Source organism: Spermophilus citellus, assembly GCF_964194105.1.
Source record: "Spermophilus citellus genome assembly, chromosome: 6".
In the NCBI taxonomy this organism is placed as follows: domain Eukaryota; kingdom Metazoa; phylum Chordata; class Mammalia; order Rodentia; family Sciuridae; genus Spermophilus; species Spermophilus citellus.
In genome coordinates, this window is record NC_138187.1 from 123,785,046 (window position 1) to 123,905,682 (window position 120,637).

The 120,637-nt window shown below is 41.5% G+C and overlaps 3 protein-coding genes across 22 annotated transcripts in view; 1 reads left to right on the forward strand and 2 right to left on the reverse strand.

Annotated features, from left to right (window-relative positions):
• RPS6KC1 (ribosomal protein S6 kinase C1) overlaps positions 1–2,393 on the reverse strand; it is a 213,201-nt gene extending 210,808 nt beyond the window's left edge. For all 6 annotated transcript variants that reach the window (XM_081300200.1, XM_081300203.1, XM_081300199.1 and 3 more), the window contains exon 1: positions 2,152–2,393. In XM_081300200.1, coding sequence (XP_081156326.1) covers positions 2,152–2,256 — 105 coding nt within the window. In that variant the 5' untranslated portion in view covers positions 2,257–2,393. The remainder of the gene's footprint in view (positions 1–2,151) is intronic.
• Positions 2,394–34,032: 31,639 nt separating this feature from the next.
• ANGEL2 (angel homolog 2) lies at positions 34,033–50,595 on the forward strand. Of its 15 annotated transcripts, none has more exons than XR_014022779.1 (10): positions 34,033–34,275; positions 36,531–36,856; positions 41,133–41,389; positions 42,080–42,149; positions 43,204–43,625; positions 44,486–44,612; positions 45,401–45,458; positions 47,554–47,717; positions 48,016–48,153; positions 49,149–49,278. XR_014022779.1 is itself a non-coding variant. In XM_081300220.1 (10 exons), exons 3-10 carry the CDS (start codon positions 36,538–36,540, stop codon positions 49,298–49,300), a joined length of 1,569 nt encoding a protein of 522 aa, XP_081156346.1. In that variant the 5' UTR covers positions 34,033–34,275; positions 35,921–35,984; positions 36,531–36,537; the 3' UTR covers positions 49,301–50,593. The 15 variants fall into 15 exon arrangements, 13 of the variants coding, with proteins under 13 accessions (XP_081156346.1, XP_081156334.1, XP_081156338.1 ...); XM_081300220.1 differs by lacking the exon at positions 48,016–48,153 and adding an exon at positions 35,921–35,984 and having other exon boundaries at positions 49,149–50,593; XM_081300213.1 differs by lacking the exons at positions 34,033–34,275; positions 48,016–48,153 and adding exons at positions 34,321–35,142; positions 35,921–35,984 and having other exon boundaries at positions 49,149–50,593.
• A 1,052-nt stretch (positions 50,596–51,647) lies between these two features.
• Positions 51,648–90,474, reverse strand: VASH2 (vasohibin 2). The gene is made up of 8 exons (XM_081300222.1): positions 90,256–90,474; positions 89,161–89,641; positions 79,541–79,629; positions 75,412–75,468; positions 74,815–74,889; positions 67,550–67,931; positions 65,580–65,695; positions 51,648–55,704 (listed from the first exon to the last, which is right to left on the reverse strand). The coding sequence occupies exons 2-8, from the start codon at positions 89,434–89,436 to the stop codon at positions 55,632–55,634; spliced, it is 1,068 nt and encodes a 355-aa protein (XP_081156348.1). The 5' UTR covers positions 89,437–89,641; positions 90,256–90,474; the 3' UTR covers positions 51,648–55,631.
• Positions 90,475–120,637: the final 30,163 nt, after the last annotated feature.

Genomic DNA, 120,637 nt, shown 5'->3' on the forward strand with positions numbered 1-120,637 from the left:
CTGTTCTAAGTATCCTTGAAAGGAAGGTCCATGCTATATTCAGCCTTGTACTCTCCATAGGGCCTGGTGCCTAGAACTAAACATTCGCTGGGTGTGCTGCTTAGAATGGAGAGGAAAACATTCAACAATGTGTTTTAAGAACTGTGCACCATGAACTTAGTTGACACAAGAAGAAAATACCAATGATAGAGACCTACTCTAAATCTACCAAGAGACACTGTCATGTCAGCAAATTAATACAATATAATTTTGGTAAGTGTAATGGGGACACCATGCCAGTTGAACATTGCTCTGATTCTATAAACTACACGTTAGAAAACTTAAGTCTAGATTTTTGAAGGTCCCAATGACCAAAAATGTTTTTGGTTTTTATCTTTGTTTATTTATATTTATGTGGTGCTGAGGATCAAACCCAGTGCCTCACATGTGGGAGGCAAGGACTCTGGCACTGAGCCACAACCTCAGTCCTGAAAAAAATGTTTTAAAGTGAGATAACAGGGGCTTTTTGATATTATAAAAATTTCTTAAAGACAACCTAAAATCAACACTCCACCAATATAACAACCTTATTTAAAAACACAGAGCAGCAAATTTCTCCCTATTCTCAGCAATCAGCAACAAACCAGACCCCATCGTCTCTTCTCTTTAAACAAATTTGCTCATCCCACCATTTCACATTTGTCTGTACACCATTTCCATTTACCATGTGCCACTCACATGTCCCAAAATCTGCTTATATAGATATACTTCAGGTTCTTCTCAAGGTCTACTTCCTAAGCTCTCTATCACATATGAGTACTGTATTTTACAAATACATATTGTACTATGATGACTTAGTCTGTACTTCTCTTCTTTAAGAATTAATAAGGGGCTGGGGATGTGGCTTAAGCGGTAGCGCGCTTGCCTGGCATGCGCGAGGCCCGGGTTCGGTCCTCAGCACCACATACAAACAAAGATGCTGTGTCCGCCGAAAACTAAATAAATAAATATTAAAAAAAAGAATTAATAATAATAATAAGTCATAACATTTTATGGATCTTGGAGTTAAGGAAAACTGGTTCCATACACCAGATCTGTTACTGTCTTGCAATGTAAAGCTGGGCAAGGTACTAAACTTTCTTGGGCCTGGCATGGTGGCCCTGGCCTGTAATCCCAGCAATTTAGAAGGCTGAGGCAGTGGGATTCAAAGTATCAGACCAACCTCAGTAACTCAGTGAGGCCCTAAACAACTTAATAATACTGATTCTTTCTCAAAATAAAAAATAAAAAGGTTCAGGGATGTAAGCTCAATGGTAAAGCCTCCCTAGGTTCAATCCCCAGTACTTCCTCAACCCCCCCCAAAAAAAAAAATCCTTAAATTTCAGTTTCCTCATCATTCAAATGAAAGTTAAATTACAAAATGCCCAATATACACACATCCCTTACATAGATAAAGGTCTATTCAATGTTGTTATTTTCGCTTTCCTAGAAGGGAGATGCAGACTCTCTTTAAAATTTACTCATGATGCAAAAGGAAATATAAACAAAATGGGTACTAAATTTTGGGTCAGTTAATTTTAATGCAAAGTAGCCTCACAACTTTTAAATCTACCCTCACATAAGATAACTTCACTTACATTTTCTCACATGTCTCCTATGGAAAATCTCAGAGGCAAAGACAGCCCAGACACAGAGGTCCAAAACTAGCCTTACACTGACATCTTTCGCAAGCGTCTACCTGCCTCAGAGCAAACCTCACTCTGAATAAAAGGTTAAAAGAAGAAATATCTTCCATTACATAAGCCAGACAATACGTGAATTAACATTTTTTAAGTGTACATTATTCCTCTGGAGCAAGCAAAGACAATTCTGCATATCTGGTTCTATGAGAAAGTCCAAATGGGACTGAGTCATCAATGTAAAACCATCCCCTGCTCCACCCCAGAATGGGGACTCTCCGGAGACCTGCTTCAGTGGAGCCCCGAACATCCCCATTCAGCCACTACCTCAGTGTCGCTGAAGTACCCATCTCCGACGCTTGTCTTGCGACTAGGCGCACCCAGTCCCACTGCTGGCTCTGACCCAGAGTTAGCTACTCCCACACCAGGGTCTCCAGTCCAGACCCTCAGGTCCCAGTCCAGGCTCCCTCCTCTGCCCAACACCAGCACTCACCCGGGCGGTGACCTTATACACCGTGTAGCCCCTCGGGTGTCGCTGGGGTTCGGTGACAGTGTAGAAACGAGCCAGGTCGGCACTCCGCTCCCGGGGAGCGGTCATCCTCCCTCCGCTTCGGCCGCCGCCTCCAGCCCGGGATCATCAGGGTAACCCGGAGCCGCCGCGGTCCGGGTCCCCACGCAGCGGCCAAGCGGCGAGGGGGCGGTGGCTCCAGGGCGGCGCGTCCGCCGCAAGGCTCCGCTTCCGGGTCGGCCGGAGACGATTCCGGGTCAGGCTGTGCCGCCCGCATGCTCCAGGCGGGGCGAGTCCGCTTTGGATTTGGGGCCCCTTGGGGACCTGGAGCCAACCTCAGACGTCTCTGCTAAGTCTCCTTGGGCTCTAGTGCCACCTTCTTGATTTCGTGAGGTGTGTGGTAGCGACGGGTGAGAGCTTTGGTCCTCTACACCCTCGCTCTGCCCTTTACAGACTTGTGTCCAGTGGGGAAAGGATGGAGGGAGATCTCAGCCAGGCTGCTTTCCTTCCCTACTCGGTCTGTAAGTTTAAACACCCACAGCGACATCTCAGTACTTTTGCAGAAGTGTTCCTTTCTTCTAACACGAATTCGCTTCGCCTGCGCACCTGTCTTTTCATCCCACCCCTGCACAGCAAGCCCCTGTGTCAGGCTTTTTAAAAATCCCCTCCCTTTCTGGAATCTGGAGCCTGCATCTGTCAAGGAGGCGTGGTGTCTTACTTTTAAAAGCCACTACACAGTTTCTAGTTCCCTCTGGTTGAATCTCTGCTACTTGCCCATTCCTTTATCTTTTCCTGATCAGAGTTCTTTCTCGTTCTTCAAAATAATCATTCCAAGTCTTGGTCATTCTCCTCAATTCTCCTTATTTGTCTTACCTCCTTGCTCTCTGTGCCCTCCCACTTAGAGGAAAAAGAAGAAAGGAGGAGGGGAGCCCTTGAACCAATTCCTTTATCTGACAGTTCCATTCCAATAAGACGATCTTCCACGTTTTTAAAAGTAACCACTTGTGTACTGAGTCTCATTCTCTGACAGATGTAAAGCATTGCTTCGTCGATGACATTTCAGCTCTCCTTTCTGTATATTTCACCATCAGCTTTTTTTTCTCAGCCACATATCCTTAAATCTGTCCATCGTTCACTCATTAAGCCTAAATTCACAACCTAGTGCCAGACATCATGCTAATTAGGCACTGGAATTACAAAAATAGACCTTCCTCTCAAGTACCATCTAGTAGGAAAAATAAATAATTAAAATATATTGTGATTAAATACCATGAAAGATTTATATATGGAGTGCTATTAAACATATTTAAGTTAGAATGGAAAGTTACCTAGACATTCTGATAGAGGAGAACTGTGGCTGGATCATGAAAGAGAGAAGGGGGTTAGCCAGACAAAGAAGGGGCAAAAGGACATCATGTTATGTTTTTTCCTGAGTCTCCTTCCTTCATTGTCACAGTAATCTTCAGTTTTTCCCAACTTCACTTCAATCTGGCTTGATAGCTATATTGTTATTCTGACACTGCTCTGAAAAAAAAAAAAAGGTTTCTAATAACATCATCTTATTCAATATTTTCAGCTTTGAAAGCATATGACCATTTCCATCTTTTCAGAACCCTTCAGTGTCCTTAGTATATGAGTCAACATTATCTCTCTTTTTTTCTTTTACACTCAGATCACTCATTTTTTTCAATCTCTTTGGCTGGTTTCTCCTCCTTCCTAGAATCTTCAATGTTCTCATTTCTCAGAATTTTACCATTAGATCCTTTGTACATTATTTCCTATTGACTCACAAATCTGTATCTCCATGCATCTCTCTCTTTATGGACTTGGCCTATATTTATCTATAGACCAATTAACACAGAAAACATAAGAGATCAAAATCCAGACTTTTTCCTAATAAGCTTGTTCCTATTATTATGGCTAGGTTTACTCTCTTTAATTGTGTTTGGAAGTTATCTTTACCAACTGTCTCTTCCACTTTCTCCAAGTTTCTTTGATTTCCCATATGCCATTATTTAAAAAATAAAAGAATGGGAAAAGATATACCTTGAAAACACCTCTGAGAAGAGTTTAAAATAATATTTTTTCTTAAGTTATGGGGATTACATTTCCTAGGCAAATGCTCTATCCCTGAGCTACTTCTCCAGCCCAAGAAGAAATATTATTAGGAATGAAGTAGAGCAAAATTTAATGATGAAGAAGAGTTCGATTCAGGCCCCAAAGAAAAAGTGATTCTAGAAAGGAGAGGAAAGGGTGAACAGCCTCTGTAAGTGACAGTGCTGACAAGAAGACTCAGAGTCCCAAAGGTGGTGGCATTGTAATAAAGGTCAGACATTCTCTGTGAAAAACATGGCAAAATCATGGAAGCCATAGAAAAGTTAAAGTCTAGAATGAGATTCAGTGACATGGCCACAATATAAATATAATTTATTTATATATACATATGTATGTATATATAAATAAAAATAAAGCCTGACAAAGTGGCAATTTGGATTGGATTACCAGAGAGTCCACTGTGTAACTATTTTAAAAAGCAGCATTTGCCTTACCTCTAAGTGGGATGAAATAAGCCTATGTTTACAGACCCCCACTTAAGACAAAATCTGGATATCATATTGTCATGATTGAAAATTGAAAAGAAAAAATAAAATCATATGAAAGACTGAAAAAAAAAGTTCATTAAGCCAGGCATGGTGGCACACACCTGTAAACCCAGCGGCTCAGGAGGCTTAGACAGGAGGATGGAGAATTCAAAGCCAGTCTCAGCAAAAGCAAGATGCTAAGCAACTCAATGTGACCCTGTCTCTAAATAAAATACAAAATAGGGCTAGGGATGTGGCTCAGTGGTTGAGTGCCACTGAGTTCAATCCCTGGTATCCCCCACACACAAAAAAAGAGTTCATTAATAAGACATAACAGGGCCGGGGTTGTGGCTCAGTGGTAGAGCACTTGCCTAGCATGTGTGAGGCACTGGGTTTGAACCCCAGCACCACATAAAAATAAACAAATAAAATAAAGGCATTGTGTCCATCTACAACTAAAAAAATTATATTTTAAAAAAAGACATAACAATCTAAATGTGTTTATACCTAATAAAACTCTAAAATGTATAAAGCAAAAGCCACTGGAATTAAAGGAAAAAATATTCAAATCCACAATTATAGTTATGATTTCAACACTCCTTTCCCAATAATGGATTTTTTAAAAAGTTAAATAAGCTAATAAGGATATAGAATATGAAAATGCTGTTTCTGTAAAGGTGCTTCCCACTTGAAACCATGTATCATTAAACTAGAAAATCTATGACACTAAATAGCATATAAATGTGAAAAACTGGTACTGGGCACTCAGAATTTGGAGTCTGATCTCCTCTGGGCTCACCAGCAGAAAATAAAGTTTGAGTTCTCCTGCTCTTTGAGTGCCTTTGCCACTTGTTGCTTGATTCCTACAACAAATAGACCTATCACAAGTATTAAACTAAAACTCTTGAGACTGAAAAATCTCTGAAATTAAAAGGGTGTATTCAGCTATTACATGTGCTAACCAAAAAATGGACCAGATGCTAAATAGACATTCTCTCAACCAGCAGCAGGGATACACAGCAAGTAGCAACATGCCTTCTGGATCAGTACTGAAAGTAAGTTTTTATTTTGTTTCGTTTTCTGATACCTGGGATTGAACCAAGGGGTGCTTAGCCACTGAGCCATATCCTCAGCCTTTTTTATTTTTTTATTTTGCGACAAGAGTCTTACTAAATTGCTTAGGGGCTGCTAAGTTGCTGAGGCTAGCTTTGAACTTGGCAATCCTCCTGCCTCAGCCTCCCAAGTCACTGAGATTGCAGTCATGTACCACCACGCCTACCTGGCTAAAAAATATTGTTAACAAAAATTCAGGAAAGGAAAGCATAAATTGCAGGATTATACAAAGTGGGCACATCTCTGAGATACTAGTGCAGTCCTTAAGGAGAATTAATTGTTGCTTCTGGACTGGTTGGGGCTTGACATTCCAGAAATTTATACACAAATGGGACACAGTAGCACTGGTGGTCAAATATCATGGAATTTAAGTTAAAATGTGAAACAATCTTTTTGTTGGTTTTGTCGACAGTTATTAACTGGTTAATTCACCTTATCTCTTTCTACCCCCATCTTTTGACCCTTGTAATTAAATTTAAAACATCTTGGAACCTTTTTTATCAGAAGTAAAATATTCAATAATTTTAAAATTTCATACAAACTCCTCCAAAAAATAGAATATAAGGAAACACTTCCTAACTCATTTTACAAGACCAGTATTACCTCAATAACAAAGGAAGAAGGATACATCATGAAAAAAAAACTTTGGACCAGTATCCCTTATGAATGTATGTAAAAATCCCCAATTGAAAATTAACAAACTGCGGGGTGAGGTGGCACGTGCCTGTAATATCACTGGCTCAGGAGGCTGAGGCAAGTGGGTCACAAGTTCAAAGCTAGCAAGGCCCTAAGCAACTCATGGAGATTCTGTCTCAAAATAAAAAAGGGCTGCAGATGCAGTTCAGTGGTTAAGCACCCCTGGGTTGAATCCCTGGGACAAAAAAAAAAAAAACTAGCAAACTAAATCCAGCAGCATATTAAAATAAGTATATGCTGTAACCAAATGGGATTTATGCCCAAAATGCAAAGTTGGTTCAACATATGAAAATAAATCAATGTAACACACCAAATTAATAATATAAAGGAGAAATATGTGATCATCTCAATAAATGAAGAAAGGGCACTTAACAAAATTCAACAGTGTTTCATGATAAAGTCACATGGCAAACTAGGAATACAAGAGAATCTTTTCAACCTAATAAAGAGCATTGATGAAAAACCTACAACCAACATCATAATAGTAAAAGATAAATCTTTCTTCCCAAGAGCAGGAACAAACAAGAGTGTCCACTCTTTCCCAATCTACTCAACTTTGCATTAGAAGTTCTAGCCAGAGCAGTGAGACAAGAAAAGAACAAGTACTGGGAAGCCAAAAAGATTGGAAAGGCAGAAGTAAAACTATCTTTATTTGAAGGTGACCATATAGAAAAGAATTCTTTTAACCCCCCCAAAAAATTAGTAGAGCTAATAAATTCAGCAATGTTGTAGAATATAAGATCTATATATAAAAATTATTTATATTTCTATACACTAGTAATGAATAATCCAAAAGTGAAATTAAGAAAATAATTCCACTTATAATATCATTAAAATAATAAAATATTTAGGAATAAATTTAATTAAGGAAATGCCATGCTTTTACATTAAAAACTACAAACTATTGAGATAAATTAAAGAAAATTAAATTAAATAGAAAGTCATCACATGTTTGTGGATTGGAATATTGTTAAGATGCAATACACTGCGAATTCATCTACAAAATTCCAATTAAATTTTCAGCCACTTTTTTTTTTTGGAAATGGACAAGTCAATTCTAAAATTCATATGGAAATGCAAACATCTCTAAATAGCAAAAAAAAATTGAAAAAGATTGAAGGATTTGCACTTTCTGATTTTTAAATGTACTACAAAGCTATAGTAATCAAGGAAGTGTGTTACTGGCATAAAGATAAATGCATAAATAAATGACATATGGTTGAGAGATCAGAAATACACCCAAACATTAATAGTTGAGTGATTTCCAATAAGGATGCCAAAACCATTTGAAAGAAGAGAGGTGGGAGAAATAGTCTTTTTAACAATGCTGAGAAAACTGGATAACCACATGCCAAAGAATGACCTTGGACTCCTATGTAGTACCACATGCTAAAATTAACTCAAAATAGATCAAAGACTTGAAGGGAAGATCTAAAAGTATAATGCTTTTAGAAGGAAACATCTTCATGACCTTGTATTAGAAAATGGGTTTGCCAAGACATCAAAAGTACAAGCAATGTATATCTAAAAGCAGCAAATAAAAAATAAACAACAAAAAACACAAGCAACCAAAGTAAAAGTAGGTAAACTGGAGTTCACCAAAATAGAAGTTTTTGTGTGTCAAAACATACTAACAAAGTGAAAATTCTACCCATGAAAAGGGAGAGAATAGATACAGATCATGTGCCTGATAAAGGTCTGGTATCCAGCACATAAAAGAACTCTCCTAACTCAACAATAAAGGGACAACCCAATTTTAAATGGGCAAAGGATCTAAATATACTTTTTCCCAAAGAAGTTATACAAATGATCAATAAGCACATGAAAAGATGCATCATTAATTATCAAAGAAAATGTACATCAAAACCACAATAAAATCAGGTACAGTGGTATGAACCTGTTTTCCCCACTACTTGGGAGGCTGGTGAAAGAGGGTCATTTGAGCTCAGGAATTTGTGGACAGCCTGGGCAGCATAGCAGTACCTCATCTCAAGAAAGACACACACACATACACTTAAATAAAACTTCATATTCACCTTGACGGTGTTATTGACTAAATGGTGCTTCCCTGAATACATATGCTTAAGTTCTTACCTCCAGTAATGTGACTACATTTGGAGATGGGGACTTTAAAGAGGTAATTAAGATAAAATGAGGTAAAATGGATGAGCCTTAACAGAATACAACTAATGTCCTTATCAGAAGAGATAAGGATACAGGTACACACAGAGGAAATATCATATGAAGATACAGACAAGATGGGCATCTACAAGTGAAGGATAAATCAATCCTACTAATACAGATTATTATTATTTCTTAAAGGCAATATCAATTATGGACAAAAATGTGATGAAATTGTAATTTCATTGCCGCAGTCTGGCTGGGCACAAAATCACGAGCCACTCAAGCAGGAACAAACTTTATTTCTGAAACTCCTGCCAATGCCATGCACGCTCCCAGGAAATATGCCAAACCACACACGCGGCATTCTCCTGGGCCACACTACTCCAACAGGAAATCCCTCCTCTGGAATTCCCTCCTACCACACTTCCCCAACCAATGGGAACTCTCCAGGAGTCCTGCTAGAGCTCCAAAGTAGCAGGCCGAGGCAGACAGCAGGGGTCTAATATCCATTTGAATGCAGATCTTAACATAATCATATCATCTCAATGGCTTGCTGGCGTCACCTTTCAACCAAAAATGCCATGCATCATTCCTACTTGGCTATGGCTCTCAGCATCTCCCCCTTTCTGTTTAATTAAGCAACAAGCAATGTGGCTTAGGTACCATGCCTGTTAGGTTGTCCAATACAACATATGGTTCTTACCCATCATCGGATGAGCTGACTCTAGGAGTCGGCCTCCTGTCTTAGGTTGGTACCACTGCAATTGGATCATACCCGTCACTGACTACCGGTCCACCATACAGCCATACTTGTGGATAGGCCTATGCACCAGTGGGGGGGGGGGGGGTGAGGTTCTTTGCCTCACCTCTTTTGGCCCCCAAATTTGGTCTTGGTGCTGGTGGAGGGGTGAGGTTCTTTGCCTCACCTCTGTTGGCCCCCAAATTTAGACCATCACTAGTAGAAGGGAGGAGGATACAGAAATGCCACAACACCAAGCCAATTGACGGCTCCTTTGGAAAAATTGCATCACTGGTGACACATCAGCAAAGGTATGCCAGCACTACCACAATTTGCTTCATCAACAGATAGCTCACAATGCATACAAGTGATACATAGTCCAGGCAAATTCTGCAAGCAGTTCAAAGCGGAGGAATCTATCAATATGTCCATTTCCTCCCAAAATAAATTGACTCCTTGATTGAGCATTACTTGTTGAGTTATTATTCATTGATGCATCAGTTTATACAGTTTACTGTGATAGCTATCAAAGAAGCTGTAGTTTGGTTTTATCTTTGTCTTCACCGGCACTGGGATAAAGGTAGGAATTCTGACAATGATGGCTAAAAAAAAAAAAAAATTATGTAACATTCCAACAGGCACTAAGAAAACAATTTTCTGAACAATTTACATTATTCTGAACAGAATTATTAAATATAATGAGAAGGGGCTGGGGATGTGGCTCAAGCAGTAGCACGCTCGCCTGGCATGCGTGCGGCCCGGGTTCGATCATCAGCACCACATACCAACAAAGATGTTGTGTCCGCCGAGAACTAAAAAATAAATATTAAAAATTCTCTCTCTCTCTCTCTCTCTCTCTCTCTCTCCTCTCTCACTCTCTCTTTAAACAACACAACAAAAATATATATTTAAATATAATGAGAAGGAAAGGTAAATGTAAACAAACAGATCTGTTAATTTCCTTATTTGTTCACATATTAAAACAATCCTCAACAGCTGTTTACCCAATTTAAATTAAACCATTAAAATTACGTGAACAAAAAAAAATTTGGATCCATTTATTCATGAGTGATCCTCATATATGATATATGGACATATGCACAAACAGACATACAACACAAAACAGAAGTTTGCACACATAACATACAACACATAAGACAATAGTAAAGGCCTTGTAGCTTTACATAGGTGAAATCTCCATTGCAATGTTTAAAAACTCCACAGTCAAAAAATAAAACTAATCAGAAAAACATTAACCTAGGTCTGTATGAGCTCAAAAAATAAAATAGAATATTATGATGTGGGAAAAGGCAATAATAAAATAGATATTGAAAAAAGCATCCTGGTTAATCACTGTTGCAAATGTAAGAATAGCCAAGCTGGAGCTCTGGATATCAGTTGTTATGGATTTGAGTCAAATCATCTTCTTTTTGGTCTGTAGAAATCACTTTGGTTAGTCTCTCTGGAATCCAAATCGATTGCTATTCTCCCTGTGGAAACACACAAACAGAACCCTGACTCCAGACAATCACTGGGTCAGGACCTTTCCATTGTCCTGTTAGAATATCCTTCCAAAGTACCTTAGGCTTATGTACATTTTTTGGATACATATGTCTTTCTGCAGCACTAAGTCCTGATGAATCCAAATTTTAAAAGTTTAGAGTAAAAAGTGTTATTTTAAGTTTATCTTTCGGGGATATATATCCCTTTCCAATTCCCTCTTTTTGCTTTAATAAGTACGTTTTAATAGTTTGATGAGCTCTTTCAACTATGCCTTGTCCCTGTGGATTGTATGGAATTCCTGTCATGTGAGTAATGCCAAATGATGAGCAAAATTGTTTAAAAGAGGTAGAAGTATAACCAGGACCATCATCTGTTTTTAGCTGTTTTGGAATGCCCACAGTGGCAAAATTTTGTAAGCAATGAGCTATAATATCTTTAGTTTTCTCTCCGGCATGAAGGGAGCCCATCAAAAATCCAGAAGAAGTATCAACTGTAACATGCAAATATTTTAATTTTCCACATTCTGGCAAGTGTGTGACGTCCATCTGCCAAATATGGTTAGGTATCAATCCTCTAGGATTGACTCCAAGATTAACTTGTGGTAAAAAGGTCACACAATTTTGACATTGTTTTATTATATGTCTGGCTTGTTCCTTAGTTATTTTAAAATGCTTTTGTAAAGTATTAGCATTGACATGGAAACTTTTATGAAAATTTATAGCTTCTTCTATTGTGGAGAAAATATGTATGTCATGTGTAGTTTTATCTGCTAAATCATTGCCCAAACTAAGGGCTCCAGGCAATCCTGTATGTGCCCTGATATGTCCTATAAAGAATGGATCTTTTCTGTCCCAGATTAGACTTTGTATAGTGGAAAACAAAGAGAAAACAGTAGAGGAAGGGGAAATCCTACCAGCATCTTCAAGGGATACTATAGCATTAACTACCTACTGACTGTCAGAAAATAAATTAAATACATAATCTTTAAACATCACAAAAGCTTGTAATACTGCACTAAGCTCTACCTTTTGAGCTGATTGGGTACTAAAAATGTAAAAGTTTGATCAGGGTTAACTACTTCCGCTGTACCATTATTTGACCCATCAGTGAATATATTTGGAGCATTCATGATAGGGGTTTTTCTTGTCATTTTTGGAAAAACTACAGGATGCGATGACCAAAAAGACAACAAAGGATTAGATGGTAAGTGATTATCAAATGAAACATTAGATTTACGCATGATTATTGCCCAAGTATTTAACTCATTAGCTAACTCATCAATTTGATCCATAGTATATAGAGTAATAATTTTATTGGGAGAAATTCCAAACACTCCCTTTGCTGTTTTTATTCCTTTGAGTATTAATTGTCCTACAGCCTCAGGATACCTAGTAAGAATAGTGTTAGGAGAATAAGATAAATGTATCCATAATAATGGACCTTCTTGCCAAAATACCCCTGTAGGAATATTTTTTGTTGGTAGTACAATAAATAATAAAGGCAAACTTATATCAATTCTATCCAAATGCATATTTTCCATATATGTTTCAATGATTTTTAATGCCTTTCTTGCTTCAGGTGTTAACATTCGGAGTGAATTTGGATCTGATGGACCTTTTAGGATATCAAATAAAGGTCCCAACTCTCCTGTTGGTATGCCTAAATAAGGCTTTATCCAATTTATGTCTCCCAATAACTTTTGAAAGTAGATAAGTGATTTGAGTTGATCTACTCGTATTTGAATTTTTGGTGGACGGACCATGGTTGAGGATAATAGAACTCCTAAATAATTAATTGAAAGATTTAATTGTACTTCATCTATTGCTATCTCTAGATTATAATTTTTTAATAAATTTGTTAAGTGTGGCATAACATTCTAGCAATGAGTTTTTATCTTTATGTGCCAATAATACATCATCCATATAGTGAAATATTTGTAGTTCAGGATTTTGATTTCTAAGTGGCTGGATTACTTTGTTAACATAAATTTGACACATAGTTGGGCTGTTAGCCATCCCTTGAGGGAGTACTTTCCATTCATATCTCTGATCAGGACCTTCATGATTCAGTGCAGGGATAGTAAATGCAAAATGTGGACTATCCTCAGGATTAATTGGAATTGAAAAAAAACAATCTTTAATATCTATAGCTAAAACATACCAGGATTTTGGCAAAGCAGACAATTGGGGAATCCCCGATTGAGCAGGTCCCATAATAACCATCTCATTATTAATGACTCTTAAATCTTGCAATAATCTCCATTTACCAGATTTCTTTTTAATGACAAAAATGGGAGTATTATGGGGAGATACAGAAGGTTGTATATGTCCCTCCGCTAATGGTTGTTTGACCAGGTCATGGGCTACTTATATCTTTTCTTTAGTCAGGGGCCACTGAGGAACCCATATTGGTCTTTCTGAGTTCCAAGTAATTTTTATTCTCTCAATGGCCCCTTCTGAAAACCCAATCCATGTCTATTTATTCCTTTATCTATTTGAATTGGTGCTGCTATACCTTGTTCTTGTTTTCCTAATTTTTTTTCTTTCCTAAAACCTTGTCTAGCCGTAGTAGAGGGCGCATTAGGATTGATGTTATTTGTTAATGTCAAACCTAATTGATCTAGGACATCTCGTCCCCATAAATTTATAGGAAGATGATCCAATACATATGGTTGTATAGTTCCTTCACATCCTCAGGATCCTTCCAATCTAATACCATTGCACTTCTATGGGGATTAGTTGCCACTCCTAGGCCTCGAAGTGTTTGAGTGGTTTGTTGTAAAGGCCAATGTTTTGGCCATTCTTGACAAGATATGATGCTAAGGTCAGCTCCTGTGTCCAGTAGCCCATTAAATTCATGTCCTTGAATATTTAGTTTTAGCATTGGGCGAGAATCTAAATTTAAAGACAGCAGAGCCCAATCCACACCTGTGGAGCCTAATCCCCTGGAACCTCTTTCTACAGTACGACTGGAAAATTTATCATGCAGGCTGGGTATTATTAATAACTGTGCTATTCTATCTCCTGGTGAAATTACTGATATACCTCTTGGAGAACTAGCTATAATTTTTATTTCACCTTCATAATTGGGATCAATTACCCCAGGACTTATCATAAGTCCTTTTAGTGTAGAAAAACTGTGTCCCAATAATAAGCCTACTGTTCCTTGGGGAAGAGGTCCTTTTACTCCTGTGGGAATGATTTGAACTCCCATCTCTGGAGTTAGTACTGCTCTGGTGGAGGTGCAAATGTCCAGCCCTGTGCTCCCTCTGGTTTGTCTGATGAGGGATTTAATGGATAGTGTGTCCTGGGCACTACCCTGATGGTGTTGTTGGGTTCCTCCATTGCCCCATATATTTGTGGTTGTGGGCCCCGGAGCATTGGGCCCCCAGTCAGTTTTTTGGCAATGGAGCCTGATGCCTTTCTCCACGATATCGTGGGTAAACACTTGGTCCTTGTCCGTTTTTTGATAACGGAGTACCCTCTATGGTAGTTTGAGAACGGCATTCATTAGCCCAATGTCTCCCTTTACGGCATCGTGGGCAAATACCCGGTATTCTATTCCTTTGATACCTAGTTTTGTTAAATCCTCCTCCTATGGGGCAATTCTTTTTAAAATGTCCTGTTTGTTCACAATTGTAGCATGTTTTTGGCCTGGCATCTAAAGCCTGTTGTACTGCAGCTGCCAAGACTTGCCCTTGTTCATTAATGTCTCTACATAATTTAAAATATGTGTTTAAATCTTCATGTCTCCATGGTCTAATGCCCTCTCTGTAGTAATGATTTGTTTGGTCATAAGCCAGTTGTTTTATGAATGGCATTGCTTGTTCTGTATCTCTAAAAATTCTGGAAGCTGTTTGAATAAGCCTATCTACAAATTCAGCGTAAGGCTCATTAGCTCTCTGTATTACCTTAGATAATTGACCTTGTAAATCTCCATGTCCTTGTAAAGTCTTCCATGCCCTAACTGCATCTGCAGCAATTTGTGCATATATAGCAGGATCATATTCAATTTGTTGCCGTTGACCCTGATAAGGTCCTTTTCCTAACAACATATCTAGATTTCTTTGAGGGTAACCAGCTGCTGCATTTCGCCTAGCTGTCTCTGTGCAAAATTTCTCATTGGCAACCTTCCATAACAAATACTGTCCTCCATTTAGCACAGATTTACACATGTTAGCCCAATCTGCTGGCGTCATGTCCAAGTTGGTAATGGATTCGACCATGCTTACAGTGAAGGGTGCTTGTGGACCATAGGTTGTTACAGCCTCCTTTAATTGCTTCACTGTTTTGAAATCTAAAGCACAGTGAATTCGTTGCTCTCCTGCCTGCTCAAGTACAGGGCATGCTAATCTTTGAGGTCCTGCCTCAGGATTCCATCTATCAACTACAGGGGTTGGGGGCCACTCAGCTGTCTCTATAGATGGAGCTGTTGGTTGAATTACGCCCTCTGGTGATAGAATGGAGTTAGTAGCAGCCTCCTGTTGTAGCTTCCCTCCTGATAGCTCTTTGTCCTCTAAGCTTTCTTCCTTTAAATTTTCTTCCTCTATCTGACTAGCCCGAGAGACCTTCTCTTTTGCTTGATCTAACATGTTTTCTACCATAGTCTGGACCTCTAACAATTTACTTAACACTCTTTCCATTTGTTTTTTACTAATTTCTAATCTACTATAAAGATAACGCAACCCAATAAGATAGCATAAAAAAAATGAAACAGAATGAAACAAAAACGGAACAAAAAAACGTTGTATCAATTTTCTCTTTCTCAGGGCAGAACAACTTCAAACCTTTAGCCAACCATTTTTCCCAGTTTGCCTGAGAAAGTTCTATGGATAGGCAGCTTGAAACAAAAACAAAATAAATCAAAACAAGAACACATTGTTTTTTGAAATGGTCACCCATTCTCTCGCCTTCCCTCAGGGGTGAGCAATTTTGCTTACCTCCAAGCTTCAGGCGTCCCCCGCACGGGCCACAGTTGCTGCAGTCTGGCTGGGCACAAAATCACAAGCCACTCAAGCAGGTACAAACTTTATTTCTGAAACTCCCGCCAATGCCATGCACGCTCCCGGGGAATATGACAAACCACACGCGCATCATTCTCCTGGGCCACACTACTCCAACAGGAAATCCCTCCTCTGGAATTCCCTCCTACCGCACTTCCCCAACCAATGGGTACTCTCCGGGAGTCCCACTAGAGCTCTAAAGTAGCAGGCCGAGGCGGACAGCAGGGGTCTAATATCCATTTGAATGCAGATCTTAACATAATCATATCATCTCAATGGCTTGCTGGAATCACCTTTCAACCAAAAATGCCATGCATCATTCCTACTTGGCTATGGCTCTCAGCATTTCATACCTAGCTTGTGGGAAGTTGGTGAGCTCCTGTGGAAAATAATTTGGCAATTCTTCAAACGTTTAGAGTTATCATATGACCCAATAATTCTGCACCTAAATATATACCCAAAGAATTGAATACACCTCACACAGAAATGTGTTCACAGCAACATTATACATAATAGAAAAATTATACTAATGTCTTTCTGAATCTCTCTTTCACACTCTTCATCTTCCCTTCAAGGAGAAAGGAGGACTTCTTCCTCTAGGGCACCACATTTCTGCTGTGGCACTCATTACAGGATAGTGGTATGTTGAGAGGCCCTAAGTTCAATCCCTAGTACTGTGAGCCCTAAAGGCTAAATTGTGAGCCCTTTAAAGGCAGAGGCCACTGTTCCTTTACCCGTGTATAACCATTATTTGTTGCAGTGGCTACTGAAGTCAATTAAATATATTAAGTTATCATTATTTGTTTTTCTCTATAATCAATGTTATCAATATAGAATTATTGATCTGAGTTTCTGACCAGAAACAGACAACAAATGTAACCCTATTAAATTCACATAATATCAATAAAAAACAAAGACACTTGAGGTTTTAGTGAATCTCTACTTTCTTGTGGACTTTAATTCCTAATATATTTTTCAAACTTATAAAAACTCAGTTTTCCTTAAATGTTTTTTTTATCTCCAGTATCCCAGACATCCCAGATTTAGATATCAAGAAACAAAAATTCCTTAAATAGAGAAAAAATATGCCCATCTATTATAGTTTGCATTTTGAATATCCCTCAGTGTCCTGTGTATTAAAAACTTAGTCCCCAGCCTATGGCATTATTGGGAGTGGTAAAGTCTTTAGTACGTGGAGACTAGTGGGAGGTTTTAGATCTTTGGGAGTATGACCTTGAAGGTGATTGTGACATCAGTATCTTCCTCTGTGCTTCCCCACTGCCATTAGGTGAGCAGCTTGTTCTACTATGTGCTCCCCATCATGATGTGCTGCCTCACTACAAGCCCAAAAGCAATGGGATCAACCAACTACAGACTGAAACCTCCAAAGCTATGAATCAAAATAAAACTTTTGTCTTTATAAACTGATTATCTTGGTTATTCTTTTTTTACAGTTAATGCATAGCTGCGTAACAAAATACTCTATGCCTACTATTAGCCACCATGAGGGATGTATACTGTTTTCAAATGTCTAGTTTGGGCATGAGCCAGACTATATGGGAAAGTTACCACTAAATATCCACTTACTTAGTCACTATTTTACAAACAATAGATGATTTCTGGTTTTAAAAAAGTTATTGGAAAACTACAGAAAGCATTTTTGCTCTTCCTTACATGCAGCTTTCTCATCTTTTCTTCTGACATTCCAATAATATTTTCCCAGAAAGATAACTGTAAGAGCCCCAAGACAGACCAGGCAGGCAACATGGCCATCTGTCACAGGCAAGCTTAATTCCATAGCATCCACAAGTCTCTGCAATCTAGGTTCCCAAATGTACAAACACCATTTGGGGACTGAGAGATGCAAATAAAAAAAAGGGTTTAGGGTTGGGATTGTGGCTCAGTGGTAGACCTCTTGCCTAGCATGTGGGAGCCACTGGAAATTCAATTCTCAGCACCACATATAAATAAATGGATAAATAAAGGTCCATCAACACCTAAAAAAAATTTAAGGGTTTAAGGGTGGAAGGAAGAGAGAGCTAACCTGAATTTTGTATCTTAACTACCAAGTTCCTATACTTGTACTTCTGTTTCAAAAGTCTGAACACCAAGAAGATTATTGTTCTGTTTTTGCAGTGCTGGGAATTGAACTCAGGGCCTTGCTACACTAAGGAAGTACTTTACCAGTGGGCTACAATCCTAGCCCAAGAATTCTTAATTTAACTAGTCCATACAGGTTAGAGAAATAATTGGAAATTCTAGTAAGGGCTGAGTGTTGTGAAACTTTAATCAAGGACTACTGCGGAACATATATTCATAGAGGTCTCCATCAGCTTTTTTTTTTTTAAAGAGAGAGTGAAAGAGGAGAGAGAGTGAGAGAGAGAGAGAGAATTTTTAATATCTATTTTTTAGTTCTCAGTGGACACAACATCTTTGTTGGTATGTGGTGCTGAGGATCGAACCCGGGCCGCACGCATGCCAGGCGAGCGTGCTACCGCTTGAGCCACATCTCCAGCCCCCTCCATCAGCTTTATAGACTGATTTACTAACTATTCTGAGACCATTAATTAAGTCCACCCTGTCTTGATTTAAATTTTTAATTTGATAGCATACCAGTATGCACACATACAACATTAGGATGGGGAAAATTTTTAAATAACAGTGCCAAAAAAAGTAAGGAAGTATTCTACAATCATGAAGAATCAGGAAACTACTGTACTTGATTTCAAGGTTCCAAAGTGGAAAGAACTGTGTCACCATGACAACCAGAATATTTTTATTGAGAGGGTTGGTAGGCTCTACAGAAACATTTTCCAGAATTTGGAGGTGGAAAATGAAGTATAAGAACATGTGTGGGAGTTGAGAGACACTTCAAATTGTATTTCATCCTTTTTTTTTAGCTTTTCCTTGCAATCTGTATATCTTCAAATCCTATTTTATAAGCAAAAGAGCAAAAATAATTTTATATCCCATAATTTTATATACATATATATATGTATGTATATAACTTTGCTAATATGGAAGCGTTTCATTTAACATTTAATTTAATGCTTGGTTTCTTAAAGAACAGGAGAGATTTACATCAATCAATAGTTCAAAATACATTATTGGACAATAATATACTCATCCTTGTCCAGAAACCCTGAAAATATCAGATGGATACTTACTTTATGTATTGAAACTGTACTACATTACTTTTCATTTGATTTTATATAATTTATATCTTCTACTTTTATTTGTTCTGTACTGTTTCTAAAAGTTCTACAGAAAGTTCTACATGTGGGTTATCTAGTCAGTATCTGCTAGTTCATTAACCAACTTTATGTGTTCAAAAATTTGCATACAAAGTTGGTGAAAAAACAAAACATTTTAGCCCCTTCACATCTATAATTTATTTATTCTCAGAGTACTTTATTAAATAAGTATCATTATCCAGTTTTACAGATAACTGTGATCAAAGAGGTGATGTATTTACCCAGTGCCACACCTGGGAAGTAGCAGAATCTGTATTGAAACCCAGATCTATTTGACCCTTAGGAGTCTTTTCATTTCACTGTTGTAATATTGTGATCTACAATAAGAAATATATTTTTAGTCTTTAAATCTGTTTCTTGGCAGACATTGCTATTTATAATAGAAAGCATTCATTGATCTTTGTACCCGTCTCCTGGCACACAGCTGATAAAACCACTGGACTCTCTTAAGTGATGTGTCTTTGTTTGTTGGTGAGATGGAACACGCAGCTGGGGGCTCCTGTGTCGCCAACCTCTTAGGGGGAGCCTGGCTGCCAGGAGAATCAACCATGTGAGTAGAGGACTAGCACTCTCAGTCCCATCCCAAAGTGGGTGGTGGGAAACATGCTGAAGGTTGAGCTGATAACCAATGACCAATGATATAATCAATCATACCTATATAACGAAGCTGTAGTAGAGCCCCTTTGAGTTAAAAACCCCAGATTATTATTGTTGTTGTTGTTGTTCTTTCATTTTTGGTAATGTGTATTTCTCCACTCAAGCTTCCTCATGCTAAGAATGGAACTGAGAAGCTGTGGCTCCCCTGGCCTGGGCGGGTGCCAGTGAAACAGGAATTGTAACATATCTCTGGCTAACAGAGCCTCACTAAAACTACGTAGGTATAGTTCCTGATTTTGTTCCTATAAATTATAACTGTTCTGTAAGACTAACACAGGCAGATTAGCTGCCTTCCCAGTTTCAGACAAACTGAATTCATTTTCCTTTTATGTCATTTTCTCTCGCTTCTGATCTGATGGGACACCAAATCCATCTGCCTCTGGCCTGGCCTCTGTGCCGTGTAATAAATCCTCCATAAGAAAACAAAGGACAGGGACTGTAGCTCAGTGGCAGAACGTTTGCCTAGCATGTATGAGGCACTGGGTTCAGTCCTTAGCACCACATAAAAATGAAACAAATAAAATAAAGACATGCTGTCCATCTACAACTACAAAAAAAAAAATTAAAAAACAAAAAACAAAACCAAAGGACAGCTTGATGTGGTGGTGCATATCTGTAATCCCAGGCGGCTGAGGCAGAAGGATCACAAGTTCAAAGCCAGCCTCAGCACCTTAGTGAGACTCTGCCTCAAAATGAGAAATAAAAATGCCTCTGTAGACTTATCAAAAGTCCTTTTTGAGTAGATCAACTCAAATCACTTAATGACTTTCAAAAGTTATTAGGAGACATAAATTGGATAAGGCCTTATCTAGGTATTACAACAGGAGAATTGGGACCTTTATTTGATATACTAAAAGGTCCATCAGATCCAAATTCACTCCGAATGTTAACGCCTGAAGCAAGAAAGGCATTAAAAATCATTGAAACATATATGGAAAATATGCATTTGGATAGAATTGATATAAGTTTGCCTTTATTATTTATTGTACTACCAACAAAAAATATTCCTACAGGGGTATTTTGGCAAGAAGGTCCATTATTATGGATACATTTATCTTATTCTCCTAACACTATTCTTACTAGGTATCCTGAGGCTGTAGGACAATTAATACTCAAAGGAATAAGAGCAGCAAAAGGAGTGTTTGGAATTTCTCCCAATAAAATTATTACTCCATATACTATGAATCAAATTAATGAATTAGCTAATGAGTTAAATACTTGGGCAATAATCATGTGCAAATCTAATGTTTCATTTGATAATCACTTACCACCTAATCCTTTATTGTCTTTTTGGTCATTACATCCTGTAATTTTTTCCAAAAATGACAAGAAAAACCCCTATCATGAATGCTCCAAATATATTCACTGATGGGTCAAATAATGGTACAGCCGCAATAGTTACCCCTGATCAAACTTTTACATTTTTAGTACCCAAACAATCAGCTCAAAAGATAGAGCTTAATGCAGTATTACAAGCTTTTGTGATGTTTAAAGATTATGTATTTAATTTATTTTCCAATAGTCAGTATATAGTTAATGCTATAGTATCCCTTGAAGATGCTGGTAGGATTTCCCCTTCCTCTACTGTTTTCTCTTTGTTTTCCACTATACAAAGTTTAATCTGGGACAGAAAAGATCCATTCTTTATAGGACATATCAGGGCACATACAGGATTGCCTGGAGCCCTTAGTTTGGGCAATGATTTAGCAGATAAAACTACACATGACATACATATTTTCTCTACACTAGAAGAAGCTATAAATTTTCATAAAAGGTTCCATGTCAATGCTAATACTTTACAAAAGCGTTTTAAAATAACTAAGGAACAAGCTAGACAAATAATAAAACAATGTCAAAATTGTGTGACCTTTTTACCACAAGTTAATCTTGGAGTCAATCCTAGAGGATTGATACCTAACCATATTTGGCAGATGGACGTCACACACTTGCCAGAATGTGGAAAATTAAAATATTTGCATGTTACAGTTGATACTTCTTCTGGATTTTTGATGGGCTCCCTTCATGCCGGAGAGAAAACTAAAGATGTTATAGCTCATTGCTTACAAAATTTTGCCACTGTGGGCATTCCAAAACAGTTAAAAACAGATAATGCCCCTGGTTATACTTCTACCTCTTTTAAACAATTTTGCTCATCATTTGGCATTACTCATATAACAGGAATCCCATACAATCCACAGGGACAAGGCATAGTTGAAAGAGCTCATCAAACTATTAAAATGTACTTATTAAAGCAAAAAGACGGAATTGGGAAGGGGTATATATTCCCCAAAGATAAACTTAAAATAACCATTTTTACTCTAAACTTTTTAAATTTGGATTCATCACGACTTCGTGCTGCGGAAAGGCATATGTGTCCAAAAAATGTACATAAGCCCAAGGTACTTTGGAAAGATATTCTAACAGGACAATGGAAAGGTCCTGACCCAGTAATTGTCGGGAGTCGGGGGTCCGTTTGTGTGTTTCCACAGGAAGAACAGCAGCCGATTTGGATTCCGGAGAGATTAACTAAAGTCCTGACCCAGTGATTGTCTGGAGTCGGGGGCCTGTTTGTGTATTTCCACAGGGAGAACAGCAGCCGATTTGGATTCCAGAGAGATTAACTAAAGCGATTTCTACAGACCAAAAAGAAGATGATTTGGTTCAAATCCATAACAGCTGATATCCAAAACTCCAGTTTGGCTATTCTTACATCTGCAACAGAATCAGGATGCTTTTTTCAATATCTATTTTATTATTGCCCTTTCCCATATCATGAAGTTCTATTTTGTTTTTTGAGCTCATACAGACCTAGGTTAATGTTTTGCTGATCAGTTCTATTTTTTGACTACAGAGTTTTTAAACATTGCAATGGAGATTTCACCTGTAAAAAGTTATAAGGCCTTTACTATTATGTTCTGTTTTTATGTATTATATTATGTGTGCACACTTGTATTTTGTGTTATATGTTTGAATGTACATATGTCCATATATCATATATGATGAGGGCTCATGAAAAAATGGATCCAAATATTTTTTTTTTATTCACGTGATTTAAATGGTTTAATTTAAATTGGGTAAATAACTATTAAGAATTGTTTTAATATGTTAACAAAAAAGAAGGTTAACAGATCTGTTTGTTTACTTTCACCTTTCCTTTTCATTACATTTAATAATTCTCTTCAAGATAATGTAAATTGTTAAGAAAATTGTTTTCTTTTAGTGCCTTCTGGAATGTTACATAATTTTTTCTTTAGCCATTATTGCCAGAATTCCTATCTTCATCCCAGTGCCAGTGAAGACAATGTAAATTGTTAAGAAAACTGTTTTCTTTTAGTGCCTTCTGGAATGTTACACAATTTTTTCTTTAGCCATTATTGCCAGAATTCCTATCTTCATCCCAGTGCCGGTGAAGACAAAGATAAAACCAATCTACAGCTTCTGCAATAGCCATCACTGAACTGCTTGCAGAACTTGCCTAGACTATGTGTCACTTGTATGCATTGTAAACTCACTTGTATGTATTGTGAACTATCTGTTGGTGCAGCGACTTGTGGTAGTGTTGTGGTATTTTTGCTGATGATGTCATCGGTGGTACAATTTTTCCAACAAGAGCCATCAGTTGGCTTGGTGTATCTTCCTCCCTTCTGCTTGTCATGACAAAGACCTCTCCACAGGTGTGGCTGTATACTGGACTGGTAGTCAATGACGGGTAAGATCCAATTACAGTGGTACCAACCTAAGACAGGAGGCTGACACCCTGAGGTCAGCTCATCCGAAGACGGGTAAGGACCATATGTAGTATTGGACAACCTAAGGCAGGCACCGTCCCCAAGCCACATGCTTGTTGTTTAAACAGAGAGGGGGAGATGTTGAGAGCCACAGCCAAAGGGGCCCCAGCAAACTTCCAGCTGCCAGCAAACTTCTAGCTCCCGGCTGATGATTGGCTCACAGCAGCCCCAGCAACATCTAGCTGATTGGCTCCTCTGCGGTGATGTTCATTGGGCTGTTTCCCTGCCCTTCAGACTGCCAGCTGATGATTGGCTCACAGCGGCCCCAGCAACATCTAGCTGATTGGCTCCTCCACGGAGCTGCTCATTGGGGGACTTCTTTGGCTCCGCCCACACAACCCAGCCAATCAGCCTCAAGAGCAGGAGGATTGTGGGAGGTGGTGAGGTTTATGTGGGGGTGAGAGGCTTGGGGAAGCCGGTGGTGGCAGTTGGGCTCTGAGGGTTTTTTCCTGAGGAGCTGTTTTGTTTGGCGTTTGTAGTTCTAAAAATAAAGTTAGTTTCTTTTGACAAGTGGCTCCTGAATTGTGCCCAGCCAGACTGCGGCAGACAGCTTGATGTGGTGGTGCATATCTGTAATCCCAGGCGGCTGAGGCAGAAGGATCACAAGTTCAAAGCCAGCCTCAGCACCTTAGTGAGACTCTGCCTCAAAATGAAAAATAAAAATGCCTCAGTGGTTAAGAACCCCTGGGTTCACCACTTTAATGTACCCCCCCAAAAAAAATGTAAAGTACAAGATTCAGAGAGCTACTGGATTGCTGAAGAGGTATCTGTTCGGTGGTAGACAGAGGGTATGGAAGCTTCATGCCCTTTCCTACATACCTTGCTTATGTATCTCTTATAAGGTCCTTGCTTAGTATCTAGATGGCCATTTTAAGAAAAATTTTGCTTTCCTGCCCAAGGGCCTTTCTGAGAAAGGCTCACTACTCCCTCATACCAACCTCACCCTTAACCGCCAGCATTAGGACCCGCCTAGCCCTAATACCTGAGCCTGCCCCATAAAAGTCCTGAACCCCAAGCCTGTTTTGCTCTCTCCATCTATGGAGAGATGTGCCTTTATTTGTCAGCTCTGACAAATAAACTCTTGTGTGTATCTCTGCCTGGTCTCTGTCTTTCATTTTTTGCTCACTTGTCTCCCGGTTCCTCATTTTCCTATCATCTCTTCATGTGGTTATTCATCTAAATCCTTTGTAATATTGAGATCTACTAAGGCCTAGACACAAATTCCTTAAATAACAAAGGACCCAAGTTGTCTCTCCAGGAGTGCCTCCAGAATCCACTCAGGAGTGATTTGAACCCCTCTTTCAGAATGGACATGCAGCTAGGCTGGTCAGTGCCCTTTTGGCATCACAAGCTCAGAATCCCCTGTGCAGAATACAACTCCCCTGAAAAGAAGCATCCAACCTGTCAAGAGGAGTAATTGATATGGAGATGGGAACATCTGACTCGCTGATGGTAAAAATGAATTCAAGCCAAGTGACATGGTCACACAGGCAAGGCTTAGATTGGAGCTTCAGATGAAGGCAGACAGCACCAAGGGGAAACCACGGTGGTCCCACAAACAAAGGGAGAGATAAGCTCTTATTGATTTTCTTTTTTAGGGTAGGCTAAATCTGGTAATTTTTTTTCCAGTAGTGGGAATTGAACCCAGGGTCACTTGACCACTGAGCTACACCCCAGTCTTTTTTTATTTTGGGACAGGGTCCCACTAAATTGCCCAGGCCGGTCTTAAATATTTCAATCCTTCTGCTTCAGCTTCCTGAGCAGCTGAGATTCCAAGGATATGCCACTGGGCCTGATAATTTTTCATTGGCCAGGGGCATGGTTTGAAAAGCAGTTTGGGGCAGTGTTTTTGTGTTTTTGTTTTGTGCAAGCATCCCATCCTTGAGGAATGAACAGTTAGTTTATCCTAGGAAATGATACTACATTTCTTCTGTCAGTGCCACCATTCTGCACAAACATCCCGGCCTCCCAAAAGGTTGGGCTGCTATAGCTTCAGAGAGAGCACCATGTGAGAGTAGAAGAAAACATATCATGCTTTTATTGAGTAAGAGGTAAGGGCCCCAGTAGTTTGTTTGCCTTTTCTCCTTTTGTGGTAATCTCCAATAGGCTTGTTTTCTCATTTGGTTTATTTTTGGAGCAAAGGCATTCTGGCTCTTCAAAGGCAGCTGGATTCTGTGGTTGATGTGATCATTTGGAGAGTGAAAGGGTGGGAAGAACACACACCATACTTTTAATGGTAAGGTCCTGAGCTAAAGCCTAGAGAGTTCGTCTGTCCTTTGTCCTCATGGTGCTCCCTGACTGTCTCATGATATCCTACTATGTGCCCACATAAAAGAACATTAAAAGTGTCCCTTTTCACCAATCAACATGTAGCTTCTCCCCTCTCTCTTCCTAGAAATACCATAATACCAACTGATAGAGGGATAGGATTGTGCTTTTTTATTTTGTTCCTGGCCTCTTATTGATTATCCTTTCAATGAAGTTCTTTCTTCTTGCAAAATCTGGTGTCACAGTATACGCTTCTATGTGTCTTGGGCAGCGGGGCCTTGTTCTGTTATCAATATCCTTTATAGTCAGTGGGTAAATGTAAATAGGGCCTTTCCTAGATTCTGTGAGCTGCTCTAGCAAATTAACTGAACCCAGGGAAGGGGTCATGCGATATTCCAATTTGTAGCCAGTTGGTTAGAAGTAAAGGTCATTTTGACTAGCATCTAAAGTGGAGAGCAGTCCTGTAGGACTGAACATTTAGCCTGTGGGATATGATGTGATTTTCAGGGAGACAGTGTCAGAATTGAATTGAGTTGTAGGACACTCAGTTTTTGTTCACTGGAGAACTGCTAGATCTGTGTGGAATCCCCACAACACACATTTTGGTGACCAGAGGTGTTTTGCAAAATGGTGTGGGAAAGTAAGAAAAAAATGCATGTTCCCCACACTCCCATCTCTTACAACTATGCTAACCTGAATCTCAATGTGCTCACAATTATTGAGGCATAGACTTAGCTTATAAAGAATCTGTTTCTGGACATTATATGATATAGTATATTTGTACTTCTAGCTAAGGTATCTTATAAGTTCTTGCTTTAAAGACGTCTGTACCAAATACATAATGAGAGATATATATAAATGGAGAAATTATGACACAAAACAAGCAAATAAATAAAAACACCACCATGCTCAGAATCAGTATAAACATCTCTTGAGGTCCAGAAACACCAAAACTTAGATTGCTATGCTCTTCATCTAGGAATTACACTCCTGCAGGGAACCAGGAACCAAAAGTTCTCTGAAGAAGGGGAAGGAATAGATTCAGGTCCACTACTGCAGAAACTAAGGGAAAACAAGGCTAAAAAATAAAGCAGTAGTGACTGCTTCTATGGAATTGCCTAGGAAGGCTGAGGAAGTTGACACAGCCTCACAGCCAGGCCCTGGGACAGGCCATCCACTAGCTCAGTGACTGAATCTACAATATCTCTGCAACATATGTAGATGGAGCCAAGCAACTAACACAAGAACTAATTTTGGTCTGGAAGTCCCTGGTGGGGGAAACGGAGGCCACTAACATAGAAAGGTTAACCGAAAAAAAGATAGAGGAGGGAAGAAATCTAATAAGGATGTTTACACATCAAAATTCCAAAACATGAGGAGCTTCACATTCAGAACAGTGACCGACAGAAAAAAAAGAGGGGAGAAATCTATTTCAGACAAGATAACAGAATAATCTGAAAATGAAATTTAAATTTAGTATGTTAAGTATTATCTGAGAGGTTTTTTTTTTTCCGAGGTGTAATTGGACACAACTTATTTATTTATTTTTATGTGAAGCTGAGGATCAAATCCAGAGCCTTGCATGTGCTAGGCAAGCGCTCTACCACTGAGCCACAACCCAAGCCCCTCCCCTTTTTAAAAATACTTATTTTTTAGTTGTAGTTGGACATATACCTTTACTTATTTATTTTTTTAATGTGGTGCTGAGGATCGAACCCAGAGCCTCACACGTGCAGGTGAACGCTCTACCGCTGAGCCATAACCCCAGCCCTCTGAGAGATTTAAAAGAAAAAAAAAGAGCAAGGAATTATAAAAAAACAAGGAGAAATGAAACAAAAATGTGGATGTGGGAAAAAAAAACTAGAATAGTGGGGAATAAAATTCACCAAATTATATTATTATGTTACTATTACTATTATGTGTGCATGAATGAATATATAAGAACAAATCCTGCTATTATGTATAATTATAATGCAGCACTATCAATATAGAAAAAAACTAGAAATCCTAAAAATTAAAAAAAAAGTCTTAATAGAAGATTATATATGATACACATCAATCTTTTGGCCTTGATTTTTTACCAATTGTACTGTATATTGGCTATTTTACTGCTGATCAGTTATCTTCATTACTTGTAATATAAATAGTCAATTTAAATTCCTATAATATGGGACTCTTTTCTATTTTTTAAATTATGGTTTTATGGCCCTTAAAAATGTAGTCATTGAAACAACTGTGCAATAGACCAGATACAGTCTAAGATGGTCTGGGTTAAAATTAAAAAAGTAAACTTACTGGACAGATTATTTCACCCAGACCTCAGCAGGGAAAGAGAGAAGAAAGAGAAGAATAAAAAGCACATAAGGCAGAGGAGGAATGATTAGGAATAGTCAATAGAAAGAAAATTAAAATAATAGATAAAAAAAGAACAGTCAAGTGGCAAAAGATTTTAAAAGACTTAATAACAATCTCTAGCAGAAATTCCAGGAAAAAAAAATAGTAGAGGAAATAGTGGAAAAATAAAATTCAAGGAGATAATCAACCAGTATTTCCCAAACTGAATAAGAAATTAATGTTCAGAATAAAAATACACAGAGTACCAATCAGGATAAATAAAAACAATTCCACATATACAGTATGGATCTTAAAAACCAGAAGGAGCCAGGTGCTGTGGTGCACACCTGTAATCCCAACAGTTTGGAAAGCTGAGATAGGAGGATCACAAATTCAAAGCCAGCTTTAGCAACTTAGGGAGGTACTAAGCAACTTAGCCAGACCTTGTTTCTAAATAAAATATAAAAAGGGCTGGGGATGAGCTCAGTGGTTAAGCACCCCTAAATTCAATTCCTGATACAAAAAAAAAAAAAAAAACCCGAAGGAGAACTAGATTTGGTGGTATATGTCTGAAATCCCAGTAATTTGGAAGGCTGAGGCAGGACTGCAAGTTTGAGGCCAGTCTGGGCAATTTAATGAGACACGGTCTCAAAAACAAAAAAAAAACAAATGTTGGGGGCATAGCTTTGTGATAAAGCACTTGCTTAGCATGCCCAAGGCCCAATGTTCAACCCCTAGAATCACAACACACACACAAAACACACACACACACACACACACACACACCATACACACACCAAAACAAACAAAAAATAAAAGACAGTTTGTCTGCCAAGAAATGACATTTAGGCTCATAGCAGACTTTTAATCAGTAATAATAGATGATAGAACATGATAAACAATATTTCAAAAAGTGTACTGAAAATAACTATAGGTTACAAAACTAAAGACTAAATTATCACTCAAAAGAGAAACCAACATAAAGATATTAGCAGTGACACCACATGAAGAGAGATTATGCCCTTGGATTCAATCTCTAGTTTATGGTTTGCATTTGAAATACTATAGAATATTGAAAAATGTACAAACCAGAATAACAAGTATAAAATGGGTACATTTTAAAATACAATGTTGAGAATACAAATCATGTTGATAAAAGATACAGAATATGATAGTTTTAAAATGTTACACAAAAACATTATATATATTTGGAATACTTATCTCCATAAGAACATATAATGTAATGTGTGAAAATAAAAAGTGCCAAATTTAGTAAAGTAAGTACACCTGGAGAAATGGGGGGATGGAGAAAAGGTGGACAGTAAAACACCATGTTCCTGAAATGCCCCTCTCTGTTCCCAAGAACCTCATTAAGTACATGAGTCTGGGCTAGAATGTCCAGACACTTTTCTCTTGAAGGACACTAACTTTCTCTCGTGTACACTGGGAATTAGGGCATGTTCTCGCTACCTGTAGAAAGCTGCTACCTTGCATGCATGCCAAGTTCCCTTGGATGCTGTTCATACAATGGGACAAAGCAAGCTAAGTCAGTAATGTAACTGTTTCTATAGAGTGAATAAATGAATGAGTAAATTAATCTTTCTTGTTTTTCAATGCTGGAGATTGAACATAAGGCCTATAAGTAAGGTTGAGTGAATGAATCTTTTTTATTATAACTTTATTTTACTTATTTTTTATGTAGTGCTGAGGATTGAACCCAGTAATGCTAGCGAATGAGTGACTCTTGACTACAAATGTTATTGGAGGCCACCTAGTATAGAAATGGAACTGTAATATCTAGATTATTTAAATTGGGACTGCAAGTGCTATGCTCTGATATGGCATTACCTTATGATTATTTCCTTCTAGAAACTAATGAAGACATTATGCAAGTACGTCAAAGTAAAATATTTCTGTTTGCATATGCTCTGATTTTTTTTTTCTTTTTCTGTCATAATCCTGCTTCTGCTTTGTTTGCTGATCCATTCTGGATGTCCCAAACCAGACAACTGAGATGATCACTTTCCTGCTTAGGGATTTGAAAAGCAATTTTCAGATAAATTGTAAGTCTCTTTGGATTTGCTCAAATTCATATTTTGAGCATTATTTTCTCTTCTGCCACATTCTGATAGCTCCTTAATGAGGTTCTTTATACTTTTGTCACACTCTGAAAATTGCTTCCCCTAGTGGCTTATCCCTCAAGAAGGGAGACACTGAATTAATTCCACTGCATTTCTCAGCCTCCTCTCTGTTCCATAATCAGCCCTGGAAGTTCCAGGTAAGAGAGGACAGTTTTACCTACTTTAGTTTTTGCCAAGAACAACTCCCACAGGCTATCCAGGATGTCTGTGTTTCATAGAAATCTGAGCTCTGGAATACTTCCATTTCCTTTCAATCGTCAGCCCTTCTGGATGAAAGACACGATGAAGTGTATTTAACTCATAAGTAGACATATTGGCTACTTATACCCCAGTCCAGTGGACTCAAGTTCATAAACTCTTAAGCAATCTCTTCAGTACGAGATGAATCTCTATTTGCTTGTCCAAAACACATAGTTTCCATTTAGTAGAGCTCTGAGGTTTAATTGATGACCCTTCTTCACTGCCTCATTTCCTGGCTGAGTGTGCAATTATGGAGGGATGGTATTCTGAAGTATCAATCTTTCTTCCTAACCCATTTCTTAGTAACATTAAACTATATCAAAAAAGAAATTGCCTGTTTATCAGAGATTGACCTTAGTTATGTGAACTTGGGGTCATAAAACATTTCTGAGCCATTTCTATAAGAATAATATGGTTTTCTTTAAAGTGCATCACACTTAAGCCTGGGTACAGCAGCTCATGTTTATAATTCTAGCTACTTGGGAGGCTGAGGCAGGAAGATCACAAGTTCAAGGCCAGTCTGGACAACTTAGTCAGACCCTGTCTCAATAAAATAAAATAAAAATACCTGAGTGGTAGAATGCTTGCTTACCATGCATGAGGCCCTGGATTCAATCTCTAGCATCACCAAAAAAAAAAAAAAAAATTACATTTAAATTTTACTCCCTTATTTTCAGGTAAGTTTAGGCATTAAATTTATATAAATCCTTATTTATTTCTACAAGTCAATCAGAACAAACAGAGCTCCTTTAGTAAAATACAGTGTGTAACTTTTTCCAGAGGTATAACAACATCCCACACTCATATAATGAGGGGAAAGTTCTTTATGAATTACAGGCACACACAGATATATGGAGAGTTTATGGCTTCAAGTGTACAATTTCAGCCATGAATCAAGTGTAAAGACAATACACAAAAACTCACCAGTCTAGATATCAAAGACGTGTTCTCTTTCCCAGAAAGCATTAAATTCTTGAGTTGACAAATAAACAAAAACAAAAACAAACAACCAACCTAATAAGCCAGAGGTTTTAGGATGTACTAAAGGAAAAAAATTCTGGTTATTCACAGGTCTTTTCTAACTCTTGCTCAGTGTTCACCATTCATTCAAGAATATTTTGTCTACCATCTTGAGCACTTAGCACAGCACTAAGTCAGATAAATGTTGAAAATAGCAGGTCATGGCCCTTGCTTAAAAGTGATGTTAGCTGGATATGGTGGCATATCCCTGTAATTCCACAACACGGGAGGCTAAGGCAGGAGGATGGTGGGTTCAAAGCCAGCCTGAGCAACTTAGTGAGGCTCTAAGCAACTCAGCAAGACCCTGTCTCTAAGTAAAATACAAAAAAAAAAAAAAAGGCTGGGGATGTGGCTACACTGAACCGCTACTCAAACGTAATGAACAGCAAAATTGTGGGTATAATTAGAAAATAGGACACTATGAAACAGAAGTACACTTGATCCTCATTATTTGTGGATTCTGTATTTGCAAATGTATACTACCCTAAAATTTATTTGTAATTCCAAAATCAACACTCAAAGTGCTTTTGCACTTATTCTCAGGCATATACAGATCAGTGAAAAGTGCCTGTTCCTAGCTGCGGCTGAAGAAGGCCCACTCTGCCTTCTTGTTTCAGTTCTCATACATAAACAAGTGTCCTATCACAGTCTATCTAGTGCCATTTTTTACATCCTTTTTAAAATATTTATTTTTTAGGTATAGATGGACACAACACAATGCCTTTATTTTTATGTGGTGCTGAGGATCGAACCCGGATCCCGCCCGTGCTAGGCGAGCACTCTACTGCTGAGCCACAATCCCCCCTTTTCCACATCTTTATTGATTAAAATATGCTGTTAAAAAATGGTCCCCAGGGCTGGGGATGTGGCTCAAGCGGTAGCGCGCTGGCCTGGCATGCGTGCGGCTCGGGTTCGATCCTCAGCACCACATACCAACAAAGATGTTGTGTCCGCCGAGAACTAAAAAATAAATATTAAAAATTCTCTCTCTCTCTCTCTCTCTCTCTCTCTCTCTCTCTCTCTCTCTCTCCCCCCTCTCTCTCACTCTCTCTTTAAAAAAAAAAAAAAAAAAAGGTCCCCAAAGCTAGTGCTATTGTTACTGGGCATGGGCTTGCTACTGGGCCCTACATGCATAGAAGCCAATGCTGTGGCACCAGGTTTTTGCAAAAAGAAGACACTTTATTGTGCAGCCAACTGGCAAGGAGGTTAGGAGCTGAGAGCTCAAATCTGCCTTCCCTCTATTGGTAATGAGAGGATTTATAGAAAGTTAAAGGGGTAAATCTGCTTGTGAGTTGGATGAAAAGAAGGGGCCAGTTCAGTTTCAGTGGAAGTCATGGTCTGTGCTAGAGATATCACTGATGGTGGAGTTGGCTTTCAGCTCATGTCATTCTTGAAAAGCTGCTTCCAAACAATAATCATTAATGAATGGCCTGAAGGCTTTTCCATGAAGACAAGTTAAGGAACTCATGGCCTTGTGTGTGTAGGCCTTAGCAGATTTCACTGTCAAATTTTCCTAAGTGCAAGAAGCCTGTGATATAATTTACAGAGAAAATATTTCTGTTAGATAAACTTTGTTTAGGGGTGAGTTATAATGCTGTTGGCCTTGAGTTAATTCAGTGTTAATGAATGAACAATATTAAATAAGGATCTTTAAATAGAAACACAAATAAAACAAGATTAGGTATTGATTAGTTGATGAAAATGTAATTGAAGTCACACAGAAACCTAACCCCTGTATTTCCCTAAATAGTAATGGCATAGTATACATTAATTTAGTGTTTGTGCAAATTGATGATAGAATCTAACTACTATTAATGATGAGAATCAATTATATACTGAGGGAAAATTATTCTTCCAAAGTAACACAAGAAGAAAAAAAAGTTTCCCAAGAAACAACTTCAACAGCCTATAAAACACCACTGATCTTACCTTCTAGTATGCCTTTCTCCTCCTTTCTCCCACTTTATTCTCAATCTCTCTTTTCATGTTTTCCAAGAATCTAGTCCTACTATATTTGATACAGATGAGCACTCAAGACACACATACACATTTAAAAGTGAGTTCTATAGTTATGTGGGTGTGTTTCCACAAAATTAGTTGCCAAAAATCTGTGGTACCCTCGTTCCATGGGAACTAAGAGGGTATTTCCTCAACTTGGGCATTCACCTTTTGAATATCTACATTTTAAAAATACGATAAAATAACTTTTATTTTCCTTCTTAGCTCTCATACACTAACAACGGTGCACCTGCCCACGGGTCTTAATAAAGCGATCCAGTCATTTCTTTCTTTGTGTTTCTTTAAGACGGAGGTCGGGAATTTTGCCCTGTTGGGATATGGCTGCCAAAGCTTCCATCCTCTGCGCATGCTCCTTGAGCACAATTCGCGTGTAAGGATTTAAGGGATTCACTGGGCAGGATGGAGACATGGCCGGCGGCGAGACTGCAGTTCCCAGCATGCATTGCAGCCGGGCTGGGAACCGGGACTTCGAGTGATGGGGGCCCCGTGGTGCCTTAAGCCGCCGAGTGGGTCGTAAAGGTTCAGGTGGAGCCCTGGGCCTGGGAATCGGACGACGGCTGAGAAAAGAAGATGGAAGCTTGGCGTTGTATGAGGAGGGGCTACGGCCGCTGTGTGGTGGGGAGAGGCCGGTCAGTAAGGCTGGGTGACCCGAGGGAGGAGGAAGGGGCGGGCGGCCCAGGTTAGCCCGGGGCGGGGCGGGCTTGGGGAGGCGGAGGAGGAAGAGGGTCTGGGAGATGGTGCGGCCGGGACGGTTCCTCCGGAGACCCAAAGGGATAGGTAAACCCGGCGCCAGGCCGGCGGGACGCTTGGCCGCCGGGTCCGGGTGCCAAGCGCGTCGGCCGCCTTCTGGGAAGGCGCGGGCCTTCCGGATCCGGCTTGGCCTCGGCGCCCTGGCCCTCTCCCCGGCTCAGCCTCCAAGCCGGCCTCGGCCTCCCCGGACGCCGCGGCCCGACCCGGGACTGGCAGCCTGTCTGCAGCAGGTCCTGGCGGGCCTGACCTCCAGGGAGGCGGTGCGTAGCACACGCCTGGGGGGTGGTTGGTTATTGGTATGTTAGCATCTTTCAAACTTGGGTCGCTTTCATACCAACCTTTACGGTTATAGCCAAGTTCTCGTTCCAGCCGTGCTGTTGACTGGATGTTTTCTTTCAATTGACGTACTTAAAAGAAAAAAAATTTAAAAAGCACTGAAGTAGGCGCTACTTACATTAGCGACGCCCTTACTCGTGCCCGCGAAATCCTGGGATTACTTTTATTCCTAATAAACTAAAATAATATGTTGCAAATCAGAAGGTTTAATTGTGTACTCTATTAAACCGGCTGGTGTACCATGCGTGGGATGCACATCACTATTAATTATCACAAAAGTCATGAGGGTCTGGTGTTAACTCCTGTGGGCCTGGGACTTGATGGCAATTCGGTTCAACAATGTTTCCTGAGTACCGGCTGTATGCCAGGCACTGTGCTAGGCACTTGTGAAGATACCGGCTTAAAAATGAGTAAGAAGATTCTGGCTCTGAAGGAGCTCAATATCTTAAGAGAAAAAGACGTTAAATAATTAAAAATACAGAGAATACATGTTGTAGTCCAAGTTTTAAGTTTTATTATAGTAGCTTAGAGAGGTAGGAAATGCAGAGACCAAGTGCCCAAATACCTATGGCTTTCAAGAGTTATCACAAGGCTGGGGTTGTGGCTCAGCAGTAGAGCGCTCGCCTCGCACGTGCGAGACCCTGGGTTCGATCCTCAGCACCACATAAAAATAAATAAGTGAAATAAAGGTATTGTGTCCAGTTACAACTAAAAAATAAGTATAAAAAATTAAAAAAATTACCACAAAACAGGACAGAGTGCACGTGTGTCAAGTCTTTAAAGATGTATAATTAAGTTGATTGTTATAGAACAGTTTGTGACCACATAAACAGCATTTATGCTCTTAAAATGAAAAATAACATAAAAGTCAACATTATTGACAGTATTTTGAGAAATGTACTTATAATGAATTCCAGAGGCAAGGATAGAAATCCTCTGAATCCTAACATTTTTCATTTTATTCAACTTACTAACTAGAGTAAGAAGATGGTACTTAGGCTCCAGTGTTTTGTTTTTTTTTTTTGTTTTTTGGTTTTTTTTGAGAGCTTGAGAGCCACATATCTAAGATAATCTCAGCACTACTTTGGAGATACTTTGGATGATAGGTTAAATTGATGCTGTTGGGCTTGAAGTGCTGTTGAGTGAATTCCTAGTACGTGATCTTTACCCTCTTTAATTTCCCCCAAGGAGAAGAATGCTTATAAAAGAAAAAAGAATGCAAAAATAAATTGTCCACCCACTGATGCGCAAGGCAAGTAGTTTTGTAAGGTTGTGATAGGCTTGTTTTCTTAGCTTTACAGGTGTTTGGGAAAAATCTACCTTAGTATAAAAACCTGTTCAGAAACATGTTTTTTTCTCCAAATCCAAGTTGGAGGAGAGATTTGCTTCAATTGCAGTCTAATATGTGTTCCATATTTGATTAAGTATTATGTTTGCTGTGGATTTTATTTTTCTATGGAGTTTGGTGCCAGAGAGCTACTCTGAATTCTAGTTTGATGGTTGATTACTCTCTTAGTTGGACTGTGGACATTTTGGGAGCATTTGTGGCGTTTTGGGAGCTGAGGTTGCATTTTCTTGTTAAGTATTTAGAATACCATTCATGGTTGTTTAGGGGGAAAGTATTGAGGTATTGATGCTCATAGCTAAACCATGCGCGCTTTTCCTTTCATTCTTCACAGATATAGAAGTCAGATTTTAAATAGTAGATGTTATCTTCCCTTGAGGAATTAAGTTTAGATTTTGTGTACTATAGCTGAACAAAAAGTGGTGCCTCAAGGAGTGTATTTATTTCTTTTAGATACCCCATGTTTTCCCATCACCCGAAGAGTCTGGGCAGAGACTGGACTACACCGTGGGAGAATCTGCAAAGATGTTGCTGGAACAGACATATTTCTAGTTGTATGAGGTGGCCTGGACATTATTCTCGTGCTCCTTACCCATACTTCAGTAGTAGGCATTTTTCACTAAATTGGAGACCACCTTGTTTATTTGAGTCTAGAACTCAGTTTCAGTACAGTAACTGGAGACCTGACAACCTGAGCCAGACCTCTTTGATTCATCTCTCTAGTTACATCATGAACTCTGAGGGAGATGAGCCTTCATCAAAACGAAGAAAACACCAAGGTAAAGGTGACATTTATCTTGGTGAAGGAATAGATATAAATTATTATAGACTAAGTTGACACTTTCATTTGTAATATTTAAAACTCCTATAGATTTTAGAGATGTTTGGTGTTTATTTTTAGCCAGTAGTTTTCTATTAGGAAAAAAATAAATCTTTTTACAATGAAGTTTTGTTTTTTTTTTCCAATTACTTGTGTATTTCTGGCTGAAAAAAAAAATAGAAGAAATTTCAGACAAAATACAGTTGGAAAAGAGTAGAGAAATAGATTAAAACACTAAGTTTAATTTAAGAATAATTTTCACATCCAGTGTTTTTGCAACAGAAGGCCTTTCAGGAATTAGAAATTGGTGGGTGTATTCTTGGAAGTCACAGATATTAAAAAAAAAATTAGTTTTAATTTTTAACACTAGCTTTTAAATATAAAAAGATTATATTTAAGAAGAAATAATTGAAAGTGAAGTTGGCCTGGTGGTATATACTGTAATATCTGCTACTCTGGAAACTGAGGCAAGTGGATCACAACTTTGAGACCAGCCTGGTTGATTTAGCAAGACCCTATCTCCAGTTGAAAAATCAAAAGATCTGGGGATGTAGCTCAGTAGTAGAACTTCCCTGGGTTCAGTCCCTAGTATGGGGGGAAGCGGGGAAGGAAACAATTGTAAGTGAAAGACAGTTTCTTACAGAGTGAGGTTTTAGTTTATTAAATCTGTACTTCTCAAACAGGTCTATAAAATTGAGTTAGTCAGAAATATCTTTTAGAAAGGGATTTTATCTTATGCAACTCTGAGGAAACATTTTTTTCAAATACATTGATTAGGTCTATTTTTCTCATATATTTTTTTTCTTCTGAACAATTCACTAGGCTCCCTCTTTGTCACCAGCCCTACACATACCCTAACCCTACTCCAACCTCCTGAAAATATAAAGGAAGTGTCAAGTAGAATTTGGAATTGTCTTTCTTATTGAACCATAGTTTTCAGTGAAGATAATTCCTTTGAAGATATTTGAACGTGGCCTGTGTGGGCGTTAACATGGAAGGAGATGACATACAAGTTTTTCAGAGGAAGACATTGAGTGAGTCTTGCCCAGAAATCGGGGTTAGAAGAATTGATTAGTTAGTACTCTTTGAGTTCTCTCTGCCCTTATTACACAAAAGCAGTATACAGGCTTAAACTGGATTCTAGGTCCAGCTAATATCCAAGCAAATGTATAATTTGTTATCATAGAGTTGCAAAGAACCTACTTGGTGGGGGGGCGAGAAACAGAAATTGTAATCCCTCAAAAGCAAAACTCTGTGTACTACTTAATTATTACATGTGAAGATAAAGAGATTTATTTGAATCCATGAATGAAGGCATATTTAAAGGCATTAGAATCAGGTTCCTAAGAACGGATTATTATCTAAGTCCAGGTCTGTATGATGACCTTGAATTGCTTTTCATTTATTTATTTGTTGTTTATCAGGTTAGCATACACTTCTCTGCTGTTTATCCTCTTATAAATTTGGTGAGCTCTCAGAGCAGTGGCATAGTGACATCTGACATTAGCATGGACTTAGAAACCACTCCCTGCCCTCATTTCTACTCTACCACTGATTGTGTGAACGTGGAGTGATTACTGAAACTCCTTGCTCCTTAGATTCCTAGTGTAAGGTAATGCTTACCTTGCAAGTCTGTTGTGGAAGAAATGAGGCATGTCAAAGTGCCTACCACACTGTTGGCTACATTGTAGGTACTCAGAAAACTGTGGTGGTGTTTTCCCTTTAATGGATGGGGAATTACATTTACATACTGATAATCTTTGATTGCAACCTGACTCTCTATATGTCCATTCTTCCTAGGTATTGTGAATAAGGAAAAGGCTCTTCGTTAAGCCATATTTGTGACTTCCGATATTTCACTAATACTTTTCAATCAAGAGAACAGCATTGCTAACTTGCCTATCACTTTAAAGTGGTATTTGAAGGATTTGTGTGATACAATTATGATATTTTAATTAGGCAGCTCAAAAACCTGATCAGGCCTATTGCTTACTTTCTTTGATTCATCTATCTTCTCTGCTGTGATCATCTTGTTCCTCCTGACATGGAAGGTATATAAGCTTTTGCAGTGTGAATTTATGTTGTGAAGTATATAAAGGTCGAAGACTATCCACTCTGTCAGTGGTTTTCAAATTGTCTTCCATGGAACCCTAGCACTTGAAACACATTTATGTATTTTTATTAAAAGCAAATAAAATGTGTGTTTACTCTATCATCACATTCCCAGTCCCATTATGCCAGAGATTGGTGTTCCATGACAAAAAATAATGACAGAAGGTTCTACAAGCTATCAAAGTTTGAAAGCCACTGTATTAATCAGATAATTGAATGGTCCTGGTTGTTTAAAAGTAAAATCGCAAAAAAGTTGATTTACAAACTGATTACCAGGACTATAAAAATCTTAAAGCATTTATATGCCATTATGTGCATATATTTTATAAGGAACTGCAAACACATTTTTTAGACCCTCATCTTTCATATTTTCATATGGCAGTGACCAAGATAGTGCTTTATTTATGACGATAGTTTACATTTTGTTTGCATGACTAGAGCCCTTTCCATCTCATATACATTTGAAAACTGATTGGTGGCTAAAACCATCATAGACTAACCCCAGTTTATGAATAGTGTTCTATAAATCTCTAAGTAGCTCTGTGGAGGTAGTATAATTAGCCCTAGTACTGAGCCCTTTTGGGGTAGGTTTCTGCATGTTTGGTGAAGGATAGAGAAAGGAATAATTTTCTTCCCTTTTCTGTGCATAGGACAAGCTCCATGTAAAATTATGGAATACTTGAGGACTTTCATTTAGTTTGGTTTTGTTTCTTTCCTCTTTTTTTTTCCTTTACCCTTCTCCTAATATGTTCATGAAATCATAAGTCTCCAATTCCTTTGTTCCCTCCAGACTGCACTAGTCATACTAGTTATCTTCTTGTGTCCTCCAGTCAACATTTCTATCCCCTCAGTGCATCAGATACTTAGATATTGAGGAAAGCAGTCTGATTAAAGTAATTTACCAGAAGGTATTATTATTTTATATTAATTTACCAGAAGGTATTTATTGGTATATTGGTATTTTGAGGTAAATAGATAATTATTGTAGATTTGGAAAATTCTGTCACAATTCTACTACTCAAAGATAACTATTTACAAAAATACTAGTGTATTTCCTTTTAATTTTATTTTCACTTCATGTATAAATTTATAGGATATTTTAACCTCAATTTAATTTTTAATTGGTAGGATTTTAGGCATTATAATCCAGCAAAGTGAAAACGTTCATGTAGAGTAGAAGAAGATATTCTAGGGCTGATTTTTCATATAATCTAATCATGCTTGGAAGTCCATCTCCTACTGTATTTTCTTCCCATTATTTATTTCTTCTTCCTTTTGAGCTCATAGTTAGATCTCTAAAAGTTCCAAATTTTTCTTCATAGCTTCCATGGCAGTAAGAGTATCCCGTTTAATGGTGTGGTGAGGGACACTACATAAATGGTAGTCATTTTTAAATCAAGGACTATCTATAATGCAGAATCTCATACTTTTCTATTCTCTCATTGCTTTTTCAGAGTATATTATGTCTTTGCGGAATAAAAACTATGACACATTCCTGGTTTTTGCATGCTATGTTTGTCAACCAGCCATTATCTACTAGCCTTCCATAAATCACATTTAGCTTTTGCTTTGGTATTTTGTTCATTTTGTTTTCATTGTTCCCCTACAATGTTTTAGATACTAAGTACTACTTCCATGTATTGTCATTATGTAACCTTCATTCATGTATATACCAGAATTCTGAACTAAAGAGTTATTCTGGAACTTAATCATTTGTTGATTTTATTTTACTAATAGGGAATAAAATATAATGTGAAATCATCTCATTGAAAAGCCAACTGTGACATACAAATACACCATTATAGTTGTCTGTGGCAAACTATTCTTAACCATAGAGAAGTAAGAAACCACAGAGAAGTAAGAAACCACAACCCCTGTATAGTATTAACTTTATTAGCACATACTCTTAGCCTTCAGAATGTCTTGTAGATCCTTTTAAATTTGTATATGTGTTAGTATAGCATTTTGCTGCCTTTGCAATCAATTTTATGACAGCTGCTAGTTATTTAGTGCTATATGGCCATTTTTTAGGGAAAAAACATTTGACTCATTATGGGAATTTTTAAATAGCATTTTAAATGAAGTTTTTACTAATTCTTATTTTGTCCAATGTATTTTAACAGGCATGATCAAAAGGAATTGGGAATATATATGTAACCATAAAAAAGAAAAAACGAAGATCCTAGGAGATGAAAATGTTGACCCCCAATGTGAAGACAATGAGAACAAGTTTGACTTTTCAGTGATGTCCTATAATATACTTTCACAAGATTTATTGGAAGATAATTCACACCTTTATAGACACTGCCGACGGCCAGTATTACACTGGAGTTTTAGGTTTCCCAATATTCTGAAAGAAATTAAACACTTTGATGCAGATGTAAGTGTAAAATATTACCAAAATTCTTCACACCAGGAGGAGTTGAGTTAAATGTTTCATTTGTGCATTTGTGAATGAAGTGATTTTTATCCTTTTTTGTGTTGGGGGGGATAAAAAGGAGAGATGTTTAAGAACATCTTAAATATGGTGGAACAGTTCTCAACATGTTATCATGACTTCCAGAGAATCATTTGTTTGTATAAATAATTATCTAACTTTTCAAAAATTATCTGAAAAGTTGTAAGTATGGTCAGTTTTGAAACATGAGCTGGCATATTAAGAAAATATTTTCTTTGGTTCAGAATTTCAATAGTTCATGCAAAAATTTCATCTAAATGATAGTATTAAAAAAAATCAACTTCTCTTAGAAAAGATTCCAAAGATTAGTACAAAAGAACATGGGAATTCAGGATAAAGAGCCTGACGTAAATTTAAAACATTTCTTTTGGGAAATATCAATCTTGGATAAAAAGAAAGCTCCAAGATTAAAGGCCAGAGTTTTGAGATTGGTCAAATTGGGAAACATTAATTTGTTAAATCTAAAAATAACAGGAAAAAAGGATTTTAAGTCATTTTTTTTCAATTCTCACCAGGTTTAGAATTTATGAAACCTCCTTTTAAAGGTGAAAGCACCAGAAAATTCATATTTGCATTTCTGTGTTTTAATTCAAGCTATTTTTTTCTTCCAAGGTACTTTGTTTGCAAGAAGTTCAAGAAGATCATTATGGAACAGAAATCAGGCCAAGTTTGGAATCACTGGGTACAATGTAACTTTTACTTTAGCCAAATTTACTTTTACTTTTGAAGATTTGTGTATTATTAAGCATAACTTGCTAAGAAAGATGTAAGATGTAAGCTAAAAATTTTAATTTTGAAAATGTAAATACCTATTTCAGAAGGTCAAAAAAACATTTGAGGTATTTCAATGGGAACCTTTTTAATGTTGATATGTACTTTTAATTCAAAGGGATAGGTATATCAGAATATGTTTAATAGTTCCTATTCCCAGCAGTTGCTGTGCTTACCACCAGAACACTAAGATTCTGATCTCCATGAGATCAGGGATGATTCTGCCTAGTTCATGACAATAGCAGAGCCTCTAGTACTTCATAGATAAAAGCTAAAAACCTGTTTAATGAATAAACACTTCTAGAAACAGGTCATCTTTGGTCATATAGATTGAGAAATGTACCTGCTTTATATTTATTTAATCAGCAAATAATTTTGAGTGCTTGCTATATACTATGCACTCTTCTAGACAGTGGATTTGGGTAAAACAGGTAAAATGTCTCCTCCCTTGGGCGGCACACACTTAGAATTATAATATATATCAGGAGATACTTATCTAGAGAAAAGTAGGAAAGTAGAATGAGATTTCAATTTTAATCAAAATGATTAAAGTGACATTTTAACAAAGACTTGAAAAAGAGGAACAAGCCATGCCTAGAGCATTCCAGGCAGCAGGAAGACAGGTAATTGGAGATAGGAACAGAGCAAGGGGGAAAGAGCTATGGGCCGAAAGATTAGAGTTGAGGTGAAGAGAGAAGAAATGATTATAGAGCCTTACTGTCATTGTCATGACTTGGAACTGAGAGAGTGATGATGCACATTAGCATAGTAAGGACTTAACTCGGCCAGTAAAGAGATCTATTAAACCCAGTGCTAATCTTTTTGGACTCCAGCACTTACTTACATCCCATATTACTAATGTTCTGCAGAATACACTTTGTTAAACATTGTTGAGAAATATTATAAGAGCTATGTTTTGACATATATAAACAATTCCTTGTTTTACATTTCTTTCTTTCTTGTAGGTTATCACTGTGAATATAAGATGCGGACAGGAAGGAAACCTGATGGCTGTGCCATTTGCTTCAAGCATTCCAAATTTTCGCTCTTATCAGTGAATCCAGTGGAATTCTTCCGCCCTGATATTCCTCTCTTGGACAGAGACAATATTGGATTAGTTTTACTCTTGCAGCCCAAAATTCCATGTGCTACCTCTCCTGCGATCTGTGTAGCTAATACACATCTATTGTATAATCCAAGGAGAGGAGATATTAAGCTGACTCAATTGGCAATGCTGCTGGCAGAGATTTCCAGTGTTGCACATCAGAAAGATGGCAGCTTCTGTCCTATTGTTATGTGTGGTGACTTTAATTCTGTTCCTGGTTCTCCACTCTATAGTTTCATAAAGGAAGGAAAATTGAATTATGAAGGACTTGCCATAGGAAAAGTAAGTGCTCACTTTTCCATTGTTAAGATGTGGGTAGTTGCTCCATTCATTGTAATGTGAGGATAGTCATCTTGTGGCTGTTAGAAAACCTTGGATGATCCAGTATCTCACTTTACTAAGCCGTGATGATTTTCCACAACTCCTAATCAGTCTTTATTCACTTGGTTAATTTTATCTTTTCTGTGCATCTGTGGCAACATTCTGCTTGGAGAAATTAGCAAGCAAGAAAGAAAGAAAGAAAGAAAAATAGGGGGAAAAAAACTGCCAGACATGAATACCTCACAAATAAAGAACTGTTCAAAAGGTGGCAGGATAGAATTTTGAATGCTGGATACAGGCAACACTCTTAGCAAAACTAGTCTTCATTATATTTTCCTCTACATAATGAGTAATATTTTAATGCTTTAGTTTATAATAATTTATCTGGTGCTGTTATTTTTATTGTGCTTTCCTCTGCTTTAATCATGTGATCTTCAGTATATTTAACCAAAGTAAACTATACTCCTGGAGTTTTGAGTAATCATAAATTTAAAGAGTTGATCCTCTTAGTATTTGATATAATAGGAATTATATTGCAGGTAGCAAAAAGGGAGAGGCAGTATTAGTCAAAGCTTTAAATGGTTTGGATGTTTAAATTAGAGAAAAATGTGTATATAGGAAAAGACTTGTTTTCATATAAATAAGTACTTTCTGAACTGTATTTGAACATGATTTTTATAAGCACAGATAATTACTTAACATAATGAATAATGGGTAATGTTTACTATTTTTGGATTACCTTTTATTTAAGACATAAATTTTTCAATACATAAATTATTTAAAGTCTATTCACCTAAGATACCTGTTGAAATTTTGTTTAGGTATCTGGCCAGGAACAGTCTTCACGGGGACAAAGAATTTTATCTATTCCAATTTGGCCCCCAAACCTAGGTATCTCACAGAACTGTGTGTATGAGGTACAGCAGGTACCAAAAGTAGAAAAGACAGGTAAGCGTTTGCAGTACATTTTGGCAGTCTGCTGGGCAATAGTATTCCTTTTGAAGCTGTAAGATGAAAAATTTAAAGGAATAGCATCTCGGGGATGAATATTCATATATATGATAAGTATTTATCTATTTGCTCATTCCTTTTTTCAAAGAGCTTTAAATTTACTTTGTAAAGTTGAACTTCCAAAATTACATATGCATGATTACTTGCATGTTGCCTTTGAAATGTTTGCATTTTGTTTTATTAAAAAAAAAAAAGTTGTGGGGCTGGGGATGTGGCTCAAGCGGTAGCGCACTTGCCTGGCATGCACGGGGTGCTGGGTTCAATATTCAGCACCACATAAAAATAAAAAAATAAAGATGATGTGTCCACCGAAAACTAAAAAATAAATATTAAAAAATTCTCTCTCTCTTTAAAAAAAAAAAAAAAAAAGTTGGTTGGTTAAAAAAAAAAAGTTGTTTTTTTTTTTTTTTTTTGGTTGGACACAGTACCTTTATTTTTATTTATTTATTTGTATGCGGTGCTGAGGATTGAACCCAGAGCCTCACACATTCTAGGCAAGTGCTGTACCACTGAGATACAACCCCAACCCTGCATTTTATTTTTCCTAATTCTGGAGACTATCAAAACAGACTCCAGGATAAAACACATAAGGTGGCAGGTGGCAGAGTAGAATTTAAACTAGATGTGTTTTTTTAAATATCATTCTGTGGTAAGAGGACTATACCAAGACAAACTAGAACAAAAGAATGTGTAAGTAAGCTTAATACATTTCTCTGTTCTTACAGATAAAGATCCTACACAAACACAGCTGGAGAAAACAGAGGTCCTCGAAACAGCTGAAAAGTGAGTTCTGGAAAGCAGTTGGACACTTCCTGACTTCAGTTGAATAAAAAAATATTTCTCAAAAAAACACTTGGATAAAAAAGGAAGATAGTGTTGATGCTGCTTTTTTAGTGGTGTGATTTTGCACATGATATTTAACATTTCTGAGGTTCAGTTTCCTGATATATAATTTGGGTTGTTGTGAGGATTCACAGAGATAAAATATATAAAGCTTAATGTTTAATGCTTAGTTGGTGTTATGAAAGGACCTAGACCAGCTCAAGTACCCTGAAATTTATTGCCATTTCATATTTAAACAAAGGTCAAGGTTGCAGAAAAATATTTTTCGGTTTTCAGGAGGATCCTTAGTGTTCTTTGACTTACTAGATCTCAAAACAGTCTACAGGAGAATTGATCCAAAAAAAAAAAAAAGGAGTGTGCCAGTAGAAAAGAGAAATTTTATAATATCTTGAACTATAGGAAAAGAACATCAGCAGATGAAGATGCGTGGATTCCTTATTAAAGAAACATTAATGTTTCGGGCTGTGGTTGAGAAATGGATTTATGTTAGCATAACAAGACAGGGATCTATGTCTTATCTCTTTGGGAAATTTTTGAAATATTTTGATTATTTTATGTTGTGAATAAGTTTTTGTTTTAACATTTAAACTTAGGAACCTAATTAGGAGCATCTCTCCTACATTTTATTTGTTTTCTTTTTTTTAATATTTTTTTAATTGTAGGTGGACACAATGCCTTTGTTTTTATTTATTTATTTTTATGTGGTGCTGAGGATCAAACCTAGTACCACACACATGCTAGACGAGTGCGCTACCACTGAACCACAATCCTAGCCCCCTTATCTACTTTCTTAATTTTATTTTGTACACCTTGTTTTGAGAACATATTCTCACATCATAAAAACTCAGTAAGAAAGGAAGCAGTTTTTTGGTTTTCAAAAAGGAATATTTAGCCACCTGTTGTGGTGCATACCTGCAAGCCCAGCAACAGGCCGGAGGATCACAAGTTCCAGGGCAGCCTAAGCAACTTAATAAGACCCACAGCCTGGGCAACTAATGAGAGAGATTCTGTCTCAAAGTTTAAAAAAAAAAAAAAGTGGGCGGTGGGGGAGTGGGGAGGGTGGCTGCTGGGGATATAGCTCAGTGGTAGAGCTTATCTAGCATGTGTGAGACCCTGGATTCAATCCCCAGTATTAAAGGGAAAAAAAAATAAAGATTAACCTAACAAGTAATAATTTTAAGTAATTCTTAAATTGTTTTGAAATAAGATGGGGTATGAGAAAAGATAGGTTGACTATCTGCACATGAATGCAGTGCATTTATATGTACAGCTTTTATCTGTAAACTGAAAATTTATGGTAAGATGAAAATTTGCAGAAAACCTATTTACATTTAATAATTCTGTAAATATATGTTCCTGAACATAAGAAGTTTCTAAAAGTTGGAAGTTAAGAGCAATTCCAAGGAATTATCTTTATTTATTGACATACTAGCTCATCAAAAACAGAACCACATTAAAACCTCATTTTTATCTGTAGCCTCAGCACCTAAGATGGTGCCTAGAATTTATTAGATGTTTGATAAATGTTTGTTGAATGAATTTTCAAAATGTTCTGAAGATTTTATTTTTCTTTATGGCATAAATGATCCTTAAAATTTATGATGTATTACTAGAAAATGATCTTTAAACCCTTTGCCCATAACATCACATGTATTTATAGTAAATGTAAGCCATTGTAGAAGCTGACTTCAGATGCAGCCTGAAGTTATCTCATACATCAGAGCAAGAATAACAGAAAAACGTGGTCCCTCTGATGTCAGAAGTCTTTTTCTTTCTTAAAAATAATGTAAGTTGTCTTAGAATACATGTTAATTAGCAAGTAAAGGCTTTTGAACATAGTTTCATTAGTATGTTGGTTATTGATATATTGGATTTTGAATATCACTGATAAGTGAATGCTAAATTATGATATGGTCTGCGTATATAAAACTTGTCCTAATGTCTGGTCTTAATGTAGAAATTGAATGAAAAAATACTTTAAATAGGAGTCTTGAAAAACTTGATGGATGCTGAATGCTTTTTCTTTTCAATTTAGATTATCTTCAAACCTACAGCACCATTTCAGCTTGTCATCCGTTTATTCACATTTCTTTCCTGACACTGGAATTCCAGAAGTTACCACCTGTCATTCTCGAAGTGCCATAACTGTGGATTATATTTTCTACTCTGCAGAAAAAGAAGATGTTGCTAGGCACCCAGGTAAAAACTGTATGTATTCCTAACTCTGCTAGAGAGCCCAGTAGCTAAAACTCCAAGGCTGAAGTTAAGAAAGTTAGCTAAACCTCTAGATAAAGTTCCAGATTTAGAAGTTAAAATACTCTGAAACAGTTGATGGTGTCAATCAGTTACTTGCCTGCATATAATGGAAAGCAGGAAAGTACTCCAAAGAAATTATTTAAAAATTATATCCGTAGTTGATAGTAACTGAATAGATTGTCAATGGTCATCATACAATTTTGTGGTTAAGATTTACTAAGGCATGCTGCCTTTGTTGTAGGACCACACTTATCCTGCCAACAACAGTTTTGTATAATGACTTTGGAATATTGATCTTTCTGAGGAAGAAAGCGTGACTATGTGTTTCTAAAAAGCAAAAGTGATAACATCTTTCCTTGTATGACTCAGTGAAAATCAGGTTGTATACATTAATCAAAGGATTTTAAATGGAGAATTTAAAATAATCAGAATATAAAGTAGAACTTTTGGCAGTTTTAAATGTGGGCAGCTTTTTTTTTTCCCGTCTGTCTGTCTGTCTCTGTCTCTATGTCTCTCTGTCTGTCTGTCATCCCTAGCACTTTGTATTTTATGAGATGGAGTCTTACAAGTTGGCAGTTGGCCAGGTTGACCTCAAACTTGTGATCCTTCTGTCTCAGCCTCCCTAGTTGCTGGGATTACAGGTGTGGGCCACCATTCCCAGCTCTCTTCCTTTTTTTGTGTATGTATGTGTGCTTTTTTATATTTTCCCTTTTGTTCCTGTTTTATTTTACCTCCCCTTCCTTCTGGGGATTACTTTATTAGTAACACTCAGGAGATAGCTTACTCTTCCTACTAAAATCAATTTTATGAAATAGCTTGCTATAATAGGGTTCTGGAAGATGTCATGCCTACAAAAGTTCACTAGGTGGCGGGAGAGTATCATGGATCAGCCTCTCAGATCTCTTCACAGTTGAGAGCGTGTCATGTTTTACTTCTGTGGGGGCAGCCTCTCTGGGAGTAAATTATACTTATTCTCCAGTTACCTGATAAGCTTCCTACATAAGTGTGGTTGGATCTGTTTGGTTTTATTGCAATTGCAAAATGGTTGATGGATGATTTATTGGGTAGTTATCAATCTGAAATTACTCTTAACATTTTTTTTATGTATTACATTAATATTTTCCTCTAAAGATTATTTGCAAAACTTAAAATAGAAAAATGTATTTGAAGTACAAATAATATCAGAAACTGCTGTGAGTTTGAGAATTATTGTTATAACTCAATAAAACAATTAGTCATTCTAAAAACTTTCATATTAGTGTTCTGTAGGAGTCTCAAGTTCTTTGTCACTGTTTAGAAAAAAAGCCTTGTGTAATTAATTTACAATAACTCATTGACAGTTTCACTAAACATGTATCTGCTTCTTTAATGTAGGAGCTGAAGTTGCTTTGGGTGGTGGCTTGAAACTTCTAGCTAGACTGTCACTTCTTACAGAACAAGACTTATGGACTGTTAATGGACTTCCAAATGAAAATAACTCTTCAGATCATCTGCCTTTATTGGCTAAATTCAGACTTGAGCTCTGACTCTTCTTTGATTATATACATAATTTTCTTTCTGGTTATATTCTTTTTCAAAGACTATAAAGTTATTCTTCGGCTTTTGCATGTTTATTTTTGTGCTGTGGAGTTTCTGAAGAGATCAAGTGCTTGAAACAGATATCAGAAGAAACAAGTTTACAACAATTTTCTTTTTTAATGATGAAAAATATTTTCCTGACAATTGAGATGTAAATACTCTTTATTATAAAAGATGTGTAAATTTTTATTCTAAATCTTAGTAAAGTTGACAATGTTTTTAAAATATAGTGCATCTTCTTGAGTCTGTTTAGTGAAGAATTTCATTTCATGTTTTTAGAAAGCTTTAAGTGGATCTAGAATATCTGAGTTCTTGCAAACCACAATTTGTTTCTGTCCTATAGGCGTGATTTCTTTGGGAAAACTCTGTGTTTTGAGTCCCAATTGGTTGTCTCAGAAATCATCAGATCATTCACAGGTATCCAGCCTACCATTTTAGTTTCTGAAGGTAATAATGCTTTAAAATTGTACAGAATGCTTAATCCTTCTTATTATTGTCCTGAGCCATGTGATATGCCTGTAGTTTGGAGAAAAGGTTTGGGAGATGGAGGTCACCATAAGAGGATGAGGTCTTATAAGTCTACTCTGTTCACCCCATAACAGATATAGGTGGACCTAAAAGTAGTAGACTTGAGTTATGCCTTTGTTTACCTAGGATTTTCTTTGTGTTTTTCTATTTTCTGTAAAAGATCTGTGGGGCCAGGTGCTGTGGCACATGCCTGTGACTCAGAGGCTGAGGTAAGAGAATTGCAAGTTTGAGGCCTCAGCAATTTAGCAAGGCCCTATGTAACTTAAGAGAGAACTTGCCTCAAAATAAAAATTTAAAAGGGGGGTCTGGGGATACAGGTAGGTGGTATAGCACCCCTGGCTTCAGTCCTCAGTACCTTCCATGATCCCCACAAAAAAAGAAAAGATCCCTGATTTAGGGGAGAGATTCTGTTTTACTGAACTGATTTTGTAGAACTATATTTTATTAGGAAAATCATCAGAACAAAGTAGCAGCTATCAGGGTTCTAAGAAAGTTGTAAAACTCTGAGGGGAGATACCAACTTGGATACCTAATTCTCTAGAAGAGCTCTTTAAAAAGCCATCAGTTTCAGTGTTTTTTTTTTTTTTTTTTTTTTTTTTTTTTTTTTTTTGGTACCAGGGATTAAACCCAGGGGTGCTTAACCACTGCGCCACATCCCCAGCCCTTTTTAATATTTTTTTTTTAATATTTTTATTTTTTAGTTCTCGGTGGACACAACATCTTTGTTGGTATGTGGCGCGCTACCGCTTGAGCCACATCCCCAGCCCCCCCTTTTTAATATTTTATTTAGACAGGGTTTTGCTGAGTTGATTAAAGTCTTGCTAAGTTGCTGAGGCTGACTTTGAACTCAAGATCCTCCTGCCTCAACCTCCCAAGCCTGCTGGGATTATAGGCGTGTACTACTGAGTCCACCTTTATTTTGTCTTATAGTGGTGCACCAGTGTAAGGTGGTGCTTATTTTTGAGTGGATTATGAGAGGTTCTTATGAGGTCTGATAAAATCCTGTAGGTGGTTCTATGTGTTTGAAAAAAAAAACAAATTTTTTTAAACAATTTTTTTTTTTAGTTGTATATAGACAACTTTGTTTTATTTATTTTTATGTGGTGCTGAGGATCGAATCCACGGCCTCACACGTGCCAGGCAAGCACTGTACCACTTAGCTACAGCCCCAGCCCCTTGGATCAAAAAATTTTAAAACACAAAAAGTTAAAATTTTATTTTGTAAACAGTAGGATCAATGGATTATAAACATTTTTACTAAGTAGTCATTTTGCACTAAATTATAAACATTTTTACAGTGAATTTTATTACTAGAATGTCTTGTCTTCAATTGGAAAACGTACTAGTCTTGGACTTAAAATTTTTGTACTAAACCATTTGCTATAATTATTTTTAAAAAATAAACCAGATGAAAGCCTCCAAGAAGATGTGCAGGTGATAAAGATTTATCTATTAAAATCTGTAGTAAGTGAGTACTTTGAAATGTTTAATTGCTTACTTTTTTTTTTTTTTTTGTAGTTGTAGATGGATAGCATGCCTTTATTTTGCTTGTTTATTTTTATGTGGTGCTGAGGATTGAACCCAGTGCTTCACATGTGCTATGCAAGTACTGTGCCACTAAGCTACATCCCAAGCCCTTCTTTTTTAAGTTTTTATTTAGTGTCAACTATAGTTCAAAGATTTTCCTCATTTTTTAGTAGAATAATATAGGTCCTGATTAACAGATATAGTCATCATCAAATTATAATGATAATAGAATTATCATTATAAAATTATAATGATAATAGAATCTCTTTACAGTATTGGGGAAATAAAAATGAAAATTCATTGATTAGTGCTTCATGTTGAATGAATTTATTTTAAAATAACTTTATTATATGTAGGTCATTTTTAGCAATCTAATATCCCTGAAAACCTCTGAAAATTTTATATCCTAATAAATACATTGTGAATTTTGGCCCATTTCATGTGCTTCACTTTAAGAAGAGTTAATCCATAAAATTGCTTTCTATTTTAACTTATCAAATGAAGTGTTATTTTGTGGACCAGAAGCCAACAGGTCACTATAACTTTCTCACAAGCTTTTAAAGCTCCACTGAAAAGTAATTATCCACTTGTCTTTCCTTTTTTTAGCCACTAGAGTTGGTAATGCTTCTGGATCCTCATTTTTACCTGCCAAAAACAATCGCTAATTGCAGAAACCAAATCTCACAGTCTAAAGTGTTATATACTATTCAAGCAAAGGAGATTGTGAAATGATTAAATTTTTATTTTACTCTGTGTTTTAATATCAAGACAATATGCATGTTAGAAATCTTGTCTCTTTTTTTAATTTAACAACTGTCTGCTTTAAACACTTTGCTTTTCTTAAAAAAATAAATAATAATCAAAGTTATTTGGGAGCCAGAGAGTTCAAGGGCTTGGGGGAATGAAGGAGTCAAGTCATTTGCACTTTGTACCTGCAAATTATGTAATAAATTATTAGAATTGTACATCTGGTGCCTGAACGTTTTGTGGTAGATGTACTAAGCTGCACAAGTTGGCCTTTGGCCTCTTCAAAAGTATTTCAGTACTCTGTTCAGCCTTTATTACTACTTGGGGTAATGCTACAAGCTAAGATGCCAAAATAGAGGACCAAGGAATAAAGTTGTACCATCTGATATTTTTAGTGGAATAAAAAGAACACAATTGTTAAGTTTCCAGGATGGTTTTATTAAATTTCCATGCTATGTATAAACATACAAGTGATGAGAAAAACATTAACTTGAAACATGCACTTATTTGGCATTCTCTAAAATACCATTATACAAGTTTTCGTTTACTTAGAAAAATACCCACTAAAACAATCACAGATTTTCTTAAAAGATTTAAAAAAAATGTATTGGCCAGAACAAAGTTCAGGAGAATAAACAAGATTCCAATAGTATGTCAAAAAAACTGTACAAGGTTGTACATAAAACTATAGCTTACAAAAGCCTCAGGTATAGTAAGAATACTGAATTAAGATTTCCAAAGTTCTATTTACCAATATCTATTAATAAAATCCTTATGAAATAATTGACTTAGAAAAAGTGAAATGCTCATGATTTCAGTGTGTATAGAAAATACTAAATATCACTTTCTGAAATAAAGTGTACTCAAAACATCACAACATAGTCTCAGATCAAAATTTCTGTCATTCATTTAAACTTTGCATATAATGCCATGTGGCTTAAGCATAAAATTTCTCTTGCATAATAACTTTAAAAACTAGACTCCAAATCATCTTGTAACTTAATTTTTTATCTTTTGAATTACAGCTATTCTTAAAATCAGTTTTGAGAGGTAAAACATGTTGGGCTTGTTGTTTGGTTGCTTATTTGGGGTTTTTGCCATAATATTTTTTTAAATTATTACATTAGAATTTAGGATTTGGTGACTTTCCTATATCTTTTCAAAATTAACATATTCTGTAGGCAATAGAAGTAAAATGACAACTGTGAACAGTTTAAATAAGTTTACATGTTGCTGTGAGTAACCCTTACTTAGGAAAAATGAATGTAAAAATCACAGAATGTCAAAGAAATTAGGTTGCTAATTGAATCATCAGGCCAGTTGGCAATTTTAAGGCTTATACATCAACATACTGGGAACAGTTTTATATTCCTGTTCTTTTACCTTTTCTTAGGAGAAACAAGAGGCTCTGCAACTATTTGACATTTTTGTGTTTGGGATGGGATAGTCCTTAAGTAGTACTTGGCAAATGCTATTCTAAGCTCTTCTGACATTACAGTTGATTGAGCAGTCTGTTTATTGGACATAATAAAGTTTCAGATGGATAACAGAAGATACATGGCGAAATTGATATTGTTTCAGAGAGAGAATGAAATGATTCACTGGCTACTTGGAACATCAGAACACATGGGCCATGAAGACTGCCAGTGAATATACTGTGAAAAGATAAAAAGGCATCATTTTTTTCCTCTTGGTGCTTGGGATTGAACCCAGGAAGGACCTTGCACATGCTGAGTGTGCTTCACCACTGAGCTATATCCCTAGTCCAAAAATACTGTTCTTAAAAACTGTTACAAATTTTCTCTCACGCTGCATTTAGTCTGCATGAAATGTATACTTACTTGGTCATTAAGGGACATTAGACTTCCTTTTCCAGAACAGCAGTACTTTCATTAATAATACTGATTTTTAGGGTAAAGTGAGCTAAAGGATGAATGCCTTGTGCTTTCATGACACCCCCCAGAGGTTTTATTGGTATAATTTATCACAGAACAGATTCTTACCTTTATTTTTTTTTAACTCCCTTCTTTCAACTACCTTTAGTCAAAGAAAGCCAAAGGAGAAACACTGAACTAACACTTTTGTTGACAAGCTTAATCAGACTTGACTTAAATATGTCCTTTGGTCTTACAAGTTAGCATGGTTGCTAAGATAAAACAAATGAAATAGAAGTTCTGCTCTTGATATTTGTAACACAGATTACACATGTCTGCCCTCAGAACTGCTCTGGTCTGCAGCCAGAAGTTACACCATAACTGTTATATACAGCCAGACGTGCATTCTGTGCCCATGGACTAAATTACACTTTCATGTGTAACATTGTACCAGAAGACTTTCCATTCTAAAAAAAAAAAAGAAAAGAAAGAAAAATGTTCTACTAATCCATAGATTTTTTCCAGTACTTCCAAATTGTCATGAAGAGGTATCTAAAAGCAAAGAACTGGAAAAAAGAATCATATTGTATCACATTTGGCCTTAATATAAGACATCAGAACACATCTTTAACAATGGTAAGTTCTTCAGAATCAAAACTTAACTCAAGAGTTTAAAAATCAGATGAAATGTGAGAGAAAAGGTTATCAGGTTCTCAGGACCCCTGAGATTCATTCCTGTCTCTCTGACTTTGAGTGGCAGAGATTATGATCTCAATACTGCTAAATTTGTGGAAGGAGTGTATGACCTCATGTCCTTTTTTGCCAGACTCTGCAAAGTTTAAATGTTAGTGACAGAACATAGACTAGCTTTTGACTGTGCTTGTTTTGTTTTGAAAGAACAAAAAATGCTCTCAGCAAATGTTTTAAGAAACAAGTAATTCCAAGATCCTAAAAATGGTTTCCCGTATTGCCAGGAGAATTTCAGTGCTTTTTAATAAAACACCTGCATAAAATACCTTAAATCTCGTCACGTGTGTGCACCAGGAAAAAACTCCAAACTTGTGGAGATCCCCATGGGGAATGTTGGGGAAACAATACAAATAGAATATAAAAAACCAAAATACCATTAAGTTTGCATATCTAATGTCAAAAGGCTGAGGTAATATTAACTGCTTAAAAAAAACCCACCATTCTTTGCTTCTGTTATTGCTGAAAAAGACTAATACTGATTGAGTTACCTTACTATACCAAAAGTGGGAGAGGATTTATGAACATTTACTACTGGTGAGGCATAATGTACAAAGCAAGTAAAAGAAAGTCAGTAAATGGAAAAATATAAAACTACTGTGAATGTTTGTTATCCTTGAGATCTTTAGTGAGGGAGACAGTCCAGCCCCAGTGGGGTTTATTACTTTAGCCTTTTCATGGTCAGAGTTTTTAAAGCTAATTATCCCCACCCACTCAGATTCTGTTTCCAGGTGAATCCTTAAAAATAAAATTTTCAAGTTCTTAATAAATAATAGTTGCAGTTCCTCCTGAAGATGCTGGGTAAAGTGCAGAGAGAAGCACCACAGAAACCCTCTTGCTGCTCGGAATGGCTTGGCTAGATTCGGATTTGATAGCCCACTTCATTCAGAGTGCTGAGATCAGCCACCTTCTTTTCAGGCAGAGCAGGCCTAAAGTTCAAAGACAGGAAGATGGTGGGAGAGAGGGGATAGGGCAAAGAAAGATAATGAGCATCTTCAAGGGCCTCTACTCAGAGTTCCTGACCTTTCTGATCCTTGTCTTTTTCCACCTTCCACCCCCACTCCACCAGCCTTAGCTCCCAACTCTGGTTCTTGTTCTTAGGTCGGTCTGCCTTTATAGGTTTTAAGGAACATTCTAGCAGGCTTTTAATGTAGAGATCAAAATTTTTCAGGGTGTTGAATGAACTTTTTCAGCTGTAAGACAATGGAGTCCCATGATAACTTTTGAAACCCAGTTCCGCTATACATTGCAACTGTCTAAAAAGTCACATATGCCACAGACTGAAAGTGGAATTCTCCTGGAAACTGATTTCCTAGTGTTTGTGTCTCCAAGGAAGCTCAGATATTACAGGGTGACTCAGGTGACCCAGATTCTGGGAGAGGATCCCAGTTACCATTGACAGAGGGTTTATATTCCAGACTTGAATATATAAAATCAAGGTGAATTTTTCAAAATTTATCTGAAAAGAACATGTCATTATGGAAGTTATTCAGTGGCAAAGCATGTCTCTTTCCTAAGAAACAGTCTCTAAAGTACTTTCCAATATCAATATAAAACTATGCCTATGTATTTATGTAAGAAAGTACTTGAAGCTGGGGGGAGGTGGTAGAAATCACTTAGTAGCACATCATCTGTTGTCATTAAAGACATTTTCTAAGTGACTTTCTAATATAACAGTGCCTAAGCCTTCTTGTGGTTTATCTTGCGATTTTTCCTATTCCTAATGAGCCTCTTTCTCACCTTGGATAAGAAGTAACCAAGACTATAAACCAGCTTTGGGATGTTTAATGTCTAGTGATTTCTAATCTAAAAGCTTCACATTTGGTCATTTTTACAAGAAAAATATTTTTAGGTTACATATGAACCTTGTTCATAATTATAAAAAATAAAATATAATTGTAAAAAAATTCTTAGTTTATACCTTTGAAAGTTTTCCTAACAGCAAATGGTTTTCCCCTGGCAGGAAGATAGTCCAGTTTATTCAACTAGAAATACACTTCCAGCTTCAGTCAGCTCAGCTCAATGAATGGCGTTAAGCACTGCCAACAAATTCTGTACTTCCCTTCTTGACCTTATTAAGTCCATGACCCTTCTTCTCTGAAACTTGACTTCAGAAACGTCCCTGACTTGGAACTTGGCCCCACTAAAAAACAAAAAGCGTAATCTTTATTTTCTCTGTATTGCATGGGCTTATTTCTCAGCTAGACCACATGTCCTGCTTTATCAGTCAAGATCCATGCCTCCTTCTTCTTTGTGTCTTTTATGGTTCCTGGGGCTCACCCACAGTGCTAATAAATACAGTTGACTGCTGGTAGAATACCAACACTGTGTGTAGACTCTTGCTTTTTTTTTTTTTTTTTTTTTTTTTTAATCAAAGAGCCCAAGGCTTCCAGTCCTCAGCCATTCCCTTTAAATAGGACCACTACCCACAGGCCTGAAGAGTGGCCTCCAGTTCCCAAGTGAGGGCCTTGCTTGGGTTGACAGCTAAAGGAAACACAGTTTTGCTTGAGGATTCAAACTTAGATTTCTGCCCTAGTCCTCTGCCCGCTGATGTGAGAGAACTATGGTTCTTACAAGTCAGGTTTAAAGGGTCCATATATTTCTTGTTTACTTTGTCAGAAAGCCTGAAGTGAAGCCTCTATTTTGTCTCCGTGCCTGAGATGATATCTTTACAAACAGCTAATTTGAGACTTTCTCCCTCAAAGCATTCTCTCCATACATTAGTATCAGCCTAAGACACGTGTTTAGAAAGGTAAGTCAACTTCTCATCTTCCTGGCATGTTCTACTCTTAAGAAAATTCAGTAATAAAAAATACACTTGCCCAGGGAGAAGCCGGAAGTATGTATATGCAATTCCTTACTTTAGAGAAGGAATAAATAAAAGTCATTTCCTACAGCAACTAAAATATGGACACCACTTTTTCTGGTGGTATAACTATGAAAAAGCACATTCTTCTTATCCCAATGGAAACTACATTTGTAATAGATGATTTTTTAACTGAAGTTTTCAATGATCTGTGTGTGGCAGCCTTAGTTGCCCCTCAATATCAACTCTCCCCTTTGTGAGAAATCCCCGCCCCCAACTTTTAGCTGAGCACCTGGCTGCCTAGAATACAAACTACATCCCCTAGTCTTCCTGTAGCCAGCCTGGGTTTGGCTGACACACAGCCAATGAGATGGAAGTGGAAGTGTGTGGCAGTCGGCTACCAGGTCTCCTCTTAGACAACTGGCATGTGCCTTTCATCTTTTTATTTCCCTCTAACTTCCTGCTGAGGACAATGTGGAAGTGATGTGGAGCTTGAACCTCAAGTTGGTCACTAAAGAAGTCAGAGCAGTAAGAAGCCCCATACCACTTCTGTTGAGCTGCTTTCATGTAATAGGGAATCTTGTAAGTCACCATCTCCAACCCCATATTATCCACAGCTAAACCTGATCCTTGTGGATACCAGTTCCCTCCATTAACTCAAACTTGCTAATTCACACCCAATGCTGGTAACAATGGGTGTTGAGTCAGCCTGAGGAAGGTTAGTGTGTGGAGTTAGAACTTGTTCCTAGCAAGTTATAATTCCACTCATGAGAAATAGTGGTACCTAAGAGAAGTCAGGAGACACACTCCCTTCTCAGGGTCAGTTGTCTTCCCTGTAACCCTGCTAAACAATGTAGGACCTAAGTCATGGTGGCTCCTTGGGTCTCCTGTTGTCCCTGGAAAGTAAGCAGTTCCTGTGCTTAACAAGAGAATCCCTTGCTCCAGAGTCCTTGCCCAACCTACCACTGATTGAAAGCTGGGCCTCAAGCAGGGTAAGCATGTGCTCCCTACCAGTCAGCTACATCCCCAGCCCTAGAACCTTTCAGGTACATTCTTTATTTTTGAGGTACTGGGAATTAAACCAGGGTCGTACAGATACTAGGTAAGCATTCTATCACTGGACTATAGCCTCATTCCTTTTCATTTTGTTTTGAGACAGGGTCTGAGTTGTCTAGGCTGCTTCCAACTTGGTGATCCACCTGCCTCAGCCTCCCAGATAATCAGGATTTCCGGTGTGTGTCACTATGCCCAGCTCAAGTGCACACTTTCTTCCTGGCCTGGCATCATCCTCAATACCAAGATGCACCTCTCATTCTGAAGCTAAATAAGTTGCCCTTCATGTATGAAAATACTGCCAGTAAGATGCTAGCTTAATATTTTCCAGGTATTGAAATAGATCTATACTGGTTGTTCACTCCCAGTCCTGTGCCCAACAGCATCTCCTGGGAAGTCAGTGGCCAGAACAGGCTACAGGACAGGGTCAATAAGACAAAGTTTGCCCCCTGATTCCTGAACTGTGGGCTTGCTGTGTCTACTGTAGTTAACTGGCCATAGACCACCACAGAGAAGTCACTTTTTGGCCACTTTGGAGCTCCTCAGACCTGAGGAACAGGATTTTCACAGTTCATGGGTTCCTAAAATTTCACTACTTTTATCCAGGTTCTGTTATTGGCACATCTGAAAATAGATGAAATTTAGTTTGTGAGTTTTTGGCCTCCTTTTTCTAGATCTTTCCTTAGCACTTCCACCAATTCCCCTGTGTCTTCCAGGAGCCAAGAAATCACTTATAAATAGCTTGAATCTATCAGGCACATACAACATGCCAGGCACTGTTCTATGAGGTTGGGCTTATTAATTCTCATCATAACCTACCAAGGTTGATACTGTTGCTGTCTCTTTTATAGAAGAGAAAGCAATGAAGTTAGGGAACTTGCTCAAGCAAAGTCACACCATTGGCCAGGGCTGGTCACCAGAACCTGCAGCCCATGCCTATGAGCAAGCTGCCCCACCCCACTCCCACCCCAATCAAAGCACCTGAGGACGCCATGGCCACTCTTGCCTCTGCACCTTGCCTATTTGGTCCTGTCTGAAATGCCCTTCCCCACCCATATCTTGTCATCCCTACAGGTCCAACCCAAATGCCCCCTATTCCATGAAGTATTTCCTGACAATTCACTATTTGCTGTTTCTTACATTCATCTGTTCAAGAATCCTGCTGATTCACGATCCTTGTGCCTTGAAAACTGAAGGATCGAGAGCAGGGTCCAAGTAAATTCATCTGTGAGTCCCTCTGTTGAGTATGTACATCTCCAGCCTAATGTGTAAATGGCTGATAGGGCCTCATATGCTACTTTTATCGTGTAATATGTTATTTGAACAAAGTCCTAAGCCAGGAATTCAAGTTACCAGGACAACATCTGAAGAATTAACAAGTAGGAAGATTTTTTTCTTCTGTATTGGAGAGGCTTTATTCCTCAAAGTCATGTAGGGAACCTGCCTACTCAGTAAGCTGACTATGGTTCTGTAATGACAGACAGCTTGTATACTCCTAAAGGAAAGTGACGAGGTGTCTCCTCCCTTTGTATTCCCACCCTGCCTGCCACCCCTGGACCTCCAGATCCAGGGGAAGAAAGGCTAATTCTGGTGGAAGAAGAGCGAGGCTGAGATTCCTGGTGAACTGCCCGGGAAATGAAACCCTTTCCTTTCACAGTGGCAGTGACTGCAGCTTCCTGGTCTGGCAAAGGATAGAAGTGGGTTATCACAGCATGCCACCTGCCTGTTGGGTGCAGCCAGAAATAGTGCTCAGTCCTCGCCAGCTCAAATCAGGGCCAGAGCTGGGGGAGCTATGGTGTGTGTGGAGGCCTCTTCCAGTGCTCCCCCATTTATAATTAGAATATTGCCAAGGGGTTATTTTTAAGAAACACGAACACCAGGATGATGATTCAGCTGAGTCTGTGCTTGCCCAAAACCTCTCATCAGATCCCGGGTTATTTTAGATTGAACATTGTTCTCCAGGCTCATTCCCAGTCCAAACATGGCAAGGGAATCAAAGGATTTCCCTTCTGCAAGGCTCTGGAGCAGCATTTTGTTTCAAGGGGAAGGGGTGACACTCTGTTTGCTTTGACTCCCTTTGTGGGAGGAACAAGGGGCCCAGCCTCATCTGTTCTCACATAAATGTGAGGAGGGTGAACTCAGGCAAAAGCCTGACGGCCCATCTGGTCTACCCTTAACCCTGACTGTGGGTCAGCATCCTGGGAGCCAGCAGGTCAGAGGCTGGGAGGGGGAGGTAGGTTGGGGAGGACAGCGTGGTGGTTCCACAAAGAAGGTATTATGTGGACAGCACTTTTGGGCTGCTCCTCCCCACTGCTACTTGAGTTTTGACAGTGGCACACTGAGTCCTTTGCACACCAATCAGCGTGGTCTAAGTACTGCTACCTGTGAGGCCACAAGAAGCCTCAGAACCAGAAAATGAGTGCAGCATGTTGGGGACTGTGAGGACATCACCACATCCTAGGGCTTAACATACAAGGAGGTGTGTGTCCCCTTGAGGCTGGGTTTAAGAAAAGATGTAGTGGGCTGGGGCTGGGGCTCAGTGGTAGAGCACTCGCCTGGCTTGCGTGAGGCACTGGGTTCAATCCTCAGCACCACATAAAAATAAAATAATAAAACAAAGATATTGTGCCCACCTATAATTAAAAAATAAATATTTAAGATAAAAGAAAAGAAGTAGTAAGTGGAAGGAAAGCTTATAGGACTCTCGAACCCCCAGTCTCTCTTCTACCCTCTGACAAGGGGCTGTGTATGGCACACATGCTGGCAGGACCCACCCACACACACACATGCAAGAGGACCAGTACCTCCATGTCACATGCAGACTTGGGATTCCTGGAAGGGATGCATAGTGTAAAGGTGCACCCTAACATTAACCCCTTAGCCCTCCATGTTAAGGGTGCTACTGGCCCAGCATTTACAAGTGTAAACAGAAACCCCATGCCCTCCTCTCCTGTCAGGTCTGACAGGAATCAGATCAGGCCAAACCCCAATTTAGCATTTATGGCTTATCTGAGTAGGCCTGGAGAAACATGGAGTCAGCTGGAAGAACGCTGGGAGGGCAGAGGTCCATTCACACCTGTCACCCTCATTCAAGACCAGTCCACTCCTCCCTCGCATTCCTTGCTTCCCAGGATGTCGGGCACCACCGTTGGCGGCTGATGGGGCAGACAGCTGAGGTTGTTATGTAAACAGGGAGGCCTTGTCAAGACAGAATGGGCCCATCCCTTTCGCCCTTCCCAGGCAGGAGGCTCTGGCCAGAGTTCAAGAGCCACAGGCCACTGTCTGAAACTCCACAGCACCACTTCCAGGCTCTGATGTTACCTCTCTTTTCTGTGACCCAGAATCCCAGCTCCAGGAACCCTGACCCTGTGTGACCCTGCAGAGCTCACAGAGGTTCTTGGCTCACTCTGCCTGACCTGATCTGTCCTGATAAGGCCCACCGCTCCATCTTGGTTTCTTCAAGTGTCCCTAGGGACCCCGGGTCATATGAAATCCTATGAGGAGCTAATGGGTAAGTCATTTGAGTAGAGACTGCTCTGTTCACATAATCTGGGAAGTTTGCTTTTCCTCCATAGTCGTCGTCTTTTTTTTTTTTTTTAAACTCTGTTCTACGGAAGTGTTCTTTCTATCCTGGGAATGTTTTCTTGTCTGGGATCTGAGGAGAATGACTGCACTGAAGGATCCTATTCAAAATATCTTCAATGTGGGCTGGGGTTGTGGCTTAGTGGTAGAGTGCTTGCCTGGCACGTGTGAGGCCCTGGGTTCGATCCTCAGCACCACGTAAAAATAATTAAAATAAAGGTATTATGTCCAACTACAACTAAAAAATAAATATTTTAAAAAACTCTTCAATCAGAATCAAACTCATTCTCTGTGACTTCATAAATAGCCTCTGTCCTCATTCCCCCTGAAGCCTAGAGATGTGTAATCCTCTCTGAAAGAATGAAGCAGGATTTGCATTGTCCAACTGTGACCCTGTGACCAAGGGACCTTATCTTGAGGTGAGGCTTAGTAACTCTGGGACCCAGAGGGTCTCCAGTCGGGTGAGCAGAGCCCACTAGAGCCACAGATGCCAGGGAGGATGACAATGGAGGGAAATCAAAAAGGAAGAAACAAAAATAAAAGAAGAAACATGAACAGGGGAGGGACAGAAGGTGGGGAAAGGAGCCATATGGAGAGAGAGAACAAAGAGGTTCTCTTGGGTCCTTACGGACACTGGCCCCAATGAAGAAGACTCTCCCTTGTGGTCACTCCAATGGGAGGTGCTCCCTACTGCCAACATAGCCAGCCAAGCCAGAAAACTCCCATCAGCTCCCTCTTACACTCCCAGGCCCAGGTCCCTGGTAGCAAGCTGAGAGTTGTGACCTATCGGAGATGGGAAGGACCCCGGGGAACATGCACGCAGGCTCAGTGGGGGCTCTACTGACACGTGCAGTGAAAGCTTGCTTAGGGGGCATGGTGGTCCTGGGCCTGGCAGAGCTTTAACCATCCCTGGTCCCCCAGACCTAATGGGAGTGTCCTTGCTTACCACCAGAGAGGCAAGATCTCCCACTATTCATCTAACCCTGCTCTTTGCAAGCTGGCCCCAGTTAAATCACCACTATGGTTGTCCCTCTGTGAAGAGCTATGAGGGCACTGAGGCCCAGAGCTGGGGAGGAGCTGGGTTAGGTTCACAGAGGGCCTTTGATACATGAACCTCAAACTCCATCACCCTTTCTCTCTAATAACCATGGGGGAAACTGACCTTTCTCTGTAGAAGATACTTTACACACTCCTAGGGCAGCAGAGTAGGAGAAAAGATGCATGGGTGGAGGGGCTTCCCCGTCTCCCCCTGGAAACTGTCTCAGCTGATGCTCATACAGTCATCTCCACTTACCCACCCACTCAGCTGTGTCAGCCCAGTGACACGGATCCTCCTTTTTAAAGGGATTATTCAGACAAGTGCAAAAATAGAGTGGAATTCAGTAGCTTCAGCTGTAGGGAGGAAATGGCTGGAGATATAAAGCCACTAAAATTATCCCTTCATAGACAGGGGCTGGGACCCCACAGCTGATGGGCCTCTTGCCTGTTAAGTTCATTTCCATCCTTAGGGTCACTCCCACGCTGCCCTTAGGTACCCAACACATTTAAAGCTGACTTGCTGGCATTATGTAATGCTGAAATAATAGCACAGTAAGGTCACCAAACTCTGTGGTGCTCACTGTCCCACGGTAGGATTCCTGGAGTTTATTAACTCATAGTCATACTTGTCTCTTTCTTCCTTGCCAAAAGCAAAACCTGCTTGGTAAGGGCCATGGGCAGAAGCAGAGAAGCTGTTTCTCTGCAGACATAACTCTGGGAGCCAGAATGTGCTGGGATCTAGTCTGAACAACGACAGAAGCTGACATCTAGAGAGGGAAGGAGGGGCCTGGGGTGGGCTTCTGGTGAGCCCCCCTTCTGGCAGCCCTTCTTTTTGTTCTCATCCATGTCCCCTTTTTTCTCCCCATATCCAGTAGCCCCACAACCCCTTCCCTGGATCTGCAACTCAGAAATCAAGGTTTAAGAGAAAATGGGAGTTGGGCACGTTGGTGCACGCCTGTAATCCCAAGAAGCTTGGGAAGCTGAGGCAGGAGGATCACAAGTTCAAAGCCAGCCTTAGCAACGGTGAGGTGCTAAGCAACTCTGTGAGACCCTGTCTCTAAATAAAACACAAACAGAGTTGGGGATGTAGCTCAGTGGTCAAGTGCCCCTGGGTTCAATCCCTGGTACCCACCCACCCTCCCCTGAAAAAAAGAAAATGGGAAGGGAATTGCCCCTCCTCGTCTACCTCAATCCATTTTAAACTTTAGTCAAGATACCTGCCCTCTCAAGTCTCTTTCCAGCCTCCAAACAGGAGCCCCAGCTCATATTTGACTAGTTACTGGGAATAGGACATAACGAACACTTTTTGTCTTCTGGTTTCTTTATCTGAAAATAAACATTGTAAAACCATTCCCTGCTTACCCTGTAGGATTAATGGGCTTGTATAAAAGCAGTTCACCATTCCCAAGTCACTCTTGTCACAAGATCTAATTGAATCCTTTCAACAACCTTGTGAGATAGACGAGGATGCATTTTTATTCTCTTTTATAGATGAAAACTAAGGCTCCCTGAGGACCAAGGATCTGTCCAGCTTGCACAGCCAATCTGTGGCAGAGCTGGGACTCAACCAAGACTGTGTGCACTGTCCCCGTCATGGCCAGAGGTTCATGTGACACAGCATGCTGCTATTATTAAGAAAAGCAGCATTTCTCCCAGTATAATTATAGCTCAAGTGTTTGCCAGTGGATTATTGCTGGTTACTCTGGGCATCCTTGGCAGCTCCGATCTGTCATATCTTAAGTGGGTCATTATGACCTAAGAAGTAGGTGTGGAATTGGTAGTCCTGGGGCTAAAACAGGAGGGTTAGCCAAGGAAAAGGATGAGCCTGCGGGTATTTCTGATGCCACCATCCACTGATGGCAATCATACTTTTGCTGGGCACAGTTAACTACAGAGTTTTAGGAAAGTTATAAATTCTAACAATCTCATTTTATGGGTGACAAAACATATATCCAGAAAGGTTATAAGACATGCCCAAAGTCACATGTCTTAGCCTAAGTGGCCCAGCTGGTTCCAGACCCAGGTTTCCTAAATCTAGATCCAATGCTCCTTCCTTTCTACCTGGTTTCCAGCTGTTCCTCTAGGGCCATCTGGGGCTTGGCCCTTTGGGTGTGTACACAACTCAGAATCAGCAGGGTAAGAGTAATGGGGGGGATGTGCCAGTGGATCCTTTTCCATATATGACCCCTGAATGAGGCTAGTTCTCTTGGGGATCATCGTCTGTTCAAATGCCAAACCCAGGACACAGCTTTGTCACCATAGGCCAGGACAACCCCACAAATGTGTGTGCTGAGCCTCGTGTTGGGGAAGAGGACTATTACTCACGACTTATCTCGCCTGCCAAGCCTTCTTGGGGGGCTTGCTTGTCTCCTTCGGGGGGACAGGGATTTTCCCCGGGTTCTCACTTGGGTTGGAGAGCGGGCACTTGCAGGTTTCAAGATCTGGAGGAGATATGAGGCATCAACCACACTGTTTCCTAAAGGACCCCCACCCCATATCCTCCTACAGCACAGCATCCCAACCCCCAACCCACCCATGATCCCACAGTTCAGAGGCACCGACAGGAAGACTTCCAGAGCGACACACATTTCTCCCTGCGCAAGAAGGGCACCGCCTCCCAGAGGGCCATGTGGGTCATCACATCCCCTTTTCCATGGCAGACAGGGGAACTGAGTCAAATGCCTCGCCCTCCTAGGGCTGCTTGGTCTCTTGGTAAGATTCTCCGCTCAGCTGCACTGCCTCAGGGACCAGCATGTTCATCCTCAGAATCTCCCAGCCCAGGTACACAGAGTGGCTGCAGTTTATCAAAAGCTCCACTCCAGGGCCAACAGAGTGAAGATGACAGGCCCCCAGGTGCTGAACATAACCAAGCCTGAAGTTAGCATAACCCCCACCCCAGGGCTTTATTGTGTGCAGGGGCTTTTCTGTAGTGACCCCACAAGCCCTGGAGGGACATGGATAAGCTGGCATCAAGTCACTGCAGAGAAACCTGGAAGAGGGAAGAAAGGCTTATAGGTATGTTCTATCTAAGGCCTGCTCAGTGAACACTCCCTCGTTGGCTATTGTGACGCCTGATTAGAATTTTATGTCAAAGGGCTTTGCAATTTAGATGGCAGACCAAAGACGTAATGTGACTCTGAAACACATTATAAGCAGGGAGACCAACTCCTCCTGGTTTCCCTGGGTCTTTCCTGGTTTGTTTTGTTTGGGTACTAGGGAATGAATTCAGGGGCACTTCACCACCAAGCCACTTCCCCATGCCTATTTTGGTTTTTATTTGGAAACAGGGTCTCACTGAGTTGCTTAGAGCCTCACTTTTGCTGAGGCTGGCTTTGAACTCATGATCCTGCCTCAGCCTCCCCAGCTGCTGGGATTACAGGTATGTGCCACTGCACCCGGCTCCTTTCCTAGTTTTTTTTTTTTTTTAATAATATTTATTTTTTAGTTGTAACTGGACACAATGTCTTTATTTTATTTATTTATTTTTATGTGTGCTGAGGATTGAACCCAGGGCCTTGCACGTGCTAGGCGAGCGCTCTACCGCTGAGCCACAATCCCAGCCCCTCCTTTTCTAGTTTTAATATTGAAAAACCTGTCCTGGAAAACCATTCAGTTCCAAGCACAATGGAACGATTGGCCACCCTACTGTATGGTGAAAACAGAACAAAACTAGAGCTTTAACGTGAAATGACTACATTTTACGTCTGATTTCATAGAAGAAATTGCAGGCCAAAATTTGCTTTAATTTTAAGATCTAATTTGGTTTTCGTTCTGATTTTTGAGAAACAATTGTCCTCTCGATCCTAGAGGGGACTGATTCTAGGAACTCCACAGATGACCAAAATCTATGGTGTAGTATTTGCATATAGCCTACACAATCCTCTCACGTACTTTAAATTACCTGCAATACCTAACACAATGTAAGTACTATGAAAACAGTTGTTACACTGTATTGTTTAGGGAATCGTGACAATACACAGGTCTGTATATATTCAGAACAGATGTAATTTTTTCCCAACTATTTTTAATAAGGTTGGTTGAAACTGCAGATGCAGAACCCACAGGTATGAAGGGCTAACTATGTTACATACAAAGAGAGACTTCAATTATCTTTATCAAGTAATAAATGACTTATATTTCTGAATTTACTAGTGTGACCACCAAGAAAGATAACCTCAGGAAACTTGTGTGACCATCTTAGAAGTTTGAGGCCTGGAGCAAAAGGGGTAGAGGAGTGGGTACGGAGAGAGAGAGGAAATGGGAAAAAGGCATAAATTTGTGTTCCCAGCACCTACCTTCATTCTCATGTCCCTGGCGTACTTCTCCAGCTCCTTCCTTATGTCAGCCCTCAACATCTTGGAGACATTGAGGACCAGCTGCTTCCACTCAATGGGTTGGAAGCTATGAGGCTCATGGGGGACATACAGCCCAATCTTGACCTTCTTGACTGTGTGCAGGTATTTCTTGTAAGAGTCTTCAAAGTCAAAGATAAGGTCACTCAGAGTCCGAAAGGTCAATGGCTTGTCCATCAGCTCAGCCCTTCTGCTCATGCCCAGTGAGCCATAGCGGCCATTGCAATAAATCCCCAGCACAACATGGTGAAAGTAGTTTCCTGAGAAGTAGGTTTTAAAGCTGATGGGGAATCGCTCAATGGAAGGCTGTCCATTGGTTAAGTATCTTAGACGATTTGAGTCAAGGAGGGAACAAAGGTCTTGAAAATTCACAGAGGACAGACTCCCAAGATAGGAAAACAAACTCATAGGGGTCAATGAGCCTATACTTCTGCCTCTGAGCAGGCCGACATCTAAGCTTTCTAGATCTTTTGATAAAGGATCCACTTGATATCTTCAAGTATCAACTAAATGGTACATACCAAAGCAGAATTAATATGGGACAAAGAGAACAGCTTGTCATCTTTAGTAATTAAATGGAAAACAAAAAAATGCAAAATGTAACACACAAAGGCACTTTTTCCTTGCTTGGTTCTCTACGAGGGATTAAGAGCTCTTCAAGGTGTCTTTGTTTTTCTTCTTCTTTTATGCAGTCAGAATGATGTGCTAGACTACCTTGTGTGAAATAGACCAAGAATACACTGTAGTCCAAAGTGAGAAATGAAAACCAGAATCCAGGCAACAGAGATGCGAGAGGCAGGCTGGTGGATGATCTAGGTGGCAAGGGCCAGAGAGAAGTCATAAGGGGTCACATATGCACCTCATCTGGTCCTCCCAGGTCCTGGAGTACCCATGCCAGAGAGTACTCCTGGGGTACCATGCAGAGCAGCTGCCTCCACACCCAAACTCCAAGGCTCCTCTCAGTCCCCAGCCAATAGGCAGGCTCTCTCCACTCACTGGCCCATTTGGATTTAGTAACAGTCTCTTACTGTTACCTTGGTTGTGACCTAGCAACTCCACAGGTGCAGCTTCAAATAATGGTCCCACTGCCTCCCTGTACAGAAACGATGGACAAGAGACATTGCATTCTCAAGTCCATCTCGAAATCCCAACCAGTCCTGCTGAGGCTGAGTCCCTCTGCCCAGCTTTTCTAGAGAGGGCTATTGAAAACTCCTCTGAAAGGTGGGGGGATATAATGTCACTCCTCTGCTAAAAAGATTTGGAAAATACTAATCTAGGTGCTCATCACAGAGTCCTATGCATAGTCAGTGTTCATAGCAGGTGCCATTCTCCACTCTAAGAATGTGTTTTCACTAATGCTGGCCTCCTCTCCAATTCCATGCAGTGGCCAGAATGACCTATTTAAGTCAAAATTTGGTATATGTCACTCTTCCACTTAAAAGTTTTCAATGACTCATCTTCTCCAGGACATAGTCCACATCCTGCCACGATTTGACCCCTGCTCATTACTCCTTTATACAATCCCATTTCCCCCCTACCCTACCCTAGCTACAACACTGATGGACAGGAGGGCCCTTGATAGTTCTGGAGAATTCTCTCTGAGACAATACACAGATGGATGCCCATTGCCCTTAGTGCAACGATTCTCTCATAATATGAAGTCAAATATAACCAAACATTTAGATGACTTTTGAAGGATCTTTACAATACATGATCCTTTATATTATAGAGCTGGGACAAAATAATATCATTAAAAAAATTAGACAAACTCTACACTACATTGAATTTCTATTGCAGTAATAACTTACTTTTTGGCTTCACTTACACACCAGTCATATACCGTGGGGGATTCAAACCTGGCCAAGATCTTTGGGATCTCGTGGGAATCATAATAAGAGGCTGTGGACATGTGTCCTCTGCTCCCAGGGTTCACACAGGCTGAACACCCGCCTGGAGATAGCCTCACTGCTCTGCCCTCTCTCCCTTCCTGAGGGTTGCATTTTCCCTTACTTGATCCCTCCACATACAAGAACTCATGCAGCACTTGGTGCTTACCCATCCTGCACTGTAACTGTATCTTGAGAGGGCAGCAGTTGTGTCTGGCATCCATTAACCCCTGGGCACAGCACAGGCCTGGCACACAGAAGGTCCTGTTCAATGCTTGCTCAAAGAATGAACCTTAGATTGGGAGGATACACTTCCTAACATTTAAAAGGACAGCACTCAGTGGGGGCTGATCTCATGTGCCCTGAAAAAGAGGAAGTTGACAGAACCCAGCCCTCAGCCAGAGGACAGCCTTGTCCTCTGCCCTCAGTTTAATCAGATGGCTCTTCCGTATAAAAATGTTCACCTGCTTTCTCTTTACTTCATCATGTGAGGTCACTGGCAGTAAGAAAGTGAAGTCACGTCCTCTGAGTCTCTCACATAAACTCCTGCCTGCTTTCTGGGGTGAGTTCTCTGAGGCTAGAATGAGGGCATTCTTCAGTTATTGAAATCACTGTAAAAAAACACTGTCAGTAAGTGTGCCCTGTGCCTATTGGGCTGCTAGGTAGGCTGTGGAGCCAAAGATGAAGAACACAGCCTTCTCTGGAAATCTGGTGGGAGGCAGACTCAAAATGGATATGAGGAAATCAAATAATAAAACAGAATAACCAGGGCTGGGGCTGCAGCTCAGTGGTAAAGTGCTTGCCTTGTATGTGTGAGGCACTGGGTTTGATCCTCAGCACCACATAAAAATAAATAAAGATATCATGTGTCCATCTACAACTAAGAAAATTTTTTAAAAAGTTAAAAAACAAAACAGAATTAACATATGATTCAGCAATTTCATTCTAGGTATATACCTGTTACAACTGTCCCCCCAAAGCTTATTAGATTATGCTGTGACCTAATGAGTGGATTAGTCCATTTGATGGATGAATAATTTGAAAGGACTATCGACCTGCGTGGTAATTGTAGGCAGGTAGGGTGTGGCCGGAGGAAATAGATCACTAAGGGTCCCTGGCACCTCTCTCCTCTCTCTCTGTCCTCTCTCTCTCTCCTCTCTCCCCTCTCTCTCTCTCTCTCTCCTTCCTGGATGCCATGAGCTGAGCAGCTTTCCCCCACCATGTCTTGCCTCACCTGGGGTCTAAAGCAATGGAGCTGGCTAGCCAGGTTCTGAACCCTTGAAACCATGAAACCAAACATACTTTTCCTCCTCTAAATTGTTGCCAAGTAGTTTGGTCTCAGCAATAACAAGCTGACTGATATCAGTTAGTCACGGTACCCAAAAGAACTGCAACCAGGATTTCCAGACATCTGTACCCTGAGGCTCACAGTAGCATTAGTCATAATAACCAAAGTGGAAATGATCCAAACGTCCACCAATGGATAAATGGATAAACAAAATGTAGTATCTGTATGACAAACAGTATTATTCATTCTTTAAAAAGAATGAAATCCTGGGTTTGGAGTTAGCTCAATGGTGGAGAGCTTGCCTAGCATGCATGAGGTCCTGGGCTTGATTACTAGTAGCCAAAAAAAAAAAAAAAAAAGAAAGAAAAGAAAAGAAAGAAATGTTGTAATATGCTAAAACATGATTAAACGCTTGCAGATATGATGCCAAGTAAAATAAGCCATACAGAAAAGGACAAAATCTGTATGATTCCATTCATCTGAAGTGCCTAGAACAGTCAAATTCATAGACAGAAGGGAGATCCTGGTTGCCAGGGGCTGGAAGGAGGCAACAAGGGCTGTTTAATGGGTGTGCAATTCCAACTGCGGTGATGAGAAAGTTCTGGAGATGAATAGTAACAATGTCACACAAGATTACAGATAGACTTAATGTCACTGAATTATATATTTGAAAATAGTTAAGATGGTTAACTTTGTTATATGTGTTTTACAATAAAAAAACAAGACCAAAACATGGTATAATACCTGCCGTAAGAGAGGCAAGCCCAGTAATCTGTAGGTGGACAGAAGTGGAGCCTCAGCACAGCAACACTGGAATTAGTCTTGGAGGACAAGTAGTCAGCTAGGTCGGGAAGTGGGAGTGGGGAGGAGACAGGAGAGACCACTAGACCATCCTATCACAAGTCACCGATCTCCAGGATTTGTTCCATCATTATAGCAGTCAGCAAAGCCTTGGGTGAGAGTAGGGAAGCAGCCTGAGTTTTTCCTTGGGAAGGAAAACAGCAGCACCCAAACATCTGGATAATCTCCTAGCATCTTGTGTCTGGGGAAATGCTGAGGCTACCTCTCATATCGCACCTGTAACTTTCACAAACCATGGTTCTTTAGCACCATGAGCAACCTACCACAGTCGGTGAAGCCCTCTGAAATTGTTGCTATAATTCAGAAAATAATTTAGAACCAAAGATCTATGTATCCAGCATGCATGCATCTTGTGCTTCAGCAAGATTAAAAAAAAAAAAAAAAAAGTGGCTCTTCGGGAGAAAATCCTGAACTTGGGAAAAAAGTACAAAAAGAAAACAAGGCAGAGAAGGTCAAGGGACACAGGATTCTATGCAGCCAAATAGACAGCTTCTGAGTCATCCAGGTCTTTTCCTGGACCTGCACAAGGGTCTGCGAGAGACACAGGTGATGCCGAAGCCATCCTTCACTATCCCTGAGGGCAAAGCAGGACACAGGGATGCTGACGCACAGCAAAGAGAAGACAAAGATGCTGCAACTTTTAGAATTTAGGTCTGTGTTTCTTGTCTGCGTCCCAGAGTCAGATTTCACTGAGTTCAGCAATGTGAGCTCAATCTCTCCACCCTCCCCACCTTCCTTGGGCTGTTCTGAAATGTAACACGGAAAAGCAAAAGTACAGGCCCAGAAGTTTTGTCACAGATCTATTCCCTGCAATCCCCAAAGATTGCAATAATTTCAGTTGCAAGGAGCTTAGATGCAGAAAACTGTGCAGGAGTGTGTGGGGGGGAGGAGGGGTGGATAACTATACGCAGGTGCACTTAGATGTCCAGCAGCAGAGCCTGACATTAGCTCATCCATCCAGAAAAGGGCCTGGGCTAGTGTTCTTCACTGATCTCCAGCAGATCCCTGGCCAATTGTTCGCCCCTATTAAACTTGCAAGAGGCTCTGCTAAACAGCTGTGGCTCATTCCTGCCACTAAAGAGTTGGGGCCCTCAGCCATCTGTTGCCCTGACCCTCAGCCCTGGCCTCCTGCTGTGCTCCCCAGGCACACATTTCATCTCCTTTGTGGGAAGTTGGGAGCAGGCATCATTGCATAGCTGGGGAGGGGCCTCCAAGAGGCTCAAGTTTCTGGGTTGGTTTTTTTTTTTTTTTTTTCAGAAGTCAGCCAAGGCACCTGTGCACAATCTGGTTTCAGATCAGACCTGCGAGTGCTCCACAGACAGCAGAAGCAAGAAATTCCTCCTCCATGACAATGTCCAAAGACCAAGAAAATAGACTAGACCAATCCCTTGTCCTGCTGATTGCTAGAGCTCCTTTCTCTTATGCCTTTCCTTTGACCTCTCTGACTTCCCCTCTTGAGTCTCTCTCATAAGTTCTTTGCATCCAACTAGACCAAAAAATACTGAGATTTTTGTCCTTGATCATTTTCTAACGTCTTGAACAGCAGCTACAACTCCCCCAAATATCCCAGCTCCCAAATCAGTATTTCTAGTGTAGATTCTCCTGGTGAGCTCCACTCTCCAAACAGCCCATCCTGCATCCTGAATTCAATGCCTCAAACTCAGCTAGTCCAAATCTGAACTCAGCTCCCCAGAAATCTGATCCTTCCCTCTAAGTCCTTCCCTTGGTGTGTGACCCTATTTATTATGCAAGCCAGAAATATAGGGTTTCTGCTTTCTCATTTAGTTCTTCACTTCTCAGCAGTTCACAAGTGTTGATTCACTTCCAACCCCTTTCCTCCTCCTTCACTGCTACTTCCTGAGTTCAGCTCTGCGCTGAAGTGAAGTATCCACTTCTCTGTCACTCTCACCCCTCCAGCCCATCCTCCACACACTGTCACCCAATCAGGAAACCTGTGATTGTTGATTCCTTATTAACTCCTGCATCCCTCTGGTCTCCTTACCAATTCCTGAAACCATCCCCTCAACTCCATTCCTATCACCAGGGCCATGGTCCAAACATCACTCTTCCCTCCTGTAATAGCTCCCAATGGGCTTTGCAGATCCAGTCCCAGCCTTCTCCAACTCTCCTTTTTCAGTCTATCCTTTAGAAGGCTACTCTCACCTGGCACACGCTTGTAATAGTAGCAGCTCAGGAGGCTAAGGCAGGAGGATCACAAGTTCAAAGCCAGCCTAAGCAATTTATGGAGACCCTGTCCTAAATTTAAAAAAGGACTGGGGATGTGGCTCAGGGGTTAAGCGCCCCTAGAACCAAATAAAATAAAATAGAAAGCTATTGTCTAAAAAGTATATATGATCATGTCACTTCTTTGCTTCAGAGTTTCCATCTGAGCTGTCTACTTCCTTTTAGGAAAAGATAAATTCTCAGTACAGCACACAAGGACCCAACTGGTTTCCCCCAACTCTCAAGCTCATATCTTCCTCTGTTTCCTTTGCCACCATCCCTTCCAGCCATCCACCCAGAGAACCTGGAGTTTCTTTGCCCTTCTATCTGATCATGTTCAATTACCATCAGCACCAATAAGCGTCATCACGGTTTTTCTGGACTGTACTCCTCTCAGGTTGAAGAGCCAAGAGTGTGGTGGAAAATGGAACAGAAAGTGTGAGAGAGACCAGACCCTTGTGCCAGCTGTATTCCATCAAGTGGGAACACACTGCCTCTGCTTGGTCTCCTCCACAATCTGCCATTACGTTTTCCTTGGAGACAGGTTTGGCTACTAGCCCCCTTGTTATTGATTCCACTTTCCCTTGAGTGTTTTTCCTGTGACAATGTCAAATTAATGCAAGAAAGAACCATATTCTCTTTCTCTCTCTCTAGTCCCTCTAAGTTAGAATTCTCCTTGTGACCAGGGAACCTGCAAACCACTGGCCTGAGAGCCAGCCCTCATAGAAGCTAGAGCTAACAGTTTTGACTACTGTTGGTCTAAGAAGCCAAGCATTGATTTGGTTCAACTCCCAAAGTAAAAGCTAAAGAGAAGCACCAGAGTTTGATCCCTTCATTCAAAGAGAAATGGGCATCATCTCTGTTAATTAAGGATGTTGAAGGCGCAACAAGCCCCATACTTAGGTCACCATCTGTGCAGTAACTATAAGCATACATAACTTCAAGGATACATGCCCAGGATGACAGCTTCAAGGCATTTGATAGGTAAGGACTCTCGGGTCATTTCTTTCGCTGTTTCCATTAACCTGTAGGATAGAACAAAGCAAAGGATTCTCAGGACTTAATTATGCAGTAGTCAGTCTGACTGTCAATCCATCAGCATGCCTGTCTCTACCCTAGGCACCATGCAGGAATATAGGGGAAAGAGAGAGCTTGATTCACAGGAAGACACCAAAGCGTATCTGCACTTGGCAGAACTAAAACCCTCAATTCTCCACTCTCTTCTCCAAGAGTTACATCCCGGAGGTGAGTGCCAGTATTCCATGGCACATTCCCAATGGAACAGGCAAATGAGGCCTCAGAAAGTGAATCTTATAAGCTTCCAATGCAGAGAGTCAGACTTCACCACTAGACATAGCAGCCAGAGTGGCTCAGTCCTCAGCCCCACCTTCAACCTGGGCCCAGGGGCACCCTCTACATATACCCCCAACTGATTAGGATATCTGAGCACCAGGATATAGGACTAGAGGTTGGGAGAGGGAATTGGCAGCTCTTTTTGGTAGGAGAGAGACAGAGGGCATCTGGCCCACAGATCATGCACCACTTACCCACTCAGCGGTCTCATTTTCCTAATTTCAAAGAACTGGGTCCCTGTGTGATTATATCTGTGTAAAGTATGTAAAGGAAAAGTGACAGAAAACTCCAAAGATCCCAGTCACCCAGCAGAGGAAAATATGCATTCTGATTTCTCAATGGGGTTAAACAGCAGGAGCTTTTCAGAAATAGACAGTAGCCAGTAGCCTCTAATTCTTCATTGTCCTGTCATAAAGTTTAATCTAATTTTTAACTTAGGCCTCAAAGCACCTTGGACCTTTGTAATAGCTCTGTTAAATTCTGTTTAGTTTTATACACACACACACACACACACACACACACACACACACACAAAATCTTAATTTACCTACTAGACTACAAGTTCTTTGAGAGTTGGGACTGTTCTTTTATCATCTTTATATCCCCATAAAGCTTGGCAGAAACCCAACATACTTAAGTTAGAAAATTTTATTAAATGACTAAGGAATGAATAGGTGAAATGAATAGGTGAAAGGAGAGATTGATGAAGAGATGTCAGTAGAGAAGGGTGAAATGGAAGGATGCACGGATGGAAGGATGAAAGATGGATGGAAAGATGGAGGAATAGGTGGAATGGAAACATGGATGGATGGAAAGGAAGATGGATTTAGATGGATGGATGAAATAGAATGAAGGGTAAATAAATGTCAATAAGTTTTTTAATTGAACACAGAATGCAACAGAGTTTACTCTAGAAACATCACTTTCTTTTCATGGCTGCACTGATACTTGACATTGATTACTAAACCTAAAAAAAATGGCACCACTATCCACATCTAGAATTTAGCCAGCTACCCAGAAGTTCCCAGGGACTGGTAAACCTGCACCAGGTGACTCTGGAGGAGATCAGTGATTCCCTAATGTTCTCTGAGACTGGATCTTAATTTTTCTCACTCTATAGAAAAATTGCTTTGTGTTTTTGGCTCTTTTGCCTCAAACCAAATCATAGAAAAAGTGCGTGTTGGGAGGGCACTAAGGAAGCAGGAACACGTAGAGCTACTGCAGCCCAGGAAGGACTTGTGGGACGGATGCACCCCTGAGTGAAAAAAGCAGCTGCAGAGAAGACACTTCACAACCTCCTGAGAGGGGCTGGGGTCCCTTCCAGCACAGTGTGTTTGGCCTCTAGGACACAGGCACACGTGACAACCATCTGGGGAGCTCAAAAGCAGACTCTAGGCACCAACCCTGGAAATTGTGATTTCAGGCCATGCCTCTTAACCATAGTTGCCATTCAAAGTCACCCTAACTCAGATCACTGAGTTCAGAGCTGCAGGGTGTGGGGCAAAGGACAGTTTTCACGAACTCACCAGCTTGGGAGTTACTGACTAGGCTGTGAGATTAACCACGAACAATACAGGCTTGGTGGCATTTCTGAAAACACCATGTACAAAATATTAGAGGTAAAAGAGAAAATGAGGGACTAAATATTCTCATTCTAAAGTGATTTTTTTTTTACTTGAACCAAAGATTTACTCAAAAAGTGGGGTTCCCATTAAATATAAAGAATTTGATTGGCAAACATTCAGCAATATGCTCAACTTTCCCTGTTTATATATTTAATGTATACATCCAGTACATAAAGTAAGATAAACTGATAATTAAATAATGAAAAACTACCTGACCACCCTTCTCTCAGTTCTTTACAATGGATAATTGAGACCCTGAAAGTGAATGGGTGGAAATAGTCTCCCCAGCACACTCTCTGCAGAGGAAGGTATTCATTCTCCCCTGTGCTCCTCAGAAGATTTCTCCCCATCTAGCTCAGCCAGTGAGGCACCTTTCTTTCCAGAATCCCATGCAACATCAGCACACCAGCTGGCTGCCACTTGGAGGCTGTATCAGGGGAAGACAGGATTCATTTCTTCATGACTCCACAGCCAGCTGAGACCATCTATAGTCAGGTCTGGACCCAAGCAATTCCCAGAATTGACATCTGCTACAGGGTCCAGGCCAAAGTAGTAGGGGGTCCCAATGAACTAAACCAAAATCAGGTCAGAAAAAAAAGTCCATGCTTGGGCTGGGGATGTGGCTCAAGTGGTAACGCGCTCACCTGGCATGCGCGGGGCGCTGGGTTCAAGCCTCAGCACCACATAAAATAAAATAAAAATGTTGTCTCCAACAAAAACTGAAAAATAAATATTAAAAAATTCTTTCTCGGGGCTGGGGATGTGGCTCAAGCGGTGGCGCACTCGCCTGGCATGCGTGCGGCCTGGGTTCGATCCTCAGCACCACATACAGACAAAGATGTTGTGTCCGCCAAGAACTAAAAAATAAATATTAAAAAATTCTCTCTCTTAAAAAAAAAAAAATTCTTTCTCTTTAAAAAAAAAAAGAAAAAAAAAAAAAAGAAAGAAAAAGTCCATGCTTTGCTTTCCTGGAGTGATGGCTCCAAAGGCCAGGAGCACATCCCGACAGCCCCCTGGTGATTTCTCTTGCCCTCTCTGCCATCAGTGATCTTCTTCAATTGACCATCATAGAGGTTCAAAGAAAAGAAAAATTAAAATGCAGATCCTTCAGGGCAACAATGAAACTTAGCTGAGTACATGCTGCAGGGCTTAAGGGAGCATGGGCAAGTGCTACACAAAGCACATACAATTTGCCCCCGTCAATGCCATCCCAGCCCAGACTCATTCTCTTGCCTCTCTGGATTGGTGATCCTTGAGAAGACTAAGTCCTAGGTAGAAATAGAAGCCATTCTCATTTGTCATCTTTTGGAAGATTTGATGAAGAGTAGGTCACCTTTGAAAAGAATCAGCTCTTGGGATTCAGGTCTACTCTGGCAGGAGTTTGTGCTTCTGGACTATAAAGGACTCCCCATGTGGGGTCCAATTTGTGGATCAGCAAACATACCCATAGTCTTCCCAGGGCCAGAACTGTTGACCTCCCTCTGGAGGTTGCTTCCACCTTCTCCTGCTAATATCACTGCAGGACTCCACTGAGAAAATGTCACATGGGGGAGCTGGTGATCCATGAAATGGGAACTAAGGCTAATCAAGTAATCTCTCTACCCAAATGAGCAGAAATTGGAGTTATTTCCATCTGGTAACACTCAGCCCTATGGGAGAGGTGCTGATGTTTCTTTCGTCCCTTTAGAGGAGACCCAAAAAAATTCACCAGAAAGAGTCTTGCCTATAATATAGAGAAGAGGAGGCTCTTCTGGAGTATGTTGGACAGGTGCTTGGTGCTTTCTGAAGTCCTTTTGGCCTCAAGGCTGGGTATGAACAGACAAATAGAAAGCAAAGTAATGTGACTGGGTTTTGCAGCACAGGCTAAGTTTCATGTCTATGGAGAAAGGGCAAGGGTCAACAGAAGCTTGGCCTCCCGGACAATGTGCTGTGGCCTGCTCCCCATTGGACACCTATGCTTGGTAAAATCCCAGAAGTGTCTAGAGGACCATCACTTCTGCCCCTTCATTCCCACAGTGTTGCTCATGAGGAGCACTCAGAACTGATCTAATCTTGATTATCAACAAGCTGAAGACATGGAGATCAAAAAAATCTAGCTGGTCTGAACCAGCCTGGGCCCACAGGGTTCTTCAGCAATTCTTCAAGTTCAAGTCCGGGAACAGGGGTCCCACTGCAGAGCCCCAACCAATTTATGCAGAATCTGAGCAAGGTCACCAGCCTGGGTTGCTGTGGAAGCTCAAAGCAGCATGGGGTAGGTCTCTTGAGATCACAAGTGGCCAGAGACCAAGGCAAATAAGTGAGAGAAGAAATAAAAGAAAAAGAATAGGAGGAAAGGGGAAGAAAGTCAGTTGTGCAGTAGAGGAAGAGGGCAAAGCAAGTGACCAAGAGGAAGGAAGCAGAGAAAGAGAAGAAGATGTAAGGAAGAGGGGATCTCACGGAGAGCCCAGGAAAGGGGAGGGAAAAAAGAGAAGCCAGAGGGTCTGGCTCACTGTCCCCTTGCTGTCCTTGCCCACATCCTGCTTAAGGAAGAAGGGCTGGTCATTGCAATTACATCCTCTGTTATCATTTTCAGACTCTCATCTGGGGCCTTCCTGTATGCCTCACCAGCCTTAAAGACCAACTGGGGACAGACATGACATCAGACTTACAATCCCCAGACCCCCAGCCAGGTCCACTCAGATGCCAGATGGAAGGATACTGTAGTGTCTTCATGTAATTCTGGATTGCCTGCAGCCAGTCTGGAATCGTCATCGACAGCCTGTAGTTTGGGACCTGGGGTATTGAAGGCTGTAGAGAAATAGAGAAGGATCTTTTTGTTGAGGAGACAGCTTCTGGGGGCAGGCGTAGAGCTACAACTACCAGAGAAGGAGCTGCTCCGGAGAGCAGATAACCACCCTGGCATGGTCATTTGTTCCAAGGGTGCCTCCTCCACAAGGTCTCCCCAGAATTGCCAGTGCATCATGGAAGTTCTCCCTCTATACATACTCTCTTCTGGGTCATGGGGGCTCCCTGTGGCCCTCCTGGTGTTGTGTTAACACAACTGGCCTCTCCCGTGGGAGCCTAAGCACCTCCTTGAGACCAGGGGCCATATACTCCCCACTGAGCCTGGCCCAGGTGGACACAGAAGTGCTCCATTCATGGCCACACTTTTACTGTAAAACACTTTTTTTTGTTGTTGTTGTTGGTATCAGGGACTGAACTCAGGGTCACTTGACCCCTGAGCCACATCCCCAGCCCTATTTTATATTTTATTTAGAGACAGGGTCTCACTGAGTTGCTGAGCACCCACTTTTGGTGAGGCTGGCTTTGAACTAGCGATCCTCCTGCCTCAGCCTCCTGAGCCACTGGGATGACAGGCGTGCGCCACCGCGCCCGGCACATGACACTTTTTGTTGCACGGTTAATGATGACCCAGTTCATGGGTCATCACTCCAGGTCATTATTTACACAGAATGCAGGTACAGGCAGCCCTACAACATAGTGCTAAGGGCCCCGTTCTCAATATACTTCCCTGCAACACCCATTGTATTCTGTCCCCTGAGTCCCACAACCAAGTGGATTCAGAAAGATTTCTTTTCTTGCCTTGATTCTTCCTGGACAAGTGCAGCTCCTCTGACTCATAATCCATGGAAAGGAAAACAGCAGCACCCCAAACCTCTGGATAATCTCCTAGCACCCTGTGTCTGGGGAAATACTGACGCTACCTCTCATATCACACCTGTAACTTTCATAAATCATAGTCCTTTAGCACCATGAGCAAACCCACCACGCTTGGTGAGACTCTCTGAAATTGTTGCTATAATTCAGAAAATAATTTAGAACCAAAGATCTATGTATCCCGCATGCATGTAAAAGTATGTATGTGTGCTTCAGCAAGATAAAAAGAAGTGGCTCTTCGGGAGTAAATCCTGAACTTGGGCTTTTACCCAGAGGACATCCCAGCCAATTTTGTTTCCTAGTTTACCTTTTGGTCAACACTCAAGTATATGAAGTTCTAACCCCTGCCAGGGAGAGAAAGGACCAAAGGCAGGCAAGGACTGGAAAGGGGAAGGAAAGTGCGTCTCCTGGGAAATTTAGAGCTAAGACGCCCACTCAGCTCTGAGCAACCCTGTCAAGGAGGCCAAGAGCAAGAATAAACAGAGATGTCCAATTAAGCGACTCCTGGGAAGCAAGGAACAACATATGGGCATGGTTTTGTCTTGTATGCATGTTAGATTTTTTTTTTTTTTTTTTTTTTTTTTTGGCACTGGGCATTGAACTCAGGGGCACTCGACCACTGAGCCACATCCCCAACCCTATTTTGTATTTTATTTAGAGACGGGTCTCACTGAGTTGCTTAGCACCTTGCTTTTTGCTGAAGCTAGCTTTAAACTAGTGATGCTCTTGTCTCAGCCTCCTCAGATGCTGGGATTACAGGGTGCCTGGCATGTTAAGATTCTGCTTTGGTTTGGTTTGGTTTTATTCCCCATTATGTGTTTCTCAGTCTCCTTGCCTCTGCTGTCTGGTGGGGTAGAGTCATTGGTGAGAGGAACTATGGACCCAGGAAAGAGAAAGGAGGTTCCTTAGCCTCTTAGGAAAAAGTAGAACTGGTTAAAAGAAAGATAGTCCCATCCATGGAGAAACAGGACCAGGAAAGCCCTAGGATAATACTAAGCAGATAGAAGAGGAAGTTGCTGGTAAAGAGATTCAAGGACAGCCCTGGGCAGCCTGGCTGGGCAGCAGAGCCAGATGTTGCCTAGGACATTCCTGGCTGTTTCCCTGACAAGTTCCTATGCGGCAGCAGGCTCTTTCCATACTTCTGCCCCTTTGGCTACATTTACTGCAAATGTGCCTTAACCTTCATTTCCGATCTTGCCTCTAATCTATCTTGGCCCTGAGACATCCTACTTCACAGCCAGTGTTCCTTCAGCTGAAAGTCACACTTTCTACCTCACAGTTAAGGATTATGTGTGAGTCCTGTGTGTGTGTGTGTGTGTGTGTGTGTGTGGTGTGTGGCTAAGTGGCAGTACTTGCAAACACAACTGTTCTGCAAGCTACACTTTCTTTACAACATCTTAACTCAAATGAATCACATTCCTGCCTGAGAGAGTTATTTTGAGGAGCAAATGTTTCAATTTGAACACACACACACACACACACACACTCACTCACACACACACACACAGAGTCAAAATAAGAAGTGAGCAGGGTTCAGTGGTACATATCTGTAGTCCCAGCTACTTTGGAGGCTGAGGCAGGAAGATCTCTTGATCCCAGGAGTTCAGTGCCAGCCTGGGCAACATAGCAAGAATCCATCTCAAAAACAAAAACAAAAACAAAAAAACAGGCAGGGCTGGTGATATAGCTCAGTGAAAGAGCACATTCCTTGCACTAGTGAGGCTCTGGGTTCCATCCCTGGTATCAACAAAAAAAAGGGTTAGGGAAGAACACTTGCATTTCTGCTCAACAAACACCAGGAAGTGTCAAGCTTATCCCTGTTTTTGTTTTGGTTTCTTTTCAGAAACATCTGCAAAGTTTGGAGATTCCTGGGAAAGCTGGGAATGGAACCACCATTTGACCCTGCTATTGCCCTTCTCGGACTATTCCCTGAAGACCTTAAAAGAGCATGCTACAGGGATACTGCCACATCGATGTTCATAGCAGCACAATTCACAATAGCTAGACTGTAGAACCAACCCAGATGCCCTTCAATAGATGAATGGATAAAAAAATGTGGCATTTATACACCATGGAATATTACGCAGCACTAAAAAATGACAAAATCATGGAATTTGCAGGGAAATGGATGGCACTAGAGCAGATTATGCTTAGTGAAGCTAGCCAATCCCTAAAAAACAAATACCAAATGTCTTCTTTGATATAATGAGAGCAACTATGAACAGAGTAGGGAGGAAGAGCAGGAAGAAAAGATTAACTTTAAACAGAGACATGAGATGGGAGGGAAAGGGAGAGAAAAGGGAAATTGCATGGAAATGAAGGGAGACCCTCATTGCTTTACAAAATTACATATAAGAGGTTGTGAGGGGAATGGGAAAATAAACAAGGAGAGAAATGAATTACAGTAGATGGGGTAGAGAGAGAAGATGTGAGGGAAGGGGAGGGGGGATAGTAGAGGATAGGAAAGGTAGCAGAATACAACAATTACTAATAGGGCATTATGTAAAATTGTGGATGTGTAACCGATGTGATTCTGCAATCTGTATTTGGGGTAAAATTGGGAATTCATAACCCACTTCAATCTAATGTATGAAATATGATATGTCAAGAGCTTTGTAATGTTGTGAACAACCAATAAAAAAAAAAAAGAAACATCTGCAAAAACCCATACCTGGAATTCTGGGTAAAAAAAAAAAAAAGTGCCAGAAATTTCACAGAGAAGTAAAGAAAGAAGGGGAGATTTGAACAAACATTTTCTTAGCATCTCCTATGTCCCAAGCTCTAGGCCAGATACAAAGGGGACAGGAAGCACAGGAGCAGAGGAAGGGAGGAGGGAAATTACAGTTTATGAAGCCATGAGCATTTCTCCACAGGCAAGTGCTGTTTGTACCTACTTCACGGAAAAGTTGGTAAATGTGGGGAAGTGGGAGGGTAAACCTCTTGGCCAACTGTGCACGGCCAGTGACATGGTTCAGAGTTCGCTGCAGGGCTGACCACCAAATTATTTCAACTCCCCTGAAGCTCCACAGGCTGAATGGTGGGGGTGGGAGTCAGGCAACAGCTGGTCCTCAGAATAACAGCCCAATGGCGCCCAAGGGCTTTTCAAGACAGCTGCATGGTTACCTCAGCCCGCCTGTGAGCAGAGTCCTAGGGCTGCGGCCACATTTGCTCCCAGTGGGGAGGACAAATGTAGACACATTCCCCAAACCCAGGCTAGGGAGCTGAGCTGTGGTGGGGAGAGGAGCAGAGACTGCTGCGGGGATGATGTCATCGGCTACAACTCACCCGATGTCTGGGAGAACTGGCGGGGGCTCAGACTAGGGGGGGCAGTTTCCAGCTGGTTCCCTCGGGACCTGGACTATATGGCTGGGTGGGCTCTTTGGGGTGTTATCACAAGACCCACAATCAGGTTCAAATCTCTGCTGTCACCTACCTTTAGGCCTCAATGGAAAAAAATAGAGCCCCCAAAGATGGAAGCAACACAAGGGTCTATGGATTAATGAAAGGAATACGCACAATGTTGCACGTACATACAGTGGATAGTTATTCAGCCTTAAAAAGGAAGGACATTTTAGTACATGCTAGAACATGAATGAACCTTGAAGACATTTGGTAGGGGAATAACCTTGTCATAAAAGGGCAAATGTTGAGCCAAGTATGTTGGCACATGTCTGTAATCTCAGCCACTTTCAAGGCTGAGGCAGGAGGATTGCTAATTCGAGACCAGTTTCAGCAATTTATTGAGACCCTGACTCAAAATTTAAAAAAAATAAAAAGAACTGGCAATTCGTGGTAAAGCTCAGTGGCAAAGCTCTCCTAGGTTCAATCCCCAGTACTGGGGATAGGGGGGGAAGCCGGGGGCAAATATTGTATAATTTCTCTTGAATGAGGATTATAGAGTTGCCTGATTCATAGGAAGTAGAGACTGCCAGAGGCTGGGTTGAGAAGGAGATGAGGAGATCATGTTTTTAATGTGTACTGGTGTCAATGGAAGAAGATGAAAAAGTTTTGGAGATGGATGGCAGTGACATGAATGTACTTATTGCCACAGAACTGTGCACCTTGAATGGTTAAAATGGTAAATTATGTTCTATAGTTTTATCACAATAAAAAGATCACAAAAAGACAACTTGCAAAAGAAGAAATGCAGAGGGAATAAATATTTGAAAAAAACATTCAAGCTCGCTAATAATTTAAGAAATGCAAATTGAAGTCCCTGCAAAATGTCATTTTCCTCTTCCCTAGATAACAAAGACATTTTGAAATGCAAATACCCAATGCTGGTGAGGATGCTCTCACCCAGCAATAATGGAACATAAATTGGTGCGACCTTTTCAGGAAAAGCCCAGGGCACATGGTTTTTCTTCTCCCTGACTGGGGTCCAAAGGGTCCTTCCTCGTGCTGTTTCCTTGCCAGATTTCATCATACTCCAACTTTGATTTTCCATGGCTCTTCCCCCCCGGGGTCTCATATCCTGCCACCTACATCCTGCTCAGCAAACCACAGCTAAATTGATGAAGGCAGAATCTAGAGGGAACAGCTCAGAACTAACCTCGCCACAGACAAGGGCCCTGGGAGGTTTAGTGGACAGGAAAGAGGGGGAAGGGGAGTGGGCAGGAAGACTGTTGTTCAAGAAGAAGAAGAATGAGACAAACCACAGGCAAGACTTTTGCAGACAGCCTCTCTTCGACTCCATTCTTGCCAAACACAATCTGTCAGGAGAAAGCAAGGGGAAGGCATGTGGATGAGCACAGGTGTGTAGCTGTCACTGTCATGGCGGAGAGAGAGGGGAGGCCAGGAAAGGAGCCAGAGAGGCAGCAAGAGGCCCAGGCACTAGCAATCTTTGACAAGAATGAGAAGTAAGCAAAGGCTTTTGTCTTCCCTGCTCTGAAAAATATACTGCACAGGCACCAGGCAGAAGTATCTTCCTGGCAACTGGGGAGAAGCAGCACAGAGCAATCAGCACCCATGATCTCAGGGTGGGGCCCAGGGTTCTGCATCAGGAGCAACCTTAAATCTGTTGATGGTGGCTTGGTACAGAGGTCCTGGGGTCACAATCTTGGGCAGAGCAGGGTGCACAGACAAGACAGACAGTTCTGAATCCAGGGCAGAGGAGGGAATTAACTGCCCGTGTGAGGCCTCTGGGGGCCGACGTAGCAAAGTCTCAAGTCCCAAGAACTCAAACTTGTTGGCTGAGGCAAAGCTCAGACCTCTAAACGTGAATTCTTTCCCGGTTTAGAATCACTGTGAGAATGAGAAACAAACGTGTGAGGGCTGCAAGAAACACCGGATGTTTCCTGCTGAATCCATCTTGGTTTCCTGCCTGAGTGGGGCCAGCCCCAGGCAGACAGAAGTGCTAGGAGTGCTTCCACTTTCTCCCCCCCTCCCTTCCCATCTTCTAGAAACCTCCAAATGATTCTTGCTGTTTCCTTCATTCTGTCCCACTGTCTCACATGTGGAACACGTATAAGCACATAAATTGAGCAAGAATTATACCACTTGTAGTAACTCTGAAATAATTATTATGCTCACAGAATTGAAGACTTAAGAACTCAATGGGTCAAACTATCCCTGAAAAACCTTGGATTTGACCTGTTCAAGTGCTAACTTCAGACTCAGCAACCACCAGAGAAGAGGCCTGTAGTCACAAATTTGGAAGAAGGATCTCAGTGAACACTCTTCTTTCCCTCAAGAGGAGACATCTGGACTCTCAGGCAAAGCTGACCATGGCCACTAATGGAACGTCCTGTAGACAGGAAGGGTCTGTCATTCATTCCTCCTCCTAGGCCCTTGAAACCTTTCCCCGTCCACTTCTTTTTGCTTGTTAGTGCATCTTCAATTGCCAAAAAAAAAATAGTTAAATGCCTTGAAATTCTCTGACCTTTCTCCACAACCACTACCCTACCACTGTTCTTTCATGCTTCAGGGGGACTTTGATTTGCAGGAAGGAGGAAAGGACTTGGCCCCAGAGGACAGTCTGCCAAGTTAAGCACAGGAAATTGCCCCTGATCCAAGAGGAGCACAGGAGCTTTTGACATCATTCCCATGTCAGAGACTGGGCAGGGGTCAGGGTTTGCAGAAAGGTGGGCCCAGGGAGATACCATCTGACCACTGAAGATAGAGAGCCAAGCATTAAGAGGTAAGGCTGAGAGAGAGAAAAATGTTAAGCCCTTTCCCTAGGTTCAAAGACCAACTGCCCAAATTTGGGCTGGCAGAATCCTGGCTTAACTGCAGTTTCCATGTTCCTATAAAAGTACAGTAATGATGCAGCTGACATATAAAAAAGGAACATTCTGAGCCAGGTGCCTATAATCCCAGCAACTCGGAAGGCTGAGGCAGAAGGATTGCAATTTTGAGACCAGACTCCGCTGTAACTTAGTGAGGCCCTAAGCAACTTGGTGAGATCTTGTCTCAAAATACAAAGTAAAAATAAAACAGGCTGGGGATTTCGAAGGTCAGTGGTAAAGCACCCGGTTTCAATCCCAAGTATGAAAAAATAAAAGAAAAAGTAAAAAGAAACATTCTCTTTTAAGAGCATAGCTTTCAGCTATAATAGTAGGTATTAGGTACAGATATCAGAAAATAGAAATCTATGTTCTAAACTGCTCAGACAATATTGAGGATACTGTATTTTACATGTGCTTATTTCAGAGGACTGATGACAAGCTAGCAATTGTCCTAGAAAGAGGACAAGAATGAGTTAGTCTGGGAACTATGACACATAAGAAAAGGTAAAAGGCACTGTCAATAGACATAGAGGACTAAAGAATGATGTGAAATGTCACAGTTCTAAGGGTTCTTCATCCAGTGGGCCTCTAGTGTCACACAGGTCAGCATTAGAGACCTGCAGACTCCTGGATCATGACATCATGGGATTTGAGAGTTGCAAAGAACATTACATGAAATCAGCTCTACTTTTATTTTATAGATGAGAAAAGTAAGCCCAGAGATTTTAAGTGAGTGACCTGGTCACAAAGCTAGCACAACCAAGACTAGAATTTGGTCCCTAATTTTTACTTCAAGTGCCTTCCACCATAAGAGCCTTGTACCCTTCAGGGTTGCTGTGAATAATAGCAAGGAAGTCAACACACTGCGCACTGATTCAAAGGGCAATACAAGAGTCCATAGTGAAATGTGACTGAAGTGGTGGTGGATTTCTTTTTAGTCTAAGAAAAGAGCTTCCCCACATTCAAATCTGGCCAGTCCTGGAATCACCTGCCCTGGGAGGTGACAAGTAAGTGTTCAGGAAGAGGAAGGGAAGGGGTTCAGTGAGATGGGAGACTATTTTACCTACTAAGAGTCCATGATTCCTACATGGAAAAGTACTACAAGGATGGAAGAAGAATGCACAATTAGAGACCAAGACAGTAATAAGTGTGCAAGTTAGAAAGGCAACCCAGGACAGTTGCATCTAGCCTCTGTTCCCTGTGACCTCATCTTCTAGGCTTAAGGGCTCCAGCTTCTCAAGTAAGTAAAGAAAAATTGTGAAGTCAGAATTGTCTCAAAATAAAAAGTAAAAATAAACCAGAAACAGGACTGTTTAAGAGAATGGAACATGAGTAATTTTGGTTGACACTCATGCGGACAGGTTCTAGGTGGGCATACTGAAGATCTCCTTGACCAGAAGAGTAATAAAATACTCCAACTGATGCTGCAGGAAGTTCAGAGGCCCTGTCACACCCCCAAGGGCACATAGCCTTCTAGCCTGCAGGCTCACATGCTCAGCTATCACCAAATTCTATCAGATGGCCCTCTAGGACTCTGGTCTAGTATACCTAGACCTACTCAAGAATCTTCTCAGCCATACCAGTGTCCCCAAGATCCAGGGGAAACTATCCACCATAGTAACTCCCAAGCTCTGCAGCATTTCTCTCCAGTTTCATTTTGGTATTTTATATAATGCTGTTATTCCCACCAGGGAACATCTTCCTCCCTCTGACACAATATCCTTGGCCCTCAAGCCCAGTCAGCTCACTCCTGAGCCTCTTTCTTTATCCAGTGAGACTAATTCATCATGTGTACTGGAAAGGCCCTTTTAAGCCACAGCCAAAACTCTTCCTTTTTTTTTTTTTTTCTTGGAGTCCAGATAAGCTGGAAAGAGACAGTTCACTGTTTTGCAAGTTTCAGAGGTGAAAGTCACTGTCATAAAAAAAAAAAAAAAAAAATTGGCAAAAAGTCTAGAAATGATTCACACTGAGAAGTCTGACTGGTTGATTGCAAATTCATTCAAAGCTTAATAAATCATTTGCTGGGGGTGGGGGGCTGGGAGGATGGGGGAAGGAGCGAGAAACTCCAAAGAGGACAAGTAGAGTGGTATCCTTGGGGTCCATGCATTTTTGGCATCGCTGGTGTTACCTGGTGGCGCTAGTCTTTGCTGAAGGGGGATGGACATGGGACTGAGTAAATAACAGTTTGGGATTCAAAGAAACCTTGCCACAATCCTATCATATAGTTCCAGGATGGTGCTCCTCATACCCGTCCCTCCCCCATTTCTAAGGCTCCCAAGGCAAACAGGACAATTAGGAAAAGGGCTGACAAGAGCAATTGGGAGGAGGGAGTTTGTAGCAGGACCAATAACATGGAGATTGACTCTATTTGCTCTGTTCTGGTTGAAATGGTCCCATCATTGCCCATCCCACCCTCTCCTGCGAAGCCACTGACCTTTGCCAAGAAGGCAGCGTTCCTGATAGCGCCCACCATTTCTCCCCCCTTGGGGTGCACCTTGGCCACGTGCATCCACATGCGCTCCCAGGTGTGGCTGTCGATCGGGAAGCCGCTCTTGTTAACGTGAAACATCACCCCACCGTCTTTGTCCTCCTCCTCCGAGCCCCCGCTGGTGGCGAGGCTCACGGGCCGTGCGTGGCTGCTCCGGGACCGGGTGCCTTTGGAGCCTTTGGGGTGGGGGCAGCGGAGAGTGTCGGCCGTGGAGCCGGTCATGGTGGGGAGAGGGCGCGGGGGGCGAGGTGTGGGGGGTGCTCGGCAGCGGCAGCAGCGGGGGGCGTGTGCGCGCGGGCGCGGCGCGGGGATCAGCGCCCCGCGGGGGTGGCCTTTTCCATGCCTCTCTCTGCGGCAGGACGCGCCAAGGGGTAGCGGCGGCGAGAGCTCCGCGGAGGCGGCCGGGCTCCCGGCTTACGGGCCGTGCCTGAAATCAGTGGAGACAGCAGACACCACGGCTAAGTGGACATCCAGAGGAACCGAGTGGGAGCCCTGGAGTGTCTCCACGTCACCTCCCACTGCCCCTTGCACGCTGACAAGACCCCCCTTCCCCCAAGGAATTGAATACGAGCTTTCAGCTTTCCAAATACACAGAAAGGCAGCTTGAATTTGCCACAAAGCTTCACACACACCTAAACACCAGGGTGTGGGGGAAACGAGGAGCATGGGGGATGCGGAGTGGACCATGTAGGCAGAAGAAAGACAGCCCGTGGAGCGTGAAGACACAGGAGGTCCCCGCAAGGCTCCACTCATTTCTGGGTCCCCAGTAGTGGACGATAGATGAGCCGAGCCCAGAACGTGCCGACACGTGAGCGCCCAGGGCTAACGCGAGGGCGCTGCAGCAGCCTCCGCTTGCAAAGGCGGCCCCGCTTCTTCCAGGAAACCCTCCCGGACCCCGGCAGGAGAAGGGGCGCCCCTAGCCCTACGTTCCAATGGAAAGAGCTGCATCCGCCTCCCGCACCCCAAATTCCAGCGCCAGGGACCTGGAGCGACTGACCGCAGGCGGGGCTCGGAAAGGGCGCGCGGCGCCCCGGGACCTACCTCGGGACGGTGGGCTTCATTGCTGCAAAGCCTCTCCGGGCGGCGGGGGCTGCTGCTTCGGCGCCTGCTGCCGAGCCTGGGACTGGGGCTGCTGGGGCTGCTGCGGTCGTCGCCTCATTCCATGTCCCATTCTCGAATGTTATCCTGTGACATATAACCGAGTCACCCGGGCAGCCGCCGATGTTCCGAATGCCTCCATTGGCCACCGCAACAAAGAGGGGCGGGTCCCGGGCTCGGGACTCTACAACCCGGAGCTCGGCGACGCTCTGATTGGCTCCAGCGCTTCTCAGGCGGGAGGAAAGCGGAGTAAGGGAAGCTGGGCTGCCACGCGAAATCCGATCTCTCTAGTGTCCGGGAGCCCCGCGGGGCTGGAGCATTTGTCCATGGAACTTAAGATTTAGTTTCGGGTAAGGTGAGGGTTTGCAACTGTGGGAAGCATAGGAGAAGCAAAACCTCCCGAAGTAGAGAAGCCACCCTGAGATAGAGAAAGGGGTTGTATAGGAACAGCATTCCCTGAAAAAGGCTGGACAGTCTACTGATGATGGGTGATTCCGGAAGGAGCTCTTTATATGTATGCACAAAATTCAATATTTTTTAAAGCGCTACAAATGTCTCCCGAATTAACAAATGGGCACAGCTTTGGGTTTTCTGTTATTACTGATGATAAAGTCCCTATAAAACGCAAGTTGATATGGGACTTTGAAGCCCAGGATGTCAGCCAGGCCCCCACTGTTCTGCCACAGCTACTTGGTTAGAGAAGGGTTTGGAGATATCCTTCAAAACCAGGGTGAAGTGGGAGGCCCTCCCACACTCCCACACTCCCGGCTGAAACACTTTTTCCTTAAAGGATATAAGGAGAGTTACTAAGAACAGAGTAGGGACTAAGAGCATGAGAAGAAGATTAACATTAAACAGGGATGAGAGGTGGGAAGGAAAGCGAGAGAGAAGGGAAATTGCATGGAAATGGAAGGAGACCCTCAGGGTTATACAAAATTACATACAAGAGGAAGTGAGGGGAAAAGGAAAAATAATACAAGGGGGAGAAATGAATTACAGTAGAGGGGGTAGAGAGAGAAGAGGGGAGGGGAGGGGAGAGAAGGGGGGATAGTAGAGGATAGGAAAGGCAGCAGAATACAACAGACACTAGTATGGCAATATGTAAATCAATGGAAGTGTAACTGATGTGATTCTGCAATCTGTATACAGGGTAAAAATGGGAGTTCATAACCCACTTGAATCAAAGTGTGAAATATGATATGTCAAGAACTATGTAATGTATTGAACAACCAACAATAAAAAAATAAAATAAAAAAAGGTGATTCTCATTCTCTCATTCATTCTCTTTCTCCGCTCTTTCCCTTTCTCCCTGTCAGAAAGAAAGGAGTAAGATGAGGTGGGAAAAGGACCAGATTTACTGATCTATGGGATGGCTCTAGGTCCAGGTTTGTCTTTTTAAGCTGAGTGACCCTAGACAAGTCACTTTCCTGCTCTCTTTCTGAAAAGAAGAGAGTAGATTTCTCACCCTCCCAGAGTTCTGGCTCTCAGGTTCTTTGGTTCCAGAACTTGCTCTTTGTGGACTTAGGAACCCGGCTGTAATTCCTTTCTCTTTGAACTCCAGGCCAGGATGCCAGCTTTGAGAGTGAAACAGTAATGGCAATGGGATTGTGAAGGAACACTGACAGAGGATCCATTTTAAGGATGCTTAACCCTATGAGTGACCTGGTGGGTGGGGACTGGGTCTTTGATGGTGAGATATGGGGTGTCAGCCGAGGCCTCTGGGGAGTGGCTGAGAGCCAGGACTGGGGTGAAGAGACCTGAATTCTGGACCTATCCCTGACCTAGCCCTGAGACAAAGACCGTGCTCTAGGACTTTCCAGACTCAATAATGACAGTAATGACTTAGGCCCATACAGACAAAGGAAATGGGTCAGTTTATGAAATATAATTCAAGTGGAACAAGCACACCTGAAAAAAAAACACCAGGAAATTGAAATAAAATCATCCTCTCACCTTATAATTACCTCAGTTTTCGTTGCACTGTTAAAGGAAAACATGCCTCAGAGAGTACTCAGTTTTCTCCTTGAACATCCTTCCTTCTTTATGCATTCATTTCTCAAACCATACCCCTCTCCAGAAGACTAGAATTTCAGGATGAGGTCCTATATTCAGAGCCTAACCAGATCAGTCAGTGAACATCAAACAGCACAGGTCGCCTTCCTGGGAAACACTTTCTCCAAGCAGGAGCTAATGACCACAACTACTAAGCCAGGGCCTGTATCCTGCCAAAGGGGAGTGTTTGTTCATCTTTCTGCCTCAAAGCACCTTGGATTTTCTGACAGCTGACAGGGAGAGCATTTATTGTTAGCCTCTGATATTCAGGTCATGTGTTTTCTTCTTTCCCATGAGTGGGATGGGTGGAGAGCCAAGGGCCTAAACATATGAAGTTGTGAGATTTGAGATTTTTACTTTTCCAACATGGTGGCATGGAGGTGGATTGTGCTGTCCCAGGAAAGGCACTGTGAATCAGGACTCCTGTTCAGAGTTCCTTTGTACTTGAGAGTTGCACTAGATTACATCCAACTTTTTTCATTTCTTTGGGTATTTGATCAACAGGACACTCAAGTGAACCCAGGCCATATTGATTTAGGGGTTTTGAAAATTCCAATGGTTAGCTTGGCACAACTATGTATATACACAGTGGGATGAGACCAATTTGTGACACCTGTAACTAGATGCTCAATCTCTAAGAGCACAGTCACTTCCATTCATTGGCACAGTGACTGGTAGAGCAGAGAAGCACAGTGGAAAGGTTTGGAATGAGAAGAGCTGCTGATACTGTCTCAGTATCAGTTTCTGGAATCACAAAGATAAGACAAAATCCTATCCAGATGGATCGTATTTCTAGCCCTACCACTTGTGAATGGTGTGATTTTGGATAAGCTACTTAATGTCTTAGCTTTATTTTCCTCAAAAGTAGGTATCATACTACTCTAGAGGGGAATTTTGAGGATTCAGAGAGGCAAGGTATGTGAAAACACATGCAAAGCAGCTCAGAGATATTGGTTGGGCCGTCATCTGAATCCAAGACTGTTGCAGAAACAGATTTGGAGACATCTGTTCCCAGCATGTTTCATTGTCTGAGAGTCAAGAAGAGAAGTCATATCCCTTGCCAGGGAAAGGGACATACATTGAAAAGAAGCCATGGCTGTATGAAGGGGGAAAGGAAAAAGCTAGGGGGAGCAGGAGGAACTTTGGCACACAGGAACTAGCAGCTTCTTTCTGCCTCCATTGGCAACAAAGAGGAAGACCCACCCAGTTATGGGTGGGATTGTGTCGCCCTCCCCACAAAATTCTTACATTGGAGTTCTAACCTCTAGCAACTCAGAATGAGACCTTATTTGGAAATATTGTCACTGCAGATGTAATTAGTTAAGATGAGGTCATACTGGAGAGGTTGAGCTTCTAGTCCAATATAACTGATGTCTTTATAAAAAGGGAAATTTTGGACTCAGAGACAGACATGTGTATAGAAGAATACCATGTGAGTATGGGGGTCCTGCTGCCACAGCCAAAGAACTCCCCAAAGCCAGGAGAAAGGCCAGGAGCAGATGCTTCCCTAGTGCCTTCTGAGAGAGCATGGCCCTGCTGATGCCTTGATCTCAGATTTTTCAGCTCCAGAAGTATGAGACCGCCAATTTCTGTTTATACCACTCTGTTTGTGGCACTTTGTTCTGGCAACTTTAGCAAACAAATATGCACCCCAAATGGAGCTTATGTCCATGGATTCAACCCAAGTGTTCAGGGTCTATGATCAGTCTGATGAGGGAAGTTATCTCTCTGCTGAAGTAGTGACTTTTCACTAAATATCAACAATAATATTCTGTAAGCTATGAGATTTAACAACTCTGGTCTTATTCTAGGACAGCAGAAGAAAACACCAAATAAAGGGACTATACCTCTTTCTGGGGTCAGGGAATTTCTTTGAAAATAGAATAGGTTCTTCAACTCTCACTTCCCTCAAAGAATATTTTCTGTATGTTCCATGACAGTCTCTGAACCACATGAATTGTCATTTATTTATACACTGTTTTGTATTATTCCCTGATGATTTTGGATATAGGTCTTGCCATAGAAATTACAAAACAAGAAGTAACATGTATCCAGTACTTAATTTATGCAAAGCACAATTTAAGCACTTCATTTGTATTATGTTACTTAATGCCTACAAGAAATCAGTGATAAAAAGTCTTAAATTAAGGGAAGTTTAAGTGATTTGCCCAAGGTCCAACCAGCAGAAGGAAGTGTTATGGTTTGGAACTCAAGTGTCCCGCAAAGGCCCATGTGTTAAAGGCATAATGCCCGGTTTGGTGCTACTGGGAGGTGGTGGAACCTTCTAGAAAGTGGAGCCTCATGGGAGGTTTTAGGTCATTGGGAGCATGCTCTCAAAGGAGATTATAGGACCCCAGTATTCTTTTTCTCTCTTTTGTTCCCCAGCCATGAGGGAGGTAAGTGATTTTTGCTTTCCTTGATTTGCTGTCTCCCCACCAGAGACCTAAAAGCAAAGTGTTTGCCCAATTAGAGACTGTAAGACAAAACTGTAAGACAAAATATTTTTATGTTAGCTTTTCATCAACTATAACAAATACCTGAGATAATCAACTTTGTCTATTTGAGCCTCTGTTGTGAATGGAAAAACACATCGTAATAAGAAAGGATACTCCAAGAATTTGTAACCACATATCTGTTCTTGCACTGACCTTAAACTGAACAGAGAATTCAGAAAAACTCAAGCTGAAAAATAAGTCTGAGTGGTGCCAGGTTGACAATGTCCTTGGAGGCCCGGAAGCAGCAAATACACATCTTCTCTGGAGAAATACATTCTCAACCCCAGCCCACCAGTAATCCTAAAGGACTCAGGCAAACAAAAACGCATGTTTAAAAACTACCAAGTCACAAGGAAACAAGCCTCCAAACCAAAGAGTCAGCATAAATAACTAGTTAAACCTCTAAGAACATTATACTGAAATCGTATGCAGAATATAAAATGTTTAAAATTTTTACAAAACCAAAGGAGGAGCCAAATGGGATGGCGCATGCCTGTAATCCCAGTGATTTGGGATGTTGAGACAGGAGGACTGCAATTCCAAGGCCAACCTCAGCAACTTAATGAGGCCCTTTGCAACTTGGTAAGACCCTGTTTCAAAATAAAATATACTTTTTTTTAAAAAAAAGGTCTGGGAATGTGACCTAGTGATAAAGCCCCCCACCCCTTGAGTTAAATCTCTAGTACCAAAAAAAAAAATATATATATATATACATATATATATATGAGTTTATTAGATTGTGTATAACTAATTGTGTATAATTGCTATAACAATTAGTTTCAACAAGATATTTTTTTGATTACACTGGGAAGGTGAATAAGTTGGTGGGCAAATTTTCTTAATCATTCAGAGACTCACTGACAGGCTCTTCCATATTTAGCATGTGGCTCTTCAGATTTCCCTGATCATCATCTTTATTTCAGCCATTAGAAGGGGAAAAAGGAAGAGAAGTATGTACAGGAAGTTTCTTATAGTCCAGACATATATATGATGCATATAAAATAAAAAATTGTAAAATAAAACCAAAACCATGGGCTCGGGGTGTGGATCAGTGGTAGAGTGCTTGCCTAGCATGTGTGAGGCAGTGGGTTTGATTCTCAGCACCACATATAAATAAATAAAATAAAGGTCCATTGACAATTAAAAATAAATAAATAAAACCAAAACCAAATCTGTGTGAGACAACCAAGGCAATGTGAGTATGGAGCTGGGCATTCAAATCATATTAAAGAATTGTCATTTCATTCGTATGGGATAGTGACATTTTGTTAGGTTTGATAGTGGTTATATACAAATCTTATCGGAGATGCATAATAGAGTATAGATGAAGTGATACAATGTTTAGGATCTGCTTTACAACAAACAATGAGGTAAGAAAAATCTGCAAAGTGTTCATAATTGTTGAGCTGAAAGATGAGTATAGGGAGTCATGAAATGATTTTCTCAATTTTTATGTTTGAAATTTTACATATAAAGCAAAGACATGCTCTGAATTAATAGCCTATTAATAGATGTATTTACTACATCTCATGTTCCACCTAACATTCTCTAGAACTTGCCTTTCTCCTAAAATCAATAGCTGCCATCATGTCAGCCAAATTTGTGCATTCTGCCACCTGGGGCTGACTAGGCACTTGCCCAGAAGTTCTGAGCTCTCCCTTTTGTCTGTTATTGCACAGCTGGACCGGCCAGCTGCATGTCTGGAGTCCCTGATCCTCCATTACTGCTGGACTCGGATGACATGCCACCCTGAGGATGTGGGATCTGCTCTCTGAGCAACCATCACAGGTGTCGGCAGATGTAACCTAGGGAATCATTCAATACAGAAAGCATTTTGACCATGAGAAACAGGAGATGGGAGGGAACTGGGAGGATAAATTATTTCTTCTTCCCTTTGAGAGACTGTTCTGAGTGATGGTTTTCCAATACCTGTCTGAGATGTCCGGTATGGCTGAGCAGATGTGCCTACTGAGCAATGTGCCATGGCTCTCTGCAGATGGCTGTGAAGTAACTGCATAAAACGCCACCTGCATTCTTCTCATCCTAGCCAACCTCATTTCCCTGTTCACTCATTCTTGCAGTCTCCCCAGTCTGCATTTAATCTCTGCTTCCAGTTCTGTTTCTTAGGGAAACAGAGCTAAGACAACTGGTTCCACAAGTAGTTCTAAAAATCAATATTCAAAATGGATTGGGGGTTGTTTTGTCCTCCTATCTGAAACCAATACAGACTCCTTTGCTAATAATAAGAGGGATGGTAATAACCCTGATGTCCAGTCACCTATTAATAGGTATATCTGACCCATTTCCTGTCCCACCTCACATTCTCTGGCACCACAGATAAAACTGGAGTTGAGAGCATTAGGATCACGTCACATTGCATTTCATCAGTTTGGAAACAGAGGTCATTAGAAGGTGCCAGAGAGGCTTCTCACCAAGATGGTGCCTAAAGTGAAGAAGGAAGCTCCTGTCTCTCCCCCAAAGCTGAAGCCAAAGCAAATACTCTGAAGGTCAAGGCAATGCTGAAAGGGGTCTATAACCTCATACAAAAAGAATCTACACATCATCCACCTCTGGAAGCCCAAGACACAGCGACTCTTATGTTGCCCAAATATCCACAGAAGATCATCCCCAGGAGAGACAAACTTCACCACCATGCCATCATCTAGTTTCCCCAACCATGACTGTGCCAGCAAGAAGACAGAACACAACAGCACACCTGTGTTTATTTGGATGTCAAGGCCAACAGGCACCACACAAGCAGCTCTTTGACACTGATGTGCCCCATGTTAACACCCTAATCAGGATTGATAGAGAGAAGGCATGGATCTGAATAACTCCTGATTATCACACGTTGGCTATTGCCAACAAGATTGGGATCATCTGAACTGAATCCAGCTAGCTAATCCTATTATGTATCTTTTTCAAAATTAAAAAAAAATAGTAGGGTACTAGAGTCCTGGAAAACAGAAAATGACAAGGTCAGAGCAGTTAATGAACAACTTATAAAATGATCTGAAAGCCAGAGAGCTTCTAGGGCAACTCCAAGGGACAGCCTGTTTCCTGTAGCCATAGGATAGACTCTTGACATCAAGCCCAAGACCTGATTACAGAGTAGCAGAACAGCAAAGCAGACTGAACAAACTTCCCCGTCAAAGTCACAGCCCTGATAGGGACAAGAGGACTGTAGAGTGGGAGGGGGATATCTGGATGGATGAACATGTTGCAACTTCACATCCTCTGAATCCTCTGGGTCAGTGAAGACCCCCTGCTCCATTGTGTGTTCTCTTCCAGGCCTGGCCTGACCAACCGCTGCCTCCATCAGTATCCACAGTCAGGTTGTAGCACTGCACTGGAAAAGCAAAGCCCTACTCCAGAGAGGGAGATCATAGGACTTGTCGGGGCAGAAACTGTGGAAACATGCATGGGAGTGGGCCTTGGAGATATTATATTTTATGTCAGGGACAGTAAGGCAGAAAGCTCATTTGGGAGGATTCACTGATTGAGAATACTCATACAAAATTGAGCATCTACTGTTAGCAAGGATGCCTGGGATTTGTTCTAATAGTTTGCTGCAAAGACTGTTTGAATATGATCTCAACTATGACAACAAGAAAAGTGGAGTAGCCAGGCTTAAAAGGGTTGAAAGAATTCAGAAGACTCAGGAAGAAAGAGGGTTTATTCTGTAGGGTTATTCTGTAGGGTTCAAGAACCTGCCACCTCTCTAGTTCCTTGGGCCACCCCAAAGCACCCCCTTCACTAAAGTAAAAGTAAAAAAGAATGTGCTAACAAGAGAATTTCTTTTTTGGTAGTATTGAGGATTAAACCCAAAGCCTACCACTGAGCGACATTCCAGCTCTATTAATTGATTGTTTTTGTTGTTGTTGTTGTTGTTTTTTACCTAGGATTGAACCCAGAGGCACTTAACTATTGAGCCACATCCCCAGCCCCCCTTTTTTAATTTTTTTATTTTGAGACAGAGTCTCGCTAAGTTGCTTAGGGCCTCACTAAGTAGCTAAGGCTGGCATTGAACTTGCCAGCCTCCTGTCTCAGTATCCTGAGCCACTGGGATTATAGGCATGCTCTATCACTCCTAGTTTCCTTTTTATTTTGTGAGAAAGAGTCTTACTAAGTTGCCCAAGCTGACCTCAAACTTGCAATCCTCCTGCCTCAGCCTCTTGAGTTGCTGGGATTATAGGTGTGCTTCACCATACCTGAAAGTGAGGAAGATTTTTAGGAATTGGTAATGGCCCAAGTTGATGGTATGGGGAAAGTTACTGTGAAACTGAGCCCCTTGCTGTTAGTGGAGATGATTTTTTTTAATCCCAAAATTACAGGGGCCAGAGGGAGCATTTAACCATAAAGAATAAGATGGAGATCCTTTCCGCAGTAGACAGCAAGGTGAGGGGAAATCAGGATGATTCTGTGCAGCGTTAATATATCACACTCTTCCTAAGAGAAGGATGATTATGGAATTTATTGTCCCAATCAGGATACTTCTGAGAGTGAAGACAGATGCTAGAGATGATTACTTGGGGACAGTGGGTAAACACCAGGGCTGTCTCTGTCAAATTGATATCTAGGGCCACCCCATCAAGGAGTGAGATAGAAACACATACATTGATATAAACATAATAAATGGGTTTGTCTTCTCTACCCATAGAACTTCAGTCAGTACCACCATCTGAGAGCTTATGGAATGCCTTCTCCACTGGCACGTTATCCTGAACAACACTTCCTGAGAACAATGTATGATGAAAGAGGGGGCAACAGTGGGCTCATGACCATGAACTACTGGTCTTACTATACCCACATACCCCAAAGCAGCTGATCTGTTAATATTGGAATACCTGTTGGAATATTGGTAAGGCAAAGCTAGGGGACAACACCTTGGGGCACAGAATTCCAGGTTATAATGCACTTTGAACTAATGACCTACACATGGTCCTAATCTTCAATAGCTGAAAAGAATGAATCCAGAAACCCAGGGATGGAAGTGGAAGTGACTCCTTTTACTTTAACACTCAGTGACCACTTAAGGAATTTGTGCTTTTTGTCCCTGAAACTTTGGACTCTGTTATGTTAGAGATTCTGGTTTCCCGGGAGGTATCTCTGCCAGGGAACACAGTCAGATTCCACTGACCTGGAAGCTGTGACTGCTGCCTGGCTGCTTTGGTAGCTTCCGGCCAGTGGGCATACTGGTAAAGTATGATATTTGAATCTCCTGGAGAAGCCTGGACTGTTTCTACTGATTGCAGAGAGCTCAGGTGATTCAATGGAATCTCTCTCAGTGCTTCAATACCTGATGCAATAATTTGGCAATGATAGCAATTACAACTCGATAAGGACAATTCAACCAAGAGCTTAAGACCTCACTTCACCCTAAATTATGAGGATCATCTAGATTGGCAACGAATCTAGATAAACCAGTTGAAATGTTGGACAAGAGTCAGGGAAGTCTAGAATGGATGATGGAGAAGGTAGAAGATCAATATCAATGAAAATCTCCAGATCAGACCCCAGAGCTTGAATCAAGCCTTTTGTAGCTTTATTCATTAGCTTTTTCCATGAAGTCTTCTGGGAGATTGCAACTGGCCAATACCTTGAAAGGATCTTTGTAACTGAATAGGTTTGTATTTACTCCCCTGGAATAGAGGTGAGGGTGTTTTACTTAAAAAAAAAAAAAGGCAAAGAGAATGGGGGCTCCATATTCTAATATGGGATTCATGTAATGGAAGGCCACACTTTTCTGCCTTTACCAGAATCAGTTAGCTTTAATTGTCCACAGGGCTTCAACCAGCACTACTGCTGAGGGCTACAGAATGTCTTATCCACTAACATGTTACCCCACACAACTTTTCTGGTTGTTGAATGGGAAGGTCGTATTGGACATATTGGTGAATGGGAAGGTCGTATTGGACATATATTACAATGCCTTCTCAGATTCCCTCATATTTTCTGCTGTTGCCATCAAACAGTCCCACACGGTTCCACTGCCTCAGCCCATTCCTTCCACTGCTGTTGTGTAGCCAAAGTGACCAGTTATTGGATGTATTCTGTGGCCCCTCCTGCCACTTTCAGACTTGGGTGGAACACCATACAATGTCATGGGAAATTTGGCTTCTGAAAGAGAACAAATAGGATGAGTGATATAATCCAGAAGCATAGGGGTTAACTTCTTCTGGGGTAACCAATAGGAAATAGGAGATGGGTGGTTTATGAGGATAAATTCTCTTGTTTGCCTCCATTGTTGGGTTTCTCCACAGAGCCTGTCCAAAGACTTGCCACGTGGCCAGGTGCTCATGCCTGCCAGGAAAACTGCAGTGTCTTTTTAAGGCTTATTATAAAGCAGAGGCCAGGGTAGAAACTGTCCCCTTTGCTTTGCTGTCCAGCCCCTTGTCTCACTTCTATATTTTTCTTATTCTTGCAATAAAGCATCAGCACCTTAATCCTTGCTTCAGGCTCTGTTTTTAGTGGTCCTCATATTTTATATCACCTAGGGTAGTCACTGAATCACAATCTGTAGTGGATCTGGGGTGAGGTCTGAGATTCTGCATTTCTTTCTTCCTTTTTTTTTTTTTTTGTGTGTGTGTGTGTGTGGTGCTGGGTATTGAACCCAAGGCCTTGGTCATTCGAGGCAAGCACTCTACCAACTGAGCTATATCCCCAGCCCCTGAGGTTCTGCATTTCTAATAAGTTCCTCCTGATCCTGCTAGTTGAGGATTACACTTTGGGAAGCAAGTTTTGGAAACCTATGTTAAGACATAAACTTAAGAAAAAAACAACTTGAAAATGTATGTGTGAATTAATTTTCTAAATATGAAAATGATATGTAAAAGTTTTATAGGAGAGTATAGCAAAATGGTTCAGGATGTTGGAAAATTGATGAGATAGAATTTCTCACAATGAGCACCGAAGCTGATTCTGATTGCCCATGAAGAGAAAAGCACTTATTAAAGGATGTTGAATAGTTCACAGAATTGTTGGGAGGACTGGAGAACTAGGCTTAAGGCTAAGCTTCCAAGGTCAGTATGCAGAAACATGTTCCAGAATCGGACTGATGAGGAATTTCTCCTCCTGCCTTTAATGCTAGCCCATACAGCTTGCATTGCCTCCCATGTGACTTTGGAGGCTCTTGATACCACCTCCAATTCCATTTCTGTGTAGATTTCAACCTAACACATTCAGTGAATTCTGAAATCCAGTTTATTCAGCCATCACTCACTCTTACTAGAAAAATGGATGCTTAGTGCAGAGCCTATTTCCCCCTACCATTTGTTCTGAACCAATGTCTCACCTGCATGATTGGTGAAATCCTTTCCAGAGTCTACAAGCCTAAGAACCAGGATCATTGGCACATAGGGGTGGGAGATATGGGTGCCTCAACTCCAGCAGAGAAATCAATCTCACCTACCTCTACCTTTTGGCTCTATTCAGGCTTTCAATGTATTGGCACACACACACATACACACACACTGGAAAGGGCCATCTGCTTTATTCAGCTCACCAGTTCAAATGCTAATTTCTCCTGTAACACCTTCACAGACATACCAGATATAATATTTTACCAGCTATCTGGGCAACTCTTAGCCCAGTCAAGTTGACACATAAAATTGACCATCAGAGCCTGGTGCAGGGGCACACACCTATAATCCCAGCAACTAGGTAAACTAAGGCAGGAGTATTGCAAGTTTGAGGCCAGTCTCAGCAACTTAGAAAGACCTTGTCTCAAAATAAAGAGCTGGGGGTGTCGCTCTGTGATTAAGCACCCCTGGGTTTAATACCTGGTACTTCCCTTCCAAATTAACAATGACAATTATTGTCAGAAAGCAACTGCTTAAAAAAAAGTGATGAGGGAATTTCACAAGGATACATGGATGAAAAGGTAGCTTCAAGGGCTCCTACTGGTCAACGGTCAATTTCAGTACAAAAATAATTAACTTCAGTAATGAACTACAAACCACTGGGGGAAAATGTGAATCCATGAGTCTATGTTAGATTATAAATAAAGAAAGGGGGTAAAAAACAAGACTCATGCTCACAGTGTAATGGCAATGTGCAGAGTGCTAGAGTTAGAGAATCATCATTTGTCAGCCATCACAGTAAAGACTACTTCAGCCAGGAACATAAGTGGATGTTAAATCCAGGGAGAAATTTTGATGAGAAGTAGGATATGCATGGTTTTAAAGTGCCTTCTTCCAGATTTATTATCAGTTGCAAGGAGGAATGTAGTAACTATTTGGTGGCAAATTTACAACATCTTGACCAGCTGATTAAAATTAACATCCCCCATGATGGACAGATGGACATCACAAGTCTTCTGAAGTGATATCCTGAGAAGGACACAACATCTCCTATGCAGTATTTTGGCTTAGAATTCATAACACGAATCTAATTATGACGAAACACCAGACCAATCCAAACTAAGAAAGTTCAATTAAAAAAACTGAATAACTTTCAAACTGTGAATGCAATAAAAAACAAAAGCTATAGAAACGTTCCAGATCGAAAAAGACTAAAAAGACACCACAGTAGAACATGATAGATGATAAAGAGGCTAAATCTTGACCTGGGAAGAGAGACAGGTGGTATAAATGAAATCACTGGATCAATTGATGAAATTGAAATATAGATGTTAGATTGAAATACTGTATCTATGTTACTTCACTGAAAATATTAATTGCATAATGTGATGTAAGAGAGAATAGCCTTGGTTTTAGGAAATATACACTAAAGTATATAAAAGAAAAGACCATAAAAATTTGCAATTGGGTAAAAGGCATATGGGTGTCCTTTGCACTAATTTTACTTTTGCCACTTTTCTGTCAGTTTGAAATTATTTACAAATGAAAAAATTTAAAAGGAAGGGGATGGGTAACCAGAAAACATAATAAAAATCCACGACAATAACCCTGTGAGATAGATATTATTATTTTCATTTTACAAAGGAAGAAACTGAGGTTTAAAAAGTTTATGTAACTTGTGTAAGGAGATAAAACTAGTAAGTGGTCAGAAGTGGGGACTGAATCTAAATTTCCTTAATCCGATTCTTTTTTTTTTAAAGAGAGAGAGAGAGAGAGAGAGAGAGAGAGAGGGAGAATTTTTTTTTAATATTTATTTTTTAGTACTCGGCGGACACAACATCTTTGTTGGTATGTGGTGCTGAGGATCAAACCCAGGCCGCATGCATGCAAGGCGAGCGCGCTACCGCTTGAGCCACATCCCCATCCCCATAATCCGATTCTTTTCTTTTCCCTTTCCTTTTTTAATAAGCAAGAACAATGAGAACTTAAATAGTAATTGCAGACACTTCTCGGACATCCTTATGATCTAGGAGTTACTGCCCTGTTGCTTCAAGCTTTTACCTTCCAGGAATGGATCTGGAAACACAGATTCGCTTACTTCTCTAACCTAGACCATGCAGAGGGGATGCTGGAGAAGAGGGAGCATGGAAGAACATTAGAAACTAATGACCAAGACAAGGGACAAGGACAAAAGTAAGGTCCAAATAATCTACTGGCAACAGCTTGCGCCCTGGATAATGGTCCTTCCTGAAGGTTCAGAGTGCTGAGGTGCTTTGAGGACATTTGGCTAGAGGGAGCAGAAATTTAAGACTTTCTTGGATAACAGCTCCCTTTTGCTCAGAGAAGAGGATCATCTGCTGTAAAATGACTGCCTTTTCTTACAATGGCAGCCTATGAGAAGCCTGTTGTCCCCCTCCTGATGGTGTCCTTGCAGGCTCTGTGCCCACCTGTTCCTTGGAAAGCAGCCACCTTGCAACCCCAGAAGCTCCCCAACTCACCCTGGGCTTAAGTAAACCCATCATAAATGGAAAACGTTAAGTTAAAATGCAGTTAATAGGGTCGGGGTTGTAGCTCAGTAGTAGAGTGCTTGCCTGACGTGTGTGAGGCCCTGGGTTCCATCCCCAGCACAACCCCCCCTCCCCCCCTCAAAACAAAAACAGCATTTAATGCACTAACCTACTTAACACTCTAACTTAGCCTAGTCTGTCTTAAATGTGCTGAGGACACGTACATTAGCCTACAATAGGACAAAATCACCTAACACAAATACCATGTTATAATATAAAATATAAAGTGTTGACTATCTCATATAGTTTATACTGTCCTTCCACTGTAGAGTATTGGTTGTTTATTTTTGTGGTCAGCCACCTGGGAACTGTGGCTCACTGTACTGCCCAGCATCACAAGAAAATATTGCATCATTAGCCTGGGGAAAGAGCAACATTCAAATTTCAAGGTTTGGATTCTACCGAATGCATATCACTTTTGTACCCTCTTAGAGTTGGAAAATTATAGGTTGAACCATGTAAGTTGCAGATCATCTCTACTTGAATTTGGTCTCTGCAGGGCTTTTTAAAATCGATTTTCCACTGGGTGCAGTGGTGCACACCTGTAATCCCAGCAGCTTGGGAGGCTGAGACAGAAGGATCAAAGCCAGCCAGCCTCAGCAACTGAGTGAGGCCCTAAGCAACTCAGTGAGATTATGTCTCTAAATAAAATATAAAAAGGGGGGGGGGGCAGGGGATGTGGCTCAGTGATTAAGGCCCCTGAGTTCAATCCCTGGTACCAAAAAAAAAAAAAAAACCCAAAACAAACAAACAAAAAATGATTCACATAGAGAGGAACAGTGGTTGAGATGACTTGGGATAACCTAGGTTGTGTAGGGGAGCTCCCCTTCTGGCTTCCCAGCACTTTAGGAAGACAAAAATGAAGTGAGCTTAGCAATAAAGCATCTATGTCTCAGAGGAAAATGGAAACACGCTGAACAGACCTGTCTTGTTGGATGGACAGACCTATAGTAGTTGCTATGGAAGTGCACGACTGGGATCATATGGGCTGCATCAGGGAGTTTCTGAAGGTCCAGGAAGCCATCTGATGTGAAGGGAATTCCACCTGCTAATTTTAGTGCTGCCTGGACCATCCTGGGTGGGGGCTAGCACTCCCTATGTATTTGGTGAATGCCACAGGATGTGTCTTATGACTATTCATGGGATTGGAGCTGGATACTCTTTCATGAGCAGGATGGGGGGGGGCACACCCATTTTGCCTGAAGAGCTTTCTGAGTTCAGTCTTTTCCACTTACCCCAGAAAACAAGATACCAGACTTTTCTGTATCAGTCAGGGATCAAGAAGAAAATATGTGGAACTCGTGAGAAAGTAAAGTGAAATGAATTTTTAAAGGGACTATTGACAGAGGTGTGGGCAGGATTGAGGGACCTGTCCCGTCAGGCATGGTGACATTTCCAGGACTAGCAAGCTGTTACCACCAACTGAGGAAATGCAAGTGGGGACAGGAGCCTTGGGAGCCCATGGTCCACTGAAGCAATATTTGGGGGACAGAGAAAGTAGATTTGGGGGACAAACAGAGACTGCCTAGTGTACCCTCAATCTTCAGGGTGCTGACACATGCCCCCTTCTGGGGAATACATGGAGGTGAAAGGGAAAAGCAGATAAGATGTAAGAAGAACCTTGAACAAGGGGGAAACAAGACATGCAGTAAGACCATCAGCATAAGCACATTCAGAGACCAACTATCCCTCCCGGATATGTTGACTAGATACTTGAGCCCGTGGTTGTATAGGAAGATGGCTCTACTTTCTTCCTGATGCTCCCTGAATACCCTATTTGAGGAAAGGAGTCAGAAACATACCAACAGTTCTTCCTTTCTTAACTGTAATACTTTCCTAGGTCTAATGCAAGATGGCAGCTTTTCGGGAGCAGAGCAGGTCCCCATAACATCTATTGGCAGAGAGAGTACTATAAAAATCTGAAGAGGAGCCCTATACCCTCGTCATCATCAGCAGCATCATATATTGTTGCTACACTCTTGATGCTGCTCTGAGTGCTTTTCACGCATCCATTCCCTCCTTCCAGGGCCACTTTAGGAAATAAGCACCACCGTGGACTGAGTGTTTATGATTCCACAGCTCCAGTGTGGCTGCATTTGGAGATGAGGCCCCTAAAGAAGTAATTAAAATGGAGTCATAAAGGTGGGGTTCTGATCGGATAGGATTGGTTCCCTTGCTTGCATGCTCTCCCCTTGAAGTTCACACACCAACGAGAGGGCCATGTAAAGACATGGCAAGGGGGTGACTCTCTTCTTGCAAGCCAGGAAGAGAGTCTTCCCAAGAATCCAAATTGGTTGGCAGTTTGGTTATAGAGGGCTACCCTGCGGAACTCGGAGGAGCTAGGTGTTTGTTGTGTAAGTCACTCAGTCCATGGGTTTTGTTGTGGCAGCCCAGGCAGACAACCACAGGCACTAATCAATATTCTCATTTTACAGATGAGGAAATGGCAGCACAGGGAAGCTAGGCAGCTTGCTCAAGATCCCCCTTTTGCCTATGTCTTTGGTCTCCTTGCTTCTCAGGGTCCTGCTTTTCTAACAGGAAGCGGGTGGGCGGAAATAGATTAGGGGCCATAAGCTCAAATGTCAAGAGAGACAGACAGATAACAGGAGCAGATGAAGCTGACTGAGAGGAGACTGGCAAAGGGATCGAGCAGGCCCCCCTAGGGAAGGGGCCATCAGCTTCCTCCAATTGTTGGCCAAGTGGTTAGTGTTCTCAGATCTACAATTTTTCAAGATAAACTTGAAAGACTAAATATTGTTGGGAAATGTTCTGGTCTTTGAAATATTGGCAGTAAATTCCATCATGAAACACTGGACGACCCTCTTCAGACATATATCCATGGTGATGTTTGGCATGCTGTGTTGGGTCATCCTCTCTGGCCTGGATGATTTTTCCAACTCTGTACTTCTGGCCATGATCTTCTGCCTTGGGCAGCATTGTTATATGCAGGCTCTAAGCCCCTGACCTTCAGGAAAATGAGCCCCCAAATCACCTATAATTATTTGAAGACAAAATCAGTGCAAACCAGTAGACCCAACTCAGCCAGGTTTTTCTAAGTCTATTTCCTCTTTTGAATATTGGTCCAATTACACACACCTCACAGAAGTTCTATACAGATTAAATGAGATGGTGCAATTGGTAAAATGAATTAGCTTTGTGCACATCCCTGCTATGTATCAGAGACACTGTGTTCATGCTTTCCACTCATCATGAGGTATCTCAACATTAAGTGTTTGAGCTCCTTCTGTGTACAGGACTGAAGGTTCTACTGGCTGTCACATGCTTGAGTTGGAAATGACTGGCAAGGTTCTAGAAGGCAGCAGAGGATGCTCTGTGGAGTCCAGGGCCATAGCTGGAGGGTGGAGAAGGGTCAGGAGCGAATGGGAGCAGCAGTGATTTCACCCCTGGAAGACAGGAAGGAACAAAACGGCCTCCTGTGCTCACAAGGGATTGGGAGGCACAGTGAAGAGAAGTGTTGGTAATACTGCCCTGAAAGTTCTACGCCAAGCATAGGAGTGTGAAAATTCTAAGGTGTCCATTGTTAGCTGGGGCTAAGGAGGGTTAAAACTCTCCAGACAGCCTACCCTAAACTACTCTCAGTGAGGCTCCCTGCATGGGCTTTTATTTACTGCACTGCTGATTAAGGGACTATTTATCTGCTCTGGATCATCTTTCTCCAAGCCTTTATTAGTATGTTTTTTTGGCCTCTAGTGATTTTTTTAAACAAATGAAAGCAGATTATTTGTGTTCCAAGGCCATGACTCAAGTTCCACTGTTTGCCAGCTGTGGGGAAGACACAGCAGAGTCCTCTGGGGCCAGCCCTTCCCCTACAGAGCTGGAGGGGACTCACTAGTAAGGAGAAGGAAGAAGGAGGAGGCAACAATTCACTTATTTCCAGATCTTGCTGGGGGGCCACTCAGCCAGGCAGGAATGATCTGCAGAAGACTAGCCAGGAGTGGATGGAAAGCCAGTGGAAGGAAAATCAGAAACAAACTGGCAAGGGACAGACAGACAGCAAGGAGAGGCATTAGGGAGGTGCACTGAGGTCTTCCCAGGAAACTGAACCAATCAGCCCGTGTCTGTAACAGGAGACTGGCACAGACCAGGCGGGGATGGGAGAGGAGCTGTGTTCTCATCTGCATTAAATCTAAGCCCACTCAGCAGATAAAGGGAATGTTGAAAGGATATGACCTTAGGAAGAACTTTCTGCTCCTCCCTTCCAAAAATACATTTTCTAAACAGATGATGAAGATGCATTTTGAGTGGAGAAGAGGGCTCAATGAATTTGGGTCTTCGTTCTTCACTATATACTCCCTCCTCTCTCTGAGGTTGGTATATAAAATGAGAGGGTTGGATTAGATTCCTATTTCTAAATCCTGGGCACACACACTAAAAACACCTGAGGAGCTAAAAATTCTGATGCCAGGCTGCCACCCAGACCAACTAAATCAGAATCTTTAGAAGTAGGGTACACACACTAGAGGACTATACACTGTCAGGTCTGAGACCCACAGAACTAGATGGTTTCCAAAGGTCTTGATCAGTCTTGACGTTCATTAAGTCTTTACTGAAAAGAGTAAGGCAGGTAGTCCTCAGTAGAAGCAAGACATGGACCAGGTGACTTTTTGAGAGTTCCATTGTCCATAAAATTAATGATTTGAGACCCCAAGTGGCAGAATCCCACTGCCAAGTCCAGATCTTGCTGAAGTTTATCCTTATTAATTAATTCCACAAATATTTATTGAGCGTCCACTATGTGCCTGGCACTGTTATAGGTGCTAAGGATCCCACGTAGCACAAGTCAGACCCCCTCCAGTGCTCAACTCTTGGAACAGACCTGAAGCCAGGAGTCTGAAGAGGAGGGTACAAGCTGGAGCAGAGTGAAGGGAAGGGATGGTTGGCAATCTGTGGAATTCGTAGATTTACGTCCCCAACCCCCTAGAGTGACTGTGGACGTGACCTTGTTGCATTCATCCCATGTTCCTCTCTCCTTCTCCTTCAACTCTGGGTCTTAACTATCTGGATTTAGCAAACAATCCCATTCTGTCCCATTCTCTCAAGTAGAACTCGTGTCTTTTCAACTCAGTCGTGAACTCCTCCCAGCTGACAACTGCCCTTGAGTCTTTGGCAAGCAGGTAGTGTAGCTTAGAGACAAGAGGGCTGGCTTCAAATACTGGCTCTGTTTTTACTAGAGTCTATCAGTGACCTTGAACACAACACTTGACCTTCCTCGGACCTGCATCTTCACAAGAGGGACTATAATAGTTTCCCCCCTGTTACTGCTTTTTAGAGTATTGTGGGGAGTAAACAAATGAATGAAAACAAAGCAATTAATGAACATTCCTTTGGCATTGGCTATTATAAACCTGGGGCAGATGCTCAATATGAAGAAGATCACACAGAGATCAGACTAAATCCAGATGTTAAATCTGAGGAAGCTTGTGGAGGAACTGGCTAGTGTATGGCTGTGTCCCTTCTTTCTCATTTCTCATCAGAGCAGGTGTCAGATGTATTAGTGAGGGTGGTGGCAGATGCTGTAACAAGTAAGTCCCAAAACTCAGTGGCTTCATTCAATAGGGGCTTATTCTTCTCTCATGTTAAAGTCTGCAGGGCCTGGGGATGGAGTGCCCTGTCCCATGCAGCCGTCATGGGACCAGAGGCATTATGGCACCATCATCTCCGAGGTGTGGCTCCCAAGGCAGTCCAGGATTTACACATTAAATGGAACATAAAATGAGAGAGACCAGGGAAGCTTTTGTGGCCAGATTGCAAAAGGCTCCACTTCTACCCACATTTAGCTGGCCAGAGCTCAGTTGTGTCCTGCAGGCACCTGGGAAAGGTGCCCAGGAGGAGTGCAGGTGGGGCCTCCAGCACCCAGCCTCCAGGGTCTTCTTAGCTGGGAATGCTTCAGCTCCCTATTGTTAACACTCAGCACTCACAGTGGCTATCTTGTCTAGGACAGACATGGGGGCTCACGCCTCTGTCCTCTTCCTCTCTGACCTTCTCCAGTTACTTTTCTCTTCTTCCTGTTCTCTCCAATGGCACCTTCCCTGTAATGAGCTCCTGTTGTTAAATAAAGGTTGATTGTTTGGCTCTTGAGGACTTTGATGTAGAGTAGTGTCAGGATTTAGTGACAAGGGATGTTGGGGAAGGGGTCTGCTGGTACAGGAACATTCCAGAGAGGAGGGCTTGTGGCCATCTCTTCCTGTAAAGTTCAGGAGAGCACAATTCCAGTCTTCTGGGTCCTAGAAGAGTCTGAAGGGCTCTTTACAGAAGGATCTGGCACCTGTGGGATTCCCAGGGCAGATAGATGTCCAGCTTGCTGGGTGCTTTTAGCCCCTGGCACTGTCCCCTGAACAGGAGCAACCATATTGTCTGGCAACTTGTTAGAAATGCAAATGTTCATCCACATCCCAGAGCTGGTGAATCAGAAACTCAGCTCAGAAGTGTTAGTAACCCCGCCAAAGTCACACAGCTACTTGGAGGTAGAACAAAGGTGTTTGCTGCGCACTCTTTGAGAGTCATGGCGGTAGGGATGAAGAAGCCCCAGCAGGAGGTGAGGTGAGGGAAGTGCTCCTCACTGCCACCTGGTGGCCCCAGAGGAAATAACACTGAAGGCTGAGGGCAAACTTGGGACTGAAGAGGCAGCACTTTGTTAAGATCAGGAAGCGAGTTCCGGAAGGCAATAGGAAATCCTCAGTGTGCAGCATGGGAATAACCTAGGTTTGCCAATGGGTGGTTTTTAAGATTTGAACCAGAGTGAAATCCAATTCAGAAGGGCAAAGGCACCTGTGTTTACATTTCATAGGGACCAGCACAGCTGGCTAGGAGCAGCTTCTGTGACAGGATCTGGGACCCCATTGGGCATTAGCTCCAACGTGCTGCCTCCATCCTCAAGGAAAGCCAGAAGAAGCAGAGTGCCCTCTTCCCTGGGAGAGCACAGGACTCCAGGTGGCATCCTGCCAATGAGCCACTGAGGCTCTGCAGCTTAACTTGGACCCTATCAGAGCAGATGTACCTTAGAGGGAAGTAGAAGGAGAAGAGAAAATGAGATGATCCCTCAGGTCAAGCCCTCTCCCTCCTGAGTAATCAGGCACTGCACAGAGAAGTCTGAGCTCAAGGAGAAGGGGATGTCCAGAGACAAAGGCCATTTGTCTTGTGACTTTCCCTCTTCTCTCAGACACAGGAAGGGGATAAGCACTCTTAGGGATTGGCTCTGTTTTTGCACTTTTAAAAATAATTTTTTAATATATTTTTTTAGTTATTGATAGACCTTTATTTTATTTATTTATATGTGGTGCTGAGAATCAAACCCAGTGCTCACACATGCCACCCAAGTGCACTACCGATGAGCCCCAGCCCCAGCCCCTGTTTTTGCATTTTTACAGAAGGGTCTGGCACCTGTGGGATTCCCAAGGCAGACAGATGCCCAGCTTGCTAGGTCAGCTGATTGGTCCTGACAACTACTTGGCCTGTCCAAAGCACAGGCACCAGGACCTGCGAGGCATCCTGCTCTGTTGGGAACTCGCAGTCAACTTCTCATTTAATTCACTCGCTCCTGATTCCTAGCATGCAGGTGGTAAGACGGCTGAGAGGTTAATAATGGGCCCAATGTTGCCCCACTAGAAAGAGGCAGAGTAAACATGTAAGATCTACCACCAAAGCCTTTGCTCTGTCCCCCACTCTCTGCTGCCCACTCCTCCCCTGCATGGCCACTCTGGGCTGGCTATCACTCTGGACAGTTACAGCTTTGAGGTCTGATAACAACAGAGAGAGCCTCCATGCTTTTCCCCCATCCCTTTGCCCAGGTCCCCTTGATGGCTCAACAGCAGCTCTAACAAGGAAGGAGGCTTCAGCCACCTTAGGAGGCAGAGACACTGGCTGTGCCCCTAGGTCTGAGGGAATGAAAGGCCGCCCCCTCTCTGGACCAGGTATTCACCCCACCTTCAATGCTTTCCAGCTGGGGGTGGAGGAGACAGCCAAACAGCTGCTCAGTTCCTCCAGTGGTGGGACAGATGGGGTCCCTGGTGCAGCATGGAGCAGCTTCACTGTCAGGAACCCCAGGTGTAGCTGTTCAGCCCAGCTGAGTCTGGGCTGCTGGTCTCCAGATGGCCCACTGTCTCCTGGGTGGACCATGTGGATCACAGCTATCACATGGTACCGATCACTCAAAACTAAGGGAGTTTTTAAAGATGAATTTGCTTCTGCAGACTTAAAAGTACAGAAGTCATTAAAATAAACATGAGAAAAGTAAACGGATCTAAAGTTGCAAACTTTATTCAACACAGAATTATCATCAAAGAGCCTAACATATATGCTCCTTCTGGATATCTGACTCAGGAGGAGGAGGTGGACTTTCTGCCAAACAATCCCAGGGGCTGACGACAAGCCAGAGCATCTGCCTCTATACGCCTGGCATCTCTTCCCAGCCCCCATCACTGACCCAGATCTTCACTGTGAGGGTCTGAGGATGGGCACAGAAAAGGCAAAGCCTCAAGGGAATCAGGGGCAGTTGCTCAGACAGACTGGCTTCAGAACACCTCCCTTTTTGAGGGTCACAAGACCCAGCGCCATAGAGCAATCCTGGCAAGCATCTTAGGTACCAGGAGACAGAAGAACCAACGGCAGATTCATGCCAGGTGTTTGGCAGCACCCAATTCCCCTCAGGCTGGTAATCAGTGCCAACTCCTCCTTGGAGTCACCCCCAGGGTCACAGGATAGACAAGGTCCACACTGCCTGCCTGAGGCTGGGGCTGCTGCCAGCTGCTCCCTGCTCAATGCTGCTCTGACCTTCCCTGTCCCAGAGACTCTCTCCTGCACTGGGAGCCCCAAGAGTGGGGCCCTAGTTTCAACTCCATTCTTTTCTGGTTATGCAACTTTTGGCAAGGCCAGGCCTGAGTTTACTCTCATGCCAGATGGTTGCGATTAGTAAAGCTCCAGAATGTTTTATGAGAGGCACTTGGGACACCCATGTGCTCTTAAAGGAGCAGTATAGAGTGCCAGGAAATGGTCCAGGAGCACAGACACACTGTTTTTAGTTAGATTATTAGGATAATTAGAGGTGCCATGAAGAACTGGGAGCCAGGCAATACTGAAGCCCCTCCCTGCTATTGGTTGGTGCTGCCACTGTGTGGGTCAAAGCCACTTCCCTCATGGGATTGGTTGCAGTGGTTAAATGAGAGAACATGGATGAAACCCTTTGGAAAGCGTAGTGCTCTCTGCAGACAGGGCACTTCGTTATTCCCTCCTGCAGTAAGACCCTAGCCCTTTAGTTGGAAGCCTGACCTGCATTGCTTATTAATGGATTATTTCCATTCCCTGTGACCCCTTCTGCAGAAGAGCCACCAGTGAACACTTTCCTCAGCCCTGGAGGATGCTCCAGAGGGCTGTCTGGGGCTCCTTCCTAAGTCAAGGCCTTGGTTAATATGTCAGGTTCTCCAGAACATGTTCTTATGAGACCCTCCCTCACTAGGCAGTTCTCCAAAATAGGTGTTAAGAACCTTCAAGGCTCCGGGGCTTCATTCTGGTGGGTCAGTGGTCCTCAAAAGATGGCTGCTAAGCTGGGCACAGTGGCACACGCCTGTAATCCCAGCAGCTTGGGAGGCTGAGTCAGGAGCATCATAGATTCAAAGCCAGTCTCAGCAATTTAGAGAGACTATAAGTAAACTAGTGAGACCCTGTTCCCCCAATCCCTCCCCCCGCCCAAAAAAAGAGAGAAAGAAAGAAAGAAAAGGACTGGGGATGTGGCTCAGTGATTAAGCACCCCTGGGTTCAATCCCTGGTAAAGAAAAAAATAAAATAAAATAAAGATGGCCACTGCCCAACTATGGTAGGAACACGTGCAAAGCTGGTGATAGATGAAATTCCAGGGTCTCTGCCTGGGTCTAGGGAATCCTTTTCTGCAGAATGGGTTTGGCAACTTATATGTGTGTGTGTTGGGGGGTTGCTTTTTTTTAAATCACAAGCACCTCTGGTTATTGTACACAATACATTTGAGTTTGGGGAAGGAATTATCAGGGGATCTGGTCCCCTACCCAGGAACGACTTCTTGACAAGTTCTCAAATTTTGGAGAATCTTACTCATTTGGAAAGAGCTCACCTGTCCCCAGAGGGCGAGGAAGTGAAAGGAAGCATCAAACGCCAGCCACACAATGCAGAAGGAAACCTGGGATAAAAAGGAGGACTGGGGAGCTGGATATGGCAGACACCTGAGGTCCCCGCTGCTGCTGGAGAGGCTGAGGCAGGAGGATGGCAAGTTCAAGGTCAGCCTGGGCAACTTAGCAGGACTCAGGCTTAAAATAAAATTTTAAAAGAGGGCTTGGGATATTGCTCAGTGACAGTGAATTCCTAGATTCAACCCCTGATACCACACACACATATAGGCATACACAAAATAACTGGGAAGATCAGGTGTAAATGCACATGGAGCTTTTGCTAAGGGCAGACATTTCTGTTTGGTAACATGCGGAAAACAAGAGGAGGTCTCACTAGGACAATAGATAGATGTCCCTGTCAATCAGTTCCAACATTACCCCTGCCATGTTCTCCTCTCACCCGCTCCCTCCCACCACACATGCCCATCCCAGGAGTCACCCGTGTGTCACAGCATACTCTACAGACCCTTTAAATTTCCACCTGTCCTCACTAGGCTATTCCAGCTAGCATCAGTCCTTGTTTGGTTCTGCAACTTCAACCTGCTGCCCCAAAGGTCAAATGTTTGTTAAATGAATTAAAAAAAAAACCCCACAATTAACTTGTCAATTAACCCAGAGGAAGTTTTGAATTTGAAGAGATAATTTAAAGCCTGGCGTGGTGGCTCACGCCTGTAATACCAGCCTCTAGGCTGAGGCATGAGGATCACAAGTTCAAAACCAGCTTCAGCAACTTAGCAAGACCCTGTGTCGAAACAAAAAATAAAAGGGGCTGGGGATGTGGTTTAGTGATTATGTACCCCTAGGTTCAATCTCTAATTCCAGAGAGAGAGAGAGAGAGAGAGAGAGAGGGGGGGGGGGAGGGAGAGAGAGATCACTTAAAGAAGATAAAAGAGGTCTTTATCATATAATCTTCTAAATGATACAGCAGAGGAAGAGTGAGGGGAACCCCTGATAGACAATTCTAGAAGTGAATAAATTAGGGTAGTCCTGTCCTGTGTGCGTGGGACCCAGGATAGCAGTCTTGGGGCCTCCATGTGATTCTTAGGATACAGAAGTCAAGACTGAGTCTCTTTCCCTCCTTTACTCTCTCAGAGGAAAGAGTGCCCTGGTGGGTGCTTAGGAAATTTCCCCTGTTCAAAGTGGGGGGCTTCCTGTGCAGTTCCAGGCTGGGGCCTCTTCTCTCCTTTGCTCTTTCTTCTCCAAACCAGTCGAGGATGTGGCTGGCTTCTTCCCTTCACCAGGGAGGGAACTGCTTTTCCCTAGGAGATGGTTCTTCCACCCCCTCCCTTCCACCCAGTGCCATTCTTGGCTTCTTTCTCAAACCCACCTTTTCCATTTTCTGAATTGGTCCAGAAGAAAGGGGAGGGGAGGAAGATGGACACGTAGTGGGGAAGAGCCCAGCAGATGAGCCTCAGCCGGGCACACCAGGAGACAGCCTGCTCCTCTTGGGGTTGCCGCGGGGGCTGGAGTTTGTTTCCCCTCAGAAGCAGCTGCCAGTGGCTCACAAGGCGTGGAGACAGCTTGGCGTCTCCATCTGGGATCTTTCCTCACCAGTCACAGATGCACCCACAGGGATGGGAACTGTTGGGGTGTCTGAGAAACCAAATCTCTGCATTGTTCCTCTTTGTGGGGGAAATACAAAACCCACTCATCCCAATAAAGAAAAGAACACCAGGTCATGTATACCATCAGGCCAGTGGTGGGGCTTCTGGGGCTGCCAGGGGACCCTGGGACAGCGTAGCCAGCATGTGCTCTTGGACACCAGCGGGTGGCAGGGTGGGGCATGGCTGGGGGCAGCAACTTAGGGTGGGAAATCTGACAGTGTGATCCCCAGGCCAGCAGCATCTGCCTGGAAACTTGTTACAAATACAAATTCTCAGGCCCCAGCCTAGACCTACAGAACTAGAACCTCAGAGTCCAGCACTCGATTTCATTAAACCTTCTGGGTGGTTCAGAGGCATCTGCACATTTGAGAACTCCTGGGCTTTGGTGTGGTGTGGGAGTGAGAGCTCAGCCTTGGGTAAGGAAGCAGGGCCCAGGGCCTCCAGCAGGGCAGCCGCAGGGGTTCACCCCAGTGTGTTGTGCCAATAGTCCCCCTTCCTATGTGAAAATAACATCCTCTTCTCCCAGGGAAGGACAGGGAGAAATGCTGAGCAATGTCACCTATGGGGGCATGCTTTCAGTCTTCCCCGGGCCAGGAATATCAGCATCCACCCCAGCCTGGAGAGCTTGTTTTCATGGATTCCCAAGTAACCTGGCTCTGAGGCTACTATCACAGTCCAGTCCTGTGCCAGCACGGGTCTGTTACATTTCAGCGTGGGTCCTCAACAGCTTGATCTTTGGTCAGCAGGGCTGGAGACTGGAGAAAGCCGGTGGGCCCAGCTGAGGGTGTGCTGTAAGCAAGTTCCCCCTCCTGTCACAACATGGTCAGGGGCACTGGAGGGCTTCCACAGAGGAGCAGCCAGTAAAAAACACCACATACTCTTCCATTCGCAGAAGCTGTGTCCTGTGCAAACTTCCATCCGGGTTAGGCTTGGTCACTGGGCTGTTTGCCACACTGATCATCCCATTATTTTGCTTGAATGTGACCTAGAAACCCAAAAGGTCATTGATAGCTAATGTTTCCTTCATGCTATGCTGCCTAGGTGGCGGGTGCAGGTGGCCACTCAGTTGTTTAACACAGTGTGTGTATGTATGTGTGTGTGTGTGTGTGTGTGTGTGTGTGTGTGTGTGTGTGTTTTGAGGATTGGGGTCAAGGAAATGTCAGTTTATTTCAGCCATATCTCCAAACCTGTTAGACATATGGATGGCCCCAAACACACACAGAGGACTGGCTCTAAATCAATGGTTCCTTCCACAAAGCATCTACAACCAAATACACACACACACACACACACACACACACACATACACAAGTCAGACATGTCTCTTTTCCACAAGCCTCTGAAATTTCAACTACTCTGAAACAGTTCATTAAATGGCCAGTAGAGGGCATGCTCTCCCCATTTTTTGGAGTGGAAATGGCTCTCCCTGGCACTGTGCCTGACAGACAAGGGTCTAGCTGCCAGATTTTTAGTGCTTAGGAAAAGGCAGATGTACTTGTAGGTTATGAGGCACTAATGTAATGCAGAGTGACTTCAGGAACACAAAAAAGGACACTAGCCTCATTCAGTTTCTTACTGGACAATTGAAGCTATCGTCTTTATTCATTTAGCCTAAACCAGTTTACAATGCAAACACAGTCAAGGTTACATTTGAGGCTGTTACAGGTCCTCCATAACTCGTCAGATGGACGTTGAGGAAAGGTTTTGAAGAGCGAGGTGAAGGTGAGGGCTGGGGTGAGCAGAGGCATAAGAGGCAAAAAAACAATGAACCTGGGGGCCTCCTGGCATTCCAGTCCTCTGCTCAGTAGAAGAGAAAAGCCCTGCCTGCGCCAACAAAAGCAGCCTGTGTGTCTGCTGGGCAGGAGGGGAACCCCCCTGTCCTCCCTGGGCTCCCATCTCATCTTGCACATGAACAAACACTGATCAAGTGCTGTGGACTAGAATGATTTGTTTTCTTCTCTTTCAGCATCTGAGAGAGGGACACTATTTTTATATCCTCTCCAAGGACAGCTTTTTAAATCCCACACTCTGGATTATGCAATGGAAAATTCTGTCCACCAATAAATCTGGTCCTAGCTGTCATGACCCAGAGCTTATTTGTCTCAGTTTGGGTGAAAATGGATTTTGAAGGATTCAGGATTTTTCACTGAACAGAAATCCCTCTCTTATATTAGACTCAATTTTATGCGGTATGAAAATTCACTGTGCCAATTCCTTTGCAACTACCCTTTCTCTTCTCCTTGGCTTCACTAATAAAACTACCCCTAATTTTTCTGCTTTCTGTACAATGGATTCCTTCTCTGTCTCCAGTAGCTCTTTATATTTCCTGTCTCCTCATTAGAGTCCTTTGATCCTTAACCCTCCCTTGCTCTTCCCTCTCACTTTTTTCCCACAGGCCAATCCATCCAGACAACAGCCAGTCTCCTCTCTCAACGTGTGGTTATCCAAGTGTAAAAGACCACTCATGATTGCTATGTACTTTTGATGTACTAATCCCTCTGTCATTACATACTGACCTTTTTGTCCCTTGATGCAGTTTTTTTTTGATGTTTTTATTTATTTTTTATTTTTTTTATGTGGTGCTGGGGAATGAACCCAGTGCCTCACACATACTAGGCAAGCGCTCTAACCATTGAGCACAACCCCAGCCCCCCTCCCCCAGCTTGATGCAATTTTTGACTTAAAAGTCTACTTTTCTGTTTTCCATTCACACGATTTTTTCCCCATTCCTTCCTTTTCAGTATGTGTATTCCTAAAGCCAAAGTGATTCTCCTATAAGGGCAGGTAGTTATTATTTTTTAATCCATTCATTCATTCTGTGCCTTTTGATTGGAAAATTCAATCAGTTTACATTCAAAGTAATTACTTAGGGGCCAACACTTACTATTGCCTATTTGTTCATTGTTTTTTGGCATTTTGTAGATCCATTGTTACTTCCCTCTTTCCTTACTGCCTTTTTTTTTTAATCTGATAATCTTCTTTAGTAGTATGCTTTGATTCCCTTCTTTTTACCTGTTTTATATCTACTATAGATTTTTGCTTTGTGGGCATCATGAGGTTTGAATAGAACATCTTACTGTTAAAACATTCTATACACCACCGTGACATTAAGATATTCTGAACTAGACTCTATGTTCACCTTTACCAGTGAGTTTTATGTTTTCATGTGAGGGATTAGTTAGCATGCTTTTGTTTCAGCTTGAAGAATTCTCTTCAAGTTGAACTCCCTCAACTTTTACTTGGGATTTTCTTTCTTTCTTCTTTTAATTTCTCATTTATGAAGGATAGCTTTTCTGGGTGAAGTATTTTTTTAAATTATTTTTGTAGTTGTTTCATTTTTATGTGGTGCTAAGGACCAAACCCAGTGCTTCACTCACACATGCTAGGCAAGTGCTCTGCCACTGAGCGACAGCCCTTCATCTTCAATACAGATGAAGTATTCTTAGTGAGCAGTTTTTGTTTTTGTTTTTTTACTTTTCACATTTTCAAAGAACATCCCACTCTCTTGGCCTGCAAGGCTTCTGCTGAGAAATCTCACAGCCTCTGGAAGCTCCTTTGTCTGTGATAAGCCTCTTTTACCGTTTTTGAAATTCTTTTTAAAAGTTTGAGTACAATATGTCTTGGCAAAGTCTTATTTGGGTTGAACCTGATTTCAGACCTTTAAGCTTCACATAGTTGGATGTCCATAACTCTTTCACACTTGGAAAAATTCCAGACTTTTTTTCTTTAAATAATTAGCTTTCTGACCACTTTTCTTTCTCCACTCCTTTATAATTCCCCAAAAGAAAGAAAGAAAAAAAAAAAGTCACCTTTCTTGAAGATGTTACATGAATCCTGTAGCTTCTTGTCATTCCTTTTCATATTTTTGCTCTCTTTCTGCCTGGTCAAGTCTGCTGTTGACACTCATATGACATTTTTCCTTTCATCTATTGTATTCATCAGTTGCAAAATTCTATTCTTTTTAATGATTTCTATCTGTGAAACATCTTGTTTTACTTATTCCATTTTAGACTTGAGTTGCATGTCTCCTCATGTAGCTTTGTTGAGTTTCCTTAAACAATTATTTTTCCCTGGGTTTAATCCCTAGTACCCCTAAAAATATAAATACAACTATTCTTAATTCCTAGTCAGGCAATTTTATAATCTTAATTT

Coding starts and splice junctions, on each gene's coding strand:
- VASH2 (XM_081300222.1), bottom strand. CDS start 89,436: ATGACCGGCTCCACGGCCGACACTCTCCGCTGCCCCCACCCCAAAGGC. Junction 75,469..79,540: donor AATTACATGAAGACACTACA/GTATCCTTCCAT, acceptor TACTTTACACAG/ATATAATCACACAGGGACCC. Junction 55,705..65,579: donor CTTGGCAGGCGAGATAAGTC/GTGAGTAATAGT, acceptor TTTGAACTTTAG/GCCTGCTCTGCCTGAAAAGA.
- ANGEL2 (XM_081300208.1), top strand. CDS start 34,217: ATGGAAGCTTGGCGTTGTATGAGGAGGGGCTACGGCCGCTGTGTGGTG. Junction 41,390..42,079: donor TTAAACACTTTGATGCAGAT/GTAAGTGTAAAA, acceptor TTTTCTTCCAAG/GTACTTTGTTTGCAAGAAGT. Junction 44,613..45,400: donor ACCAAAAGTAGAAAAGACAG/GTAAGCGTTTGC, acceptor CTGTTCTTACAG/ATAAAGATCCTACACAAACA.